Source organism: Nesoenas mayeri (assembly GCF_963082525.1).
Source record: "Nesoenas mayeri genome assembly, chromosome: 8".
Taxonomy (NCBI): Eukaryota; Metazoa; Chordata; class Aves; order Columbiformes; family Columbidae; genus Nesoenas; species Nesoenas mayeri.
This window is the reverse complement of record NC_137554.1, coordinates 29,048,803-29,192,981: the sequence shown is the minus strand read 5'-3', so window position 1 is coordinate 29,192,981 and position 144,179 is coordinate 29,048,803. Positions and strand designations below refer to the sequence as shown.

Here is a 144,179-nt window from a genome sequence, read left to right as displayed (position 1 = left end):
GATGGCCTAGGAAGTGAACGGCCACATGGGTCTTCCAGAGGTGCCACAATACACACCATACAGCTGCCATTTATATGAATGTACTTCTAATGTATTGAGAGAATGATGTGATCATTAACTAATGCTTCTGTCTATAAGTATTGCAATAAAAAAAACCAGGTAACTAGAGTATTAAATACAGCACACTCCAAAGACTATAAAACATGCACTACTACATTTAGTAGGTAGTTAAGCATAGGAATCGCACTTATTGTAATAATTCCCTGCATGCTTTCCAATGCAGGAAACAATCTGGGACAAGTAGGCCTCAGGAAGGTGATGCAGAAGTTAGTTTACAGAGGTGCCAATGTAAGGTGTGCATTTCTGCCACTGTTTTGGTTCTTACTGAAACGTTTCTGAGGCAAATGAAGGGTCATGGTTATAATAATAGCATCATAGCAAATTTTTCTTTGTTTAAAAATGAAAACTCTTACATTATCTGGCTTTGCTTTCCAATCAGAAGGTATTTATGTACATTTTCTAACAGAATTAGGGTCCTGTTAGTATTTTTTAACTGTTGCCACGGCCTCAGCTGAGACATAACTAACCCAGTGCACACACTTGCCTTGTTACAAATTTCAGTGAAATGGACCACATTAAACTACCTTCACTGACTAACTTGTTTTATGGTACTAATACAAAAGTTATCATTATTAATAACAATTTTCACATGCAAAATCTATTTGTGCACATCACACTCACTAGAATAGTTGTATTAAAGACAGCTTACTGAGAAAAGCTGTAAGAATTTATGCACATATTTCAGTAATTCTAAAAGAATGAATGGGGAGGAAGAGTTCTAATTAAGATTCTATGGATTTTGGCTTCCTAAAAAAGTATCAAGCTTTCCGTGTCCCATTGCAGTGTACAACAAGTTGGCTACAATGGAGGAACTTATTCCAGACAGTCTGTTGCTCTGATGTGGGAGATTTGTCTCTTGGTCAGGAATACTTTATGTCCTGATCACTACTGATACCGTTCCCAACGCACAAACTAGCAGGAAAAAATCACTGAGAATGATTTTATGTGTTCGTCGGGAAGAATGTTAATTTTTTTATTGATGAAAAGTTATTGATCGCGTCTGAGGATCCTGTATAGAACTCTGTGGGCATTAAATCAATCCGCTTGCCTCTTCGGCCCAGTGTGAGTGTGGAGCCAGTTGTGCTGTAACAGCACAATCGCTGTGCATGCGGTGGGGTGAGCAGCAGAGGTTCTGGGTGCTGGGCTCTTCGCCCCGAACGGACTCACCTCCATCAGCATTTCTCACTTTGAACCCTGTGATGCTTTATTTCTGTCAGACTCATTTACCTGGAGATACCGCTTTCCATTTTTTGCATGCAGTATCACCCCTGGGTATGCTGTCAGCAGTAAGACTTCCATTCTCAAAAGGTTCTATATTTCTGTTTCCCATTACAGTTGTATAGGAACATGTAGTCAATTAGAAATGTACATTTACTGAGCCAATTCCAAGTTGCATACATACATAAAATCTACAAGCTTAGAGTACATTTCTTGATTTCCATGTTTAGTGAAAGAAGCAGTTGAGAGAAGACCTCTATTTCACTTAGTAGGCGCTTGACTAAAGTCGTATTATATTAAAGCCTGTGGTTTAGAGCTCTTGACCTGAGGAAAAAAGCATTAGCTGTTTGTCACAGTTACAAATCTCACTGAGATGCCTCCTGTATTCTGGGAATAAAAGGCCCTAACACAGCTGCGTTAAAAACAGCACAGTGGGTTTTTCAAAGACCTTCACCTGCAAAATTGGCATTTCTGTGACCTCCTAGATCTGGCTGTTATTTACTTCCAAACAAAATGATTCTACGATTCAAGTCAAGGTTTTCTTATGTGTTCTTAAAGGTTTTTAATAACATAGGATTCTGATCCTCATCTTTGTTCCTCCTATTCCACCATGTTCCAACAGAAGTATTAGAGAACCGAGTGCCCTGGGAGGAGGAAGCTGTGACCTGCAAGATGACAATCAATAGCATCTGACAGTCATTTGAGGCCCCGGATCCCCAGTGTGACTCGCTGTCACTGGAGAGGCTGGCACCTCAGATTTCCCACCCAGAAGCTCTTGAGTCTAAACATTACTCACCTCATTTAATCACCAAATTGCACTACCGAGCTGCTCTTGTGTGGGTAAAGCAAAAGGTTTTTATTTATGTGCGTGCGTTTTTTCCTAGTTGAAAGGCCACGGCTTTCTTTCACTAGCTGGTTCTGAGAAATAAGTTTCAAAATGCCTACTGACATTTCAAGGAGCCTGATGCTCATGCTACACCAATGACGAGCTTCTGCTTGGCATAAAATCCGGTGTAAAATACATTGTGACTTCTGTAGAATAATAAATCTGCTGCGTGATAAACCATTATATTGCTTTTCCTATTGATGCCATTAGGTGAGCTCACTGGGCCAGATGTCACAGGAGGGCAGATCGGTATTTCCCAAGCGAGGAACCAGGTGTAACGTGCTGTTAGCAAGCGAGACGGCATCAAGGCGAGTATGAGACAGCGAGACGTGACGGCGTCTGTAACGCCAGGATATCCCTGCGCAGCGTGAGGGAGCTGCGAGGCAGGGAGCTGACGGCTCGCTGTCGCAAGCACTGCCAAACGCTGCGTTTCTTGGCGTGCTTTCTTATGATGTAAAAAATAAATAAGCTTCGGTGTAAATAGACAGGGCAGAGCTTTTTCAACAGAATAGACCGCGGAACCAAAATAATTAGGAAAAACACTGTGAAAAATAGCTTGAGATTGTAAGTGGAGAGAAGAGGTGATCACAAGCTGTCTCCCGGTTGTAAGACTCCCTCAAAAACATTATTTTTTGTGCAAATTCAGGATACTTGGGAGCTCTGCAGATGTTGCAAAGAACAGGGAGGAAAACAGCAATGCTATTTAGCGTGATTCTTTTGCACCTTTTAATTGCCAGACTTAATCCAGATAGCAGACGCTGCTGCTCAGCAAAGCATTTCTTCCACATCCATAGTTTCTCCCCTCTTGTGTATGTGTGTGGGAGGGGGGATTAGTGCACAGCCATATGGGAGGGAGCTAAAGCCAGAACAGTTTCTTAGTGAGCTGTGCTGTGGAAGTGAAGAGACAGCAAAGGGAGTGGGAAATGATGGAGGAGGGGGGAGCCCTCCAGTAACACTTAATGGAAGTGATGCAGAATTCCCCCGAGGGCCTGAGGACACAAAGCCCACGACCCTTGCAGATGCCAACTGGAGAGGCGCTTTAAGTAATTTATCAATGCAAACTCCAGAGTGTTGGTTTTTTTTCATACTTCATGGGATTTTCCACTGGACAAGAAGGAGAAGGATGTGCATTACTTGAAGGGAAACTGAAAGGAAGGTTCGTTGATACTTCTTCTGTAACTCAGCAGGCTGGATCATGGCTTTATGCTCATAATATATTAAAGCGAGGGGGTCAGCTACTTTTAAAGACATCATTCCTCCTCCCTGGGTACCAAGACCCTGAAAACTCCTAAAATGAAAGGCAGGGAGAGGTAAGTGGTAGGGGAGGGAGTGGGTTCTGTGGGAGCAAGCCAGGACTTTATACTGCCCCTGTTTCCTTTTTCCAAGTTCAAATCCTCTTTTACAGTATTTCCAAGGCAACTGCAGACTTAACGACCTCACATTCAATCAGTGACCCATCAGTGCATCTCAGTTTAAGAAAGCTGTCACTATATCAGCATTCACGTTTCTGTCCAGAACTTCCACAGTATGTAAAAACTCTGACACCCAAACCAGCCCCTGCTTTTCAGCTATAGAAGGAAATCTCAGCAACAGAATTCTTCAGATTGTCTCAGCTCAACAAGCCAGAGATGTGCCGCTGAAATCTGCCGTATCCTCTGGGGTCTGTGGGAGTCAAGGCCAGTATTCCCCAGGCAGGCAGCTTTTCCAGCCAGCTCCCTCGCTGCGTCGTCTTTCTCTGAGATGCTACATGGGAACTATGCAGAGCAGATAATACGGTCCTCTGCCGATTAATTTTTCCTGGCGTATTTCCATGGGCCTGAAGAGCAGAAAATATGTGAAGAACTAGGAGGCAAGATCCACAGCCCTGTGTGTTTTCCTGAAAAGCCAGCTCTGTTCCACAACAGCTGATGGTGATTTTCTCCCTTTATATTTTTAATAATAAAACCAGGACGATAAAGTTAATTATTTTTTTTCCTAAGGATGTTTCTCGAGCTATTATGCATATTCTGTTATTGTTCTGTAAGTGTTGCCTGCTTCATTGCACAAGGGCATTTTTACTCCCTTTATTCTTTACAGGTCAGTAGACCAGTAGGTCTAACTGCCCTCATCTGTTCGGCTGCTTTCAACAGATAAGAGCTGTAAACTGGGTAATACCTTGTCACTATACTTCAAACCTCCTGCCCTGTGAGCATCCATCCAGCCTGCTGCCTTTTCTCATGGCTCATTGTGCAGCAATTGGTTTAAATACTTGTCCCCAGTTACTTAAAAGAAAGAAACCAACAGAAGAAATTGATTAAATTGAAATGGAAAAGTCTTGAAAGATGTTTCCTACCTGTGTAAATCCTAACCATAAGCACTTAAATGGGATTAGAGGATAAAAGGGAGAAAAAGAAGGCCTTTTTCTTGAGATCCTTTCTTGACGTTTTTCCAAATACAGTGACGAAGATGTCACATATGCATATGCTTGTTCCCTCTGCCTCAAAACAAAACTGGTAAAGTCTGACTTTTTAATAATATATTATACACAACTAATAATAAAACCCCAAAGAATAGAACCAAGTCTTGAGGATCTTCTTTACATCCAAGATTATGCTACATTAAATGCTACAGCAGAAGGCATAATATACCTGAACATCACGCAAAACATGTAAAGGAGAGAAATTTCTCCAGTCAGTGATCAATTTATGCTGTGAAGCATCACTGACACTAATGCTCGCAGTTCTTCTCCCTGTCAGCATGTTCCTATTATACATGTACATGTCTAATCCTTTTAAAAAATCTTCTAAGCTTTTTTTTGTTTCATTTGCTGCACTATTTGTTCTCTAGCAAAGAGTTCCAGCGCATTGCATTAATATGCACTGGAGAGAGTTAATGCAAGCTTCTATTGTCTCTTCACTTGACAAGGTGTTTTCTCTTTCTCATAGTATGTGACAGGGTGTAAGACGTGTTTCATTTGCTTCCCAGCTTCAGCAAAGTCTCCCTGCTGTGTAAAGACGAGGAGCAGTTTCCTCAGGACTCGCCCTGCCTGGCCCCTCTCCTCCCAAGAAGTAGGACAGAAGTCTTCACCCAAGTGCTGGTCTCAGGCTCAGTTAAGCTGGGAAGCTGCCACAGATATGGAGGTTGTGCTGGGAGCCGTGCTTACCTGCAGAGAGCAGAGCAAAGCTGGAGCTGGAGAGCAGACCTGACCCAGGGAATTGCGGTGATGTGCCGGGCTGGGGAGTGAATCCTGCCCGCAGGCCTGGCTGCCCCGCGTCCCTCAGCAGTGTCCCTACTTCTCATCTGTAGATCAAAGCACTTCAACATACTAGTTTAACTTCATCTTGTTTCACAGTCTTCTCTTATAGTTCTTTTAGGTTCTTCTTCCTAATCCTCTTTTGGTATATGTTTAAGCCAGAAGCCAAAATGCAAAATAATATTTAAGCTAAGAATCTATTGCTGAAAATACGATCAAGTTTTCTGTGTTTTCCATATGCTTTGTTTTAGGTATATAGAGCTAGTATCCTATTCAACTTTTACTGGAATATGCCCATAATAAGTCCATTCTCCAAATTCTACTCCTGCCACCAATTCTGCATGTCATCATATTTCTGTTATCTCCATAAAACCCGCCTAAGCTGCTGGTGATTTAGACAGGGGTTCCCAAATTCACTTTGCTTGGATACTATGCAGAAGTCTTGATTGTCCTGGCGTGAGCAACTGTAGTAGTTTCCACGCAGGTGGAAGGCACTTCCTGCTCTTTCCTCGTTACACAAGCACATTATACAAGCACACTCACTATACAAGCACACATTATACACTCATTATACACTCATTATACACGCACACTCACCAAAGTCGTACGCCTGTCTTGGCTCCTGTGCTGTTCTCTTGTACCTCTTTTTGTACTCAACATCATGCCTTGACCTGCATGGACAATCCCAAACCTCACCCCTTTGCCCAGCTATTTCTAGCCCCATTGGCTAATTGGTATCCAAATGCTATCCAGGATTCACAAATTATCATGTGTGTATAACTATTTGGGAATCCCCAGTAAAACATGCATTCAGTTCTGGCAGCCTTCTTCCCAAAACGGAGATTAGAACCTAATCTGGTAAGTTATCAGGCTGAGGGAGTGGGGACTGTTACTTATGACAAGCGATGTTGTAACGAATAGTGGTTTTAAAATGCCATCTATTGAAAAGAAGATGTGACATGGCCAAAGTAAGCAATGAAGAGCACATCAAACTTTCTCTGCGTTGCCTTTCTGTAGAATATTATGTCATGTTCAAAGTGTTAGTCCTTGGCTGAGGTTACTCAGCAATCTAAGGTCAGTATTTCTATATAAGAACTTCAGTTCTGGAGGCAAAATACACCACACTCCTTAGACACAAAGGAGCTTTCTGCTCTATAGGTACGTTTCATCTGTGTGGGAGACAGAGGTGGCCAGGATGAGACCTTAGAAAGAATTGCCGTAAGAAATAAAGACTACTAGGAAATTCTCTAATTTTGGACTCAAGTTCAATATGTACCTTTTCAATTTTATCTTCTCTAGTGAAAAGTATCTGGAGATATATATAACACACAAAGTGTAGCAAAAAAAAGGTAGATTATTTACACTTCTCCAGGGAAAAGGACAGGTAATAAATCTATCCAATTTTCCTTGCTGTTTGTAACGTGCTGAGAAGTGTTCAGATAGCGTGTTGGCAAAAGTAACGTTCTAAACTGTAGTATAGAATAAAATACTCCAATTCTACATTAGGTGAGAATAATCAGTGGCAAAGTGTTTTCTCATATAACTCTGAAAGGCTAATTTATGACGGATATGTCACTTTTCAAGATGTAATACCCCCCTGAGTCTCAGGGATGTGTTTTTACTGATATTATGTGGCACACAGCAGTAGCTGGAGAGGACACTATAGGGTGACAAACTTAGAGATTTCAGCAGTGTTGAGTGTTTACTTCTAATGTTTTTACTTTTTTTAGAATTTACCACTACATATTTATAGACAGCATTAATGACAAACTGCATCCTAACAGTCAGAAGCTATCTTGATAGAATAGTTTCATGGGTAGGGCTCCTTGTACTCATGCTGCACAGATCCTCTTTTGAGAAATGAAAGAAAACTCTGGAAGCAGAGATTTCATCCTCACATATTTAGCATGCATCTGGTTTAGCTTTGTAAGACTCAGATTTCAGCCTTTAACTGACAATCTCCCAAGCCTATCAGTGGGAAAGGACGATATGCAAATGGCAATTAGCTCACAGATGTCCGTTTTGGCCACAGAATTAATCAGACTGCAATAAAAGTTTAGGTGAACACTCACTAAAATACACGCATTGTATTTCAGATTTTGCTTACTGAGTGCACTTTGAAGCCTTTCCAGAGTATACAGGAAAAACCTCTTCAAAATTTCAGAAGTTCAACAGCCGTCTCCAGCTGGGACACGGGTATAAACACTACAACATCCAGCCCCAGTGCTCCACGCCAGATGACTTGTCTCAAGAAATAGGCCTTGCCTCCATACAGACTGCCACCTTCTTTATGTTTTTTGATTATTTTTTGAGTTAACAGGAGCTATTCTGATGAAAACAGAAGTAATTTTTCAGCATGGATACTACAGGGCTGTGAAAACGTTGTGATTATCTTTTCTGTTTAAAATGTCTCTACATTTCCCATATTTATATTCATAAGAAAACTTTTTCACAGCTTGAGAGAATTTGGATCTAGAAACCTGGATTGATTTCATAGATGGGTTTCTTTGCTCTAGTAGAGAATAGTGAAATCTTACGTAGATGTTTTTCTAAATGCTGTTTTGTCTTTTAATGTAAATGATCTTGAATAGTTTGTTATGTCCCTAAATTCAGCATGTTTAGTTGAACTCAATCATTCTGACAATGCTTAAGATACACAAGAAAAAATGCAGTACCTGAGTCATTATCTTTTTTGTTCATTGAAAAATGAGTAACTAAAATTGCATTATAACTGGGCTTCCTAATTTTTGTTTAAGCAGGTATGGAGTAGAACATCAGAGTCTATTTTATTTTGTCTATTTTAGTAATTTAAGCAGTGGTATTTATTAAATCTAGAGCTGAACTGTCTGACTATCCACATCCTTCATAGCAAAGCTCTTCAGTAACGGATGGCAAGGCCTTCAATAGAGCTGCACCTATAGTAGATATTATACTCTTACATTTTCAGACAAGGATTATTAGTTGTGGATAAAAAAGTCATCACAGATTTGCTTTGTTCTGCATTATTTCTGAAAACACTTCACGGTGTTTTACAAACAGCGCAAAAAAAGTCTGTTTTCCCATCATTGCAAAGCAGCAGCAGTTACAGTGGCAGTAAAGCAGCTGAAAGAGCAAAGGCTGAAAAGCGTAGGTACTGAGTGCAGTCACCTCTTATGATGGGAATGATGAGATGAAATCCATGATTTATTCTATATAGGAGGAAGAAACAATGCGGGCGGGGTGGGGAGAAAGATTGTGAGAAAACTCCTAGAGAAGGGATGAAGTAAATTTATTTTAAGGCTGCTAATAAGCACTAGGAGATGGATTGTGGTTGACTCTTCTGTGACTACGGTGGATGATGGGTGCAGAGTAAAGTTCTTCCCTAACTTCTGTGACCCACATGAGGACCAGGCGGGCTGTGCTCTTGCCCAGAAGGTAGGATCTGTGAGACTGCTCTTCTTTGGTTCTCCTCACACAGAACAGAGAGCTCTGTCCTCCCTCCTCCTCCATGTCGCACATGGAGAGGTAAGTACACAGCACATCGTGAAGGAGTGTAACTGGCCAAGCTTCCCGCAGTGCAGCTGAAGAATTCTAGGAAGTTTCCTTCTCTTTACAGCAGAACACTTGCTGATTTTCCCATATAACGTTACCTCTTAATGACAATTTGACTCATTAACTAATGAGTATTAATCTGCTCCTAATTTGAGACACTCCATAAAGAAACTATATGAAATCTGTGGGTGCAATGTTTCCTGTTGTATGGTCAAATGTAAAGATTCCTGGAAAATTAAGTTGGGCATCTCACTGGTAATATTTTAGATCACAGGAACAATGGGGGGCCAAGGAGGCTGTAGCTCTGGGTTTTTAAATTTTTTCCAGTTGTTAAACATTTTGCTCAAAAACTGAAAGAGATTTTTTTCTGTTCTCCAAATAGCTGTTTAATCACTGCTTGAGGTTGGAAAAAAAGTGTATTGGAGCAGATGGCAAGAACACAGGATTTAAACAGGGGACAGATGTAACCATATTAGGGAGCCTGGAAGATAAATCTCTTAAAGTCTTGTGGCAGACGTGATCATTACTTTGTTTACAAAGATGAAATATTACTAGTTTCAATTAACAGTTGCTGTTGTCCAAATTTGGGATCTTTCCCCTTCAGAAAGTCATTAAAACCTGTTGTAAATCATCGTGTTTGTGCTACTTCCGTACTGTGCGTAAATCATGGAGGCATCCCAGCATCTCCATTCTTTATGGAAAATGTGTAGATAGGTATTTATACAACACAAAATATTGTGTTTGCTTTCTATTAAGCAGTTTACAAGTACTGTCTCCAGTGACGTACTGTCTCCTGTGAGGTACAGGGGTACCAGGAAAGCAGAAAAAGGAGATGTATATTCAGCCTCTGTGCTGCCAGTTGGTTCTCTGCCTGTAGCTCCATCACCTCGGTGCTGTCCCTGTCGCCAATGGCTCCTCTTAGGGCTCTAACATAAAGGAAGTCTCTGCCTATACGTACATCTGGAGCGTAGGAAGGCAACACAGTAAAGAACAGTCTTCTCTTCCTGTGGAAAAATCTGTAGGTTGTGCGAGAGACAGTGAGGAGATAAGATGTTGTCTGTGTGCAGCTTCCTTGCTGCTGAGACGTGGAAGAACCCTTGCTGTCCTTGGGAAGACAATGCTTTGTAAGGAGGAAGTCCTCTTAAAGTGCATGTGTATATACATACATACGCATACACTTTATTTACATATCTATATATTTAGATTGATGTTCAGGTGAATTCAGTAGCTGCTGCTTGAATACACACTTTTAAAAAAAGCTGTGATCTTAAAAACGTTAAGAAAAACCCAGAAGCAGTTCAGAGTGCTACTGTGTTGTTATAATTCCATCTCATCCCTTCATTATGGCTGGAACTGAGAAGAGGTAGGCGTGAGGAACAGGAGGTGTTCTGGCATTAATCACAGTGCCTTCAGCAGCAAATATTAGCACATCACTTGAACATATTGCATTGGAGCATCTGTGAAGCACACGTCCCTCATCCGTACAGCGTTCTCGGTAACGTTTTCTTCCTCCAGCTGAAAACTCGGAACATGTGGGGTGTCTAGTGTGTATCTGAACCAGAGTTGACTGGTATGGACATCTTTACTCAGTAGAATATTTTTTATTCTTAGTTTCAACTGAAAATTGCATTTTGTTACAATTGAAGCAGGAAACTTGTCCTCCTTATTAAAGGGTAAAAGATAATATGTGTGTAACATTTTTTTTTAAGCATAAACATCCTCCAAAAGGAAAGAGGAAGACGGTAATAGTTACAGTAATGTTACATTTATCCTGTTCTGACTCCTATTTTACCTATAGCAAAGGCAAGGACACCACAGAGAAGTGCTGATCAAAAAAGCAGGAATATGTAGGAGGAAGAGTCACAAAGTACTTACCTTACTAGAACTCAGATATTAATTGCACAGTGTAAATCACTGCATTTATAAAGTCAGACAGAAAATCAGGAAATAGCAACATTAAGGTGACAGGTACCACAGCTGTGTTTCAGCACTGTGATGCAGTCTTGAGAAATGATTACACAGTTTCAATATATATACATATATATTTATATACACCATTTTATTCTCATAAATTGACATGTAAATTTAGCAACATTTTACATTTCTTTAGCCTCTCTCACCCTGACGTACTGTGTGAATTACATGCAGTAAGACTTACAGAATGACTTAGTCAAAGAATAAGAACAGAAAATATACACATAAAATATTTTCTATTATGTTCTCATTCCTCAGGGAACTATATGCTTTAGCAGTTCTGGTTGGGACATCTCATATCAAACTGATTTTAACTAATGTCTTTTTATGATAATAACTGTTTTTAGATTCAGGCAATGTTAGAAGAACTTTGCTTAGTACCAAGTAATTAGTAATTAATGAAGCGCTGACTAGATGCCAAAAACGTAAGCTATACTCTTTCAAATCATTAGTTACCAAAACACGATTAAGAAGTATCTCTTCTGCAGTACTCAGGAAGCCTGGCTGAAAGGCAACAAAATTAATTTGATTTTAACATAATGTATAGTTTTAATCCCAGAGCTTTGTGTGCAGCACAATATGATCAGTCATAATCATACACTGTTTCTCTTTTTTCCTTAAAATTTTCAGAACAATTTGTGTAGTAAACTATACAAGCAAAGCTGATTACATTAAAGTAACTTACATTATAATTCATTAAATCTAAAATGTTTATGCTGTCTTCTGTTAATGAAAGTATAATAAACAGTGATTGTACTCTGCTGGCATTTTTATAGGCATAGATTTTACAATGGCAAGAGCTTTGCATTGCAGTCTCAACATTGCATTACAGCTGCCCCTGCGAACATAGCACAGTTGGTATATGGAAGCACACACAGTTTATGTTGGAAAAATGCGTTTGATCTGTGAAATTAGAAATATATGGATGAATCTCCATCTTCTCAGTAGGTAATACTGAAGATGCAAACTGTTGCTTTCCAAAGGAAGTGTTATATCCTACGTATTCTGAGGGGTTTCTGTTCACAGTGAAGCTGGTTACCTTCTTGCTGAGAAGTGCAGCTTCTTTCTTGGGAAGTGAATTACATAAATAATCCTTGCTAGTAAGATTTTGGACAAGTATTTCTGAAGAGCAGCCTCTGAGATCCATAGTAATTAATTATCCAGAAGAATTCTTATCTGCAGGATGGGTAGGCACATACCATTTCTGAATTCATTCTCTCAGGTGAAAGTGGTGATGGCAAGTGTCGTGTCTGTAGAATTTGCAGCCCTGTTCATTTGGAGTGACTCATGTCACTGCGTTAGTTCAGGTCATTCCCTCGCAGGCTGCCAGTCACAAGTGGCAGCGCTTTCCTGTTACATTTGACAGCAGCTTTCTTCATTATAACCCACTGTTTTGCCATGTATTTTCATCCAGTCATTTCCTCTCTTTCTCATGCTTCCTGCGATTTGAATATTTAACAGCACAGCTGCAATATTCAACTAATAGTGAATTTTAAATGCTGTACTTAGTATTATGGAAAGAGTCTGCACCTATAAAATAATAAGGAACATCAGCATTGTGTATAGATTGGGCAACTGAACACTGGAAGGTGGTATCTTGGAAAAGATTTCAGAATCAGAGGAGAAAAGCAACTGAACATGAGGCTCTAGTGTAAAACTGCGGCGTTTCGACGGTTAAGTGGAATTGGGGATTTCAGTTTCACAGTCTAATGTACTTTTTCCTTCTCACTCCCTCTTTAAAACTCTCTTTGCAATGAAATTATGGCATTGCATCCAACATTATCTGTTTTTCTCCATTTCAGTCTTGACATGTTGCATGCATGACTGTGTTCATATACTGAGGAGAGGTTTCTACTGAGCTGCTGCCTGGGATGCCTGCGTATTTCTTAAACCTTTATTTTAGACCCTCTACAATGTAAAACCAGCTTGCTTTCTTCCTATATGTACTATGTTGTATGGATGACTATTTATCAATAGTGAATTTGTCACTATATTCTCTTCCTACACAGCAGGGTCGCTTAGAGTATCTTAAAAACCTGCCCCTCAATTATGACTAATTTTGTGTCGTCTACAAGTGTTGTCTCCACCTGTACAGCCCTTTTTGTAGATTATTTTTAAAGGTTTTTATAACAAAATCTTAAAAACACATGACTCTCTTAGCTTATGACTCTCTTAGATTTTCGCCATGCGTTCTCCTTGGTTTATGAGACAAAGTAGTTTGTCTCCTGCTTTAGTGGAGAATAATTTGCAAAAAAAAATGCTTCCTCCTTTTGAGGTGCCTTTACTTCCTTTTTAAAAATTCTTCTTATCTCTGTGTTGAAAGTCATTGTGGTTCCAAAACTGGTGAGACAGTTTTTCCATCCACTGACCCACCTGCTGAAAGCCTTGCATAAGGATGGCATTTGGCATTTGATTTTCCTTTCATTTATCCTGGTTCAGAATGAGTTTGACATTACGCCAGATTACTGTGGTAAAAAAAGGCACAAAGCTTTATTAAAATTGGGAAAATGGCATTGTACGTAAAAGTAATGCCTTTCTGCTTTACAGTCAAACTTGTGTTGTTCCTCAAATCCTTCCTGCCTTATTTTCCCATTGTGGTTTTAAACGTTGGTACCATCTTTCCATCCTGCTGCACTCTAATCTGGGTCTCTCAAATATGCTTTGGATCCCAGTAACCTATATTCTCACCAGTCTGCAACTCTACTAAAAATCAGGCACTATGCACAGCAAGCGGCTATAAATTACATTGAAAGCATATAGCAGGTGGCTGTATTATTGATGGCAGCAATGGGTTATCCCGTAGATGAACAAATTACTGACTCTGCCTCCCGAGGATGTGAAGGAAGCGGTAATGATCTTAATTCCATAACAGGATGAATACGAGTCAGCTCACAAGTTAATGAGGTTACATATTGTTTGCGAAGCATTCTGGATATGTATGAATGCTGGCTATTAATTATTGTAGCAAGTGGCCGGGGCTGCAGGCTCCCTGGCCAAGTGCTGTCTCTACGACAGCGGCACTGACAGCTCTTGCGACTTTATGGCCAATTCTTGCAAAAACTGGTGGTTTTCTGAGAGCTTTCGCTCCCGCAATGATGCAGACACCTTGGAGGCCTTGTGTTCGTCTTGTCACCGTTCCCCAACGATTGTGGGAACAGAGAACAATCCAGAAAGTCCTTGCGCTTGCCTTCCTCCTAAATTCATGTACTTATTAGCAAAGTAATGTTTTGTTTAGTTTTGTTTGCTTGTTTGTGGTGATGGGGTTTTTGTTTGTTTGTGGTAGTGGGTTGGTTGGTTGGTTGTGGTAGGTTTTTTACTTGCCTTCCTCCTAAATGAATGTATTTATTAGCAAAGTAATGTGTTTTTGTTTGTTTGGTGGTGGTGGTGGTGGGTTTATGTTTTTGTGGGGTTTTTTTGAGCCAGTCCCTTACTTGCCTTCCTCCTAAATGAATGTATTTCTTAGCGAAGTAATGTTTGGGGGTTTTGTTTGTTTGTGGCGGTGGGTTCTTTTGGTTTTGCGGTGTTTTTTTGAGCCATTCCCTTCCTCTCGCCGCAGCTGTCTCTCCTCAGCAGCAGAGTGGCGCCTCTCGGAGAGCTGTCGGTCTTTCCCCCGCCGTTTTCGGCCGCACAGCCTCGGCGACGCGGTGAGGCGGCATAACGGGGCCGCCCGAGAGGCGCCGTGAGGGGGCTGCGCCCGCTGAGGGGGAGGCGGGAGGGACGCGCCTCACACCCCTCGTCGCTACGGCAACCGGCGCACGGCGGCCGTTGGGCTGGCGCATGCGCAGTCCGCGCCCGAGGCGGGCGGGGGGGGTGTGTGCACGGCGCGCATGCGCACGAGGCGCCGGGTTTCCCCCCCCCGCGCGCGTGTATGTGTGTGTGTATGTGCGCGCGTGAGCGTGCGCGCGTGGCGGCGCTGCCGGCTCCCCGCACCGTGCGGCCCGCAGGCGCGGAGCGGAGCCCCCGCGGCTTCCCCGCCCTCGCTCGTCCGTCCGCCGCGCTCGCAGGTGAGCTGGGCTGCTGCGGGAAGGAGGAGGATAGAGGAGGGAGGCGTGCGGCCGGCCACCCGCCTCCGCGGGGAGCCGCGGCGGGGCTTATTGTCCGGCTCTGAGGAGGAGGAGAGAAAGGAGGCTTAACCCCGGCTGCACGCCGGGCCCTGCAGGGCTGCCGGCCGGGGATTGGAGGCGCGCCGTCCCCTCCCAGATCCGGGGAGGGTCCCGGCCCCCTCCCGTCAGCCGGCTCCTCACGCTCCGCCGCCCACCTGTCGGCCGCCTCCTCAGCCGGTGTCGCGGGCGACGGCGGCCGGTAGCGGGTCGGCAGCGGGGGCCGGGGCCCGGCGGCTCGGCAGCGCCCGCTCCCCCCTCAGTGCTCAGTGCGCGCGGGGTGTGTATGTGTGTGCGGGGCGGCGGGCCCCCCGCGGCCGTGCTGCAAGATGGAGGGATGGGCGGCTGTGGAGCGTCGGTCATTTCCCCCTCGCTACCTGCGCCAGGGGACGGAGAACAAGTTGCGGCCTGGCTGGGGGGAGCTGCCCCCCTTTGCTCGCTGGAGAGGCCCCGGGGAGTAAATGCTGAGGGGGTTGTTTGTGTGTGCGGGGGCGGTGGGGCCGGGGCACAGGCGGCGGCGCGGTGGCTGTGGCGGGGAGATACCGCTATCCGGGCAGCCCCCGCCGGGGCATCCCGATACGGGGAGCAGCACCCCGGGCTGGGTCAGCACACAGGCGGGGCTGGGACAGGAATTCAGGGTGTCAAGCCGGCATAGCGCTTCTTTTCTATAAAACGGGGTGAATCCGGAGCACCGAGAGCGCACTGCCTTGTAGCAGACAGGGATCTGCTTTAGAGAGTGGACAAATTAATGCTGTTTATTTGACATCCAGAGCGTTTGGCATACTTCTTTCCTGGCACCAGATGCTGGAAAAGCAATTATACAGATATACTTTAAACCGAGATGAGTGGTGATGATAGGTAATAGTTTGAATTAACTTGTTCCCGTGTATTTAATAGTAGCTACTTCCTGGTGAAATTCTGTGGGTATGTTTATCTATTCAAGAGATCCCTATGCAGACAAAAGGTGCCTTTGCACAGGTCTGATTCCTCCCCCCAGGTCTGTTCCTGTGCTAAACTAAGGGGCTTTACTATCACAGAGAGCTAGAAGAGATGGAGGCTATTTCTTTTCAAATAGGATATGTGGATAAGCAGGCAATCAAGTGTTTCGTAGGCCTATGGTTTTTGAGTTTCTCTCAAGACTGGAAAATGTGGTAGGATGCACAGTTATAATTCTTTTTTTTTTTCTTATCATTTCCTGTCTCTGCAGCTGACTTGATTTTAGTAGTATTGTGGTGATTTGTTTCTAACCAAAATGGGCTTAACTTTCTATTCACATTAAACAATCGTTTGGTGGTTTGCAACCTTTTATATATATAGGCCTCTTGTGTTTTCTAGTGGTTCTGCACATTTTTATTGTTGAACTTCAACTCACCTTTTTTAGTTTTTAATCTTTATTATGTCTCAGCAGACCATTAGAAATAATACAAAGGTTAAAGAGTACTGATACTGCTGATACTTATGTATTATCTTAATGCAAATGGTGTAATTGTTGATCCTCTTAAAAGAATGTCACATGCCGAACAGTGAGGAGTAGAGAAATATATTGTTTTTCTAAAGCTTTCACTTAGCAACATATATATGTTTTTTCATGTATTATTGTAAGGTTTAGTGTCTATGATAATGTAGGCAGATGACTTCCATGGACACGTCTACATCAGCTGTACTGGCTTGAGCCCTGATTTTGTAAATTAGTGTGATCCACACAGGTGCCCAAACTTTAGTGAATTTGCACCGTTAAGTACCAGAGTATAGCATAGCACAGAGGTTGAGAGTTGCCTGTGATCTTTACTAGCAGTGCCTCTGGTTACTCTGAAAAATATTTCATGTGTCTGAGATAAATGATTTTTGTTTTGTTTTGGTTTTCCCCAAGACAAATCTTTTGCAGAAGCAAAACCACTGCTCCTTCGTACAGTCTCTGCGCATCCCTGCATGCGGGTTGTCTGCAGTCTCGCTCAGAAGTTTGCTAAAGATAGGTCACTTGAGTTGAAAGAGTGCCCTCTGGTGACATCTGTATTTAGAGTTTGGACTGTGCGTAAAGAGGCGCTCATGCTAGTCTGAAATTAAACATTCCTCCCGACAAGGCTGGAGATGTGTTCTGCACTGAAATAGTAGCGTGGCCATGGCAGAGATGGGGGACGAGCACTCACTTGCAAATATATGTGGTAGACGTATGGCAGTCACTGGGAGTCTGTTAGCCCCCTTGTGAAATATTCTGCCTTGTAATTTATTTCGATGAGCAATGTTTGATTCCTAAGTGTAAGGGATGAAAAAACCCCCCAAAACAAAAACCCAAACAAACAAAAACCCCCAAACCCAAGCAAACAAAAATCCAAACCAAACAGAAAACCCAAACACAACCAAACCTCTTTGTGAGGTTATTGTGTTTACTATAGGATATTTTTTCTTCTGAAACTTGCATTGTGCAGAATTTTTGGAGAGATCTTTTCCCTTCCACACCTCTATTTTGCTGGTGACTGTGTGGCTTGAAAATCCCAGTGTTTAGGTATTTTATTGATCTTGATGCTGTTCAGCACCAGTGAACAAATATGAAGATACAGGGCTAACTCTTTAACTTTCATGACTTGTGTAAATTTTGATTTTAAAATAGGCTATGTTTGTAATAAATGTATTTAAGACTTCAGAAAGCTAATGTCTTAGCGTGCTAATGTTCTGCTTGCCGTGTCTTTGAATATTGGAAGATTTGAATTGATAAGGACACACCTCCACCTTAAGCAGTTTCTTCCCCCCCCTTTTTTTTTCATTGAGATTAGGGATTAAACTTTGTATTTGCTTGGAGCTGAGTCATTTGGGCTCCTCCTTTCATTCAATAAATAAAGCTGACTTGAAAACTTCCTTTAAGGGTGGGGAGTGTAATTGGTTGCATTTTGTCAAAGTATAAGACATCAAAGGCATGGTACATTTCTGATTTGAGTGTTGTTTTACAGCCCTTGTTAAAAAAGATCTTTAAGAATGCATTTTCAAAATAATGAGAACTTTTAAGTTGTTAATATCTTTAAATATCTGGAAGTGCTGCAGTAGAGTTAATCTTTTAATATTCATGCATGCATAGTGTTTACTGCATGAACAGAAGCTTTGTGGGCTTCATGTTTTGTCTATTTATCAACTGATCACATGTTGAAGCCAAAGAGTCTTACTATTACAGTTGGGTGTCTTAAGTAGATGCTCTGTAGAACATGCGAGTGTGTGGCTGCAACTCTTTTTATTTTACAAAGATCCTGTGCTTCAGTTTGTAGGAGAGTTTGGCTAGAAAAACTGACCTGTTCATGGAGTCTTACAGCAAAATAAAATATGAGGAAACCTAGTGGGCCAGGACTAAATATTTCAAAATATGATGTTCCTGACATACATAAAAGGTTGATGTTTATTTTCTTGTGCTCACTGTTTGGAGGTGTGTCACTCTCTAGTACACTCACAGCAGGTCTTTTCTAAACTCCTTACAGGCTTACAAATGGGTTATAGACTGTTGTATGGCACAGATGGTGTCTTCCCTGAACCCATGGAGATGCCTTTAGAATGTTCTCAGAATCTTTGCTATCCCAGTTTTATTGCCAGTGTAACTTTTTCCATGGCTGTAACTTCAGTTCAGAGAAGTGATGGCCTCCATGCTTACTATGTGCTTTTCTGTAAGTAAGGATAGGATTCCCTTTTCCTTCCCTTGTGTTGTCTTACAGTCCTGACTACAGGAAATACAGCTTAGGTAGAACTGCAGGGCAATAATGCTGGGGGAAAAAAAAAAAAAGCACATTTGTGTACTTTGTGGGTCCCAGCAGCTTTGCCCTTATTTCTGTGAGGCTGCGCTGGTCAGGCTGCGTTTTGGCTGTTTGTGACTCCTGGGTGCCTCAGCAAGTGAAGGTTTCCTGCTCCAGAATATCTCTGGGTGTGCTGCTATGCACCTCTCTGCCTGATGCTGTGAGGCTCAACAGTTGCCTGGTCAGAATGTCAAGAGAAGCTCATGTCAGCTCCTTGTATGCATCGTATTTGTGGTTTAAAAACCTGCTTATTTGTTGAAGATTAAGCATGTAACAGGGCAGTTGATTTGATGCCAGGTTTGAGAGTAATACATCTGTTGCTGCTTGGTAGTTAAATTGAAGCCCCTCTCGTTTTTTTTCTCTTGGCAGATATTACTTGCAGTCCACTCTGGTAGGATTCATCTTGGTACAAACTCTTAAGAATAGTTATTTGTTCTGTTTCCTTGAGGTGTTGGACTTGTGATCTATTCTCTGTGCCTGTTTCAGAATTTCATTTATATGTATACATGTGAATACATTTCACGGGCAATATAAGTTTAGATTGCAAGTGAATTGGGAGAGGTGTGTGCCTGCCCTATGTTCTCTGGTCTATCTGGGGAGACTGTACGTCTCTCCCATGTATTGCAAGTGTGACCACAACAGTTAATGTAGCTCAGTGCCTCAGCAGCATGTAGTTGAGATTTGAACATGGATTAGAGCAAGCTGGCTGAAGTTCAATCCAGATAAAATATACATGATGATGTGGATGTAATTATCAGCCTTCCTAATTGAAGGAGTGCATTTGCCATTAGATAGAAGTGTTAGTGCCCTCTGGTGACTTGAGTTTATTAGCTGTTGTTCTTAGCAATCATATTGAGGCTGTAAAATAAGTTTCAAAAATCTTTGACTAGAAGATCGAGACCTGACCAGGGCTGACTAGAATTTAGCTGGAAGTCATATCTGACCCTCCTCCCTTTGGTTTTAGACCGTTATAGCAGTTCCTAGTGCAAGTTATGAACTATAACTTGGGGCAGGCCTGGGTCAGTTAAGGAGAAAAGAATAGTGTGCCTGGTGATAATAAGCAGAAATGGAAGAGGAGACTGTTAAGCTTTCTGTGGGGTCCTCTGCCTAAAAATGGTCATCCCAATTTAGTGGGGTTTTTTGGTGGGTTTTTTTTTTTTTTTTGGAGCTTGTGAATCTCTTCTGTTGCTTGTATTGTATGTCTGAGGGCTGAAGTGCTCAGTGACAGAGAAGAAATGAAAATGGGGGTTGAAATGTGCTGGCTTTCATGCTGTGACTCCATTTAAAAGTGATTTGGAGGGAGAATGTGGTGCGGAAGGTTTTGCTGGCTTTGGAGCCATCTCAGTAGGAGTCAGTGGCACTGATGCTTTTGGGATATGTATGTGTTAGCTCTTTTTCTCTTCAGTCGAGCTGTGACATTGGCAGCAGTCCGAAGTGACCTAGGACCGGCTCTCAACACACTGTTGTAGTGTGGCATTAAAAGCTATTTGATTTGTGCCTCTCATTATTCATTAAGGGACAACATTGGGACTGTGGAATTTGCTCAGATTCATCATTCTGGGGAAGAAGGTATATTTTTTAGCTAATAATGCCTAGATAAAAATGGCAAAGATTCTGAAAAACTGATCTTAATGCAGTTTGTAAATTGGATTGCTTTTATTGCATTAGCAAGGTGCCCAGGGTTTGGGATATTTGTCCAAACTATAGTATTGTATTTTCATTTAGAATTAGAATAAATGGTATAATGTCACAGAGTGACTCGAGTCGGACCAATAAATGAATGATCAGGACTAGTACAAAGCACACTTTCTGCTCTAATACAGTCTTTTCAGATTAATATATAGGCAGGCAGAAGCCTCCAATGAAAAGCTGAAAGTCTCAGTTTACTGATTTTTCTTTCTAAGCCTCATGTCTGAATTTGTATCTGAAGAGGCCAGTGAGCACTTGTGACTTGTTAGTTCTGAGTAAAACTCGAATTTAAAAGCTCTTTAAAAGCTTGTGTTTCTCATCTGCTTGTTTTATTGCCAAATTGTTTGATCTTCTAATTGCTGTTAAGGTCTGTTACTTGCTTGATAATGTTAGGGTCCTCCACACTTGTAACTAATTTAAATTGGTTTGTAATTGAATTATGTTGTGACCCCACATGTGGTGGGGCAGCTTATTTATTGACTGCTCACTTCTCACACTGTTTTGGCAGTAATACCAGTGCAATGAAAAGCATCAGCTTAGATGCAGCTAGGAAATTAAGCTGCCTTTTTTTTTTTTTAATTGCCTTATTTTTTGGTTTGATAGTTCCCCCAAACTGTTTACTCTTTGGCCATACAAAATCTTGCACTGATGTCATGGCAGAGAAGAGAATGAAAAAAAAGCAATTAGTGGTGGAGGCGACTGGCAAGTACAAAATCAGAGTTCCCATAAACCATCTGAAATCACTTAAGTGGATCAGTTGTTGCTTTGGTCGTAGCTGAGCTTCTGGAGTGCTGATTTCTGGTGTTAAGAGTGTAATCTCAACTCTATCCTGAATCCATAGTTGGGTTTGCAATTCTAGGAACTTGGGCAAAACTTCCTAGTTTCAGATTTCATGCAGAAATATTTGGGGCATGACAGGGTACTTGTGACATTTTTGAAAATTGCTTTTGCACAGAGCTAAACTTAACAATTGTTGGAACTTCTCCAATAGACCAGTGGAGCGAGTTTGGCATGATGATGGTGTTACTGGAAATTTAGTAATAGAGCTGTTTGGCTGATAAGGCAAAAATGAATCCAGAAACCTGTATTTGGGGGATTCCAAACAAATCCACAATCAACTTGTTTGTGTGAAGTGTTAGAATGCTGGTGGCATTGAATAGTTTCTTAGGTGTACATTTTAGATTTCAAAATGCACATAAATTGTTTGAAGTGCTAAATCAATAAAAGAAAATGCATCCCAAAGATTTGCACTACTCTCTCCCATTAATGCATTGCTGTTTTGTACTGTCACTAATTAGTAACTCTAATATCATGAGGTATGTTGATAAAGCATATGGTGAAGTGGATGACTCATAATCATTGTATTTCCTCTTCTACTCTGTCACATAATTAACTTTCCCTGTGTGGTTAAAGGGCATGTGGACTGTGCTGCCATTGCTAGCATGTCCAGAACACTCTGCCAACAGCCTTGTCTTTGGTTGCCAGCCAGTCTTCCCATGTGCTTTATTGGTGAGTATACCTGAGTAGTGGCAGCTATCTCATTTATTTTTAGAATAATAGTGACTTATTTTTAGACTGACCAGTTTGTTTGGATGTTAGTTGTTAGGCTTGTCTGGTATGTACAGTAAGTGTGATAGTCACAATAATTATGATATTCTTATTGATCAAACTTTTATGGAAATATACCAACAGGCATTTTGGAGAGGAGTAATGTATGAGAAGAGTAGAATCTATTGCGTTCAGTCTCTCCATGCAGTTGAGGTCATCTTCAAACGTCTTCTGGAGCTCAGAGTGCAAAATTACTGAAGGCTTACCAAGATTTCTTCTTAGCTGAACACTCAGCGTGTGCTTCTGAGAACCATGAATATGGTGGGCTATGAGCAGCCTGAACCTTTAACTGTTTGTTAAAGCAGATAAAAACCTGAGTCTTGCAGGCCTGCCTTAGGATAGGATTAACATTACCTGGGTATAAGGCTTTATTATTATTACTTTTTAATATGCTGTGCATGGATGGTGTCAGATATGCAGTTTCTAATGAAACCATTTTCCATTTTATTTAAATGATAATAAGAAATGTCCGTCTGCAATAGAAATATTTTTGCTGCTTCCTGTTTGAAAAGTGCTTTCCTAGCTGCCCTGTGCTGCTTCATTATTATGATAGCATTTCTTCTAATCCTCCTTTGTGCATTGTTGGCTTGTTTTCTTTCCTTCCCTGTCCAAGCATATTTTGGATTTATTTTGAACAGATTTTGGCAGGTAACTCTTTGATAATAGATTTTGGTGATTTTGGTGATGTTCCTCACTAAAAGTGCTTTTCTCCTTACTAGTGGACAATGACTTTCTCTCAGATCCAGTCTAGTGTTGTGTTACATTGGACAAGGTCTTCATTATAAATGTACCAAATGTTGTGGTACCAAGTCTGATCACAGTATGAAACTGCAATTCTTTGGTTATTTTTTAATGCCCTTGTGTAGATGTAGCTACGCTGGCAGCAAGTTGTTTTATTGGTGGAAGTTGCTTAGCTATACGGGCGATATCTATTCAAGTGCTCAAAGTGTCCACCCAGAATACTTCTAAAGGAATTTGGAGAGGAAAATGGTGTTAACCAAATTGCAGTCAGGAGATCAAACAGAAGGACAGGCTTGATACTTTTTTCATTTAAGGTGGGTGCCAGATGTAGAATGTTTCATAAAGTTGAGGCATATTAAAGTGATAAAGAAGTGGAAAAGCTGCTTTTGAAGTGCAGTATTTCTTTACCTTTGAAGAACAGCAGCTATTCATAAGCCAAGAGCGTCATTTAGGACCTGCTTGCAGATAGCGTCTTCCTCAATGTCTGCATGTAATGGCTTGCCCTGTAGTTAATTAACTTGCTGACTTGTGGGTTTTTTAATGTGGATGGGGTCTGTGTGATGACTGAACTCAAGCTGTATTTCATGCTGTGACTTGTGTTTAATACTTCTGCAAAGTTGATCTTGGCTCTTTTCTGAAGCTATTATAGTGGTGAAAAGGTTTCTTCATTAGGACCTAGTTCGTGTTTCAGATAAGGTAAATTAACTTCGCTTAAAAGAAATATTCATACAAATCTGTGTAGAAGTTAGCATGTGAAGACTTTGATATTTTAAAGAGAGATATCTAAAAATTCTGTCAGAGACCAGCAATCAGAACTGCTTACAGAAACAAAGGTATATGGGCAAATGATTTGAGGCTGACAGTTTTGTTGAGGAATAGTGCTTGATTTAGCTTTGTAACTTATAAATAAGACAATTGAAAACTGAAAGGGTATTGCTGAGACCAAAAAGCCTTTTATAAAGGATAGCTTAGGAAAATGTGAAATCTGTTATGCAGATCCATATAGCAGTATGATAATTCACAGGTATGGCATATTTGTGTTATGCTAAGTCAGATAGACATAGAAATCTAGTTAGCCTGTGTTAAGTGATACTGCTAAAAAGGGAAGCTTACTTGATAAATAATGCAAGTGGCTGACATGAAAGATATCTTGCTAAGCTATTGCACCCACAAAACTTTTGTTAAATCCTCATTTATTTGTAAACAAAGGTGTATTTCAGGAAAGTTGAGGGTTTAAAGTAATTCTTTCTGCTGTGTGTGTTTTAAGCTAGTTCTTATTGTTATGATTTAGAAAAAAATCTGTAGTTTTACATGCTTTTTTTCTTTTCACTTTTTTCTGTGAAGTGATATTCTTAAGTGAACAACGGAATCTGGCACTAATGGAGCTTAAGGACATGGACAGAAGTGAGATCTCTCCAGAAAATAGGAAAAAAGATGGACTTCCCTTGCTGTTTTGGGATGGATGTGCTGGAGTTTCTGTGTTGCTTTTAGGTGTCAGATTTCTATGTAGACTGGTACTGAATGTCATGGATATCTTCCTGGTTTTACTTGTCTGAGTGAGGGAGGGAAGATGAGGAGAAGTGATGGGCTTCAGCATCTGAAGTTTTTGTTGCTGGTTGCTTTGCCTGGTATCATCTTTCCCTATTACATTCCAGGTCATTAATGGAACAGGATATCTTTTTTTTTCCCCTGGGGTAATAGGGTGTGTTTCTGTGATCTTATCATTAGACTAGCTGATCTGTATATCTTTGTGGCTTTTTCTGTATTTATGATTCTCCTAATATTGGTAGAAGTGCTTTGCTTACAGGAAGAAAATTGCAGTCTTTTAGAATTCATAATTGGCATATTCTCTAATGCAGAGGAGGTTGGCTTTTTTAACATAATAATCCTCAAAATAAGAAAATGCATCATGGAAGAGAAAAAGAGATCTTGCTAGGTTGGAGATGCCATTTGCAAATTGTGTTCTCTTTTCGAGGATGGGGCTGAGCATCCAATTGGGTCCCAGAGTGAATTAGTGTTGAGGTTGCTTCATTCCTCAGCGAGGGAGCTGGCTTATTTGGCAGTCTCTGTGGTAGAGCAGCTTCACTGCCTGCTATTCAGTAGCTTTGTCAGATTTATGGTGTTCATTAGCCACACACAACTCAGCTGGAAAACCCTACTCTATTTGTGGAAAAACTCAATTCTTAGATCAGAAAGGTCCTGCAAATCTCTATTGACAGTTGCATTTATTTGGTAGCTACCTTTTCTGGTTTTGTTGAGGTTGTTTTTCTCTCTCAGAGGTAGTGGAAGATAAATTTTGTAGCCTATTAAAATAGCTTAGCTTTTATGTGATAAAGCTTTTCAAAAGTATCCCACCTGCCCAAAACACCCTAACCATGTTGTGACTAGTGACATTTTAACAGTAAGGTACCAATATTCTGTTTATGATGCGACTGACTCTCCCTTACGTTTAAATAACATTCATGACCAAAATGGACTTTTCTAGCGTGGTAAGCTGAATATGAAACTAACTGAAAGACTGAAGTCTTCTTGAAGTGCAGCCAAGGTATTAGCCTTTTCAGCCATTCTTTTAGCAGGTCAGAGGTAACTCATTTCCTGGTAGTGCAGAATGGGGAAGTGAATTACTCATTTTGTGTGGGGGAGTGTTTGTGTTGGTTGTGGGTTTGTTTTTTTGTAGTGTTTGGGGGGGGAGAGAGAGCTTGGCTTGCTTTTGTTTGTTTTGTTTGTTTGTTTTTAGTTATTCACTAATATGGATAATCTTGGCTTTGGAATAACACTGAAAGATCTGAATATATTTAGTTAAAATATATATTTTTTTTAATTTTTTTTTTTTTAACGGTAGAAAAATTTATACACGTATTCATTTATTTCACCAAACTCTTTGCAAGTCAGATTTTCCAAATTCTTATGGGCACTATCAGTTGAATCTCTTTTGGTGGTAACATCATGAAGTGTTCCAGTATCACCAAGTATCAAAACACGATGACACCCTTTCTCAAAGACTTAGCAAGGCTGGGAGAAATGGATGTGCATAGGGCTTGCACGTTCCCTCTTTTCTATGCTAGGAGAACATACCCCTGCAACAAGTTGATTGCTTGAAGTGATGCATTTAAAAATAGCTTTCTGCGATTATTCTGCAGTATCTTCACTGTATTTATTATGAAGTAGAATGATTTTCTTGGGACGCTTGAAGTCTAATTTTACCACATCTTCCTAGAAGGAAATATGGGGAGATTCAGACATGTTTAAATAAATCTCAAGGTGTGGGTTGTTTTTTTTTTTTTTGGTAATGTTTATCCGCTCTGTTTGAATCTAAAAAACTTACAGAAAATTCACTTCATCAAGAGAGCCAGAAAGGAAGTACACTGAGTGGTTTCATTCTGCTTGATCAATATATTTGGATATATTTCTTCTCTTGCAACCTAACACACTTAAATTGCTAGTGCCTTTTGTGTTTTCTCTGAACTACAGAATCAGAATAGAGGGAAATTTGGGGGTCATCTAGACCACATTGTTGCTTGGGGCATGGCAAAGATGGTTTATTAGTAGAATCATTTGAAAATACTGCAATGTAAAGTATTTTAATATCTTGTATGTTATCAAAGAATACCTTCTGGAGTTGCAAATTTACACTGTTTCTGAACTGGGAATCAAATTCAGTCCTTGCTGCAATATCACAGTGATAAAGTAACTTGTCATAAACTCACAGAAATTGTAAAAATGCTTAAATGGTGCAGAATTTAAAAGCAGCCAATTCTGCACAGCAGGATTCTCCAGTAGGCAGCTCGCAGGCTGTGGTCTGCACTTACGGGGCAATGAGATGTCCTGCTGGCAGCTGGGTCCAGCTCTCCCAGCTCAGTCTGTTTCCCGGCACAGCTTTATCTTCACTGCAGCTTTTTTATTGTTTCAAGCAAAGCTACTCCCTGTTTGGTGTGCAGTGTCCGCTTGTATTGCTTAGGTTGACAAATCCTTGTCCAAATTGTAACTTAGGCTGCTGGTCCCAAATGTTTAAAAATTATTGCTTTGATTATTTCAGTTCTCTATATTAGTCATGGCCTTTTTGATGGTTTTTTGTCTTACTCAAGGTGAATCTTGTGTGACACTAGAATACTTGTTTTGGCCAAGCTGTGTATTTGTTGCGGTGCTGAAATACTTATTTTTTTAACTAAAACTCTATAGGCAGCAATACAGGGCATGACAGGGTCTCAAAGAAGCATTGTATTTTCATTCAGATGATGTGAAGAACTAGAGAATTAGCTTCCCTTGGTTTATCCAGGATGGTTAATCTGTCTTGCTCAAGAGTAAACCAGTGCTACTGATTAGTCTGGGCCAGAAGATCTGTCTCTGTAGAAGGGGGTAAAAAAACCCAAAAAACATTACTTTTGTGCAAAATTTAGGTCAGAACTCCTACAAGGTTTCCTGCCAGAGGTTGCCAGAGAACAGAAAAGCTCACCATGTAGGTGTTTTAGGATTTGAGGATCTTTGCTTTTCTTCTAATTGTGATTTCCCCAAGATTTGCACTGCTCCTTTAGCACTGTGATGGTTTTGGTGATCCTAGGAAAGCAAATAATTTTCTAATCAGTGTGCTAAGACTGGAGATTTCAGCTGTTAGTACAAACTGAAATAGTGGTTCATAGTGGATTTTTTTGGAAGGTGACAGTTTCTGAGCTTTTTCAAGGTAGAGTTAACATCACTGAATGGTCACATAATGGTTTTTGTATTCCCAGTTGTGATACCCTGCTGTCTCATGGTGTGGAATTTCTTGGATTTATAGCATTCTAGGATTACTTTTTATCAGTTAAAAGATTAACAAAAAGATGAATGTATCTTTGTTTTTAGTTAGATGAACCGTTAAACATCATGATTTCCTTAAGAATTAGCATTATCTGCTGTAAAACAGTAGACTTACATTCAAAACACCATTCTCTATCAAATCTGTATTGTGTACACACTCTGTCCTTGCTCTTGGTTCTATATCTCTGGTTCTATATCTCTATATCTGTTTCCTTAAGAATTAGCATTATCTGCTGTAAAACAGTAGACTTACATTCAAAACACCATTCTCTATCAAATCTGTATTGTGTACACACTCTGTCCTTGCTCTTGGTTCTATATCTCTGTATTTAAGTCAGTTTTTAATGCATGCATCCATTGGTTTGTTGGAAATGAGCACAGCTGCATTTCATAAGCTGAAGGATACATTTGAATAATAATTATCAAGTTATGCACTGAAAATCTCAAATATCCAAGTAGAATTTGGATGGGATATCACTTGTGAACTTACAGTGCTGAGTTAATCTTAAAAATCCTGCTTGACAGACTGTATCAAAAACACACTGGAATCTTTGTGTGGGGGCTAAGTTAGCTGGAATTGACTCCTAAATACTGCAAGAACCAGTAAATGCTGTTATTGTGTCAACGTTTGCCCTACTCTTAGAAGCACATAAAAATGGTAAGATTCCCAATGCTTTCTGTGAGATCTGGAAGAAAATGCTTCCCCCTGCTTTGACCATATTTAGCTGTTCTCCCTTGGCTTCAGTGTCTGCAGCTTTTCCGTGCCTGTGAGACCATGCAGAGCAGTCAGCATGGGATGGGCATCTTGTGCCTTTACTTGTTTAAGGCTAGCAAACTGTCAAGGTTTGTGTTCTGCTTTCCTGGCATGTTGATATTGCCACTAAATCCAGTGTAGAGCAAAAGGATATATGCACATTGTTAGCAGTTAATGATTTTTGCATTCCTTGCTGGTGGCATGGCTCACAAACAAAATAGCATGCCCCTACATCCTTAGGAAGTAATTGGAGGAATGATTTTGTTTACTTGGTTCCTGGTTAAAGTTGTCATGTGAGCTCTGAAGACTTTATCATTAATATTTCTCCGGTGGTTTTTCTTTTTTCCTGTTTTGTTAAGAAGGATTTGAGGCTTACCTTCACTACTATTAGGGTATACAAATGTTTTTGCATAGCTGGTTCTCATGCTTTGCCTGCTCTGCTCTTCAAATTCATGCTTGAGCTACATCTCTGTGCCTTTTTTGATGTCTTCTGGAAAACATTGTATTCTACATCAGTTATACAAATTCTACAAACTGCAGATATTTATTATGTCATTCCTTCTTTAGAGCAGATCCTTTCATCAATAATGTAGATAGGTGGCTTAGAAACAGCTCCAGCAGGGTTCTCATTTATACTGTCCATTTAAGTGAAATTGCATTTAGTTTTTCTGGCAATTCAACTGTTGTTAGTACATAAGAAGTGAGGTAGGTATATCAGAATTTCAAGCCTTCAAATAAATTCCTGTTTGCTATCAGTACCTAAGGAGACAAGATTTCCCTGTAATCTACTGTGCGTTTCTATTTTCATTAAAAAAAGGAAGTCTGATACCCTCTTAAAATATACTATCTTTCCTCATTAAATATCCACTTCAAGTTTTTTCAGTTGAAGTGAACGTATGCTTGGTCATTGACATCTGGTTGGGCCAGCTGGCAAATCCTCTGTGGATTTATCTGGTCATTCTTGAAGCTTTAAAACAAGGTTTCAACATCCATTTGGCTTGTTGAAATTCTGGACTGGTGTGCATTAGCTTGGATTTGCTCAGCTCCTGTGTTGTGTTTTCTTAAGCAGATGCTTTGGTGCTCAGCAGCTGCTGACTGGTCTTGGGTGAAGAAAAGTGTTTAATATTAAACTACTGGTGTTTGGGTCTTTACCAGCTGTCTCATCATTTGCCTGATTTACTGAGGTTCTTCCAAAGAGTTAGAAGTGTGGGAAAGATGTGGATGCTTGGATGGATGAATGTTTTCTGTATTGTTTGCTTGTAGAAGTTGGATACTCTGAGCTTGATGTGCTTTCGTGAGCGAATGCAGGGGATAGTGGCACAAGCAGAATAATCCAGTGCTCTTCCAAAAATATCTATTGTAGTTCCGCATAATAGTCATCATACCAAACACAGGCAATTCATGTGCTGTTAGATTTTCTTCCTGTTAGCACCATTTCTATAGCAACAGTGCAAACTTCCATATAGATGCATGATTTTAAAAAAGAATAATTATAGAGAATTATTTTTGAAATTATTTCAATAATTATTGTTGAAATATTGTCACCATGGATGTTATTGGTAAAGACTGTACTAGTCTCTCTGAAAGCTGGATTTTAAAACTACGATATTGTGTGTCTTGTTCAAGAAGGATCCTCATTGTCTATTAATGACTTTAAAAAAACATGGTAAAATGTTCTCTCAACAGTATTTTCTTCTTTCTGAATGAAAAAGGCATTCAATGTGGGAGGAGTTTTGCCTTCCTTCCCCTAAAAGTAAAGCCCATTTGTCTTACTGTACAAAGAAAGTATATGTATTGAATCTTTAATTCTGTGGATTTGGATGCTGTTACTCAGCAACAGTTGGCACTTTGTCATCTCTTGCTTGTTAAAAACCTGTCCCTAGGATGGTCTGATCATGATGTTTTTAACTTGGCTGTTCACAGTCTTGACTCTAGCACTTAATGCCTACAGAAGATTATGCGATGAGTTTCATGAATATGTGAGTTTTCTTTACATCCATGTGTGATGCGTACTTTTACATGGAGTATTCAGTTTGGATCCTCAGTATCAGTTTTCTTCACCGGTGTTTCTTACATGTGCTTTTGGCGTTGTGGTGCTTGTTGGTGACAGAGTTCTGTAGCCTACTGAGAGTAGCAAAGCTTGTGCTATCAGTTGTTGGCTCTGTTTCCAAACTTGCAAGTGTGTGGTTGTGCACAAAATTTTATTTAAATGCTTTTCCAAAATCTTTTTCCTGTGAAGTACTTTTTCTATTCTGAGGGAAGGTATGCCACCCATATGGGTCTGTTTGTAGATTAAGGTTTTCTTCAGGTTTGTCTTCTGGAATTTTTAGACTTGCCTTATTTAAAACGAAAAACTAAAAAAAATTAAGAATATAAAAGGCAGCCTCTAGAGCCTTTTCACAGTGAGCATGTTGCGATATTTTTGCTGATGCACAGTCTATAATAATTGCTCGCATTATTTGGAAACGAAGCAAATATGTGGATCTGAGTAGCTCCAAAAACAATGTTAGTATGTTGAAGTCTGTGGTGGCAGCGCTTGGTGCTCCACTGCTGCATGCTCTTAGGTGTGACTTCCCTGTTCAGAATGTTGTCCACGGGTGTATTCTTCCTTTCTTAGTTCCACTGATACTGTGCCTGCACATCTAACCCATAACACAAATATTTTGCAAACTGAGCATAAATTAATCAACTTGACATTAATCATTTACTGTTCATCTTGTTTGCGAACAAAATGGATAGCTACAGTGGTGGAGGTCTTGGAAAAGCCAGCTGTGGAAAGATTATCATCTTAGAGAACTACCTAATTAATTAAGTGTCTCCTTCTAGTTTAAATCATTCCTATTTATTTTCTTTGCTCTCTTTTTACTTCTTATTCATGGAAACAAATATCAGCAGTTCCTATCTTTCCAAAATGCCTCTAGGTTTTGATTTTTTCTGTGTTGTGTGTTTGGGGTGAGGAGAGATCTTCCTCTGGTTCCTGACTGAGCAAGTCTGGATTTCTTCAGATATTTGAAGAAATGTTGCTCACACAGGCTAAACTGTCAGTACTTTCTGTGCTAAAATAATTTGCTTCCCTAATGCTTGCTTACCCTTTTGGTGTATGAGAGGAAAAACAAACCATACATCACAACATCAGATGTTCGGTCGGTTCTGCCAGCAATTGCAAAATACTAATCAGATCCGATGAAATAAACCATTCTTCTGCACAATGTCCTTTCTAAAAGAACTGCAAAACAGAATAGAGGCTTATAGGTCATTTCTGATGAAGCTCTCGGACTGTGATAGTCTGTGAGCAGAAACTTCTTCTTGTTCTTGTGCAGTTATTTACTTAGTGAACCTATATTTTGTCTTACAATGCTCACACTCTGCTGGAGAGGCCTTTTGTTAGAAGAAAGCAAACCGCTTGCAACCCCAGGCGAAATTTAAATGGCATGTGCACATGTTCACGTTTCTGGCTTACCCCATTTGTTGCCTGCAATGATTCTTTCCTTCTGCTTCATTCATGCCTGCATTGTGTGAGGGCTGGGATGTGCTGCTGTGTGCTTGCAGCTGTGTACCAGTGCGAGAGCTGAATGTCTTGCCCTGTGGTATGGTATCTACCAGTTAACTCTTGGCTACGAGGCACTTTACTGAGTCTAGCTGGCTTTTGAAAGGTGGAAGTCAGAACGGTAAGGGTATCCTCCTTATTCATATGTGATGAGTTTTTTAAAACTTCCATTTTGAACTGAACTTCTTTGTTGCAGGCTGATTACAAACTGAGCTAGCAGTTTGATTTTTGTAATAGGATTTGGTAAACAAGTAGCTTGTGACCTGTGGAGGGATATTCTTCTGGATTTTTGAGGTTTGTTTTTTGTTGGTTTTTTTTGAAGTCTCATTTGAGGAAATGGAAGCAACAAGTTGTACCAGTTCTTTAGATTATAGAGAGCATAGTATTGGGTACTGGAACACCATGAAGAAGGGACCTTGATAGCTGGAAACTGAGTGAGATATGAATGAGAGAGAGCCTTACTATGTATTACCTTAATGCTACCTCTCTCTCTTTTCTCAACCCCCTGCCCAAGTCAGAGAAAGAGGTTTGTAAAAGCAGCAATAATATAATTTTGTTGTCCTGAATGTGAGCGCACATGATAGTGAAAGTGCTCTATGACTAATGTTGTCTTAAAAAGAGAATAATAATTTCACTTAGTTGTTTGTCCAGGTAAACCTTTTCTAGAGTAAGAGAAGAGAATCTAAATTAAGGGCCATTTTAGATTGAGCTTTTTTTTTTTTGTATTTTAAATTTCATTGTCAAACCTAATAAAATTATTTTCTTCTTCTATTTTTTGCAGTTCTGTGGGTTCTAATTTCATCTGTCTTGGAGCTCCAACAGCTGATACTGCTGTGATAGTTGTGCAACAGATGCTTAGGACAAGAGTGGATGTGTGACATAACTTTGAGTGGTGGAGTTGTATGAGTACAGAAGTGCTTTGAGTTTGCAGCAGGGCTAATCAATGAAAAAAGGAGTCTGTGTTACTGGGTTAGCTATACTGCTGGTGCAGCCACCATATGACACAGTTTCTTTCAAGAACGAGCCCAGTATCAATTTAAGCAGCTATGGTTTTTGGCTTCATACAGTTTTCTGGAGGCTGTTCAAGAACCTGATTACTGTATTCTGATTTGGAGCATAAAATGACATTTTATTCCTACTCCTGGTTTGTGCTCCTGATATTTAATCATAGCAAGTGTATCCTTGTGCAGATTTCAGTTTGTTAGCGTAAGGTCTCCTGGTTTCCCCTTCTGCAATGGAGTCTTCAGAGAATGTGGAAGCCTTCCTCTGCATATATTTTGACCAAAAATCTTTTAGAAGCCAGGTGACCAGAACTGCGTGCAGTACAGCATCAAGCTCTCTTATGAAATGCTGTGGAGGTAGTATTTGTCCATAACTAATGCAAACATCTTGATCTCATGTCACTACTTCATGCTTACAGCATTGCTGGCAGTCATTTCCAACTGATGTGCTGAAATTTATAAGAGAAAGTTTATAGGGATCAGCCCAAATTATCCTTTAATGATTAACTTCCATTTTTCAATCTTCTATCCATCAGATAGTGTTGCTTTCCTGTATTTCCGAATGATCTATGACTCTCAGATTTGTACCAGTGTTGCATATTTAATAACTGTTAGTAATCTCTTCCTACTCTAGTATTATGCTCCTCTGTCTCTGTTTTCATCAGACCTCTACCCCACGCATGTCTTCTGCTAGTGTGTCTTATCTCAATCTTCACTAGTGGCAGCTTATCAAATGCTTTGCCAAGATTCATGAGTCTGACTAGAGATTTTGTAGTATGTGAAATTTTAGGTCTGGGATTTTGTTATCTTTAATGATAAATTTCCTGCAGGAGGTTGGGGCTGTATTAAGGTGCCTGAGCTTTTATTTAATCTCTATTGTAGAAATGATATTTTTATCAGCTTGGCTATCTTATATTACCTCTTAACACTATCATGCTTACTGAAAACTGAATTAAAGCATATGTTTAGGTCACTTTGATTTTTCTTTTTTAATGCTGTGTATATACTATCTTATTTTGTCTTTATTCTTGCAGTGCCGTAATCTAAGTTGGGCTTTTTGTTTTGTTGGGTCAGGTGTAAAACTGAAGAATATAGTTTGGAAGATGCAATTTGTTTGACTTGAGAAAATGGTCTTTCGTAGTTAGACAAACCTTCTTTTCCATGTCACCTATTCCTTGCTGACTTCCTGCTTAATTGTAGGGCTTTTGTGTGTGGGTTTTTTAATTATTATTTTGGTATGGAGGGTGTTCTCTGCTTTTGCCTTTTAGATGATAAGCTTTCTTCCCATCTTTAGACGTGTTTCTAGCTTTACCTATCTGTGCATAGCTCTCGTGGACTCAGGTTCTAATGGGGAGGAAGTAATAAAGAACAGCGCCTTCTGGGGCAAGAGAAAGAGGTAATGGATTTTTCTTTAATTCAGAAGCATTAAAAGCTTGGTGGTATGCTCAGACTACCTTGCATTTTTTCCCACTGTGGTACCTGTAATGACTCTTGTTATCACAGTACAGCGTTGTGCTGCTTCCCAAATCTTTCCTGTTGCAGAACAGACAACGTGCAGCCTGGCAAACAAATTATTTTTACTTCAGTATTGGGTAGTACGTGCCTGTGCTAACCGAGTCTTCCTGTGCACAGGTCTTGTAGGCATGCTGAGGTGCACGTGCACCAAACTGCAGGGAAGAACTGGGAGTGTAACCAGCCCTTGCCCTGACGGTAGATGCCATGAGTACTTGTATATGCCAATGTGGCACAGACCAGCAAAAGGTGCACTTGGCATGTGAGGCATCTGCCCCAGGGCTTGAGGCAGCAGACTTACCTGGATTCCCACTTGCTCAAGGGGAAACGCATTACCAAAGTGAGTCTCACAACATCTACATAGTGATCTTGTGGGCAATTTTATCCATATTCCATTCATCTAAAAAAATATATATGTATATATCAGACTAAAAGGTATTTCAATACTCGATGCCTTATAAAGATTAATGAAAAGGCACTTAGAGAATGCATTGAAGTGGCAGCATCTTAACTTTGCTGTATTTATTTTTGTTGCATTTATTTTGGCCGTATTGTTGTGACTTTCTAGCAGAAAGATTTTATCTCAAAACACTGAGAGCACTAAGCACGCGGGACCCCACATCCAAAAGCACAAACATTACTGAGTGTTCTTTGTGTAAGGTAGGAATTACAGTGTGAAAAATGAGTAATAGAGGCTCACTCTTGTAGCGCTGAATGTTATGAAACTATAGATTACTTGGCCTGTTTTGTATTTAACAAGTTCTGATCAAGTGGGCAGTGAGGCACTCAAGTTACTGAAGTGGTTCCACAAAGTACCTCTCAGACAGAAGGATCCACCTTGGTGCATATTATGCAAATGTGATAGTTGCTTGAGGAACTTGAATTTCTGTTTCATTGAAGCTGCTAACTTACGTTAAGTAGTTAAAAACAATGTTAATTTAGAAAGCATCAAGCAGTGCTTGAAAAAAATACAATTCTGACTAAGAATCAAAGGGCTCATGTCCAGAATTAGAATTTAATCAGTGGCTCCAAGATTTCACTGAAGTGTTTTGAGGTCATGGTGTGGAGTAGCTGAATCTAGCTAGGCTGTAAAATGTATGCATGAGGAAGTGAAGATTCAGTGAAGGCCAGTACACTTCTGTTCCTTATTTAAAATTAAATAGCTTTTTTTTTTTTTGTACTCTTTGTGAAAATACCAATGAGAGTTCCCGCAGGATCAGGAGCTTAGTTTTAGTCCGGAACTGGTCTTCTGGTTCTTACAGTGCTTTGGTCCCCACAGTCTTTGGTAGTGGCTTTGCATTCATAGTTGATGATTAATACATCAAGGCACTTATGTTTTTTTTGTGGGGATTTGTGATCAAAACAAATGACATTTTGTACTGCTGTAATGAATGTAAACAAATGAATGTAAACAAAGAGGCTCTTAGTCATCATGACTCTTGAGCCATTCATAAAATTGTGCTGTGGCTATGATTCCTCAAAGCTTTTGTACTGTTCTGGACAGGAAGTTTTTAATATAATTTTAGGGTAGTCTTTTAAAATACTGTTTGTACAGTATATTTTGGGGATATTATTTGACCCAATATGAGACAAGAATATCCCTGGATTTTTCTGTGGAATAGTTTCAGGTTTAGGTCAGTCAAATATTCTCTAACCAGGTTCTTTTACATATTCCACATATGGAGGGTGTAACATTTAATATTAAATTTACTTATCTGAACACAGAGGATGTTGCACAGGATTTCTGATTAAGCAGAGTGATATAAAATATGCTGAAATCACAATTCAAATGCAAGTTACACTTAGCAAAATATGGCAATTGCAATATACAGTTCAAACACAATAACAGTGTGATCCCTGCTAGTGATCTCGACAATATGTTCACCACTGTGATATTGGGTGTTCCCAGTCTCCAGGAAGGAACATGTGAGTTGAAGCCTGTTCCTGTCTTTGAAATTCTTTTGTCAGTTGTTTTAGTTTTTCTACTATGTGTTGGGCTCAGCTGTGTACTTAATCCCCTCATGCTCATTGAGATAACTCAGGAAGACGTTAACTTTTTTAATGAACTCAGGGAGCAACATTTACACCACTGGCTGATTCACTCAACTGTAATATAGTCAGGCGAACTGCTCGACTGACACAGCTGTTTATCTAAAACAAAGGCCACCCTCTGGTCCACTTTGTGCTGAGATGAAGTCAGGTTCTTTGCACCAGCTGTGGTCAGTCACACCCTGCATTGTTTGGAGCTTCATGGGCATGTGGCCCTTGCTCATCTTCACCCAGCTGCACTCCTTTTTGGGGGTTTATAGGTCAGTTGCTGTAGTGGAATGATCATCAAATACAGCCTTGGGTGGATTGCAGAAAAACTCAGACGCATTGAAGACAGCAGATCCTGGTTAGTCTAGACATTTTCATTCTTTGGGTATGACGAATCTTTTTATCAGTATTTTTACTTTGCTTTTTACTGCACAGTATGCAGGGCATGAAGGGGCAGTAAGATACTATACAGCGTGTCCAGGCTTCAGGCTGGCATAAATGAGTGCTGAAGTGTTTTATGCATCGTATAAAACACCTTCAATTCCACATTTAATGCGTCTCTGTGCACAAAGGCATTTATTAAATTGAAGAGAAACAGACTGGAAGTTCACATTACTCAATGTAATTCAGTTTTTGTAATTTGATACACAGGGTATGCAGTGAAAACTCTGTGACTCGCTATTGCAGTGTGGCAACAGTCACTCCACAGCCCCAGCAATGCTGCTCTGAAGAGCTCTGCTGTTGATCACTTTATGATATTGCTGTTTGCTACTTATTTTGGTGTTGAGTAGAAAGGTAGTATAGCAAGCAAATTATTAAATTATTCCAGTGTTAGGATTTTTTCAATGTTTGTCTTAAATGATACACTGGCGAGAATTATTGCTGTGGCTTTTCATTGTTAAGGGAATGGTGATGTTCTCAAATCTAATGCAGCTTTCAAATGTACATTTTGAATGTTGCAATTTATGGAACTTTAAAGTTGATAAATGCTAGTTTGTAGCAGTTTGGTACTAATTCTGCCCTATACTGTATCTCTACAAAGCAGGGGTGGGGGGGGGGGGAGTATATATGTATTCAAACATACTATTGTAATGCAGCAATGGGTACAAAATTGACATTGTACCCCTACTCCAAAACCAACAAACAAACAAAACCAAACACAAACAAAACAAAAACCCAAACCAAACAACACTCCCTGTTTCCCTCCACCCTGCCCCCCGCTTCAGTTTTTACTTTTCCTTAATCAGAAACATTTTCTCAATTCTCCCGTTGTTTCCCTCTGTTAATATGGGGAAGGGAAACAGCTGAACGATATGTAAGATAAGGGACAAATATATGCAATTCAGTTTGGCTTTGTATGATACAATTATGGGCCATCTAGTATGATAAAATTGTACAAAGTGTCAATTTTCCATATAATTACAGTGTTTAAAAAAATACAAATTTTTAGAGGGTATTTTTTTTCAGCGGAGGAGATTAAATTGGCACAAGAGTACCATTTTGCACATATGGATAACATGAAACTGGTTTTGGCGATGCGATACCTCTGTCCTTTACTGTCACTACATAAATGAAAGTTATGTGCCATAAGTTAGAATTTTATTTCCTTGCTTTTCAGTTCAGTTAATGAAAAGCCTATAGGAAAGAGGCATTGGGAAGCTGAGCATTTGGAAATACTTCACGAGACAATCTGAAGTGTAATTGATAGGAAAGGACAGGATAGCGGTGACGCAAGCCAAAGATGAGGTATTTTTGATGTATGGTCTGTTAGTATAACAACAGCTAAAATCTAAGTGCAGTTAAGTGTATATTTAGCGGAGGAAAGACAGTCTTAATTATAGTGTATGGGCTGGGAGTATAATGTTCAAGTGAAACGTAGCATCTTCTGTCCTATGAATGTTACAGTCCCATCAGCTTTTTAGAAAACAAAACAAGAGGGTAGCGTGTGGATGGCTCAGCATAGGTCAGAAGGGGACTCTTAATACCCCCAAATACTTAGAAGCTATAGTGTTTGAAATTTGCAGTGTGGCTCTCTTTCAGTTGCCCTTCTTTTTGTATTGCATTCCTACAACGACACTTTAAAGTTACTGCTTTTTTTGAGGATGTTTTGTTATTTAAATATTGCAGCTTCTTGGCTTGTTTATCTGACCTACCTGGTTTAGGTCACTTGGAGATAGAACTTTTTGGATTACTTTATCTTATTTATTTCATTATGTAGAGATCTTAAGTATGAGATACTCTAATACTATTTTGTCATATGGTATTACGCAGTTACCTGTCACCTCCATTTATTTGCAGATGTGTAATAGTTCTGAGTTAAACTACAAACCTAAAGTGAATTTCATTAATAATAGCAACTTTGGAAACAGTCACAATTGTTATAGACCTATGTAAACTGATTTTTAATTGTTTTCACACTAGAGGGCACTAACATCTCATGAAATTTAAGCCCAAACTGATTTTTACTCTCTGTAACACTTAGGTACTGGGTAGTCTTACTGTTTTGGTAATGGGTGCCAAAGGTTTCAATTTCTTTGAAGCCTTTTCTCTGTAGAAATGAAAAGTAATGATATTCTTGCAAGGGTGCATTAAAATATGGTTTGTGGAGTTTTTCATTGTGCATGTGTTTTTTTTTTTTTAACAACAATAATTTGGGTAATTTTTGGAGAAAATTGTAAATTTCACTTGTAATCTTAAATTGCTTTTAATGCAGTAATTTTCATGTGAAGCTGATGAATAGGTATATAGATAGGAAACTCAGAAAACTTCTTATAAAAGTTTTCTGTTGGAGTTAATATCTGGAATATACTTTTTAAAGCTGGTAAACAAAGGAAAATAATTGTAGGAGAACGGATGTTGCAGGCCTATCTGTAAGTTAGAGTTAATGCATGCATTTACACATTGGTACCTGGTATATAGAAAATAGTATGAAAAAGAGTATGAAAATCTATACTGCCTGTAAGTAATGTGTCATAACGGAACCTTCAATTGTTTGTTGTTTTTAAGTAATTTTAGAATGTGTGTTTGAATCTAAAGTTTGTTCCTCCAAATGGTGTAGCCGTTTCGAAAGTACTTTATTTTTGTTCTGGATTTTAGATGCTGAATCTTGTTTAAAACATGTGAATGAAATGGTTTCTGATTACTTTTTGCTTTTTGTAGGAATGGTTATTCAGCTGCCTTGGAGATGATCCTGCTGCTGTAAATGCAGGGCTGAAGATTAATGGTGTGGGCAGTATGGACCTAATGAACGGACAGTCAAGCAGTGTTAATATTGCAGCTACTGCCTCAGAGGTAAGGGTTACAAAACTCAGTTATTGGATACTTAAGACCACAAATACTCATTTGAAAAAAAAACAAGGCATAAAACTGTAAGTTTTTTTCTTTTAGCAGATTTGCTGCAGCAGACTTTTGGTTTGTGAGTTGGTTTCACATGCATCAGTTTAGATGTGAATCACTTACAAGTTCTGACCTTTGTATGGCAGAATAAAGCATGAGCAAGCAAAAGCCAAAGCTGCCTTTTTATGTTCTCTTCCATCACATCTATACAAGAAGCTTTTCTTTTCAAGCTTGAACAATAATAGATACTCTTAGCGCAATAAGCTGGGCTGGCAAGGCCTGTGGGAAATGTTCTGTTCTTTGAGAGGTGTTTGTGTGTGTATTGCAGGGCGGTCTGACACAGTAGCGCTGGAATAAGGTTGTTCCCTTTGTCTCTTGGGCCATATTCAGGCACTGGTGTGGGTCACCTCCTGCCCACCAAGGTTTCTGCCCTTTAGAAGCGAACAGCTCATGAGTTACAGGCATGTGTATCAGCCAAGCAGTGGCGATTGGCCTCCTGTGCTGATGCCTCTTATTTTGAAGTTAATATAGTTCTCTATTTGTCATCTACTTGTTAAGGGAAAGAAAGAGTGGAGTGAAGTTTGTACGAGAACTTTTTGAGTTCTTTTCGCTAGGATCAGGTGAGGAGCTGTTGCAAGTTGTGACTGATTCCTGAATTCTTAGCAATGTTGGAGGGTTTGCAAGACCTTGTTGTTTTGTTGTGTGTGGTTTGTGTTTTGTTTTTTCTTTCCCAAAACTTTTGCAAAACACTCTCCCTTCAAGGGTGGTAGTTTGTTGTTGTGTGGTTGTTTTGTTTTGTTTTTGTTAATGCCTTGTAGTACTGGGATGAAGGGAACTGAAAATCTGCCTTCATATTGAGTGATCTTTCCAGATGCATTATTTGTCTGTCTGCTTTAGGGTGACTGAATATATGCTTTGACTTGTACAGATGTACATACAAACATAAGGTTTCTGCTCAGGGGAGACAGTGAGCTTTATTGCTAATGCATATTGTTTTTATGGCTTTTTTCACAGTGTGAAACATGTTTTTACCATAGTGGATTTCAGTTTGTCTCTCTTTTTTTGTCATCTTCGTTTCTCTTTTGTTTAAAAGACAAGATATTTGAGAACTCTCCCAAGTCAGTAGTGCTGAGAGCCACAAAGTCCTGAAAACAGTTGCTTCCTTGAATGGATCTTTGGACTTACAAAAGATGGTTGTTTTATTTATGTATTTACTGATGTGTTTTGATAGCAGAGCTGCATGTGTTCAACGCACTTGCATGTGCATGTGGAAATGGGAAGCACCATAAAAAAGGTGAAAGGAAAGCTGGAGTGTTGTGTTATCAAAAGGAATCAATCTCTAGCACAATTTCAGAAGCATTGTGAAGATTTAAACAAGAAAACTGGCATCAGTCTCCAAGACCATTGTTTGTTTTTATAGAGATTCTTGTACTTCCTTTATCATTGGATTATGAATCTTTGACCGTTTGTTGGCATGCAACTAAAAAAAATTCTTGGAGGAAAGCTCTTGTTTTACTCAACAAGGTAGTCTGGAATGTTTACATGATGACTGATAAAATTTAGTAAAATATATGTTGGCAAAGCTAGGTGAATCTTTTTCCGTCAAGTGTGTGTGGGTTTTTTCCCCATCTTGACTAACTGGGAGGCAGCAGGACTTGTAGCTGAAATGTTTCTCTAAGTGTTAGTTACTGAAAATGACTGGTTTGGATGCTTGGTTGTTTTCAAAGTCAGGTTTTTCAGAGAAGTGCGACTGTTAAAAGAACCTAACTACAACTGGACATGATTATTAGATGACGATATATTTTCCGTACATGTCCTTATAACAAAAGTGCCTTAAAATGGGCAGGAGTTTATTTGAGCTGGCTGAATTCTTGATGGGTTCAAATGTTCTTGTTTCTGTGAGTGAGAAGCAAAGTCCGAATACATCGTGTAGCCCTGAAATACTGCCTTGTTAGGTCTTCAGAAGACAACATTAGCACATTTGAACTATTTACTGGTGGCAGTGACTACGTGCTATCTTCCCTCCTGCCGTGGCATCAGCAGACACCATGTAGGTGATAAAGATACATCAGTCTCCAAAATGAGACAGGCACACCTTGCTTTGTACTTGGTGTGCTTGTTCCTTTTTAGTCAAGAGTTTGCTTTACACCAGGTTTCTGAAAGTGAAAAGAAACTGAGACTCAAGAAACATGCACAGGTTTTCAGGTCTTCAGAGGAGAGTGCAGGACAGAAAAGCGTTTGCGTGCTGTATGCGTGTTTCTGAAATAAATATGCCTGGGGTTCAGATGTGACGTGTACATCTGAATGTGACATCTCCATCTCCATGCAAAAAAACTCCTTCTTCCTTAATGACTGACCAGAATCTAGATTTGCATGTATATACTAAAGGAAGCGATTACTCCTAACCTATATTGTTTTCATATGAAGCCATGTATGAAATGTATGAAACCAACATGAAGTGTTAATAAAAAGTGTTAATTTTTTCTTGAACCATATTTGTCTTTTGCAAGGAAGCTAAATGTATATTGTAGATTAAGATTCATATTCTAGGATCTGGTATTTTTTGCAAATGTGAATTGCTAACATTAAAAACCAACCAATCAAAAAACCTAAGACAGTTTATTTGAAGTGCCTTCTACAGGAATACATACGTAGTTTGCAGCCTAAGTTTTGTACATTTTAACACTTCTGAGAGAAGCAGGAAGAGATTGATACTGGTCTTTGTTAACTGTTCCTTTGGGACAGACCTTATCTTTTTCCTCAACATAGTGGGATTTTTTTCTGTTTGAAATTCAGTGTGACTGTATTGTTATTGTTATTATTAACATTCCTGTCAACGAAATTTGAATTTAATTATGCCGTTGATTTACAAGTCTCTGATTTTTTTTAGTAATCTTTGTCAGGAGAAAGCACATCCTGTGGTTGACTTTTAATGGATAATTTGTCCAATAGAAACATTCTATGAACAGTGATATTTGTACAGAAATTTTGTTTATGAGAGTGTAAAAACAAAAAGAGGAGAGAATCAAAATATCCTCAGTGTTTTTGTCTGTTTCTTCAGAAGAGTAGCAGCTCTGAATCCTTGAGTGACAAAGGTTCAGCTGAACTGAAGAAGAGCTTTGATGCCGTGGTATTTGATGTTCTAAAGGTTACACCGGAAGAATATGCGGTAAGCAATTCAAGTAATTTTTGTTACTTCATGTGTGAGTCGTCTTGGCTACTTTTCCCTCTGCTTTTCCACTTCTACATTTTTTTTTGAATTTCAAAAATGGATCCTACACTATAGTTCTTCATTGTCTACATTATTTTTAATGTAACTTGGTTAATTCTTATGTCTAGGGAATGTTTTCTTCTTTTGGGTGCCATGGTAGAGAATGATGGGTTGGCTATCCCGCAGAACCAAAACCAAATGAGTAAAAAACAACAAACAAACAAAAAACACGGGATTATTATTATTTTTTTTTAAGTCCTATTTGTAGAGGTTAAGATGACAGATGGTCCCTCCATTTCAGTGATTCAAGTATGTTACTAGAAGGATTGTTGACAAGCTATTGCTTGTACTACATTCACTATTCGATTGAGATTCATGATGAATTGGCCTGAGATTATCAATATGCGATAGTATGTATCACAAAATATTCCCATTAAGTTTGTTCTATTTTTTTAATTGTTAGTAACTATTTCAGTTAATGGCTAAATTGATTTTAGTGAGCACACTGAAAATTTAAAGCATCTGTATTATGAAGTGGTACTTACACATTCAATTCTTGGATAGTTACTGGGATTTATTCCTGACTGAGGTCCACGTCAGGTAGTTTGGGTCTCCTCTTTACTCCTTTGTCAGAAATAGCTGTGTAATGAGTCACCTGCATCTCATAGGAAGATATTTTTGGGGCTGGCTGTCCTTTTAGTTTTATCTTACAATTTCTCTACATAAAGGAAATTTAAGGGAGTTTGGGGCTAGGGGCATGAATTCAAGTGGAATTATGTATTCAGGCCAGAACAGCTTCAGATTCCTTTGAATGGCTCTGCTATTTAGCTGGTGGTAGATGCTGTTGAGCAGCAGAGCAGATCACTTAGTCTCTGTGGAGCTGCTGTCACTCACTTGGACAGCAAAATATACAAAGGTGCTTTGTCTTTCATTTCATATTCCTTTTGCTCTACTAAATCGTCTGCTCTGTGCAGAAACCTTTTACTTTCATGGGTGTTCAAACTGTGACCTACTTAGTAAATCTTGGTCAGATAAAAATCTTTATTAAAATCCAGTGTTTTTGCTGTCTTCATTTTATGCTTCGAACTGGGTAGAGTTCCACTCACAAACAGGAATCATTTCACATCACAGTTATGAACCTATGATTGTATTTTTTGGTGTTTTTACTACTTGGTATAATTTTTCTGTTTTCTCAGTTCCAGGAATTAAAACATCTTTATTCTTAGCCTTCTCACTTTTAGAGTTTCTAGTTCTTCGTATTAGATTTCACTTACTGTAAATGGATCTGAAATGTCCTATAGAATTCTAAACAGTTGAGAAAAGTTGCCAGTAGTCAGTGTGTAGCCCTTTGGCAAGGTTATAATTAATTTCATTTATTTTTCAGTGTTTCTGTATTCAGCTGTACTACTTCATTAATGCTTGTTTCCCTGGGCAAGTTTGTCTGCTTTCCCAGTAGGCCTTGCTTGCTTCGAATGCTGTCTTTTTCTGATTGTTCTTGCTGAAGGTTGTAGAAATAAGTAAACTTGCCCAAAACCTGGATGCCGTGGAGGAAAAGTACCTTTGACCCTTACGCTTGTTTTTATTATATTGGCCATTTCCTTATTCTTCCTGTTTTTAGTCCTACCATAACAGATAAGTTATAAAATCTTCATCTGGATTTTGGTGTTAATGTGAAGCCTAGCGGAGTGACACAGTACGACCAGGCTCTTGAGGATACCAGCACTGAGGAGAATGCAAAACTACGTTAGTAAGGTTTTAATTATGATAGTAGGTCTGTACCTCTCAGGTTGGACGTGGATATGCTACCAATTGCCTTTTCAAAGTATGAGAAAACTCCTAGTTTAGTGACAGTTGTTGTAAAACGGATGCAGTGCAGACTACTGACATCTGGGACTTAGTGAAGGCTGAATTCTATTACCGACTGCAGAATGAATACTGTTTGAAAAAAAATGTTTTTTGAAGTGGTGAACTGAGGAAATAATTTGTGGGCTGTGTAAGTGCCTTATTCATGGAGAGGAAGGATAATGTGATAAAGCCGGTAAAAAAGCAATAAAAGCAAGTTGTTGTACAATTAGACAGCTGTCTAATTAATGGTTAGGAAACCTTGGCTTGAACTAAAAAGAATTCCAGTGCATAGGTAGCATAAAGATGAGAGTAAACTGATAAAATTGACATCAGTATTGGGAGGTCTTATCCTGCACCTTCTTTGGCATGTTGTATTTTGATCAAAATGGGTCACTGTGTACAGATGGGAGAATTACAATTATAGTAGAGAAAGAGGAGGAAAAATCTGAAAGATGATTAACTTTGAGAGATACTGGAAATAGAATTAATGCTAGCAATTTCAATACTGATACGAGAGACACAGATGTCTTTTCAGTTCCCACTGTTAGAGATGTCATTGTTACTTCTAAACGCGATCCGTTTAGTCAGTTAGTGGGTAACAGACAAGTTGGACTACAAAAGCTATTGCTTGTAATCCTGTATTTTCAAGAAGCTGCTTGCCAAGCCAAAGAGAAGCCGAAGTGTAAATATTTTTGGTGATTTTATTTCCATATTCTTCCCTTTGGCAGTCATCTAACACTGTCCCGAATGCACAGTTGGTGTGCTGTTTCATGTAATGGTCCTTTGTTCCGCCTCCTACTAACTTTCTAGCAAAAGTATGCCAGCCTTCCAAGGGCTCTAGTTTGAACAGTAAGGGGAACTATTATTCTAATAGATGTATTATAGTCCATTTATACTGTTGTTACCAATCACGTGTTTTAAGTCCGTTGTGAGGTTGAAGGCTGCTTTAGAAAGGGCAAAGTTATAGCTGAAACAGGTGAGATCTTCAGGCGTAGCTGCTGCTGTTGCAAATTTGTAGTTTGCTTTATCCCCCTGCAGCTTACAAACCCAAAGTTTCCAGGGGATGTATTGAATGCCTGCATGTTTCATAAATTTTGGGGAAAAAGGATTCTATTTGTTGAGTATGAAGTAGGACACATTTGTTTCCTGCTAAGGATTCTACAGACAGCTTCCTAGCAGTAGCTAATAAGGAGACTGTCTCTGTTTTTAAATACCTGCTTTTAGGCTAATCACTGCTCACTTCTTTTTTAAACAGCTAAAAGCCACAAAACAAGTTGGTGCCAGGATTACCCAGCGGTGTCTGGCCCTGCGATGGAGCCGTTGTGTGCGCAGGGCCGGCCTGGCTGCAGTGAATGCTGTCCCTTTTCCTTGAAGGGAGAAGTGTGGTTTGGAGTGGACAGGACAAAATTTGTGGGGGAGAGGGATATGTTAGCGGTGCAGTGACAGTAGAAAGGGGGGGCTGGTGAGACTGAAAGAAAAAAGGAAAATGCTTTGAGGACATGAGCTCCAAATTAAGATGCTGGCAAACCTCAGGTTGAAGAAATATTTATTTTTTGCTTTACAGTAAATTCATATTCCTTAGACTGCTACTGTTTAATTATTTGACTGTTTAGCACTTTTTGACTCACTTTTCCATTTTATACTTGAACTTAGCCACGGTGGTGTAAATATTTGAGGTAGAATTAAGGGAAGCGCAGCTGTATAAATCCGTTGCTTTTTTTTCCCACCTAGTTATCTAAGAAGGATTCTTTATTCTTTACCCTAGTCTGTGAAAGCGCTACAAAGTGAGTTTGCATTAACATGTATGTGCGTTTCTTTTCTTCTTGATTCCAGTTAAACTTCGTCAACTGGATGTTGGAAAAAGCAATATTGCTTAATTTGGAAACAAAATACAAATAAAGTTTATTTTTAAAATGTTTAGGTGAAACAAGGAATCTTTCTCAGAGGCATTCTTAAAACAGTTGAATATCAAGTTACCTCTATCTGGAAAAAGAGCATGAGAGTGTGTTTTGTAAAGGAAGCAGGTCTCGAGTTGTAGAACCATATTGCTGGTGTAACAGAAGTGCAGAAATCGGTGTGTAGGATTCAACGAACGCATTTTTTGCTCCTTGGAACAGAACAAAAATAACTTCAACTGTCTTGAGGTTCTCCTGAGGAGACATTTCTCTCTTATGCAGGATTCTGGCAGATTCACCGTCCCTTTGGCGATTTCCCGTGCAGCTACTGGTGTGAGCTGTGCTGCGCGGCTCCTGGCAGCGATGTTGGTTTTGGCCTCTCCTGAGCCTGGTTATCGGTGGATTAGGGACTTTGAGGCAAGTCTGTCTGCATCTGAGAGCGGTTTGGGGAAAGTACTGGGTCCTGGGAGCTTGTGATGAAAAAGAACTTCTGCTTGTATGTGTTCCTCTTAGCTTTATTTTACACAGGAATGCTAAAGAGTAAGTGTGCTCCCAGTGAGAGCAAGAAGAAGCAACTTTGTCATAGCATGTGGAGGAACTATTAATGATAAAAGTTCTGGAGCAGACTTTGTGAGAAAACAAGTAGAGTTTCAACACAGGAACTCTTATCCCCCAGCGTTCATCTTGGACAGCAGAATTATTCTCTTACTGATGCAGTGCTTAACAGAGGCTTAGCTATTTTTTCAGTGAGGAAAGTTATTCTGGCAGCGCGGAGAGACAGTGCTGAGCCAAGTTGGAAGGCTTAAATATAATTCCTTCTAAAAATTCAGATTAAGGAACAATTTATGAAGTGCTGCTTGAACCAACATGGCTTCAGGGAAAATCAGATTATGGCAGTATTCTTCAATAACCAAAATGCAGGCATTTTATTTTTTTCATCTCGGACAGAACCTTAGTTTTTCTGTTCACAATGAGAGTCTCTGTCCAGGAGCTCTATGGGAAGTGCACTGTCCTCATGGTACGTACAGGGCAGGAAAACCTGCAATACAGCAAGTAGCCCGATATAAGCAGTTCATGCTTGAGAAGGCCTAGGGACTAGAAAGGCAGGATTATAGTCCAGATCAAATGGGAACTTTCACATAGGGGCATGGAGAGGAGCTTGATGCAGTTGTGTGAACTGCACCTAGAAGTTCTTAAATTACAGGGTTCTATGGGAGAAGGACAATCCATATGTGTTCACAAAGAAGAGAGAGAGAAGGAATTGGGGAACGTTTTAAAATATCACTTCATTGAACTCTCCGTATTTGTCAAAGAAGCAAAATGAGATGTGGTTCTTAATCACCTGGCTGTAAAATTTCTTGCCTGACAACCTTGTCTGAGAAGAGGGGTAAATCTCTTTATCTGTATATGAAACAGTGTGTTAATTAGTATTTTGAAGTACTTGTTAAGTAATCCAACATCTCAACACACAGGAGGGCTAAAATATTTTGCTGGGCACTGTCCCCCAACAAGGTCTTTGAACTACATGCAAAAGCTCCTGTGGCTGCGCAGGGGTGACAGTTCCCCCGTGACTGCCATTCCAGCGTCTTAACTGCAAGATGATAGTTCACTCTTCTTTAAAGGATGGTTTTCTCTTGTAGTGTTCTTCAAGTGATTGTGGATTAGGCAATATATTAGTCTTATATTAAAAACATACCTCTTCTATTCATATTCTAGAATTGTTATCTAGGATCTAGGGTAAACATAAATACAAAACTTCCATTTAGCTCTTTCATTGCCTGAGCAATGAAGAAGTTCTTTGATACATGTAAATGAATTAAACAGGCTTCTGGAGAGGCAGAAAACATCAAGTTTTCCCTTTCTATGTGTAATCAGGATGTTTATTTAAATGGGGAGTAAGAATAAGTTCAAGGTTTTGTATTGCACACGTGATTTTCTTTTTTAATATATGCAGCTGACAACTCAAAACCCAGAGGTTATGGCTGACTTGCTTCATGTAACAAATTGATGTGAACACTTAAAATTTTTGGATTGAATATTAAAACATTAAACTGCATTTAGGAGAGGGTGCTATCCAGGAATTTGTATTGGCTGGCTTAAGGAGCTGGAATGAGAAAAAATAGTGCATTGTGTCTCTTCGCTGCAGAAACCAAATTAGTGGCTTGTTTATTGGGTTTTAAATTAATTTGATCATGGTGGAAGTAACTTTTTTTTAAAGAGTTGAGCAATGGCATCTAGTGTCAACATCATAAATTATTTTCTAAATTTTGTCATTTCGAGTGCTATGAATTAGAATGATGGCCTTTCACTTTGCTTTATTTTTCACTTAGCAGTGAGCAAACACCCTTAAAATGGTAAAAGATCAGTTAAATTTTAGACTTGTAAGTTAATGTTTGAAAAAAAATTGTCAAAGATATTTTTAAACTCTTCATGTGAGATACACTGTCATACCTGCAAACTCAAATGGCTTTTTATCCATCAACATTATCCATCACCCATTAGGTATTCAGCCATCAGTCACTTGACTCTTGAATTGTGAACAATTTTCTAAGTTCTTGGAAGTCTGAATGGAAATTTCAAGCTCTCTAAGAAGGAACCTCAAGAAGGGATGTTTCTTGAACAAGTGGTAACATGATACAGTGTTACCAAAGGTGGATATTGCTTTTGCTGAAAGCAGCAAGATGTGTAAACCAAATAAGCAGAAATAAAAACCAGCCTACTATCAACGTGATACTAGAAGACAGAAGTTTATGGTGGCTTTTCTAGCTTTTAGAGTTACTGTTTTTATATTGTAATGTTCTTAATAGCACTTTAAAATATTTCTAGTAATGTACATCAATCTTGAATTTTGGCATGTGTAGGTATTTCCCCAATATTCATATACCATTCCCTGTTTGAAATATATGCATTTATTTTGATATGTGAATTCTGATGTGAAGTTATGAAGTGTGTATTGATCCTGTCTTGGTTTAAGAGGCACGACTGAAGCAAATTATGCTCTAATTTAGCTAAGGCAGTTCAGGTTGATTAAGATGCCAAATTCTGAAGGACTGGGAAAACAGACTACATTTATTTTTAAGCATTCTCTTTTCTGTGTGAACAAGGAATTGGTTTCGTGGCTCACTTTTATTGTGCTGTTGTAATCTGGTTTTAGTGAAGAGGATTTGCACTGAAATGTTAGTAACTATTGAACTGCCTGGGTCCTTTGTAAGAATGTTTTAATATGCCCTGTATTAAAATTTCATTGACGTGCACATTCTTCTGGTTTCACCTTCCCCACTCCAACCAAATTTCTTCTAGTGGGAAGCATAGCGATATATTCATTTAGCCACAGATTTACCTAAAACAATACATTTCTGTGGAAGCTTGGTACACTTTAGCAGACAAACAGGAGACTGGAGATTGAGTTCTATGGCCAGTGTTTCAGGACTGGGTTCTTCACCTTGGAAATCAAAAGGAAGAGTTGACTCTTGCTGTGCTGCGTGGCTGCTGTGTGGTCAGGATTGGGTCAGGCAAGGGAAATGAATCCACACTCCTGTCCTTGTGTCTCTTGAGCGTTCTCTGCAGGTCAGAAGGTGTAATTCCTTGGTGCTTGTGCCTGCACAGCCATGGATATGTTTTTAGATGATTTACAGGACTGGGATAGATTTTCTTCTTCCTACTGAGTGGGAAGTTTAAAAATAATACGCACCCCCAAATATCAGGCAAGTTTGTCCTGCACGGTGGTACAGACTTTCTGTATTTCGAGAAGTGCTGCCCTCACAGCCTTTTCTTGGGCATTCTCAGTTTATCATCTTAAACTTTTAAGTAAGATTTAGAAACAAATAAACTTCTGCCTCAGCTCCTTTTGGGATAAGTGTTGTCTGTTTTGATTGTTATATTCAAGTCCATTTTACCTCTAGAAATTAATTAGCCAGATTTTCCCTGCACCCTCCTTAAGTATCATGCTTTTGGAGAAAAATATTGTTCCCCCTAACTTGTTGTATGTATTTCCCTGCTCCAGTGCAGACTTGCCGTGTCTGTTTGTTTCCTCAAAAGAGCCTTATACCTAGATAGCTCAAATTGTCAAGATGAAACCATATTTGCTTATATAGGTGGAGTGTAACATAACCAAGAATGACATCGATGACATGTTTAGAAGTTTCTAAAGCTCTTCTGTGTGTAAAGATCGCGCTATACCCTTCAGCTGTTGCCGAGTGTTGGCAAGCCCGTTGTGGCTTGTGGCAAGGTGATACCCTGTCCAATGGGTCTAGTGCTTTCCCAGATAACCTGCTCAGGTTAGGAAGAGGGAGTATGAGAAATTGCTGGTGTTATATGTGCATGTGTTCAAAATCCTTCAAAAGCCAAATTTTATTAACTAGCATTTGGATAGTTTATGTTATTTGGACGCACTTTCACAAATTTCCCCGTTTACCCTGCTAGGAGTGACTTGTGGCTGGCAGTACTTTTTGTGGCAAGATAAAACTACCCCTCTTGAAAAAACGCCTTGTGTGAAGATTTCTGCATTTCTCACCTCGATGATCTTAAAAACAAACAAACAGAAATTCTGAAAGTATCTTTAATTTTAGGAAAAGAGACCATTTTTGTTCCCTCAAGTGTGTCATTTTTTCATAAGCTTCATGATAAAAGAATAGAATGGTTTTAGTTAGCAAGGTTGCTATCAGTTTGAAAGGCATCCTGGTTTTGGCAAAAGTTTGTTGTATGTTTTTATTGTAGTTGCTATGGGTGCAAGGGAATAGACAAGTTATGTTGAAGGCAAATAATATTTTGGCCTAGTTTTCCTGAATTTCTATTCTTACTAATCACTGCTGCTTACGGCAAACTCTGTGGGGGTTACGTGTGTCTGATATCCTCGCCTTAATGTAAACTTCTAGGTACCGGGTAATTTGTGCTGTCAAGACAAATGCTGAGGCTGATCAGTTGATTGTGAAACCGTATTTAAGAATGGAAGCTTGGGGATTAATTTTTAAACTGACATTTAAAGAGTTCATGGATATTAATGAATGATAGGAACAAGCCTCATACTACATGTGAGTCTGTATTTGTTGCAAGACTAAGAATGTCATGTTTGTGTAAAAGTTTGTACAGGATTTATGGCTACAGAGGCGTTCAGACACGCACATTTGTGAGTGTATTTTTGAGTCTTTGTGAGTGTATTTGTGAGTCTTGTTTGTAGGTGAGTATATGGATTCAGTTAAATTGGTCTGCTTACATCTCACTTTAGCCCAAGACTAGAAAAAGCTCATCTAGCTTTAAAATATCATTGTTTGGAAGAAGGAACAGCCAACTCAAGCAGAACCCAGGCAAAAAAGTTTGTAAAAAGCAAACTCAGTCATAAAGGGCTTGGTACTTCTATGATGTGTACTGCAAAGTACCAGATGATTGTGTTCAGCATGTTGGTTACAGAAACTGATTTATATATGTATTTTATGGTCATGTTTGATTGCTAGAATTTATACCTAAAAATAGATGTAGAGGTCAAGCAGATCTGCTGCAAAATGTAGTTTGGGTTGTCTTTGGCAAAGCACATCACTTCTCGTCTCATTAAAGCAGGTGCATCTCATTGCACATGCTTGCTTGCAACTAGAGCATCCTAGTTAAACTTTTTCTGCAAGGTTGACTTTATCTATTAAACTATTCTATTATCTAACAATGACATTCAATGGAAACTGCAATTTGTGACAGTCACAAAGCTGTCGGTGTGTACCACAGAGCATATAAATGGGGAACTGCTTTTCAAGGAGATGGGAATAAAACTCTGCCACTCACGTCTGAGCAAACCAAATGAGGGCCCTGGGTTCATTATTAAAAGAGTATTTGTGCTATCTCAGATGGCACTGGTATTTCTGAGCTGTCTACATGCTCTGAAAGGGATGGTCTCCTTTGCATACATAGGTGGACAGCAATCCTACATTGAATGCTTAAAATAAGGCTCTGTGAATATGTTTCAGAATGCAAAACCTGGCCTTTAGGAATTCCTCTTTACCCTTTTCAAAGCCAAACAGACATCCCAGAATGAAAATGTGCTTATTAGTTCTGACTTGCTGGAAGTGAGATGGCTGTATTTAATTTTAACTGTTGCTGTGCAACTGAACAATGACTTAGTTATTCAACTATGGTTCAAGTAGTGATAGAAAAATTTTAGGGATGTTTCAATAGAATTATGTAACACTGAGACTAAGATGCAGAGTTTGAAGAGAGACTGCCCTTGAGCAACTAAAGTTAATTCCTTGTATTCTTGAATAGCTTCGTAGACAGTGTTTTTAAGTTCAAGCACTGACTTGCATACTTAAGTGCAGGATTATGCTCCTGAGAATAGTTTACTATTATTTTTTAGTTTTATTAAATGTAAAGTTTGAAGCACTTTATTCTCTGGTTTTGCAGGATGGCCCTGTGGTAGGAGCTGAAACCTCTGAAATCAGCTACAAAATGAAACTCTAATAATAAAAGGAAACAGAACCAATACAGTTCTCATGCAGCACAACAACTTAATGAAATGCAAGGCTAATTTTGAGCTTAACTTATTATTTTTTAATTTTTTTTTTTTTTTTTTAGGGTCAGATAACACTAATGGATGTCCCTGTATTTAAAGCAATTCAGCCAGAGGTAAGTAGTTCATTGGTTTTGTTTTTAAATTTAAATTAAAAAAAGTTATGCCGCTGTATAAATTCCAGAATTGCAAAGTGTATGTATGTCAATAAATCTTATTTTTTGTCTCAGTTTATATAGCTCTGAAGCAGATGGTTTTGTAACAAAAATATCTGGACCTAATAGTTTGGGGAATGAAGTATTGGTGTTTAAGTATGTTCAGCTAGTGCTAGAGATGGAATATGTGGGTTTTAATGTTTCTGAATGGCAGACATCTTGATTAGACTCTTCTGATCATAGTGTTTAGATTTCAGCTCCTGACACCTCATGCTGTACCTTGTGCTGTCCTGTGTTTCCCTAACTGGTTCATATCTTTTTTTGGAAAAAGAAAAATGACCGTAGTGGCACCTTGTGTTTGAGACGGGTGTGATCCGTGGATATATTAGGATAATACATTAATGACTTGTGTTTTCTGTTTTGTTTTCATTTAATGCTGTATTCCTTTCTGATTGCAGCCTGACTTGAACCGATGTTTTCAAAATCTTCACAGTGACTATAATAACTGACAAATTTGTATATCCTTATTTCTGTACAATTAGCATTTTCCTGTGAGCATTGTTTTGCATTTCTGCAGGTCTTTTTTTTCAGTTTATTGTCCACTTTGTCAGTAGTTTGGAAGTCTTGTTCAACTCAGCATTCACCCTTAGACTATCATAAGCTATTTTATTGCTGTCATGCTTTTGTCATGTCACTGTTGTTGCACGCTGAAGGATATTTTGCTTTGTGTGGAGAAACCTGCTGAATCTCTTGGTTGTGATTGAGTTCATTGTTTGTGTACCCACACATTTTTTGAAGGCTTCCTTTTGATCCGCATTTGAAAGTGTAGTCATGATTTCGCTTTCATGAATTCAGCAAGCTATTTCCCAACACACGTGGATTTGTGTGGGGTTTTTGGCTGGGTGGTTTGAGGTGTGTTTTTTCTTTAATCCCATTTGATCTCTCTGGCTCTTTATTTTTTCTGGGCATCCTTTAGAGTCTTTTTGATTGGCAGAATGAGTTTATACTGATCTTCTGATAGGATATCTCTTTTTTTTTTTTTAAAGCTCTTTTCCAAAACTTTAAAGCATTTTACTCTTTTATCTGATTCTTTTAAATGTTTCCACATATTCACGTTTGTCTACTTTTTCTGATGTTAAGCATTGCTGCTGTGTAGGGTTCCCCCGCCCCTGAGAGCTGAAGTTGAATAAGCCCTGGATGCTTTTATGCAATGCCTCATCCATCTCTAGTCACACTGAGCATCAAAGTATTGCATATCAAAAAATCAAACCACCAACTTAGTTAGGCCTTTTTTCCTTATGATTTTCTGATAAAGAAATTCCACTGCCTGAGTTTGGTGGTAGTTTATTCTTTTCAGTCTGCTTCCAGCACTGCACAGGAGGAGCAGTCAGCTGTGTAACAACCACGAGGAAGCAAGCAAGCAAGTTCGATATAGTGGCAATGATCCAGTACTCCATACCTTGTAGTTTGTTGCTCTTTTAATGTCACCTGTTGTATCTCAGCTGATGCTGTGTGAGCAGGCCTACAGAAAGGGAGATGAGAGGAAGTGTCAAGAAAGCATATTTTGGTGACTATTCTAACTCCATTATTGTGAACCATAAAGGGGAAAAGGAGAATAAATAATGAAACTTATCTAAAAGACAAACTGTGAGAGAATAGGGGAATATATATAGAAAGTAATTTCCTTTAAGAAATATGTATGTACTGCCTGAAAGAAATTCACGTGATGCCTTCACTGCTCAATATCCACATGAGGAAGGGCAGCTGTTCTCACACATCTCACGTGCGTGCACAAAAGCAGCTGAAGGCACTGTCGGTGTTGAGGGGTTCTCTGTCCATCAGCGCTCCTTCGCAGGTGGGCACAACTCTGTCGGCTTGGATCTCATATGCCTCTAAGTTGTGTTAATCCCCTATGGAAGTGGGGCATACAGATTAACTCTCAGGGCAGAAGAAACTAGATAAAATTCAAATGCTTGCTTTCTGTGTTGTGGAAGGGGAAGACTGACATGGAACACTTAGTTTGCCTAAAGGTGTCTTGACAGCAGATTAATGAAGTAGTGTAGGTTTCTGAGTTTCTTTGAAGTATCTACCAGACTGTGTGCCATGTCTGTATTGTGATTCAAATTGCGAATCTTTGCACACATCTCGACATGTACACTCTGACATTGCTGAATTTGTCATTAGAAAACAGAACCATGTTGAGCTCATTTAATCTGTATTAATTGTCTTCTAAGTTTAGGCTTAAAAGACTAAAAGACTAAAAGACATTGATAGAACTTGTTTTTTTAATATCAGTGCTAGAAGATTACTGAGATTTCACAACCTTCATCTGCATCCATGGTGGGAGATGGTGAGCAACATCTTTCCCAGTGTGACAAGGTTTTAAAACTGGGTGTTTATTATAGATGGCTGTAGTTCACCAACAAATCTTTGTAGTATGGACTGTGAATCTCCTTCTGCTTCCCAAACTCTATAGAAAAGCATATAAATGAATATCTTTAGCCTTTAATGCGTTTTCATTTGTTTTACCAAATAAAGGTTCTGAAAGGTGAACAGTGTGCTTAATTTTAAAAACAACTGGAAATGAATTTTCACCTTCTTTAGGGTGTGTGAGGGGTATTCTTTGAACATCATAGTTTTTCTTGACTATACAAATTATCATGTTGCATCTTCTTCACTGTGATAAAATCTTTTCCTGGAGTATTGTAGGTTGGGGGTTTTTTGTTTGTTTGTTTTAAAGCAGCATCAGAATTTCATCTTGGTTATCTTAACAGAAGCTAGAGCTGAATAACACTGTTTACAGCAATATATAGTGCTTTTTCTTTTAACATCAAAATCTATGAACATACTCATAACACAGACTTAGATGCTTCTCCAACCTTTTGCCTTTATCTGTAGCAAAGAAATATAATTTCTGCCTACATTCAGATTTACGATAGATATTGTGGGTTCACGTGTGCGCTGGAATTCCTGCACATCACCCACTACAGCTTCCTGTTTCATGCTCTTAGGAAAAACCAGACCATGAGCTTAGTATAGTCCATACAACTCAGGATTAAAGTACAGTGGATCACTTTACATTTAAGGTGAGCCAGCAGTGTGGACTTAAAAAGTTGCCATGGCTTAGATAGTTTATAGTGACATGATCCTCTGCCCAAGCTTTAAAAAGACCATTGCTCCAAGTAACACTGGAAATCTTTCTTCATCGCTAAACATGCCTGCAGGTTACTTCTGAGAAAGTAAAAAGAATTACTCTTTCTGTGTTAATTAACTAATTAGTGGGTTGCAGTACAATAAATGAAGATAATAAAGAACGCACCTCTGCTACATAATCTTCTATCTGTATAAAAACAGCCAATTTGCATTTTCAATTTTGGGAAACAAAAAGATGTTCCCCACGTCAATCATGTGATTTCCATCTATTCCCTATGAATGACCAGTGGTGCGTTGTTTCTTGTTGTCTTTTCCTTGTAGTCATTGGTGCTTTCTAGAGAGCAGTGACTATAAAGCAAAAAGGTTGTCATAGACTTGCTCAGTTGTGCTGCTGCTGTGTATGTTAACATTAACTAAATGCCAGATGTCCCTTTACAGAATGCATTAGCTTGCTTTTACTGGAAAATCTGATTACTTATTTTATATATTTTAATACATTCCCAAAATTATTTACCCATATGTAGTCACATTGAAAATCTTTACTGGGTTATTGTCATTAACTTTTATCTGCTCTGCTTCACTAGGCCAGGCAGTGAAAAAAAAATTGCTTATTGAATATTCACCTCTACTTGTTCTGAAGTTGTATAATGGTTTCACTATTAATCCTTGCTTTTTCTCTCCTGTTTTTGAAACTTGCACTTTGACCCTTATATAAGGACTTTAATGAGCAGCACAGTCTCTCCTTCTGTGTAGTACAGGTTATAATTTAAGTGTTCTTCTAAAATTTTGTTAAGGAAAATGCAACACGTGAAGCTAAAATAATAGGATGTATCTAGATTGAGTTAATGAGGTGTATCTCCTCAGTAGATTTTGAATACCCTCAGGAAGCAATTAAAACCAGAACAACATGCGTCTCTCCCTAGCTCAGATTCCTATTTAAAGCAGGATTTTCTGTGGTAACAAAATGGATCTTGAATTATTTCACTAGTTACTTACAAGAGCTGAATTTTACAAAAGGCCCGAATTCAATGAAACATTAATTGTAAAAATAAAATTATTCAAAACAATTCAGAAATTACATCTGTGGAATCTTGATTTACAGAAGAAATCAGAAAAAGTGTAACTAAATATTTATTACTGTAATGTATTGTTGCTCTGTTAATTTATGTTGTAACTTCTAACATTTGTCCCTCTATATAATCTCATCTCTGGCCATATGTTATGCATTAATTTAAGAAAATGAATGTTCATCCTTTTCTCCCAGGAGCTGGCGAGCTGTGGCTGGAATAAAAAAGAGAAATACAGTTCTGCACCAAATGCTGTCGCTTTCACCAGAAGATTCAATCACGTGAGTTGGTTTTTTTTTCCCAGTGTCATTACATGGACACATTGAAAACATCTGGGGAATTAAGTGTTCTGGCAAATGACTTTTATTAGTGATCATAGCTGATCACTTGAAAACTTAGAAGTATTTGCTATAAGGAATTCCGTATCTTCAGGATACACAGAAAGACCAGAACCGTACTGAAGAAATAACTGTGCGGTTGTTATTGATGTTATTGATGAAATAGGAAAATAATAAGTGTGGGGTTTTTTGTTGTTTCTTTTGTGGTTGTGTTTTGTTTGATTTTTTTTTTTTTCCTCCCCATAAATGCCGGCTTTTCCTTTACATAAAGACAGAATCATCATTGCAGGTTCAAGTCTTGCCGTACAGCATTTCTGGAGTAGTAATTAGGTGTATTTTCTTTCTATCTTAGTTCAGTGTCTTTTGCCCCTCATAGATGTTTTTTGTCCCTAAAAATATGAGGCTTTTGTTGGTGTGGTTACCTTTTAATGGTGTTTCTGGGCAAACTTTAAGAATTCCAAACAATTTTACCGTACAAAATTTGTTGCTTAATGCTCTATTTCACATAATTTTTTAGGAAGCATTTTTGAGATTTATGGCTTTGTTACTTAAAAACTTAGCTGTGTAAAAATCAACTTTTAAAATAAGATCGGAGTTTTAGCTCTCTCCACAATTAAAGCTGTAGAACTCCAGCTATGTAGTTAGCCAGCCAAGTCTCAAAACTGTAATGCTTTTTTTTAATGTAATGCTGTATTTTGTATTTCAGATGAAGTAATTCTATTACCCTCATCTCTCCTCTTGTAAATGTTTAATAATGTCTCAAATTTATGAGACTCAGACTTACCTTCTGTGCCCAGTCTCAGATCTACAGACATCTTTGATAATCGACTAAAACTCAGACTGTGCCTCTAACCTTTTCAGGGTTTTTTTTTTCTATCAATTGCTGTGAACTTTCTCGCTTTCCATTATTGCTCACATTCAGGATATGACCAAATCCTATTATTTCTCATCAACAACTCTTAGAACATTTCTGAACCATGTGATGACTGAAATGCTTGTCTGGACATGGGTTTTAGACACTTGGCCGATTTTCCTCTTGACTGAAGAGAAAAATCTTACATTGCAAACTTGTTGTGACTGTACCATCTGGTGAAGTGTGGGGAGTTTGGGTTGGAGTCTTGGTGTTTTGGTTGCATTTAGTTGAAATTTTCCTGATCTAGCTTTTGAAGTTGCACCTTTATTGGACTCTATATGCAGCCTGAGGCTACTCTTACACTCATACTTTTTACCCTAATCTTGCTGATAGGCCAGTGATTCCAACATTTCTGTCTTGTTTGTTCATGAAAGTTACTTCTTCAAAGAAACATTTAGTTTTACTGACTATTCTGAAATGTTTTTGTAGTAGGGGCTGTGTTAGACAGTGTACAGGGACCTCACTTCTCATTTGTGATTGTATAGTTGACTAAAAAACTGCAGGAACTGGCTAAACATAAAGTTGACTTCAGACATATTAAAGGATTAGTAGGTTATGCTTAGTAGCAAGAAGGAAGGAGGTGAAACCTTATCATGGGAAAGCGCAATCAGCTGTCTGCAAACTGACCTCATTACGGAACCACTGTTTAACAATATCTAACCTGTAGAACGTGTTAAGGACACAGGGAAGGACAGTTTGCCTTGTACAGCTGGCCAGAACCAGAAAGAGATACCTGTGGTTTAAGAGTAGCTGCTGAAAGCTGAAATACTAACTCTGTTGTTAAACAGTGTTACGAAAACTTCTAAATAAACTATTTTTAGATTAACAAACAGGAATTCCATCACACCAGCAAAATCCTATTGGTTTATTATTGTAATCCTGTCTTAAGTCCCCCCTTATTAATCCTAATGACTTTCTGATTTTGTAACTGGTTTAGATTTAAAATTTTTTAAAAGATGGATCTATATTTTACTCTGTGGAGCATTTATCAAATCTGTTTACTAGATTATTAGTTGATGGGTGATATTTTTGAGAATCTACTCCATTGATTACCTCTCAACAAAGGTTTGTGTTTGACATACTTGGAACCTTTGCAATTCACCATTAAATCTCCTGGAACTGGACAAGTAGCTTCTCTTTCTGGTTTTTACATTGTCAACACCATCGCATTTGGATGTTGCTGTGCTTAGGCTGTCTCTTGGACTGGTTTTAAAGCCAAAAGATTTCGAGGTCTTATTTCCTACTTCTTTCTTCTCATTTGTTTATGTTCTTTTTCAAGTGTCATTTGCAAAACATTGGTGTGAGAGTTGTAGTAGCCTGTAGGAGAAACTCTGCCTTGAAGAGTCAAAGAATAGGTAATAAAGAGGTTCCTATTATTCATGTTAGTACCTGAACTTTTGACTTACTGAGATGGTGCTTTGGATAACTTCTGATGTGGTTTGGGACTATGATTCCAAATCCGTCACGTTGGAGGAGACCTAAACTAAGTAATCAAGACAATCATTGCAACTTTTGGCTTTGTGAGATTTGAATACATTTCATCAAACTTTTGTTAACCTTTAAAATTTCACTGGGTTCAAATTATACATCATGCAACTGTCTCTTTCCTTTCTCCCCCAACTTGCCAAAAGAAAACCATGAACAGCTCTCACTTTTTAAGTAAAGAGAATATTAAATCACTAACAGCTGTTTCACAGCAAATTGGTCTGCTGATAGCATTTTGGAAACAGTAATGATTATGTGCAGTTGATTGCAGTCCACTGAGAATGAAGTAGTGTATTTCCAGCATTAGTTATGTGATAATTGTATGTGGTGCCTGTAAAAACAGATTGAGTTCAGGGAAAAGAAATCAATTGAGTCATTCCGTGCCAGGACTCTTGAATACAGTGCTATGCAGTACTGCATGCATCTACACAACTACTATTAACTGTTGTTTTTAAATATGCACATTTTTAATGTAATTCTTTAAAAACCTCTGGTTGCTGCCTTTTTCAGCTTTCTTCTGAGAGTTGTATGTACACGGGCACACTACTATTGTAACCGGTAAACCTGTCAGAGTGCAGAATCATGGAGTTTGCCTACTTACTAAACCCTTGTTTGCTACCTTTTTGAAAATGGCTTTGACATGAAAATATTTCATAGTTTATGTAAAAGTAACTGTTACTCTCCTAGTTATAAGATTATCTGTATTCAAAAAGTCCTTTCTTAAAGTTTTTATTTAAATGGGAGTGGAACTGTGCTGCCTCAGAGCTTAAAACGTTGGAGAAACTTGTCAGCTGGATTCAGTGCATTGGAACAATTTAAAAGGAAAAGATGCCACTTGAAAAAGGCAAATGTTATGTTTTCCTACCTCTGTGAAACCAGTTTTGTTGTTTTTTTTTCTTTAAAACCAGATGCAAATATTGTGAAGGAGAAGTAGTTTGTCTTGAATATTGTAGTGTTGCTGAGGTGCAGTGAACTGTGCTAGTGACATTTTACCAGGTTTGTCAGAGATTGAAAGTGGAGTGGGAAACAAACCAAAATGAGACAGCGTTCTACCTTAGCTGTAATGACACATGATCAGTGCTGTTCGTTTTATATTACATGCTTTTTCTGTACCATGTCACAATGTTATTGGCATATATTTGAATGAATGGTCCAGAAATTGTATTTAAAAGTCTCAGATTTGCCTATTTACTTATTAGCACAGAGAGCACAATTAATTTTGGGACCAGTGGCTATGAACTTAAGAGCACTAGTATAACAAAATTAGTATTTCAGATAAGGCAAACATGGGATAATTTAATAAGCTTGAGTTGTGATTTAAGAAAAGATACATTCAAAAGTTAAGCATGTTTTTCTAGGTTGACCTTAATAGGGAAGACTATAAATGTCCAGGGTTAAGTGCTGTCTTGAACTGGTATTGAAGGCATTGATGCCCAAAGGCTGTGGGTCATCTAAGTGACTGATACTGTTGGGACAGTGTGAGAAATAATATCACTTGAATGGAGTCAGAGAGGACTTGAAGTAATCACGAAACATATATGGGGAAGATGTATGATTTACATGAAGAACAAACCTGGATAAAATAAAACATAACGTGTTGAAACAAAAGGGGTTCTCTTAGTTGTCTGTTTTTCAGACCAGCCAAAAATGAATGCCAATGCCAGTAAAAACACATCGAAGAGGAGTGGAGGTGGTTGGAGTGGAAATGGTTACGTGTGTTTAATTATTTATCTCCCGCTTACCCTATCACTAAAAGGACTGGACGGCTCGAAGCTTCAAAGTTTTGCATTTTATTCCAGTTTGTTTTTCCTGCAAGACCTTGGAAGCCTTGAGACTCGGTCTGGCTGGGACTGAAACAGGTTTCCTTGGGTGAGCAGGGGTACCTGCACAGCACAGTGATTCTGTCACTGATGCTCAGGAACTTTGATACAGTCAAGGCCAACGTAGATGATCACTTGTTTTTCTGTATGAAAATGATTGAGCATTGCTCTGTATTTTGGGCGAGTGTTTCATACTCTGGCCTACTGCAAGTCTCCTATTTCACCGATTCTCTGTTAGCTTGAGAAGAAACAGATTTGGGACTTAAAGACATAGCAGTACATGTATTGTCTCTACCTGATTCTTTATGATATGAAAATCTGTGTTAAAAATTTAAATAGCCTTAATCTTCAAAGGGAAAGCATCTCATTAGAAACTCGTTCGTCAGTCAAAGGAAAAGTTGGTTTTTTCAAGCTGTGTAACTACAGCAGAACGTTAAACTGTGGTTTAACTTTTTTGACAATATTTTGAAGTACTGTCAAATACTTTAGTATTTATGTATTCGGTACTGATGTATTGTATAGTAATGCTTTTACTCAGAACAGGTTTTTATGTTTGTCAGGGTAACACAGTTTCTCTGGAGATGGTTTGCTTTAAAAAAAAAAGAAGAGAGGAAAAAGAAAACTGAGCTCCGTGGCTAATTTTTTCCTGGCTAATACAGCCTTAAACAAACAGACCAAAGGAAAGCAGTTATTATACAAGATGTTTGTGGGTTTTGTCATGGTTTTTCTCTAATTCTTCAATTTTCCGGTTCCAAAGAGCTTTTGTGTTTTGAACATCCCTGTTCTCATCAGATCCCTGTAGCTTCACTGGAAATGTAGCAGATTTGGGGGTGCAGATGGTCTCGTGCTGTTCTGTATAAAGGGCTTTCATACTGTACTAAGTGAAACAGGATAAACAGGCTATTTGATCTTTTTAATTGAAATTCTGGGCAGGAGCCTGAATTTACATACACGATGTTAGTTTACAAGAAGTATTGTAGCATCACTCTCAAAAAAATCAAACCAGCATGACACATGGAAAGATGTTTCCGTATGAGTGTTCTTACACTATTTGCAGTAGCTTTATAAAGAGCAGACATGCTGTATCTTGCTAATTGTTCATTTTTGTCTTAACTTGTAGTGAATACATGAATAAAAGATACAGTTTTGCTGTCATTTCCTAATTCTTTGCTATTGTTTTATTACAGTTATGAAAGTGTGTATTATCTATCATTTTTCTTTGTACTGAAGTGTGTGAGGGCAGGAGGTGTGTGGGGAGCAGAGATTAGAATTTAGACTCGTTAACAAAACATTTCAAAGTATTGCTTTTATGAGGCATTCGTGTAACTATGAAATGCAGCAACCATTCTTCATGCCATATGGAAAAGAACATTGGGCTTTATATGACAGTGAAGTTAGCCCTTCAAAACGTACTGAATTAGTATGGTAGCATGCTGCATACTGGCAGGTAATGGGAGTAGCCAGCAATAAGCGTACAAACTATAGACTCCAGGTTAGAGCAGAGGCTTCCTACCTTATGTTCCAGTTTTGTTCAGATGATAATGGTCTGATGATTATTTTTTTAAAGGTGTTGAGAATTTGGCAATGTCAGTGAACTGTAGTTGAAGCGGATCAACTCCTCAGAGAATTGGATAATGCAGCTTTGAAGCTATGCAAAACTAAAGCCAAAAGATAAACCTCAATTTTAGTTTTTGTATTCCTTCATTTTGTAGACTATTAATAAAACTTCTTCATTATTTTACTTTCTTGGGAGAACATTGTTTGAGAGTTTTGCCATTTGCTTTGTGTCTGTGAGTTCTCATCCTCAAACCTAACCGGAAGATGAGTCTGTTTGCATAGATTGTGCATAACTGATTCTGCTGGGATTTTGGAGATGTTCTGGCAGCAGAAGAGTCTTCCCTGTTAGGAAAGCAGATCTCAGTGTCTTTGTGTGCAACTGATGTGACAGATTTTACAAAGGCAAGTTCTAGCCACCCACACACTTATTCAGAAAAGCAGGCACCAGAACATGTGTTCCCCATCAAAATAATGGAGTGCGTGGCTACTGGTTATGAGACAGGAAAGGTGAAGAGAGAAACAAGATAAAAGATGCAATGCTATATATATATAATGTTGGATTTACTAATTTGATGTGGGCAACTGCTTTACCATGTAATGGTAGAAGGTGTCTTGGGTAACAACAAGCAGAATAACAGAGCAAAACACTTTCTTCAAAGTTTTATGTTATTAGTATCTAGGTTATAGTGATTGAGATTTCATAGTGTAAGCATTTACATCTTCTAGTATGTGTTCAACTTTATAGATGGAAGTTGAGTGCTGTGAGACTTTTAATGTATTATTCATGAAATAAAAGTTTTAAAAGTGTAATGTCATCACTGTGTAATTCAAAAAGGCAATATTTCTTTTTAGGTAAGCTTCTGGGTGGTTAGAGAGATTCTACATGCACAGACTTTAAAAATAAGAGCTGAGGTTTTGAGCCACTATATTAAAACTGCGAAGGTAAGACTTGGGATTGGGGGAGGAGTTGTGGGATTCACCATGATGAAAGTTCTTTACTTAAGTTGGTCAGTTCAGAAATACACGTTGGGTAAATATTTAACTGATACCTGATTTAGCTGTGGTTGTATCTGTTGACATGAACAGCTGTTTGGCTTCTGCATGTAACAAAGTTGTCAGAAATAGTGACAGACCCAAGTCCTGAAATGGAAGCCTTTGTTTACAAAAAAATAGCTTCCCTAAGGAAATGCAGAGGTGCCCTTTTCAAATATTGTTTATTAGATAATATTTACTGGATGTGTTTTCTAATATTGGTTAAACCCAAACACTTGTCTGTAGAACCAGTTCAAACAGCATCAGTCAGAACAGAAAGAGTTTGTTTTCTTTTATTATGGGAAGGAAAGGGTCTGTTCTCTATTATTCCAGTTGTGGCATGAATAATATCAACTTAGTAAACATTGTTTCAAAAACATACCTGAACTCAGAGTACATTTTAGAGCTCTCATCTTCTCATACCTTCCTGAAAGCCCTTAGGACTGACATTCATAAGAAAAGGGTCAACGAATCTTGACTTGCACATAGATGAACCAGAGTCCTGGCCCTTTAAACAGAATGAAACTTCTTCACTGTAGTGTGAAGAGAGGAATGTTTTTGAAGTTTACCTGTCAGACAGTAGCTGACTGTTAATACAGCTAATTCTGTGACTGCCTTGAGTTACCTGCAAAAAGAAGATGTAACTTTTGTTAATTACCTTGGAATTCATTTGCAAATGAATTCTTTGTCTTGATATGCATATTTTAAATTAAGTAATATTTTACTTCCATGGGATGTGACTATAAATTTCAGGCAAAGATAACTTTGTGAGATCCCACAGACTTCGCTCAGGAATCATGCTGTACTCATATACTGCTGATTTGCTTACGGTATCTGTTACCTTGGCTTTGCTTGTGGCTGCCGACATGAAGTTACTGCAGTTAATACCACTCGAAGGATTTTCCGTTTACACCAAAGGTGTTTTCAAAGCAGTCTTTTTGTCAGGGCTCAATCTGCAGTTTGTGTACGTTCCACCAGAAATCCCTGAATGTAGTCCAGGTCTCTGGGTGCTCGTTGCTGTTGGAATAATTGATACTGCAGAAGAGCTTAAGGAATAGCTTTTTCTTCCAGACTATTTTTAAGCTTTCATGACAGTAGTACCAGTAGTTAATTGGCCAAGGTAGATTAATGGTTTTGGGCACAGAGGGAAAGAAAAAAGAGGGGATGGAAATTCCAAATAAGTAAGAAAATGCACTTATACAGAGTGTTTTGTAGAGAGTTTTAAAGAAAATGCTTTTCCCTGTCTTCTCAATTTTGATGTCGTTGTTCCTTTCCACTAGTTAATTTTAGTTGTCATACCCCTAAAATTGTCTTTCAGTGAGAGACGTACTCCAGGTATGTGACTTTTTGAAATTTACCTGCTTGATTTCATCCTGCAACAACATTTTTTGGCTGCTTTGATGCAGCTTTTGGAGCTACGTAAACCTGCAGTGCCAAAGGCATTATACAATATTAGATACTGCCACAATTACATCATTCACAACTGGGTTATCCTTAACTTGTTAAGGCTGAAAATTCTGTTGAATACTACGAAAGGAATTTGTTGGGTTTGAATGTCAGGAAATTTCTGGCACTTCTGATATATGTCCTATGATGTATGCATATATAGATTTATTTTTTTGGAAGGGCTCTCTCTGGACTGTGAAACAGCTAGGATAAGTCTAATCCAAAACTATACAGATGCAGTAATGAAGAATTAGGACGTGCTATAAATATGGTGGAGGTGCACAGTAGTTCAGTGACTAACTCTTCATTTTAGACCATGCAAGATTTCTTTATTTTTAATTTATTTATTCCATATTCCTTATTGACAGCACTTGGAATGTTGTTTGTTGTTATCGTACATATTTTTGTCCGCAGAAACTGTATGAGCTGAACAATCTGCATGCTCTTATGGCAGTTGTGTCAGGCCTACAGAGCGCTCCGATCTTCAGGCTGACTAAAACGTGGGCGGTAAGTGAGCAGCGGGACAGCGAGGGGCTTTTAATTTGGTCTTAGGAGACTACAACATTCTGTAGCTTGTTTTCAAGGGTGCAATAATTATTAATATTACAGATACTTTTAATCTCCTTGTACCATGTACATAATGTTTCTCGTGCCTCTTTCAGTCTATGGTTTCCTGTTGAGTTTTTATTCCATTTAGTATAGAAATATTTTCCTTTGAAAAATAGTTCCCTGCAGATTCTGCTAAACACAGAGGCTTCTAATTCAGCTAGAAGCTATTTTGTTGCTGGAAAATTATGAATGCCAAAGTGGATCATACTTTAATCGTTTAGGGGTTTATACTGTTGGAATTTTTTTTGCTATGGAGAGCAGATGTCCAGAAACTCTTGATTCAGTTTCCATAAAGAGATTTGTAGTTTCTCTGACCGGTAACTAGCCCTAGCTATTTTCCTCAGTTTTCAGCATTAATTGCATAGATATAACAACTACATTACACAGTATATTTGTAGGTCTGCTTCTGTACAGATATAAAAGAATGACTTTCTTTAGAAACATTTTTGACATCTGTTTTCTGACTGAAATTAATGTTATTTTTTGTGTAGTTGTATCTGTGATCAGAAGAACATTAGGAATTACTTTTGCTCATTGATACCTCAGAGCTGCGAACATGCTGCACTTGAGTCAGCCACACATTGTGCCCAGCTGTATAAACAGATGAACTGTGACATGTTCAAGTGTGATAGAAATAATCAGGTGACTGAAATATTCCACTGCAAGAGGTCATTAAAAGGAGCTAAAAACTTTGACTGAAGACATAGCAACACATCCTTGCGTGTTACAAAAAGTGTTTCTTTGATAACAGAATGATAACATTGTTCATTTGCCAAATGTTACCAAAATTCAATATAATTCGCTCCCACTGAGATACTAATCTAAAATTCTGGACACATTTTACAAATGTACAATTAAGTAAGACATTGTTTCAAAATACCAAAAAGTCTCTCTAAGGAAATCTTGATGAAGTTAACACTTCAAAGTGATCTCATGGGGACCTTCTTTTTTTCTGGTTTTGTCATGTCGATGAATTGATGCCTCAACAGTTTTACATAACTGTGATGCCAAGTTGCGTTGGCTTCATTTGTGCATGACTTGAAAGAAATGTCAACTATAACCATATATTCACATAACCATATGAGTTACTACCATAATTATGCCATTCTGAGCTGGGTGTCCCCTGTTTCTTTTCCTGCTTGGTCACCCTGATATCCTAGTGTGCACTTATGAGGGTTATTTGTGGGCCGTTGGCATATGTGCCAGTTTTTAAAGTTCTTCCACATTTCTGCAGGTGTTTCTCATACAATCCCAAGTGAGTCTGACAGAAGCGTTTGGCTTTCTGTATATCAAAAACAAGAAAAAATGTGAAAAGGCACATTGTTTGAGTCACCAAGTTATCTGAGTAACCTTGAAAACCTTCAGGAAGGAAGGGTTTCTTCTCTATTTGTGAGATAGTGTGTAACATCAAGGGAACTTAGGCAAATAACTGCAAGTAACTCCCTAAGAAAAAGAAATTCACCTTATATGGTTGGAATCTAGAGTTGAAAAGAGCCGTTAAATGTTTGCTTGGTAATCTAATGTTACTATAAAAAGATGAAATTCATGTCTTCTGACGATACGTCTGAATATGTCTAAAATTTTTCTCATTCATTGTGCACACTTTGAACTCTGGAAAAGAAGAAATTCTTCTCATGTGTGATTTGTTCTGTTTGAAACTTGAGAGGAATTTGAACCTTTCCAAGGAGGTACTTAGAATATTCTGCTTCTCTCCATTCACTGTAAAGGGTGGATAGATGACCAGCTAGGACTCAGGCAATGTAAGCAAATAATCATTACACATCTAAAGTTAGGAGAGGTGAATCTTGCCCAGCTCTGCCAGCACCCTGAAACCTTGTCTCTCCTTTCCTGCGTGGCACAAAGGTGATTGTCAGTGCTAGTATTTGATAGCTGGAAAGTGAAGAGCCGTTTGGAAAGCTCCGGATCCTCCCCTCCTACTGTGAACCATCATTGCTATTAGATCTGTTAAAGAAAGGGGATGTCGATATATGTATATCTACAGTAATTGTTTTAAAAATTGTACTTTAGTTAAAGATATTTATCAGATCTTAATGGTATTGTTTTACTCTTTGGAAAATAATTTGTTGAGATTGCTCTCAGTTAAAAAATAAGAACATATTTTGGAATTTGGGTTTTTGCGAAGCTGTAGTAGTATAAAATTCCTCAGTCTATCTAACAAATAAATGTCAACTTATGGATAATTAGAGTGAATACACTACTAGTTTGAGAAACTGTAGAAGTGGACAGCATGTGAGAAAGTACTGTATTTTAGCTAGATTAGTCTTTTGAAAACTTGTATTATTTCAGAAGGATCCTCCAGGACACTAAAGCTTCTACCTGACTAATTTTTTAAAAGGATAGTTTAAACTTAACAACCAAAATAGCTACTTTTCTTTGTCAACTCTCCAAGCGCTCACCCTTAAAGAGTAAATGCTGTAATTTTGAAGCAGTTTTATTTGGAAAACAACAACAAACAATGGAAGGGCATGGGGCAGAAATCCATACTTTTAAGGGTAAAAGAGAAATTAAAATGATAAACCTTAATGCTTATCTGTGTTTGGCCTTTTTTTTTCCTAGTTACTGAGTCGGAAGGATAAAGCCACCTTTGAAAAGCTGGAGTATGTTATGAGTAAAGAAGATAATTACAAAAGGCTTAGAGACTATATCAGCAGCTTGAAGATGACTCCTTGTATTCCCTATTTAGGTAAGCTGAAGTATTTTTAGTGGGAAACACTTATGACAAACATACTTCTCCAGTAATTATACCAACTAAACACCATCTTTTAAGCATTCGTGAAGCTATTTCAATAAAGAATCAGTAAAGAATCTATAACTACTGGTTGATTCTGGAGACTTTGTGTATGGCAAGAAATAACTTCACTAGCTTCAAAAAGAAAATACCTGGTAAACCTGACAAACACTTCAGGTTTTACATACAGTATCAGTTTTCTAGGGAATTATTTTCCCGTATGTTGTATAGATACACTGACTTCTGGAGAAGCACTTAAACTGTTGTGCCTGCAAGCACTCTTAGAGCTAAATACTTGACTGTTATAGTAATGATGGCTTTTAATTTATGTAAAACTATAAATCACCAGCCTCTGAGATAAATAAATGTGGATTTTAGGATTTGGAACATGCTAAAATCTGGAGATACTGCTGTGTTTAATTATACTAAGGTGACAAGAGAAACTGGGTTGTTTGACTGACTAGCCTTATGGAGTAATAATGAGTAAGTGATATTCGTGTGTATCTGAAAACTAGATAAATGTGTTGATTGTTTTGTTGCCAAGCTAATCTAGTGCTACTTAATTAATGTCTCAGCTTAGTTTGTTTAAAGTGATCAGTGTGCCCTTTATTTTTAATATAGCTTTTCTTTGATATTATAAGATATCAATAGTCACATAAAATTAAGGGAAAGTTTACCCATCTTGTTCCTTTTCCAGAAAAAATAGTTGGTGTTTTTGTAGATATGAGTTGCTCTCACACCTAAATTCAAGATGACCTCCTGTGGTCACTAAGGCTTATTAAACTGTAATTTCTTCCTTCCTGAAGTTTGATGCTTCCTTTACTCAGCTGGGCTATTAGTTTTTTCAAGATGAATAACTTGACAGTTGTATTTATGCTGTGATCTGCGTGTCCGTCACAGTATTATTTCAGTTGCTTCATGGCTTGATTGGAGTGAAAATACCTAGAGTGATGCCTCTTAAATACCTATGTTTGTGTTTTTAAAAAGGGTCGCATTTTACGTGCTTTATACTTAAATAGAAAAAAATATTTTGCTGTGGCGAACCAATAATAATTTTAATAAGTAGTTCTGGATATTTTGTCATTCTGTTTTCATTTTGTACTGCCCTGTTACATCCCTCCCAGAAACATCTATCAGTTCCAGCCTCATATTAACAGCTGTTCATTTCCTGGATTTTCAAGTATTCAGATGTTGGTAATTGTTTGTGCCTAGAATGGAAGAATCGGCACGAAAGTACTTTGAAGTGCGGGTGTGGAAATTGCCAGTGTGACATAATATCACACGCTACCGTGTTTGTTGACATAGCTATGAAAAGTAGGTCTGAAATAAAGGGGGCAAAAAGAAGCCAAACATAATGTAATGTTATTAAATCTGTCATTTTGTAGCTTTCCCACCACGTGTCCGTGTATAGTGTATACACACTGTATACACTATATGCATCCTTACAGCTAAACACTATATACACACTGTATACACTGTATGCATCCTTAGAGCTGAACTGAGGGAGTGTGGTCTGGAGGATCGGGTAATGAGGTGGACTGCGAACTAGCTGAAGGGAAGAAGCCAGAGGGTTGTGGTCAATGGGGCAGAGTCCGTTTGGAGGCCTGGATCTAGTACAGTGCCTCAGGGGGCAGTGCTGGGGCCGGTATTATTCAATATATTCATCAATGATTTGGATGAGGGAATAGAGTATACTATCAGCAAGTTTGGTGATGACACCAAACTGGGAGGAGTGGCTGACACTGGAAGCTGTGCTGCCATCCAGAGACCTGGACAGGCTGGAGAGTTGGGCAGGGAAAAATGTAATGAAATAGGCAAGTGTAGAGTCTTGAATCTGGGCAGGAACAACCCCAGGTTCCAGTATAAGTTGGGGAATGACCTATTAGAGAACAGCGCAGGGGAAAGGGACCTCAGGGTCCTGGTGGACAGCAGGATGACCATGAGCCAGCACTGGGCCCTTGTGGCCAGGAAGCCAATGGTACCTGGGGTGTATTAGAATAGAGGTGGTTAGTAGGTCGAGAAAAGTTCTCCTTCCCACCTACTCTGCCCTGATGAGACCTCATCTGGAGTATTGTGTCCAGTTGTGGCCCCTCAGTTCCAGCAGGACAGGGAACTGCTGGAGAGAGTCCAGCGCAGGGCAACAAAGATGATGAAGGGAGTGGAGCATCTCCTGTATGAGGAAAGGCTGAGGGAGCTGGGGCTCTGGAGCTTGGAGAAGAGGAGATTGAGGGGTGACCTCATTAATGTTTACAGATATATAAAGGGTGAGTGTCAGGAGAGCCAGGCTCTTCTCAGTGACAACCAATGGTAGGACAAGGGATAATGGGTTCAAACTGGAACACAAAAGGTTCCACTTAAATTTGAGAAGAAACTTGTTCTCAGTGAGAGTGACAGACACTGGCCCAGGCTGCCTAGGGAGGTTGTGGAGTCTCCTTCTCTGCAGACATTCCAACCCGCCTGGACACCTTCCTGTGTAACCTCATCTGGGTGTTCCTGCTCTGGCAGGGGGATTGGACTGGATGAGCTTTTGAGGTCCCTTCCAATCCCTGACATTCTGTGATTCTGTGATATGGTTCTGAAATGCACTTTCTAACTTTCCAGATGCTTTTTAGCCATATGCTATGATTTATGAAACATGAAACCAGACTCACATTGTTTTCTTGCTCATCATAGAAGTCCCACGCCAACCTGCTGTCAGATATATCTTTTTAAATCTCATGATGCTCTGGCATTTGCTGTTGTGGTCTTCTAATACTTACTGCTGTACAGAGAAATTTTTATGCTTTGGTATATTTACCTGACTCTTTAAAAATACTGCCTTATTATGTGCAAGTGTGTTATTAAAAAAAAAAATGAAATGCTGGAAAACTATGGTTTAAATTTTCTTTAGTTACAGATGTTTTTCTCAATACATTAGTAACCCCTTGTCTCATTTTGCATTAGAATAAGCTTTGGGTTTGACTTGATAGTTTAAAATGAAATGTGTACTTCTTTTCTGCTTAGAAAGAAAGAGTCTTTGCCGTGACCCTCTGTAGTTAAAGAATGTGTTTGGTATAGTTAAAGAATGTGTTTAGTATAGTTAAAGAATGTGTTGTGGCCTGGTTTCGTAGAATATCAGTTCTTACTAATGACAAGAAGAATGTCCTGAAGCCTTTTTTAATTCTCCAAAGGAGTAGCAAATGCCCGCTGGTGCACTTCCTCTGAAATTTAATTTTGTAAGGTTTAATTATATGGCGAAAAGAACAAAATTGCACTGAAACTACAGTCATGATAAAGCTGCCTCTATCTTGGAAGGTTGGCTGTTGTGCCCGTTATTTCTCATTTGATCAAAGCTTTAATCCCCAGTAAGACATGAGTAGATTTGCAGGAGTATTATTCCTAGAATTTCCTTCCCGAGAGATTTTCACTAATCTAAGAGTCATATGGAACAGAAGTAACTGAAGTTGCTTGTTTTACTTACTGTTTTAAGCTTACCAGCTATAGGTTGTAACTCCTGAAAGGATCTTTTTCTTCTTTTACTTCTGGTGCAAAGTTGTAGATGGGAGTAGTGCTGCTCCTGGCTTAAAATGTGTACACAAGTCTACCTAAAAGTCTGCTGTTTGAAATAGTGATCATGTCATGTCCCAGGAAGGGGGCTTAATCATAAGGTCCATTTTGTCTCCTGGAAAAGAGAGGTGTGAAGTGGGGCTCCCTTCACTGTTGGCACAGAGACCCCTCAGTTGCTCCCCTAAAATGCTCTTTAGAAGAGTGCAGAGAATCCAGCCTGTTGCACAGTTATATTTGCTGCTGCAAATCCCCTCTGGAGAAATATTGGCACTGGTTGTGAAAGACCCTGTTTGGGAGGTCACAGGGAAAATGAGCATATAAAGGAATTGCAGCTACAATTTCAAGGGTGAATGTTTTACCCTTCAGAGATTATTAGGTTTACTCTTATGCAACCAAATATCAAATGTGCCTGTGGAGTTTTTTTTCATTACCGTCTTAATATTATAAGATAAAGCTTAAATGCTTTTTTTTGTGTAGTCTTTGCAATGCAAATGGAAGCACAAAAGTACAGATTTTCTTATTACCGCAGCTCACTCCCTGTGGATGGGATAGAGATGCCCTTCCACATTTAACTGGGCGGGGGGGAAGAAAAACATTTTTTGCTTTCTTTCAGCAAAAAGTGTGATATGATTCCAGAGCTGTAGAAATGCAAGTGAGAACAGCACGCCATCAGTGTGGACTCACTCACTTAAATGTGATGGCTAAGAGCTGTGCTACATCGATAAAAATGCCCAGCGTTTGGTCCCCATTACGCAGTGTGGGGTTTGTCATCGCTGCCAGCTAAGGCAGCCAAAACAAATAGCTGTATATGTCATGCCATATTTTGCCTTAGAATAAAAACCCATTCTCAAAGGGAGTCCTACAGAGTTCTGATTAAGTAGAGAGTGCATAATGAAACAATTGAGCCATGTCTTGAAGTAAGATTTTTATTTAACTAAGCAGTACTACCTTGTGAAATATTTTCGTATAGCTGTCTTTCAGGAATTATATCCAGAAATGGGAAAGCTGAAAACAGGTTATTGAAGTATTCTTCTGATGAATATTCAGCTACTTCAGTGATACTGCTTGCAGTAGACTTTGGAAATACATGTGCAAACTGTGTCTCAGGTTTAGTACAGGTTAAACTTTTGCAAGGTCTGCTTGGTTAAATTTGGACTGACAAAGCTCTAACCTTTGCAGACAGACGGTTCTGAACATCCAGTGCAATGAGCTACAGGGATGCTACAGCCTCTTTTGAAAAGCTTTTCATAAAAAAAGCGTATGAGAAAACATTGAACTTTAAAGTCACTTACACTGCTTAGAAAATTCAACTCGAAAGCCAGGAAGTGATAGAGTTGCAAGCATTTGATAGCGGTAAATTACTGTACAGAGCATGAACCAACCTGAAAAAGAAGCTGCGCTTTCCCTCCTTGTAATCTTAAGTAGGCAGCTTAAAACTAAGTCTTTCAGAGCACAGCATTTGTACAGCCTGAGCTTTCTGGGTATATTCTGTAATAATGTTTAGTTAATGCCATCCTGCAGCTTTAAACTGGAAGAGACTCACTTTTTAGAAGTCTAATGTATAAGATTTAATCCAAAGGCTGAGTGGAAGGTAATTTTACTTAGAGGTTTCTTAAAGTATACCTTTCACTGACTACACTGGATAAACACCGTTTTTGTAGCAGGCAAGAAGTTCTTGTGGTAAAATAAGATCTCAGGATTCCGAGGAGAGGAAACGTGTTGAATGAACTTAAGCTATCAGAAGTGTTCATTAAAGGAATGTTTTGGAGGGCATTTTCAGCTTTTACATTTACTTCAACTGTTCTTCTATCCAGCTACCATAGAAAAAGAAATCTACTCTAGATAGTCTGAATTTTTAGCATTTGCAATTAAAAAGCATCTTATAGAACACTCAATCAATGAGGTCTGTATGATATTTGTAAAAAATAAATATTATACAAAGCACAATTTCAGAATTGTCATCTTAAACCTTTGTGTCAGTTAAAATTCTTGGAATTTGGGAATGGAATATGCTGGGAGTGATTTCCCCATCCACCCACCATGCCAGCCTCAGTTAAATACTATTGAGACTTGTTGGCTTTAATCTCTGACCAAAGATGTAACCACAACCCTTGCAGCCATATGTTAGCAATGAAGCTTTATCTACTCCAGAGAGTGTGTTTTGAAAGCAGAATGCTGTTTTCTCTCCTCTGAACTACAAATGAGGTTTTGCATAGCAGTTGGTATTGACTAATTTAATATACCAATAAGATTATTCTTTTAGCTCCTAGAAATTCTTATGTTAAATAGGGGCAAGGTTCCTTCAAATCCTGAAGGGATATACAAGGTGCCAAAGAAATACATTGGTTACAGTTCAGAACAGCATATTTAACTTTTATCTAATGTCAAATTAAATTAGGTAGCTTGTGTGGCTAAATACAGTTTTAAAATAATTTTATATGGGAGGAAAAAGCTTTAGTTATGGAGACTCTGGTACCTAAAGTGGATATTTGGTTGTTTCTGATTTTGAGAGGATCTTGTTTTGACGCAGTATATCTTACGGCATTTGTTAAAGGTTGGAAAAGTATTTTCTAATTAACTTCTTAAATAAGGTATTAATTCCGGTGGAAGTCAGATATCCAGAAAGATAACAAATTTAATATAGAGAATATCAGAGTTGTATACATGTGGGGAAGGGAAACGTGTATGTCAAAAGAGCAGTCCAGGTTTGGGGTTGCAGGAAGAACAGACTTGGCTGATTTCTGATCTTGGGTTTCCTATGTCAGCAGAAAGCTGCATTGGAGGAAACTTATAATATTCAGAGAGTTGGTACTTCTCTAAGTTAGCAGGTGTGAACACTTCTTTAGATCTTGTCACTCCTCATCGGAGCAGGGAACGGTGGCCAAGTGGTAAGTCATGATTTTAAGATTGGAACTTTTCATTTTGTCACTTAAGTTTGAAGTATCAAGAAATACATTTGTTTAAATAGGCTGTTTGAATATGGAGGTAGAAAGTAAAAAAAAAAAAAGTACTGAGCAATTTCTTCTTCTTTCTTTCATGCAATTATTTTTCTTATTTTAAGGACGTTTTGACCAAGTGTTTAACAGAAGGTGGGATATGCAGGTCTTAAGGAATTCTCTACACCACTAAGAAATTTTATACTTTGTTTAATTCACCACTTCATTTTGAAATAATTTGTTGCCAAAAAATCTCTCTCTGCTGGCGAAGCTCGAATGGCTTCAATTTTTTGTGTAGCTTCTTGGAGTAAAGCTTAAACAGGGATGTGAAGTCAGATTCTCATTGAATGTAATATCAACATTTTTAAATAAATTGTTAAATAACTAATCAATTTTCACATTAAAGCAAGACAATGTCATTTCACATATTTACATTTAAGGCTTGAGCTAACCTGTAAAAGCATAAGCTTTTAAAGTGAAAAGCTTATATCTTGTCATATGTCTGGAGTTTTTTACCAGCTTTAATGACTGTTTACATAAAGTATGTTGGACTTGAACAAAGATAAATATGCTTCGCAAGCACAAACATCTGCTTTTGTGAATGTGTGTTTAAAAAAACACCGTCTGTCACAGTAGAAGAAGTTTCTAAAAAAAAGGAGGGGGAACACAATGGGAGGGGGGGAAGAGAGGAAAACTGTAGACCTGCTTTTTGCAGGGGTAGTTTGTGCAAAATAATGATTAAAAAGTAATATTTTATTTTTCTGGAACTCAAGCACTGAGAAGTTTATACATGATCACTTGAGCACTGTGGGATTTTCCTCCTCAGTCTATAGGTCTGATCATCATCTGAACTGCTTTCAAGGAGTAGGAACCTCCCCGGTACTCAGCCCAAAATATTCCGTCCTGGTACTTGCTCCGGTAGTGGCCGCCTCTGTACCAGACCCCGTTGAGGTTGGAGTGGGCACACGCGTTGTACCACCAGCCGCCTTTGTGAAAGTGAGCACAGTTGCCTGTGGAACAGAGGGAAATGGGTGAGCTTCAACATTCAAGAGGAAAAAAGGAGATGAACAAACACTTCTGTATTTTGGCTTAGTTCATGTTTTAGCTTTTGCTTTCAAGTACTTCATAGCCTGTTGTGGTCATATCAATAGCTGCGTCTAGCTGAATGATGAATTCTGTTGTAACAGCAACTCTTGCCTGGAGTGAGTATTGACACTGTGTTTAATGTGACAGCTGAAAACTTAAATCAATTTTTCTGAGGCTAGCAGCAGTGCTTGTCCATGAGCTAACGCTGAAGGAACTTGTGTTATGTGCTGTTTAGAAATACGTCGGTGGAAGCAATGTGAGTTGCTACAGTCCCAAGCAGCACACAGGGCCACAGTTCCACAAAGAGTTGTTTGCAACTTATGGATTGACAGGCTTGTTTAAGAGTTTGCGAGATTTGTCCAGCTTTATTGGCAGTTGAGAAAGAGGGAGAGACGAAAGAAATCACTTGTACTGTTGAGGTATTAATCTCCCCAACCTTTCTTTTACTGCTTTAAGGTGAAAGCTGGAGGAAGAGTGTGGAAATGAACAAAAAAAGTATTCTTCGCTAAGGAGAATGAAATAATCTGCCTGTGTCTCAAGTATTGGGGCATAACTAAGCCTGGGCACTGATGCAGTTCCTTTCATGCCATTCAGAGGCTTTAGTTCATGGTGATTATGTGGCCACAGCACTACCTGAGAGGTCACTGGGATGGGTGTTCTGACTGCAGGGAGTCACAGGAAAGTCATAGCGATGTCACTGAGTTAAATGTCGAGCTTGCTATAGTGTGCCTGCCATGAGACTAATAGAATTTGAATTTCTGAATGGAGCAGGGGCTTGAGGGAGGCCCTGTCAATGTGATTTTTATACTTATCGATTTGAAGCATCTTTCAACAGAGTTTTATTATCAGAATTTACATACTTTTTTGGTACTATATTCTTTTTTAAAGGAATCTGCTGGAATCACTTTTCACGTGCATCCTGGTTTCCTTACCTGAATACATATCCCTGTCTCTGTCCAGTGTTGTGAACTGCTTTCCGTTATGCCATATCATGGAATCGCCTGCGTTTCCTTGGTATGTTCCTAAGCGTAGCCTGTAGAATTCGCTTTCGGGCTCCAGACGGAAACTGCTGTATTCTGCATAGACCTTCTTATTGCTCCAGTCCTCTAACTCAATCAATAGTCTGTAATTATCCTGATTGGTAAGCATGTAAATGTTTTCTAGTCCCAGCCAGTACTCTCCATCAATGTTTCCAAATCCTTTCTGTACAAAAGAAGATCAGAAGGTGATGTTAGCTTACTTTTCCTTGTTTGGCAAAATGCTAATCAGCAGGACTATTATAAACCACTGGAACTGGGGTACTGAAAGCCTTTGAGCTTCTGCATGACAGCTCAACCCATACGTTTAAATGCTTTATTTTGCTGCACTTGCCCATTTACTCAGTTGGACTGCTAGCTGCCTGAGGTACTACCAGAATCCTTGAAGGGGGCAAAACTGTCTATTTTCTGTGGTGTCCTCTTCTTTTTGAGACAAAGGGAGAGAAAATGGGAAACTGAGACAGTACATTTCTTGACAAAGCTAAGAGAATCTCTAGGAATGTATGGATAATGAAATTTAAGGGGGTATATTCTGGGTTGGAAAAGCTATTTATGTATCAACAGTCTCAGTGTTCAGGTGCCTTTTTAATGCAACTGCTGTTGTTTTTTACTGTAAGTTTAATCACATAATTAATTTCTACTCTTCACTAGATTTATTAGAAATGAAATCTAAAGGCATCTTTCATTTCAAATCACAGACTACCAGGCTGGTAGCCGTGAAGCGAAATTTCATGCCTGCTGCAAGCCAGCGTTGTTAGTGTTTGGTGTTGCACCAAAGGTGGGTATGTCACATCTGTGATGCTTCCTAGTTCCTGAGATCTTCTCCGGCTGTAGGACATACAGTTGATTTCCTGCTTCGAATCACTTTCTGGGCAAGTCTGTCTCCAGGAGATAAACAGTCTCAGCTCAAGCTGCAGTTTCACAGGTGGCTTTGGTTGATCTGGCATCAACGCCGCTTCCAAAAATGGTAGCGGTGCTTTTCTCCTGGCCCGTGGCCGCATTTGTAATGCGTCCCTTGTGTCAGCCTTGGAGCTGTGCGGCCACACGGGGATGGGGAAAGAAGCAGGAATGTGGGTGCGGGAGACATGTCTGGTGTCAGCGGGGCAGCCTGTAGCTTAAAGCCAGTCACAGAGGAGCATGTTCAGTTATGTGACGTTATCAAGGTGCACTGTCTGCAGCCACGGGGATTTAATGAGAGGTCTCATGGGAGCCAAGTCTTGCCCAAGACTGAGCCATTATTAAACACCGTTTATACACCCTTCTATGTTTTCTTTACATTATGTATAAAATGTTTGTGGTTACTATATAATACACTGTAACTACCTTATGTTAGAAAAACAAAACAATGAAACTACCAAACAAAACCAAAACACAATCACTTGCTTTTCTGGGCAGTAAAGGCTTTGAATAATGGTTACTAAAGGATGATTAATATTTGAATGATTAAATTCCAAGAATGCAAAAAGTGAAAATCCTCACAGAATCCTCATAGTAATCTTTTATAATTTCCTTTGTATATATGCTCTTATTTTTAGATTACTAATTGAGTTACATGTGGCTCAATTCCCTCTTCAGACACAACGCACATGGCAATCGCAGATCCATTTAAAGTGAGCACAGCATCAGAGTGAAAAGCTGCATCCTATATGTATGAAGTCAGCACATGGTTATTATTTAAAATACTCAACAGAATGGATTTTCACATTTCCTGTCTAGCATGTAATTACACCAAGGCAGCATGTGTTTGTCATCCTACATATTATGCCTGCTAGTGCAAAATATCACAATAACACACAAGAATGTGTTTTCCTTTGCCAGCCCTACCTCTTCAAATTCCTAACCTAATTTGAAAGGTAGAAATTATTTCCTTTAATTCATTATTAGGAATATTTTTAAGTTGAGGCCCTGATCCTGCAAATCTATTAGTGTGCTTAAATGAATAATTCCACTGGCTGAGCTTGTTTATTCGTAAGGGAGACAATTAAGCTTTTCAAGTACTCACTGTAGTTCTCAGGGTGTTAATAGAAATCGTGTGTTTAGTCGGCTCTTTGTAATAAATGACTTCCCAGTCACTGTCTAGAATAACATGTGTCTCCTCAGTCGTGTTGTGCATTACAAGTGCAGGCTGCTTCAGACAATAAGTTAGTTCATAGGAAGTTAAGTAATGCATTGAGTGAAATAGGACATTCCCACTGAAATATATTTGCCTCTGAGGGATGACCACTCTTTTCAATTATCTTTGTTCGTTAAATTAATTCCACTGTCTAACTTAAGCAGCTATGTCCATCCCGTCAGTGCTTATCATTCGGTACAACTGTTTGCAGTGAAGAATTGCATTGGAAGTGTTTGAATCATCTTGGCCGCAACAGATAATGTTGCTGCCACACAAACAAAGCAGCTGATTTTCTGCATTCCAAAATTTACCTTGTAACTGTCCCAGTTCCTGAAAAAGTTGACAGATCCATCTGTCCTCTTCTGAATAACTGCCCATCCTCCGGGGTCCAGGCTGTTCTCGCACCATAGCTGCATCGGTTCGTTGCTATTTTCAGGCTTGATCATATAAATCCCGCTGTTGGAATGCCCGGCTTCCTTGGCTTGTTGGCAGTCTTTGAATGGACCTTTTTGAGAAGAAATACTGTAAGCGTTCAAGATTGGCTCTGCAGTGCCCATTGTTCCAGAATATTTTGTCATGGAAAGTCAGTAATTTAATTAAAGGAGAGCTGCCATGGAAAGCAGTGTGAAAAGTTACCGCCTTAGATTAATTGTGTATATATAAATAAATGTCAATATTATGTACGTATTAAAAAAAAAAATAAAATCATTTTCCTTGACAGATAATAGACTTTGGTTACCAAAACCCAATTTTTAACTTTGCACACCATCAAATATATATACTCTGACTCTTGATATTCAAGAAGTACACTATGATTTTCATTAGCTGTTTTCTCCTGTACCACTTATACAGGAGATGTAAATTTCCTGCAGTGTCCTAGTGCACCCATTTGAATCTGGTGGAAATTTAAACCAAACCAAACCCAAGACACCCAAACACCACCCCCCTGCCCCATGAATACTTAAATAGTTTGAGGGCTGCTGTAAGAAATACTCACTGCCGAAGTCTACAGACATGGGATTTATTGACAGAGTATTCTGGTACTGCATAACTTTTTTGCCTCTGTGTTCTTGTCCAGTTCTAGGATCAGGCTGTTAACTGTGGATAGGAATCTTCTTTAGTTTCATATGTCATCCTGATGTGATACATGTGGATGGATACTAATGAAGAAGATATGCCAGCAGTGGAGAAGGACTTTGGAGCAGCTGAAAGGGCTCACGTGCTTGTTTGCAAGTCTGTGATTCTACAAAAACTGCTCTTGACAATGCTGCTTGAACGCTCTAGTTTAGACCATGTGAATAGTGGTTTTACAAATACTGTTTACAGAATTAAGGTTATTCTGTAAGAAGGATGCAGCTTGCAGATCTCTGCAAACTTTGCTTAATTTGCCTTTCAGTTTTTGGTAGTATTCTTATTTTCTACTTTTTAGAAAAAATATTTATATTAATGTTCATATACTTCAGTTGATTTAGAGAGACTGGTTATTTACAAATGAGAAGCAGGCTATGTTCTGGTGGCTAGTTAGTGCTGTATGCCCTAAGTGTATTTGAAAACTCATACTTAGTAAATCTGAAAATAGATTACATACAGCTTTCCTCTCATTTTTGAAGGCTCATTTTCTCAAATCTGCTTGGAAGTTCAGAGAAAATTCATCAGTCACAGAAGCAGCTAATGTGCAAAGCAGCATAGCAGAAAGTTGCTGAGGTTATCCTTTAATCAAAAGTAGAGGTCAAGTGAAAATGACCTTCATTGCAAATTAAGGTGGTGTGAGAAAAGCAAATTGAAAAATATCACTTTTTTTAGATTTTAAAGTAGTAGGTGCCAGTTGGATAAGTGTGCAATTAGCAAGAAATCCATAAAGGATTTCATTAATCGGAGTGCAAGAAGCTTGTGGATCTGAGGCAGGTGACGCTTGGAGCCTCTGGCTGTGTTACCAAGAAGCTGCAGACACAGAGGAGCCATCGCTGTAGGTGCTGCTGTGTACTGTACCGGCAGGGCTGACAATGGATTTGTCATCCTTGTCATGCGTGCAGGGAGTAGCATAGCAAAGAAATGCTGTAGCTTTGGTAGAGAAGTGCTTTTTCTCTAGTTCACAATTAAAATTTCCAGGTAGATTTTGCACATTGCAAAGTATGTCCAGTGGGACAGAGAATCCCCTGGGCTAAGTTGGGTCTCATTCCCTTTCCTTGAACTGTCTAAAGTAAATTTGGGTGCTAAAACCACGGGGTGGTTATTCTAGGAGTATGATTGTAAATCGATTATTGCATTAGAAAAAGCATGAACAGTTGAGTGGTATTTTTTGTAATGTTAATTGAATATGAAGAATAGCTCAATGAGATCTGCTGTGTGTTATTTCACGTGATTTCTGCTGGAGGAGGAATTGAGGACTCATTTTTTCCATGAGACCCAAGCAGATGTTTGGAGTGATTTTAAGTAGCTTTTAAGGCAGACAGAATTGTGCTGGTCTGTTTATATAATAGACTCTGATCACTTCTGAAATTCAGCTGGAATTAAGGTCACAAGATGCAACTTGTCTGCTCTTTGGTGCTCAGATTTCTCCATGTGTTCATCATAGATTAATGTGGTAGAAATAGTAACAGACTTCAGCTTTTAGAGTAAGGAAATGCAATGAATCCCATAGCTTTTGGCATATAGCCTTGAGTGTTTTTTGAGAAGTAAATTCTTTGTTATATGTATTTATTTTAAGTTCACTCATAGAACTGGTCCATTTCTTGTTCAGTGGAAATGCTGAGATTTGTGTAAGAATCTCCACAGTGCTGGTGTGAGTGGAGGCGCTCTGGCTAATGGAAAAACATAATTATTCTCTTATAATTTTGTTATCTGTGAAAGGAATAAGTGTCTCGTCCGCATCGAGGATTTTGTAACACTGTGTACACTAAGTTGTGCAGATAATTAGTTATAAGTTAGAAATACTCTGAGAAGATGAACAGTTAAACATTTCGCTTCTAAAATTGTGGTTTAGACATGATTTAGTACAGATCATGTTCTCTTGTAAATTAGCTGTAGTAGAGAAGGAAAGTGATGAAATATTTTAAGTTGGCAGCTTAATAAAATGATGGCTGAATCTTATTTTAAGATGCCAAATGTTAACTTGAGCGGATGATAGAGCAGCTTTGCTTATGTAAGCTTCATATAGAGGCTTTTTTGGAAAGGAAAATTCCAAAATAAAACGGGACGTATATTAAAACACCAGTTACATTATTAACTAAGAGGTGTTAGCAGCAGAGTGGGCTCTGTGTCTGTAGTTTTCAAGTACTCTGCTTACGTAAAGCTGCTTTTTGCAACATTTGGGGACACTGGTGGTTGTTCCAAGGGTTAAGGTAATTGCAAAAACTATAATTCATGGGAACATTATTCTTTCTCATTTTTTAGAGCAATTTTAATGCAAATTAACCAAAATACTCTTAAGAAAAGATGATCACATCCTTCTGCTCCACATCTATTTTGAATTTTACGCTCTACCCACAATACTGAGATGCACATCGACCCTTCTGTGGAGTGCTGCATGCAGGTATTTATTAGGTACAGCTTCTTCAGATCAGTAGGAGAAGGCTCCTGCTTGTCTGTCCAGTTGTTTGTGCTGCTGTAACCAAGTCTTTGACAGGCCTGTTTCTGAACAGGACTGTGTGGTTTTCATTGGGCTTTTTTGGACATCTCTATACATTATAAATAGTCCTAATCTTCTAACTGGAATGTTCTTTTTTCTATGGCATAGACAATTTTGGTTCTGTGCACCATTAAATATGCTTATGTAATTTAAAAAGACCAGAGATAATAACTGGGCATTGTGTTGCAATTTAGAAGTTTTGGTTTTGATGATTGATGCTCTACCAGCTCTAGCAATTCTAACCCTCATTTTCCCAAGGCGCTGCAGGAAACAAACTGCAAACTCAAGAATCTGGTATGAAATGAAGTAAGTTGAATAATGTTACAATTTCCTAAGATTTCTTTCTGTTCCCTTGCAAAAATTGATTCAAACACAAAATTTCTGAGGGTAGAGAGGTTAGTGAAACCATGGTACATAGATTAGAGAGAAATATTTAGTGCTGTTGCTTCATTTTGTATGTACAGCACACATATATTGGGAGAAAAAGATGCATTGACAACAGAACCCTGAAGTGTGGGTTTTCTGGGAAATAGGAAGTTGCTGGTTTTTTTAGCTGTTTCCTTTGTGTCATGATGTGCATTTTAAATTCTCATGACATCTGGCATTTTAGTTGGGCTTGTGCCTGAATTTTCTGCAGACCCTAAATAGAAACAGTTGCTCGTTACATCAGCTGCTAGTTGTTTGTAGTGCTGTAGAATAGTCACAAATAAACGTTTGTCTTCCTCTTAGGATCCCACTGTGACTAAAGGCAATTTGAAAGTCAAAAATACCCGATCCAAAAACACACCCACATTTTGCTGTGCAATCTAACAAAAGCCGAGAGCAAACACTTGAATGGATGTCTCAGAAAACCTTGGTTTTTTGAATCCTTAATTATTATTTTATTGCAGTTCTGACAAAATTTTAATGAAGTGAGAATCAGGGCAGCTCAAAGGTAATTAGTTTTCCTGTGACTAGTTTTGTTTCTAATGATAAATTAATTTATATAATGACCTGAAGAATGTAACACATGAAGATGTTACACAGTCGCCTGAATGTATTTTCGTAATATTAATGGTATTAATTTAACTTGCCATCCCCTACTGACATCAAATTACTGGAAATGTGATTCCTCGTTGTAAATTTTCAAAGCTGAGTGCATCTAATTGGATCCAGTCTTGATTGAATTATCCTTTCAAACTTATCTTGCTGTCTTTAATATTTCAACCAAACACTTGAAGACTTACTGCACCACTGCATTGGTTGATTTAGATTTTCATTTTAAAGCAGCTCAGAATATGAGTAAAATGCTTCTAGCAGGTTTAAATTCTGCCAAATGTATATGTGTGTTAGGGAACAGATGTGTAAGTATAGAGGAAAATGACTTAAAATTGCTTGGTTTATTTAAGATGAATTAGTTACTGTAACATGTAGCTAGTAGGCATCTTCAAAGAAGCAGGGCTAAATACTAGTAAGTATATGCTAATATTGAATTTTCATTCCCATAACTCAAACCCAGCTGGAGACAGAAACCCCAATATTTTGTGACTCAAAGGCGTAAATTCTTCAGATTTAATTTCTGAGTATCAGCTACTTCAACAAATTCATCTTACACAGCTGTAGCTTAAGTATTAGACTGTTTGAGAAACTAAAGCTTTCCTTGTGGGGGAGGAAAATCAGAACTAGGAGAAAGGGCTGGCTGTACCAGGTACTTGTATAGCCAGGATGGTTTCCTTCCAAACGGAGAAATCTCAGGTTAGGTAAATAGCGATAGGTAACTCACCCTCGTTAATTAAAGCCAATGGCGGTACTCTGAAAGGACTCTTTGTAGGAGAAGTGGCTGGGTCAGGCGGTGGCCTTACGTCTCTGTCTCTGGGGTAAGCGGGGTCTCGCTGGATCTCGTTCCCTCCCAGCAGGACGGGGCTGTAGGGCTGGCTGTTTGGAATGTGCTGTGGCACCACTTGGACAAGAGGGGGGGACCCGTGCGTGTCCTGGCGCGAGAAGATTCTCAAGCACTGCTCTTCCAGCAGCGAGATAGTCACAGACTGGTTGTTCACCAGGTCAGTTAGTGCTGCGTATTTTACCTCGAGCTCCTTGTATTTTGTTGCCATCTTCAGCATTTCTGTTGTAACGTTAAGGACCTTGTTTTCCAGTTGCGAAAGCTCAAGTGAGTTATCGCGCTTCCGAATTATCTCGTGCAAGAGTTGCATATACAGTTGGGTGACTCGCGAGTTCATGTTCCTGCTTTCTTTCCGCAGTAATTTTACTTCATTCACGATGTTTCCATCCACGTCCACGACCAATTGCAAAATGTCGATCTCCCGCTTTTGCTTGGACAGCACATCCTTCAAGTTTTCTATGTCCATTCTCGTGACTTCGTCTTTTCTGTTGCCAGTAGCTGGTCCATTAGTATTCACGCAAATGGGCCCTGTGATTTTTTGTTCTGGGACCAAGAATGTGTAACCACATTTTTTCCCTTCCTCTCCACCGTCTGCTGAGCGAGGGTGCCTCCGTTGGGATGTTTTATTAGGTGTGGATTGTTCTGTACAGCGCCCGATAGACAACAGCAGGAACAATAGCACACCCCAAGTCCATTTAAATATCTTCATTTTGAATCAGGTGTGTTGGCTGCCAGAAGATACTATTGAACAAATAAAGGATAAAATTATTAAATTAGAGCCATAACTAAGGCTCTTGTACTGCTTAAACTACATAAAATGATGGGTTTCTGTGTTTACATGTATGTAAACAAGTCTTTGGAATCTGTCACTTGAAGTCAGGATTCATTAGATTAGCTGCAAAGAAAAGCTTTCTGTTTGGAGCAGCAAACCTTAAAATTTAGGTATTGGATTTAGTAGAGTTGTTGCAATGAATAAACTTTCAGAAACAGTGTTCTGCTTAGATTAGGTATTATGCTTTCATTGTAAATTCAGCTGGTTAGATCTGTTCTCACTGCAATTAAATGCACAAAGTTATAGAACATGCAGAGTGTTTGGGGAATTCAGATTGTATCGAACACTGTATGCAGGAGATTAGCATAACATAGTTTTCTTAAACATCAAAAATTACACATTCAGGTAACTTGGCATCTTTAAGAAAAGCCTATAATGCTGTTTGCTTTGTATTTGTCCCAGCTTAGTTGCCTTTTGAGATGAACATTTAAAATTGTTGTCACACTATTTTTGTATCTTTCAGAACATTTTTATCCAAGTAACACTGAAGTATCAGGTGTGTTACCAATATACATACCATACCAAAGTGTTTAATTAACTTTTAAAGATTATAATGTATTTTTTTAAACTTTGTGTAAAGAATGAAAATGCAGTGAGAAAAATCTGAGGATATTCTTAGACGGACCTGGAGGGGGTTTAACTTTCTTTTTAAAATACTTGGTATTATAAACAAAGGTAGCACTTAAATTGGGGGCAAAACCCCTCATTTTTTGTGTTCTATTTGCTTTGTCAAGCAGCTCACTCCTTATCTCAGCTGTGGATCTGGCTTTCCTATTCCAGACTGCGAGGGGTTGTACAAGGCCTTGTACAGTGGCCTTTGTATAGTTAGGAAGAGCAATAAAGTAAAACCAGAGAAAGTCAGTAATTTTCATGCTGTTCCTGCCAAGTTCAAGTTTAAGTGCATTTGGCAGTCCTGAAACAGCCACCCTGAAGGAGAAGCAGACCAGGGCTGCTCCCTGTACATTCACATTTACCAATTATAAGGTGACTTTTGTGTCAGGTCACATCTCCCAGTTCTGGTTCTGGTTTTAATATTATTGCTACAATGGTGTCTGCTCAATCTCAGAGTAAACGTGTCAAGTCTTTATTGTTTGGCTTCACTAAAGAGTAGTGATTACAAACTTCAAACCATGCTCTACATGCAGTCAGGGATTATATTGAGGAGTCTTGATCAAGTATTCCACTGTTGCCTAAAACATTTATTTTTAATTTGGCATTATTAGACTGTCAATGCATTACTGCCAAAGCATTTGGCATTAGGTTTTGGTTTGGTTTTGTATTGCAAGCCCTGGTTCTGGGAGGAGAAGGAAACACTTGCTTTTAACACATCCTAAAAATAATCTCTTCCCTTATATAAATGGATGGAATACATAAAAGTTTGGGAATGTTTATATTTAAAATCTTATTTCTGCTTGTTTCACTGTTATGAAGTAATAAGTATTTCACTGTATGTAGCAATAAGTATTTTGATGTCTACTAGTAACTTTTTTTTCAGAAACAGAACTTGGTTCGAAGTTCTGTTAATATTTGTCTGCCCAAAGTGGAGCTTATGTTTAAAAAAAAAGTAGGAGAAAGTATCACTTTTCTCTAGAGCTAATTGTGTATTTTTCTTTGGTAATTCCAGACACTCCAAATATTAATCACTTGAACAGTGCTCAGAGTTGGAAGTTCATGAGGTTAAATTTTCACGTGAATCATGGTAAACTCATGGGAAACAGGTCTGTGTGCGGCTCCTAACTTGACAAGGATGAGCTGAACTAATTGTTTGAAGTCTAAAACCTCTTCCCATCTCCTGAGTTATTTTTCAGTACTTCACATTCAGTGTTTGCAGATGCAGGGAAAGTGACTTTATGGCCAATGGTTAAGGATGAAGCCTAGTACAAGACCACTATTTTACTGTTTTCACAGTATACAATAGCTACTTCATAGTCCAAAAAGGCAAGTAGCACTTTAGTTCTTGGTAGTTTTTAAAGACCCTATACAGTTACTTAAATAATGAATGGCTGGGAGTTTTCCCTGCAGCAGCACAATTTGCCCCTGAAATACATTAAAACTTAAATGAATCTTTCAAAACCAAACATTTTGCAATGCAGCCCACTTTCTAACCATGTATTCTACTGCAGTCTGCTTTCTGCGTTTGTTTTAATATTATATGTGTGCATTTTGAACATCTATGTTTAGATCACAGAATCACAGAATGTTAGGGATTGGAAGGGACCTCGAAAGATCATCTAGTCCAATCCCCCTGCCGGAGAATGTGAAAGTTAGAAGTTCTGTCTATATATACACGCTCTCAGACCAGAAAATGAATTAAATGGTCTAATATAGCATAACCAAATGCAACAGCTGCATAAGATTATACCCTAAAGCTTTGAAATAATTCAAATGTCTTGCATGAAGCTGAGGCATTCAGATAAGCATGGATCAGTCCCTTCTGAGAATCTACATGGTAGGAAACGCACGTGCTTCCATGGAAATGAAAAATTTAAACGTCTTACGATGTTGCTTGGTGTGTTTGAGTAGCTTAATGCCTAACTTGTTATACAATAATAGGTTCTGAGGAAGATATTTACCTGGAGTTTTAATCAGCTTAGAAGGAAATGAAAATACTGTTTGAGAAATATCCTGGTGTTCTGGGCAAGCAGCTTAAAAAAATAGAAGCTGTTTATCCAAAATATCACAGAATGATAGCCTAATATGTAAGACTTAAGGGCGACAAATATTAGAGTTGGGAAATAGTTTCAGGGTTTTTAAAATCAGACACGTTATGTCAGAGATTCCCAGGTTTCAATGTTTAATGTCATAACTGCTATGAGAGAAAGTGGTTGAGACTCAGGGATCAGTTTAAACAAAACCAGTCCCAAAACCTTCCTGCAAGTCTCAAGTTGCTTGTGGTGAGCGGGGCTGCTGAAATCCCTGAGTGCAGACCTTGGAAAATCAGCTACTATTGCTTTAACATGCATTATTTAACCCTTTATGACCCGTGGTGGTTTTGAAACAGGAAGAGCCCGTCACTCACTTGGCTCTGTCGTGTTTGTGTCACCCGGGTTCGTGTCCCAGCTTTCTGTCGAGGTGCCGTTCCCTATGTTCTGGCAGCGATGTCTGATTGCTTCTGCAGGAGAGAGCGGGCAGCTATTCATAGCCACACAGACCTCATCAGCATCTCATCTGACATACTCCAAGCTGTGGACAGGCCTTCAATACCATTTTATGTTTAATGCCTTTCCTTTTCTTCTGGTTTCTGTCTCTTTCCAGACTTACCCCATATAAAAAAAAAAACCTTGTTTGCAAAATAGGTCTTTGATTTATCACTTTAAACAGTGTTTGAAGGAACAAAATTCCAATTTAAAAGAGCAAAACAAACCAGTAACTAGTATTTCTAACTTTATCTGAGAAACTACTATAACATGGGCTGTGTTACCTCCCCCCCCCCCCCAAAATACTGTATCATTTCCAAATACTAGAGTTGCAGGGGTGAGGAAGTGTGGAAGCTAGTTTATATTTGGTGGTTTTTTTGCTTTCTACACAGCAAACTATTTGTTCTTTGTGCTGCTGTGACTCTCACGTTCAGCAGGATGTAGGATTTGGAGACCCACAACACAAATTAGAATCTGTTCTTTCAGAGCTGACGCAGATTCCTTCTCCCTGGGCAGCGTGGGCTGTTACGGCTGAATGTAAGGGAAGTGTTGCAGGTAAATGTGAATATAGGTTTCCCTTTGTATGGAAAGTGCAGTATCAGTATGTACTTTTCTCCAGAATATTTATTAAAAGGAAATGGTTAAATGATAAATAACAATGTGCCCTCTCTTTTAAACCTCCATTTATAAATGTCTAAAACAGGGAGAGATACAAACCGGGTTTTTTTTCAGAAAGTAAATGAAAATACCAATAATAAAGATCTCTGAACATGATACCAATTAATCTGAAAGCTCTGTTATGGATGTTACACATACTTCATATCTTGTTAAGCTTTGTCGAAGCAGCTAAAATCAATAAAACCATATGTGTTCCCTTATCTCTACACAGAATAAGTGGACATTTTGGGGGATTATCTTCTTTTAAAACTGAATCTGTAACATTAGAAGTACTACTAATATGGTGAAAGCACTCTGATTGTAGGACAAATGTTCACGTGGATTTTTGGTGTATCTGTGTACTTCTGTAAGTTACTTTTCCCTATTTAAACAAGTGCTTTTCCGGTAAGTCATTCTGCCTCTGCTGAAATAACAGGATTCCTTTCAATTGTATTGACTGGGATCCAGGAATAATATGTTCTTGGTTTTTGTTAGTCAGACACATGATGTATTGAGGCACAGAATTCTGCTTCTCTGAGATTAATGGCGGTCTGATTCCTTTTAGGAAAGGCAATTCAAAAATCTTCAGGGTTTTTTGAAGCCATCATTGAAAATGTGTCACTTCTAAAAATGATAAATTCTTAGAAATTCCAGATTTATTTGGTGAAGTTTGTTGTGTTATTTTTTTTGCTGAGGGTTCCTTTATATATTTTTTTCAGCCATTGTGTGTCTTTGCACCTTTTTAACGGGCAGGTACAATGGAGTGATGCGTTTTGCGTTTGGAAATGTGTTATTTAGGGGATCTTGATTTCCCTGTAAAATAGATACTGAAGACAGGAAGCATCTAGCAATTCGTACTATAGGGAATTTTATTTCATTCATTGGTGTATAAATTTTAAGGACCAGACTAGTAGGGCATGTTACAAACAGCAAACTAAACCCAGTAAAACAATAATGAAAAACCTGATAAAGCTGTGTATATACTGCCAGAAGTTTGAAGATTCATAATTTGCACTCTCTGAAGTGATTCCCTGTACAATTGTAAATGGTGTGTTTTTCTGTCATACATCAGATCATTCTTGTGGCACTGGCATTATATTAGTAGGCCATTATTCGTTTCAAATAAGAATTTCAAAATTTGAACAGTAGAATTGGAAGACAACAACAAAAAAGGAGTTAAAACCTTGCAGTTTATTGCCAGTTTATTGCTTAAAAAATACTGACTCAGCTCTTTTCACTTGCAAAAGACACAAGAATTGTTCTGAGCAGCGTAAATCAAAACCTTGACTAATCATGAATGAGCAGAGTGTGGAGTCCAAAGCTCACAATGTGGGCTTCAAATGGGGGGATTGTTGTTGTTTAGATTGTTCTCTTTAATATATAAAGCAGCACAAATAGTAAGAAAAAGAGCTCAAGAACTTGGAAAGGATCCATCCCATTTTTTTGTCAAGACTGTTTCAGACTTTTTTTCCCCTCCCATAGTTACTAAACCTCTAAGTTCGTTTTCTGTAACACTTGGTTTCTTCTTTCAGCATCACCCCCTTCTTTCTCTCTTTACGTGTCAGACGTTTTTGAGAGTTTGTTAATACAAATACGTAACTTAAATTCTTTTCCATTGTTCTGGGTTATTTGCTATATTTTAATTTCAAAGTCAGCATGAAGAAACGCAAAAAGTAGAAGATTATGTATTAGCCATTCTTTTTTGCATTTTATCTGTACTTTTTTCTTCTGTTTGTAAACAGCTTTATTGTTTTAATCCTTGACTTGCAACTGTATCACTTCCCTCTCCCCACAAAGAACTGTAACAAACCTCTCTATTTTCCACTTAATATACTGTTGTTTGGTATGTTGCATTTCATGTTTATGAAATGAATCTTTATTTAGATACAAACTGCTGCTCATTTTAGGTATGATTAACTTCCCCATCATTCCGTGAATTGTTAAAGGAAGGGATTTGTGCCTGGTGCAGCAGAGTCTTTGGATTTGCAGCTGCACAATCATTTGTGCTACAAACTTGATTATATGCTGAAATCAATGTATGGCTTGGGTTTCTTGGTTGGTTGTAAAACTCAGACTACCTCTGCTGCTCAGAAGTACCATAAATGAAGATTTAGTTGAAAAGATATACAATGATTGCTACTTACAGATGTGCATTGATTTACTTGGGACTTTTTACAGTGCTTTAATTGAGGTATCCATTTTCTAGTTCTAGTAATGCTGGGTTTATGCTCTGGCGTTGGGTGAAATCCAGCTGCCCTGAAGTCGATAGGATTTTTGGCTTTTGCTTTCCAGTAGGATCAGAATTTTATATGAACATGTTCACAATACCCCAATTACATGCTTAGCAAAGAATCTGGTGGTACTAATTTTCTGTAACTGTATATAACAAAATCTACAGAAGATTTATAGCTGAACAACTGAGTCTTGTTCATCCTTACAACTGGAACGAGTTACTCTCTGCTCTTATGCACAGTCCTTTTTAATTCTTTCCAAATTTCTGAAGTCTACGAAATGCCACAAAAGTGAGGTTTGTATTTTAGTTGTCAGACTTTTCTCAGGCTCAGATTGGTTTCTTCACAGTTGTATGTTGAGGGAGATGTGTGTAGAATTCACAAATAGCTCAAAATTAAACTTCTGCAAGTAAGAATAACTTAAAAACTTACCAAGAAAAAATGCTCCAGCTGTTTTGCTTCTGTGGTAGACGGAAAATCCAGAGGCCAAGTTGCTTGCTCTTCCTATATTACCCGATGCTGTGGATTGTTAATCTGCAGTTGGAGTTGAAAACTGCTTTTGTCTTTCTCTATTAGATCCAACCTGGACTGAGGAATTTGGTTTCTCCATACAATAACCAACCTAACTAATTATTTAAGAAAAAAAAAAATAGTAACGTTCCAACATGTTTAATTCCAGAAGAGGGAAAGAAACGTTTGAAACTGCAGTGTTTAAGTCTCACATGCAGAAGTGCACTAACCAGCTACAGCTGACCCAGATTCCATATACATCACTTTTGGACAGTTTTTTTTAAACAAACACACACTCGACTTAGCCGTTCAGCCCACCTATGATGTCACCACGAACACACTGAGCGCACAAGAAACTCCTCCTTCGGATTTCCTACCCGTAGCCTCCAGAAAAGGAGGGGGTAGGGAGGCCGAGGAGTTCGGAACAAGGAAAGATTGTTTGCCAGGAGAAGGGAGGTACCATATGGCAACAGACTGTGCAAGAGTTCAGCGGGCGATTACAAATCAAACATTTTTACTACGCTGCCTAAAGATGCCTTTCAAGTTATTACAGTGCTGGGCTTCATTTAGAAGAAAGATTCTTTCAGGCTGATAAAAACCTCGATTTGTGTTGCTGGGAATAAAAGGGGCAGCCTGGCTGGATACAACAGGAAAAATGAACCATTTATAGTCTAGAAGAATGTTCAACAGAATGTCGCATTCAGTTCTTGACGTTCGCTTAATAAGAAACAGTTCCAGTTGTTAAACGCATGAAGTCTCCGATACATGTGGAAAATGTTAAAACCGTGTGTGTGATGGTTTTGAGTAGGTATCAGAATATTTGATAACATCAGACTGGTGTTAAAGTAGCAAAAGCCACAGAGATTATGCCCTGTGAGGAATGCAGAATATGGGGTTTAGTTCTGTCAATAGTCAGCCAGCACTTATGTGCATTCAGTTTGCTTTCATTGATCTTTTTGGTTTCTTCACAAAGGACGTGCCAGTTATATTTGAAAGAGAATTACTCTGCTATGCTTTCAAAATTATTTTAGACTTCACAGAAAAACATCAAATAAGTTTAGACAACAGCTTTCTATAGAAGAGCTCTTGATTTGGCTGAAAGAAAAAAACCTCAGAGTTTAAGTCATTCAGAAAGACAATCGTACAAATACGTTGGTTTACAAAATCGTGCGTAACATTGCAGGTGCCTGTTCATAGTGAATTTCCTTAATTATAATTAGTAAACATGATTTACTCCTCTCTGTGGAAGACTGAGCAGGTTTGGGGAGTTTTCCAGGCCTGTTTGGACAGAGGTAGGTTTGGGACGTCTTATGCAGTCTAGATAGCATAGCACTATAAATGTGACTATCTGATGTTTCTGATTATTTCAATAAACTGATTCTAGCAGAATGGAAAACTGCAAAATTTAGTAGTATATCAGGTCATGTGTAATAGCTTTTTATTCACTTTTTTATATGTCACCTTTCAACCGCAAGTATTTTAATGTGTTTCTGTGTGTGTGCGCACACGCGTGTGTATGTGTTGATTCTGGAGCGATGCCCAGAGTTTCCCCGCTCACATTTGAGGGCTGTACCAGTGAGGTGCTATACAAACACAACTGCTGTTCTTGTGAGGTTGTATTAATAGTCTTCCACCTGTAAAGCCAAACTTCTTGTTATGATTCTGGTTATACAAGGCTGAGAGTGAAGCAAATATAATTTTAGAAGTTCTCTCTTACTGTAACAAGTTTCTTAAATAATATATTTAAGTGTGGATTTTTTTTTTAATGTGGATGTCTTATGGAGGATGCAGGAGATAAAGAGCAATTCCTTTTAATAGCCGAGCTGGTCAGGATACATTTCATTTAGTTGAGACAAAAATGATTAGTCTTGGGTGAAGTTCAAGAAACTGAGTTGAATTTAGAATGAAAATAAGCAGTTTATCTACAGCATTAACATGTAAGGAGGAAGATTTTCCTCTCTATGTGATCAAGGGATTGTGTGAGTAGTGAGGTTATAATGTTGGTGGGGAAGAAAGCAGGTAGAAGATTGAAGAGACTTATTGATAAAGCTGTTGGATCTTTGGAGTTGCGATTAATACGAACTGCAGGATTTGTACCGCATTTCAATCTGAGTGCAGTTTTAGCCTAGTTAACTTTCCCCGTGTTGCTGCAGGTTGAGTTTGAGTTTCTGTTCAGCTTGAAGAGTTGTAGATAACATGAATTTTCCTTCTGTTATTATTTTAATCACTGAATTGGGGGAATGAAATAGTAGAGTTCCTAAAATCATCAATAATTTTGATCACAGATTTTAGAATGGTGTTTAGTGTGCTTCACATTTGTCAAGGGAATAATTAATTGGTGACGAGGCAGAGGATTATGTTCATGAATAGTTGCATGTGTCCTTGTAATTGCTTTTAGATTTAGGAATAATGACACTGTCAGAGACAAAGTCAACTAGTATGTGCCTGGTGTGATGCGAGAGGAAAGGATCCTCTGTCCCGCTGTCATACAGAGAGCGAAACCTTGAAAACAGGACCCCGGCTGTACTCGGACCCTCAGCATCTGCAAATGCAGCTAAGGCCGACAAAACAAGGGATTAGGTGATTGAGGGGAGTACAAATTCAATCCCAGACAGAGGTGGCACAATGATACACTTACCTATAAGTCCAAGCATTATTGCTGTTTTACTCTGAGGTTTGAAGGCTCTCGGAGGTCTCATCAAAATGATTTCTCAAGTAAACCCAAAATGATGATCTGTTGCAATGCTGTTGTCAACCTGCATGCATGTTCAGTCAATGAAAGTAAAAATTCCTCAAAATAGTTCTTGTGTTTTTCTGCTAAATGGGAGACAGCAAATGAAAAAACTTCTAATCTTTTTCAGGTATTTATCTGTCAGACTTGACATATATTGACTCTGCATACCCGTCAACAGGGAGCATTCTGGAAAGTGAGCAAAGAACAAATTTAATGAATAATATCCTTCGAATTATCTCAGATTTACAGCAGTCATGTGAATATGGTAAGCCAGTGTGTAAATATTGCACTATTAAAGAGAACAACTTTAAAAGCTTTAATATTTGTCTTTTGTAATACAATGTGAGTTAGGCCCAACCCATTTGAATGACATTTATGCTCACTCTCAATCTGAAAGTCTAAGTTTATTATAACACTGTTGGTTATGACAGAGCATCAGCACGAAGAGATAATAAAATTGCCCTTTTCTTACATCACACACAATTTTGCAGTACATATTTTCTGATTTAAAATGTGGAATACATTGTACTCAAGGGTAATTTTACTAGTACCTTATAAACTTGTATCCCTGTGTTTCATAATTTTGTGACTATGAATTCTAAAAAAAAGTAAGATTGCTTTTGGAGTAGTACTTTTACTGGCCATAATAAAACACGTTCATCTTGCCTTTTGGACATTTATATTTCTGTTCATAAATCAGATAATTTTTGTTAGGGAAAAGGGGTTATTTTGGGGTTTTTCTTTCGTTAAAGTTGATCTCCTTCACTCTGCTTTTCAAGCTGTAGTAAAGTCGTAAGGCTGTGTTTGTGATGGTGGAATGTGAATAAGCACAGGATTATGGCTTCGTGGAAAGCTCAATCTAATGAGAACATGGGCTGTGAAGGAGTCCTCAGATATAATCCTGTGGGTTCAGGACTTGAGTTTGGCCAGGGACATGCTCTCACTTTTCCACTACATGTTCTCTGAGAAGCAGAGCAACTCTAGGGGGACACAAATGCAGCTTTATGGACATGGGGAATGTCAGCTCAACATGTGAGAATTGCAGTGAAGGACAGAAATTTCAACATCGGTAGGGACTGTAGTTTGTTACCTCCATCTCACGTGAAGAGACAAGAGATCTGATTCTGTTTTAATTAGTTTCTGGAAAATAACTTTGTACTACTGGTAAGCACTGATAATTAATGTAATCTGTTCTCCAGATATTCCTCTGTTGCCTCATGTCCAAAAATATCTAAACTCGGTCCAGTACATAGAAGAACTACAGAAGTTTGTAGAAGATGACAATTACAAGTAAGTATGAAATACTATAACTGACCGTAACTCATTACAAAATAACTTTTATAGCACAAAGCCTGTCACTTTTAAGATTGCACCTGGATCAGGGAATTGCGTGTCTTGGACGCGCCGGTTGCAAGTAGTGAGGTTACAGCTGGCTCCTGTGCTCAAGACAGTTTTCAGCATGCTAGATGGCACATCTCCTTCCTTTTCCATGCCTGGCTGCACCAAGCACAGAATCACAGAATGTTGGGGATTGGAAGGGACATCAGCAGCTCATCCAGTCCAATCCCCCTCGATGGATCAGGAACACCCAGATGAGGTTACACAGGAAGGTGTCCAGGCGGGTTTGAATGCCTGCAGAGTAGGAGACTCCACAACCTCCCTGGGCAGCCTATTCCAGTGTCTGTCACCCTCACTGAGAAGAAGTTTCTTCTCAAATTTAAGTGGAACCTCTTGTGTTCCAGTTTGAACCCATTACCCCTTGTCCTACCATTGGTTGTCCCTGAGAAGAGCCTGGCTCCATCCTCCTGACACTCACCCTTTTTGTATCTGTAAACATTAATGATGTTAAACCCCTCAGTCTCCTCCAAGCTCAAGAGCCCCAGCTCCCTCAGCCTTTCCTCATACGGGAGATGCTCCACTCCCTTCATCATTTTGTTGCCCCAGCTTTCATGTCCATTTGGTCTGTTGATTTGATCTGACAACCTCTTTGAGTGTTCAGTGATGAAGACTCCATACTTCTGGCTCATGTGTAACACTGTTCAGTGGACAGGATGGGTCCAATGGTTGGAGATAGCTTATGCCACTTTTCACTGGAACAGAATCATCTGTGTGTCTAGTCCCAAGTTCTTAACACTTCAGCTTTTATACATTTCAGTTTTTTATTTTTCTCTTTGATTAGGTTATACTGTGTGAGCCAAATGTAAACACTGGATTTTTTTGGGAGGCAAGATATTATCCACCTCTGTCTGCACCCATTCCTCCCCCAAGTATACTGCCCCAAACAGAGCTTTCTACCTCCTTAATTAAAAGATCATTACCGTGTTAAGTGATTTGGCATCCAGCAAAACTGAGGGATGGAAATCTCTGGCACGAGACAGGAATAAGCCCCGAGGACAGGAAAAAAACTCAAGCCAATCTGTTGCATATGAAGAAGGTTTTTGTTTGCTGGCTGATCTGCTTGAGGAGGTTCCCCCACCGGTTCTCATCCTGCCCACCCTGGAACTTTGTCACCTCAGTTGTGTTGAATTGGTTGCTTGTGTAGCTCCATGGGAATGGTGGGAGGGATGTGCACACAAGAGGAACAAATCTACTTTACGGATTTAGTCCCTAACTTGTTCTTACTAAAAGGCAGCAAATGGGGACTCTTGAGTTTGCGTCAAAGAACAGTTAAGGAGGGCTCAGGCGCTTGGCTTCCCTTCTAAGATTTATCAATTGTTCCCTGTGTGTTGGGATGCAAAAAGGCTTTACCTTTTTGATGAAATGTTCTGTAGCCTGATTTTGAAAGTATTGCATGCTTATCTGAGAGTAAAGCTGTGTGGTCAAACATTTGAAGGAAAAAGCAAAACAAAACAAACCCAACGAAACACAAACGCAAGTTTCTTAATGGTAATGTCTGCTTCTTAGTGTCATATTGTTTTGATGAATTCTGCACACCACCATCCTCCACTTTCACTAGGTAGGGCTCATACTAGTGAGAATGTTATTGCTGAAGGAGCTATAGTCCCTTGGTCCTATACAACCCACATTTTGATAGCGGGGAAATGGAGACGATTGCACGTAGCGCAGAAATGTGGCTGCTATTCAGAAAGTCTGCTTTCACACCTATGGGTTTTGTACATCTCCAAACTGAATTTTTTATGGGAAAGGACTGTATTTTGTAGAACTATTCTTACTATAAGTGACTATTATACTTTTTATCCCCTAAGGTGTCTGCAAAAAGGCTTAAGTTAGAGAACATACATTTTGATTTGAATACATGTTTTGTTTTCTTCTTCCTAAAGGTTTTTATTTGATTTTAAAAAATTAAGTTTTCAAATTGTAATGAATCATTGCTAAACTGTCTGGAGATGGCAGGGAGGGGAGCTGCCAAACTTCAAACTTTTTCTCCCCAAAATTAAGTAGATGCTTTTTAAACTCTGCTAATTTGAAAGATTCTACTTCTGCAAACTGTGTGAACAAGATAATGTTTGATCTTCCTGGAGTTCTCTGCTCCTGGAGTTTTGCCCTCTTTGCAGTACTGTTGGAAATAGCATTAAGAAGTGCCTATTATAGAAAAAGCTTGAATTATGGATGCCATCAGGTTGATAATGTATTTTTCAAAATGCAAAAGAAGGATTTGGGCTTTTAGACCAGTAAAGACAAAAGACTCGGCCCAGCAAACGCATGCACTTTATGGAAAAGTTTGAAACATGAAGTGTAGTAAGTCTAAATATTTTAGCTGAGGTGAGGGGTACTTATATACTTTATACTCTTCCCAATTCTTATGCTAGTGCAGTCGTATAAAATATATATACATACATATATATATATCTGAAAATGTGTGTGCTAAAGATAACTTTGTGCAGTTTGTATTAACTTCACAGTGTTTCATGTAGTAATAGAAACAAGCAGCTTTCAGTTGTAAATGTAAAAAAAAAAAAATCAAAAACTTTTATATGCTTCTGATAAAGTAATTTTCCATGTTTCTTTAATGCAGACTTTCATTAAAGATAGAACCAGGGACCAGCACCCCGCACTCTGCTGCTTCCAGAGAAGATTTAGTAGGTAAATGCTTAATAAATGTGAGAAGACTTCAGGTTGTCAAGTGCATTATTTTTGAGTTGAGAATGTGGAAAATATTTGCCTGAGGCTAATAAAGAAGTGTGAAGGATAAATACTGTATATTTGTAATAAAAAGTTTAAAGGTGATCTGTAGAGAAATTCTTTCAAGGAGTTGAGTTGTTTTTTTAGGTTCTTGTATGTATTGTGGCTCTAACTTGTTAGTGTCATTTGGGGTGAAGAGCTATTAAATATTCATTCTTTGCATCTAGACAGAAAGGCCTTCATCTAAACTTTTCATGCTAAAATGTGCATTATTTTTGATCAATGCCCAGAGTGGTTGAAGGTAGGAGTTCTGAAATGCAGAATCAATGGGGCCTGCTTAATGTCAATGTAGCTAATGCAACAGCCTTTAGAACTTACAAAATACTTCTGACTAGATGGTTTATTTGAAATAGGTGTGTTCATTTTTAATCCCATGCAAAAAAAAGAAAACAAGCTAAAATTATTCTTTTTTTTTTTAATTATCAATGAGTTTTATTACAGGCTGTCTCTTATAGCTTGAGGTTAGGAAGATTTGTGCAACTTTTGTGCAATTTTCTTAGAAATCACTGCGACAGAAGATCTGACGTTACTCAGGAGCAATGTCTCTCTTGTTCGCAGGTTCTGAAGTCGGAGCGTCTCCACAAAGTGGACGGAAAAGCGTTGCAGCTGAAGGAGCTTTGCTACCAGCAGCCCCACCTTCACCGAGGAACCTGATACCGCACGGACACAGGAAATGTCACAGTCTCGGATACAAGTCAGCATTTTATTTAACCCCAAAATCCTAAACTTTGTGGTGTATCATCTTTCAGTACAAAAGCTTTGCTTTGGAAAAGTGACATGATTTGTACACAGAACTTCACTCGGAGAGCAATTTGTGGCAAGAGACCAAGCTCCGAACTATAATGAACTACATAATATATAGAACTATATAATATAATAGAACTCTATAATAGTGTCCCAGCTGAAGAGAATTAGTCAAAAGAGAAAGACTGGCTGTTACGATGGTAAAAAAAGCTAATGAGTTAGACCAAATGGGCTCTTTCTGAATGACAGAACTATCACTAATAGCAGCTCAATGCCAGTGTGATTATTTCAAATACAAACTGAAATAATTGCTTTATTGGTAATTTTCTGATGAGACCTCCTTTGTAGACTTTCATATAACTTTGCATAGTAATGGCTTCAGGTTTTTTCTATATAGCTGTACTTCTAATTAATATCTTAATTTTTGTACCGGCAATTCCTTTGTCGTGTTTTAAAAAAGACAAGATTGTAGCTTTTCAGAATTCATCTCTTAGCTTATATTGTGTAAGTTTACCTTTCATGAGCTAAAATGAAATTCTAAAGTTCAATTATGTAAGCGTTGTAGTAAGACAATAATACCATGGGATACTGAAAGTAATTTTTAAAGTACTTCTGACTTTCTCTTTGCTCCGAGATCACTGTGGTGTTTTTAGACCAGCAGTTCCTATAACTAATATAGCCTGTGCAAAATTGCTTATTACTTGTGTCGTGGTCTAGTTTGATATTCGAAACACAGTACCAGCTTTTGAAATGTATCAAAGATAATGTTGTAACAATTTTTATCTCTGTTCATTTTTTAGTTTCATACACAAAATGAATACGGCTGAATTTAAAAGCGCAACATTCCCCAACGCAGGACCAAGGCACCTCCTGGATGACAGCGTCATGGAGCCCCATGTCCCATCACGAGGGCAGGCAGAAAGCTCCACACTCTCTAGTGGAATTTCAATAGGTAGGAACAGTGAACATACCTGTGCAGAACATGGTCTTTGCATAAAGATTTTTGCATTTTTAGTTGGGAATTGTACAAGCAGTGTTACTATTCTAAAATAAAAATTCTATTTTAGAAGAAACTGGAGAAATGTAGGTGGAAAAGGGCAGCTTAATTTATACAGCAGGAAGTAGATGTGCGGACAAATTATAAAAAAGCAGATCATTTTTTGTATATTCTCTTTAACGATGCAACCACTGTTATTCCTCTTCTTCCTTGATGGGCGTGGAGGGAAGCTGTATCAAATTGCTAGTGCAAACTATGAATTGCTGACGGTCTTTAAGAGCTTAATTTCTAAATACTCTGCACTTTCGTCAGGAGTAAACAGCAATTTAACTTTCAGATACTTCAGAATATCAGAATCTGCTTCATTTTGGTAAGGTATTTATCTTGCGATATTTAGGGTATTCTTCTTTTGAGAACTTTTGCTTCCTGAGTTCCTTATATGACAGCAGTGGCTCTCTTTTCCTGTTACATAGAGATCCATAAAGTGAAGAGAGGGCAGGGCAGGTGCCTCTCAGATCCACTGAACTGCAGCCAGACTTGAGAAATGAAACCTCTAATCACAGTTGTTTTTCTCAAAATTATTAGCTTGGTAGAATATAATGATTCTGGTTTTATGCATTTATGGTAATACAAGATTTTTGTAATGTTATGTGTTTCTTTGGATAACTTAATTTGAAAAAACAGTTTTGCTTTTTAGCCTTCATGGCGAGAAGCAAGGTCCTGCAGTTTCAAATGATACTGTTTTCAGGAGCTCTTCATGGATTTTTTTGAAGAGAAAGACATATCCTCTCAGATTTATGCTGGATTTATTGGCGGGGCGGGGGGGGAGAAGACTTTTGTCACCTTTGAGATGTAGCATTGTCCTTTTCTCAGTGCAGCTTTTTACTGATGTTTTCTGTCTAAATATCTAAGGAGCTTCTCTGCAGTTGATCCTTTTTTCCCAGGGTAAATTTCCATTAGAGCCGAGCAGCCAGAGCTGACAAGCAGTTTTTATGAGATACAATTAAGAACCACTCACTATCTAGACATTTCAGAGAATACAGGGTTTTTCTACTTTATTTCATCTCTGATATTTTCAACTCCATTCTCTTGCTCAGTTCAGGCATGACTGTATGGACTTGATATAGTCACCCTTGCCAGCTGGAACAAAATATCCACTCTAGAAGACTCTGATAAGTCACTTGCAAAACAGCAACGTTACGCATTTTGCATGAGATCAGCATTTGTGTTTAAACTTCCCTTCTCCCATTCTCTTCCACGTCCAGCCTCTCTGTACTCGGATAAGAGTCGTATCGCTCTTTGGTCAGTCTAGCATCATTATTATCTTTGCTACTTCTTGATTATGAAAATTTCAGAGACATAAAAGGTTAGTAGAGGTGCTAGAAGTACATGTGGAGGAAGAGGGTATGTTCTGGAGGCTTGCAGCCTCTATTCCTGAAGAATTTTTGGACACGTAAGTTGTCTGGCGGTCTGTACTGCTGCTTCAGCGGGATTTAAGGAAGTTGATTGAAGCTGCAAAGTTCCTCCATCATGTTTGAAGTAGCCTGTTTACTCAGGACTTGGAAATGGTACAGTCACTGCAGCAGAGAGGAGGTTTACACTGTTCTACAACACAGCTTCAAAAGACAGTCAAGAAAACTTCTGAATGTGTGTACTGAAAAGAGTGTTATTCCACACCTTGCCCATAAATGTGGATTTAAACCTGTTGCTCTAGAAACAGCAGTACCTTTTCTTAGATATAAGCCTATATAGGTTTTAGCTTTTTGGATAAATGATCCCTCTTCAAAATATGGATGATATTTCTGACATGCTAGCATCTTGAATGTGACCTTAAAGATGACTATAACACAACTTCAAATCACTCTGAGGGCTCAAAGGTGTTTAGACTTCTTCAATCCTTTCATATTAGAGCATCTGATACAATCTGCCTCTACATCAAATACTAAAAGAGCAGCAGTGTCAAAACAGTCTCTATAGGATGTTTGTTTGTAGCACTGTACAGTTATGGTGCTTTATCTAAAGAATTACAGGACGTAAATTTGTGCATTCTTTTTATCAGGCTTCATGTCCAAGTTGCTTTTGCTGTTAACAGATTACTGTAGTCCACTTACAATCCAGTAAAGCAATGTATAGGCATGTTATAAAGCTTTATCAGAGTACTGTTTCTTTTTCCACTGATGAACACACCAATTTCTGCAGATACATGAGGGTTCTTCTACTTGGGTTTCTTAAGTTATCTCTGTGATAGAAGCTTTCAATTTGTGATAGAGATCAGTTAGAGCATCACTAGGCTTGAGATTCATGGCTGGATGAAATTCTGTTCTGCATACAAGCAAACTAAAACTGAGCAGTTCATCCAGCGGTGTGTGTGTTTAAACAAAAAAACACACATTCACGTGGTGATGGGCTATTTTGATCACGTTGTGCTAGAAAAGACTGGTGATGCATTCTTGGAACAGGGCATAGCATAACAAAATTTTTACATCAGTGTAATCTTTCAAATATATATACACTAAGTGGGTATATTTCTTTGCAATGAGTGATTCCTAAAGCAGCAGCAAGCAGAAAGCAAACCAAGTGTGGGGTTTCCTGGAAACAGACCTGTCTGTAACGTGACAGCCATGGTCAGAGATCTTTATCAGATTCTTTTCTTCATTTCAGGATCTGGGGGCAGATAGTGTACCTTCAACTCATTCTGCAAAAACCTACAACTCAACAAAACCCAAACCAACTGCAAACACAAGAACCACAAAAACACCAACAAAAGCCTCTTTTTATTTTGCTGAAGTCAAAACAATTCTTGTTCCTAGAACTATGTGACTGTGTTCAGCAGTCGTGTATATTATGCTGGTATATGGGAGATGTACATCTGGTTCTGTTGCCATTTTTCTTTATAACATAGGTCCTTGTTATCTGAACAAAAGTGAGAAATCTTTTTCCAGCAGTGCCAAGGGTATCCTAATTAAAAGGAAGAAACACCTGATCAGTCATATAAACAATATCAGATGGGAAATGTTCCTTTGAATTCAGGAACGTAACAAGAGGAAATAGTCTCTTAAGTTTTAGGTGTTCATAATTTAGACAGCTGTATTCGAGCTGGTCATTTGGAGCTCTTTATAATCACATAAAGAATTAAGATTTTTTTTTTTCAAGTATGTGATTCATCTCACTCTTAGGTGGGTGGCTAAAAACAGGTTATATGACTTGTGTCCTTAAAACCCCACTTTATTTCTGTTGACAGCAAAGAGACTTCTGAGAGAACACAAACAGAATACCACTGCAAATGCGTCTGCTTTGTGCAGACAATCCGTCTGCTTTTAGTAACTTAGGACAGATGCTTTTTCTTCGCAGTGAAAGTTCATTAAGAACCCCCACTAGCTGCCATCAGTAAGTCTTAAAGCTACTGTAGCTTTGTTCTGCGATCCCTCCAATTTGATGAGGTCACCGTAACGTGCTCTTTCAGAAGAGTGAGTTTGTCCTCCTGAGGTGCGAGCGTTGCTCTTGGCTGGGCTGAAGGAACCACCTGCACACTCTTACCAGCTGTTCGCCTGCGTGTATTTGCCTGCTGTCACGTCCTCACCTAAAAATAAGATAAATTAAGATGCTTTTACTTAGATCATGGTCCAACTCAGAAATAGCATGACCCTTCCTTTTATTCTTAAGATTATTTATTTTTAAGAATACAATTTTCTGATACTCCCTGATTTCATTATACTTTTAAAGTATCCTCTTCTTGCTTAACCATCTCCTAAGTATCTCTGCAGCAAAGTTCACTCTCCTTCATTCATGTTCTCAGAAGTTTTGGATTTCCACCAGTTCTTAAGATTTGTCTCAGCTGCGCTACTGAATTTGTTTTTTGAAGCTGAATTTGTTTACAATGGTTAATTGTCCAAATAATTCTGTAGAGGTAAAGGGACAATGTAAAATAGATTCCTCGCTTCTTATGTTGCTTCTGTATGGCTTTTCTCCTCTTATACCACCGAATGTACTGGGTGCAAAGTAATTTTGTTTAGGAGGTGTTTCTTCAAAGCTGCAGTCTCGCACGTATCCCACTTAAGAACGGATGTTCAAGTATGAACAGAGAAGTACTCATCTGAAATTGAGAATGTAATTTTAGGTGTTCTGAAATTCAAAGAAAACACATCTATGGATTATGTTTGTAGCAGTGTTGGGTGCAAATTCTTTTCTGACTTTGGAGTGTTTTCTTTTTCAAACTATTTTTTTTTTTACTTATTTTTTCTTCATCCACGATGATATGGATGAAAGCTCTGGAAAAACTAAGGCTCTTGGACATTTGCCTTGGTTTCTGTGTTCCAATCACTTGAAAGGAACTCAAGCCTTTATTCTAATGCAATCAGAGAAATTAATGCTGCAGAGTCAAAGGTATTTAAAATCAATGTTAAGTAATGTAAGAAAGTGCCTTTGTAAGAACAGCACATTTTCAAACCAAAACTGACATAAAATACAAACAAGAATATCAACATTTTAATGAATTCCTCTATTAAGTCACCATCTTGAAGTACTTGAATTCTACAGGGATTATATTTCTCTTTCAGTGCATGAAGTATGGGTGTAGGAATACAGTGTATGCATTTATTTTCTGGCTTTTGGCAGCCCATACAGTAGGGAAGAACTCTACAGAGCCAAGATTTGTTTGGTTCCTCACCCTGCTGTTCAGGTGTTTAGGACTCTGAGTCACCAGCGGCCCGCGGCACAAGATCAAAGTCTGGGTAGGGTTTCAGGCAGAAGGAATAGGGGGGGTTTTGAATATTCCGTTTAAATGAATAAATAGATGTCTCTTGCCCTAAATGTGGATACCCCATTCTGCTGATGTGAGCCGTTGCTTTAGTGGTAGGGTAAATATAAGAGCTGTATAATACTTTAGGTTAAAAATACACATGTAGATGTCTGGATCTGAGAGGCAGAGAGGGGATACGGGAGTTTTAGTACCTGGTTTCTTCCCCAGTGCCTATTAGTATTGTTTGGTCCAAGGCATATGCTCTGGGGTAGGGGTTTTTTTGTGATTAATGGAGCTGTACAAACCACCTGTTTCTGCCCCATCTTTATCCATTTGGTTATTTGCCCTTCTTAGCTTTTCATGATGAAACTCACCAGCTGTGACGGTGTTAGATTTGTGTTGATTCTCTGGCGGTGTATCGCTTGAGTTTTTTGCCAGTTTTCACACCATTCTTGTTTGATTAACTAGCAAGCCAAAGCTGAACTACTTAAACTTTATTGTACAATAGTTGAATGGTAACAAACTAGTTCAGATCCACATGAGGATTTTCAGTATGATCATAGACTCAACAAAGCAGAACATAATTTTAGGGCATGGCGTCTGTCTCCGTGATGTTAGCTGGGCTGTACTTTGCTACAGCAATTGATGTTCAGGTCTCTAGACTAGTTTTCTTTCTCTTCACATTAGAATTTCAAGCTCTGTCAGGTCAGTCATCAGCTATAGTGACTAGAGCTCTGGAAACACTGTGAAACTGGAGCCAAGAGAGTGTCGGTTGTAGATTTGAGAAGGGGAAAGAATTTTTAGTCTGAATACTTTTTAAACTCTTTGGGGTTAGTTTGTTTATATTAACACCTGTTTGACTTTGGGGACTAACTTTGGGATAAAGGAAGCCTGTGTTAAATGCTCAATATCCTCAGACTTTCAGCGACGAGTGGATGCCGTGACCGGGGGGGAAATTGGGTATGCAATGGTACAGGCATTCCCTATCGCATAAATCGAACCTGGCCTTGCGCCGGCTGGGTGACTGTAGCGCATACGTATGGATATGCGCATCTATGGATGGGAACAGAAAATTCCTGTCTGTATTCAGCTGCAGGACTAGAGCTCTGTGTAAACAATCCTGAAATTTCTCAGATCAGTAGCAGCACAATTAGTGAAAAAAGCATCTTGCCAATTGGTGTTATTCCTAAGATAGGAAAAAGCCTTCCTGCTATGTAGTAAAGATAAATGTGGCCATGATTGTTTTTGTAAATACTGTACAAGACATTATTAATTTTAGTAGCAATAGAGAAAACTAGGAAGATAGTGGTTTGTGTCAGGTGGCTTCTTACAAAAAACCAAAACTTGTGTAGGACCTTATTTAATAGAAGGGATTTATACTACCTAGGATTTGTTATTAAGTTTAACCTGAAGAGCTGCTTGAGGTTGTTGGAAAAACTCAAATATCGAGTACATACTTAAGAAGAATTTAAGAAGGTGATATATTTTTAAAGTAGTGAATGAATGAAATATTTCCAGTTGAGGTGACAGTCAAATAGTGCACTTAATGTTTAAACAGAATTTGGCTAGGCATCTAGCTTTTACTAAGTTAAAAAGTTCCTTTCACCTCTGTCTTGTTTTAGAGGGAGGTACTTAGTGTATATTCTTTTGCTTTTCAGGAGAGAGGGTTTTTTTAGCATCGGAACTTTAGTTGCATAAAAAATCTTCCAGAGGTTTTTAGAAGCTGAAAAATATTCCATTAGAGATGTTGTATGTAGATGCTAAAGAGGGGTAGTCAAATACTGAACCTCAGCCTTTTCCAGGTTTTTGTTACAATTTTTAAAATCTGTTTAGGCGTCAATAGAAAGGTTAAATCAATAGCCATGATGTTTGGCCCACTTTTTTCTAAATCAACATTGCTTTTAAAAGTGTAATTGACAATTTCTGTATAGAGCAAATGTTGTAAATGAGACCTTTATGAATCCTCCAAATTGGTTTAAGTTTTGTAACTGTACTGGCATGGTAACGAGGATTATCACTTCCCAAAAGGTGACTTTCCAGCTCTTTTGCTCTGGATTGTTTGGCAATTGTAAAGTTATGATGTTATTTGTGGACCTGCTGTGAGCTGATGCATCAGACACTTGGATTTTTTTTTCTCAACTTCTAGCGTTTAAAATAAAATACTTGTAGTAATATCGGCTTACTTTGTGAACCACAAAGGAAGGAAAGACTGTTGCGATCTCACAGAATATGTGTGAGTTAGCTTTAAGAAGTCATTTAAGGCTTCTCAAATCAGCAAAACCTTTTAATGTGTTGGAGATTCAACGGTGAGTTTGTAGTACTGTGAAGCTGCGCCTCTTGGTCGTGACCATATGTGCTTTCATAAGGAATTATTTAAATAAGTGACCTTTCTTTTTAAGTGCTACTCGTGCCAATCAGACAAATCCGCATTTAGATTGTTCTTTACATTTTGATGATGCCTTTCCCATTTAGTAGCCCTTCTCCAGATCCAGTTCCTTCAAATCTCTACCTTCGTTTCCTGAAGGAAATCACGAAATATTTTCATTGTAGTATTTGAGAGAAATATTTCTTACATGTTTATTCTTAACTGTTCTGAAGAGAAACAGACATAACTGAAATATTTGGTTGTAGATGATAAAATAAACTATCATTCATTCTTAAATTTTTCAAGGTAGCAGTGATGGGTCTGAACTCAGTGAAGAGACTTCCTGGCCAGCCTTTGAAAGGTAGGAAAACCTGACACTCACAAACTGCATTTCTCTATTCTGACATTGCTGCTTATGCTCTTTCACTCAGTCCTGCAAATGATGCTTTATTTTAGTGATCTATAGGTAAGAATATTTAATAAACTGTAGTAAGTTCACTGGAATTGCTAAAGCAGGAGAGAAGTAGCTTTTGCTTAGTAGTGGTCAATAGGGCTTTCAGCTGATTGGATGCCCAGTCATTGCACACACGAATAGCTCAACCACAGTACCATTAAACCCTAAGTGATATTTCTGTTCTATATATTTGCATACCCTGTGTATTCTGTTCATGTGACCTAGTTTTTTTCATTTTCACTTTCCCCGAGGCATTTCATCCATTCTTGGTCCCTTTGTTAATGTTGTTGACATTGTCTTTCCCATGTGCTCTTCACTTCGTTATTACTTGCCAGTGTTACATGGGAAAGCGCAGCATTTCTGCTTTTGTGGTTTGGAATTAATGCCATGCTACTTATCAAAATACCTGCAAATGCTCAGGTGACCTTGACCATTTCCACCATTTCCCATGTTGTATTTGCGAATGAGGAACAAGACTAACAGCTGTAGTTTAATATAGTAAAAGGCGGAAATTTCATCTTTCCACAGCTTGGTAAGATGCACCATACAGTGCTTAGCTTGCTTCTGTAACTCAGTTTCAGGTAGTTCAACTTCAGAATTGCCATGGATGACTTCTTCTGCCATGCTATGAAGTTATGTTTAGTAGAAATTTTTGCCAAAGAACAGTATAGTTGGGAACCATTACCAAAACCTTATAGGCCACTTGAATTCATTGAAGCAGTGCAAGTTCTATGTTACTTTTTTGAAGAAACATTTGAAAATATCTTAGTGCCAAAGGTAAACTATTTGATATCTCATGCTCTAAATATGATTACATTAATGAGTAAGTGCCCTTATGATTATATTAGATAAGAAATAAGATCATTGCAAATGGGCATACAAAGAAAATCAGGTCAAGAAGAGTATCTGTAACTTGTATGTGCTCTGTGATGCCACCTGCAACATTCAAAAGGATTTCTTCTTGCCTTTCCCACCCTGTTGCATTACGGAATTAATCAAGTTCAGGTTAATTCTCAAAGCCAAAAAAGTTCCATGGGAAAGCCTTAGACAAAGTGATGAACTGAGTGCTTTTACCTTAAGTAGCATAAAAAACTTAAAAATTTTAGTAAGATTCAGGCTTACGTTCATGTTTTTAGAGAAAGGTGACACCCCGGAATTGTGTGGACTTTGGGGACAAAGCAGAGGTTTTTCATCCCGGTTGTAGTGAGAACCAGCTGGCTCAGACTTCCCCTATTAAAAGGTCTGCTCCATGTCAAAGAATTATGTCAGAAGATTCCTTCCTCTCCATTCCACTTGCCTTCAGCACTTCCCTCTCTCCTGACAGAGCTCTTTGGGAACTCTGCTGGAAGTCGCAAGCTTTTAAGGCTGAGTTTTCTTGCCTGCTTTCAGAGATGAGGGATTGGGTTCCTTACAGACATTCGAAACATCACCTGTGAAATTCCTAGAGATGCGCAGCAACTTTGTCTGTTCCTTGCTTCATGAGATGATGAAGCATGTTTTAGATTTGATTAGGTAATACACTAAAAAGTAAATATTAAAATTTAAGATAGAAAGGATGTCTGTAGAGTGGGTTTCCATTCTTATGAAGGAGTTTTTAAGTGAGGGAGAAGCATCAGTTGTCTGGAATTGGAATTAACAGCTGCTGGCAAAATCGGGATGCTTCCAGTGTTACTAATGACTACGTTCCTATAGAGTGTGAGTGGGAATTCAATATTCTTTAGTGATTTAGGAACAGGATCTTTGGGTAAGAGGGTTTAAATCAGCATAGTATGCCTAACAGGACATAATTAGATACTCCACACGCAGATTCCCTGGGTAACAGAAGGAATTGTATAAAATATTCTGGGTTTTTTTTTTCTGGCCCTCCTGTTGTTTGTAACTGGGAAAAAGAGAAGGGATGAGAACTAGAGTCACTGATTGTTTTTAAGTGCAACAGGAACTGAGTCTGAAACTTGAGTAAGAGCTTTGAGCATTGGGCTGTCCCTTTAGGCTCATCAAAATTACTTGAAGGACTTTAAATCCAAGTCCTGACAGCTCTATGATGTTAAGGGCAGTATGCTAAGGGGCACTTCAGTCTCATTGACTGTCATCCCGAGTGTCTCTGAAAAGATTTGCCTGAAAATGCTTGAATGCAAGAGTGGTAACCCCCTTGTTATGAAAAAAACAAGCTTAAAGGTAAGAAGAAAACGTATTCCAAATATACAGCTTATCTTATGGTTTTCTTTCCTTCATCTTATTGTTTTGTCTGTATCTTGAATGTATTGTAAAATGAAAATACTTAGTAAGTTCAAAGATATAAGTTACATTGAAAAAGAAATGATGGCATATTCTGGGATAGGTTAGTAGGTGGCAGTTCATTAGTTTCTTTTTCATAGTTCTTCCTGCAGCAAAGGCAATAGTTTGAGCTGGTTTAAAAACAAAACCAACCAAGCAAAACCCATTCTTCTTTAATGCTGCAGACCTTCTCTGTGTCCCTTTAAGACTGTTCTGTTTGCTTCCTGTTTGCTACCCTGAGTTCAGACTGAAACATGACAATGATACTTGTTTAGGTTTCCCATTCTGAGACATACAGCCCTGTCCAGCAAATACAGGGCCCCTCACACGTGACAGATTGTTAGATTTACACTGTGTAGGAGATTTTGCCTGCAAAATTCTCATGATCTTGTAATTAACTGCCTGCTTCTGCAGAATTAAAGCTGATTTTCAGTCTTTCAGCGTAACACAAGCTACTAGAAAAATGGATAAAAAGTAGGAGGTGAGGACAAAGTGTGTGTTCTATGGAATTAAATGGAGTTCAGTCAACAAGGGATCTGATCCAGAAAAACAAGGTTCAGTGAAGCAAAGCAGTATTCAAAAGGCAGGTCTAGAACACAAGTCCTGGCCGTGGATAACAGTGAGATCATGTTAAGGACTTGAAAACATGAAGCTTATATGTAAAGTTTAAAGCTTGTATGAACTGTAGAATGGAAATGTTGCTTAGCTTGCTTCAAAGTTACTTAATGCAACAGTATTTTAAGCAGTGTCAGTTATATTTTGACAGTGCTTTTGATTCCTTTCAGCCCAACAGCTTGTGTGTGTGCATACTCACAGAATTTGAATAATGTTTTGATAGTAAATCTATAGTCAGAATTTAAAGACATACAAGTGTTATTAATGTGGTTCCTTTGTGTTTGTTTAATCTCTAAGAATTAAATGCAGACTTTGCTCTCAAACTGTCTTATTCTTCAGTGCCAGTAAAACGCTTCAGTATTATAAGAACTGACAAAAAGAACAGCTGATGAAATAAAAAAACATGGTATCGACTCCTGCATGCATTTTTGTAAATAACATTATCCTCTGTTTCTTGAGGGAAGAAGTGGCTTTGTGATAAGCACACACAGAAAAATACTGTGCTGTTTTAGCAGTCATGCTGTTTGTGTGAATGAAAGTATATGTAATACGTACAATTTATAATGGAATCCAACAGGCACAGGTTGTACCATTCTCTCGGTCCGGGGACAAGAGTGTCACGAAATGGCTATCGAGGCCACATGAAGGCCAGCAGGTACAATCCCCACTGCACCCAGGGGTCTCAAACTGTCCCTCTGGTGTTGGTGATTTGGTTTGGTTTAATAATTAAGTGGGTGTTTTCTGATGTTATCTTTCTAACTTACGTGTCAAAATTAAGGTAAAGACCTTTATCTTCAGACTTAAAGCTTTCCTCTTCTGTGACTTAATCTGTCCCACCATAACGGCTTTTGTTCATTCTGGTCTGCAAATCTGACTTCCGAACCATTGGATCTTATATTGAGGCTTAAAGATGTTTTACCCCAGGTAGCTTTTTAACTGCCCCCCAGTAGGTAGCAATATTGGTAGTGCTCATATGGACAACAAAGCTGCTTCTTGTGCTTATGGATGGCATTTGAGATATTTTCTTTGCTGGCAGTTTTGTGTTGATTCCCCGCCAACCCCCTTTTCCCTGAAATCAGAGATACGGCTAAAATGAGTAATGCATTAAAATTGGCCCTAACTTATTATATATAGTATTATTTGCAAGCTGACGGAGTAATATGACTGATTATTCTGATGAATTAAAATACACATTTTGTCTCCAGCTGTGTGGCGCTGTAGTTGGAAAAGAGATGGCTGTTAACTATGAAACTTTTTTCCTGTTAAGAAGCAAGCATTGTCTCACTGAATTAGACTCATATTCACATCTGTCAATGTCCAAAGTTGTCTCCATATCATCATCCTCAGTAGGTGCTGCAATGAAAACGTTCACTAGGTTGCCAGTTTACTTTCAACATTCATCAATGTTGAGATGGATGAAACAGCAAATCCTGGCTTCAAAACCAGTTTCAGGCGCTGCTCAATTTCTTGGCTTTTCTAGAAAGCTGCTGGGTTCAGCAATTTAGCTATATGCTCTGATTGACATTTACTGAAATGATTCCTTTTGTAATTTTTTTCTGATTGAAAATATTTTGTAAGCCAGCCAGCTTTATAATTTTAATAAAGCTTAAGTTTTCTTTTCACAGTGCTGTACCTGGCATTTGTTTTGGCCCATAGCTCTTGGGCCTATATGGGGTAGATGATTAGTAGGGCACCAGATGCTTTAGAACACCTTGAAGCTGTGGTTTGGGTTTCTACTCTTTGTTACTGCTCCTGCCCACTCTTCTCGCTTTCAGATATTCCAAAGATTGTGCATGTTTGAGCTGTGCTTTGGTTTTGATGTGCTAATGATTCCAGTGTTTCTAACAAAAAAATATCCAATCTTTCCTGCGAGAGTTGAAGGAGAGGTTTTAACACATACAGCAACTATAAGAATGTTTGCTTTTTAAAATCAATTGTTCTTGTATTTCAGTTGTGTCTTGAGTTTGAATTCTTTTAATTAAGGATTACCTGCTTGGCTAATTAATTTTTCTGATCACTTTTGCTTGCGAGTGTAAATTCCACAACAGCAATTCCTTGTAACAACCGAAGTCTTTTTCCACATTGAAGTCCAATAAATAAGAAGTTGACATTTCTAAATTAAAATACAGATGTTTGCAGTAGCTTTTGGTAATGATTGGAAAACTACTTTAGGAAACGTTTTTTCACACAAATCTTCACATGCTCCTTTCAGCTCCCTAGAATCTGAAGATTTGGCTGTTCACTTGTACCCAGGAGCAGTTACTATTCAAGGTGTGCTCAGGAGGAAGACTTTGTTGAAAGAAGGCAAAAAACCTACAGTAAGATTTTTGATGCACTTTCTCACTTTCTTCCTTTGCCTAGTTAGAAATACAATTAAATGGCCTTTTGCAACTAATCCAAGTGCCTGAGATCTCCTCTGCCTTGCTGATTAAGGCTTAGTGTCACTGCTAGAGTTTGCATTCTTCTGTTTGGTGGACTTAATCAGTTTATAAGGCTGTAGCCATAGTCTAGAGAGTAGAAGAGAAGTGTAATGCTACATAAAATTTCTTACGTTTACTTAACTTTAAAAGAGAGAAGGATGTTTTGTCTTACTGAGTGGTGGGTGGATCCTACCAGTTTATCAGTAGATAACAACCCTTAGCATTTGCATTGCAAGTGCTTGTGAATTGTAAGTCAAGATACATATTTATGACAATGGAGAATACCTTATGGCGGTACATAAAATGGAAGAGACAAATGTAACTCAACAAAGTGTTCAATAAGAGTTGCAGAAAATAGAAAGTAAGATGCAGACAACTTTTCTCAGATTAATGAGGAAACTCACTTTTTCGTTCTGCTTTCTAGGCTTTTAATGCATTCATAGGGCCTACACAACTAACTAGAAACAGCAGCTTTGGAACATTACGATGGTTTGGCTGGGCAGTTAGCGCTGTCATGTTCTTGCAGAGGATGACGCCTGTTATTGAAACATTTCACTTATACATTGCACTTTCATTTTCTTCCTCTTTCTAGGTAGCATCTTGGACAAAATACTGGGTAGCACTGTGTGGAACTCAACTCTTTTACTATGCTGCGAAATCTCTGAAGGCTACGGAGAGAAAACACGTATGTAAAACGGGTGTATTCCAGTATCATCTGCCAAAACTAAAATGTGATTTCCTGATGGTAAAAACTGAGAGTAGTTTGGGACTTGCATGATTTCTAGTCAGCACTATCCTGTCTTTCACTCAGTCGCCTCATATGGATATCCCGTAATGGAAATATAATGCACATGCGTATGCTAAACCAAGAACATCTGCTTTGCATATGCCATGGGTCTCTTTGAGTTTGTTGGTCTATAAGGAAGGGAACTGTGTCACTGAATCTGTCTGCTCTGCTAAGTTAGGAGTCAGTTCTTCTGATGATTTCTGAATCTTGCAACAGTTTCTTGCTGCTTGAAATCTAAACAAGCATTGGTGTGGAAAGACTGAGAAGTCACTACATATGACATTAAACATGTACTGATTTCATATATGTGGTAAAATTAGACTACTCTCTTTTTCCGTCTAATCCTGTGGTCTGTTAACTACAACTGAGTACAAAACACCTCAGGTGTTAAACAGAGATCTAGAGCATCATGTGGTGCTGGCTTTCCTTTTATTCACTGCAACTTAATTGGGAAGAAGCTAAAAATACTGTGTGGGGAAGTAGTAAAAGGGTTTTCTGTAGATGTTCCAGGGATGTTTTGATGTGCATAGTTCCTGTTTTCACTGGTTAATGATAATGGAAGAGGATGCCGCAAGAGATTCCGTTAAGAAACTGAGTAAAATGTGAGATACTTGGATCTTTTTCCAAGTTCATTCACTACTCGGAACCATTACTTATAGTTGATTTGGCCAGTGTTTCAGTATAATTTGACAGCCATCACTGACTAACATTTGCTTTACATAAAGCTTATATAATTTTACAAACCAAGATGTGCTCCTAGAACCCTTATAAGGGGACTATCTTATTTCTTTTTGGTACAAAATTTCTTGTCCTAACGTTTTTATGTTCAGAGAGTAGAGATTTGAAGCTTAAGATATCTGATTAGTAGACTCCTCGGTATTTGAGTTTGTGTGCCAAGTTCATGTGTAAGGTCACCTGAATCTACAAAATAATTGTGTTTTTTCGGCTTTTAGTGAAAATAGTTCATTAGGAAACAGTATTGTAATACTTAAATTAGTTTAGTAACAGCTAGTTACTTGTAGAAAGATTTGCATGGTTTCTTTGCCATCATCCATCTGCCTCACCCCCACTAGCTTTGATTGCTTAGGTGAAATCTAATCTGATCCTTCTTAATGTGTCTCACCAGTTAAGACAATCGCAGCCCAGCCCAAAGGCCTGCTCGCCAGCACCCTGTCTCTGGCATCTTTGGAGCAGCGTGTGTGTTCAGATGCATTTGCCTCTGGTATCAGTGAAAACCTTATGGCAGGAGCCTGTCTCATTAAAAGTAGTTGGAAAGAGCAGACTTGCCAAGTACTATGAGCAGAAAGTACTAAAGAAAAAGAACAAACCAAGAGAGAACTTGCACTGGCATTATGTCACTAAACAGTTTGTTGCTTGTTTTTTCTGAAAACATTAAGAGATGGAAAAGGAATTTTTTGTCATGTCAGACTTTGTGTTCCTGTTACTGATGTGATGCCTTTGGGCTTTTTGCCAAAATTGCATTTTGTTTTCTTTTAAGAACAGAAGATGCATTTTTAAATCTCTCTTGTCCACTATCTGTCAAGTGCTGTATGATGGAAGACACTACCATACTTGTACAGATTCAATCAGAAGCTTTTTCAGTATTGTGTATAAGTATTTTAAAACAATCTAGATAACATCTGGGTTTAGAAAACTTGGGAAAATTGCATAGCTAGTAATTTTCTTGTTTGGAAATCAAGTATACTGAATTTTTATGTCATCCATTTGCTTATGCATTCCCTTCAGAATAATAATTTTAATATTTTAAATGATTTTGCCCTTTCTTTAGGAAAGTAAACGAAGTAAAAAGGTAATAAATGTAAACATTCTAGTCTGGTACCTGATCCTTTTGAGTCTCTGTTACTGCAAAAGACTTTACCTTTGTCTTGAAATGCAGTCATATCCATTTAGAACGCTCTTCCAGTAATTATTTTCTGAACCTATTGAATTGATTTTTAATATTCCCCAAGTCACCGATGTGTTGTGATACCTGCAGCAACTAAACTGCTAATGACCAGAGACTAACTAGTGCCTGAGAAGCTAAAATCTGTCTCACATCCTTATGTTCTTGTATTTATTTGTCCAAAGATGTGCCAGCTGACAATTGACAGTTAGGAGATAGAAGCTAGGAGACATTCAAGTCCATAATGCTACAGGATTACCCATCAGAAGCTACTGGCATTGTTGCTTGCAAATACTCAGCAGAGTTTGAGCAACGCAGTTCCCAGGGAAGGGAGATGGAGGAGCGGTAGTGAAAAGCAATGACTGCTAGAGCAGATTTATTTTCTTTAATAGTTGGCTCTGCAGAATTGTACTGAACTATGCAGCACAACTTTGTCTGTACACAGCTGACATCTTGCTTTTAGCATTTTAGGGCAGCAAACATATTTTGTTATGAAGCTCAGTTCTCTGATTTGGCTTCCCAGGTGCAGTCATGGTTATAATAATGTAATACCTATTATCTATGGTTTGGGTTGTCTTTTGTTTAAACAAATAATCAAAGTGAATGCACACATACTTCTGCTCCAAAGTTTATTATAACACAGAGTGTTATCTTCATGCTGAAATTAAGGTGGAAGGTAACCTGGTAGCTGCTGTGGGAGGCTGAGGTCAGGGTATAGGCGGAGAGGCTCCAGTTTATTAAACAGCCCAATAGTAGATGGGCAGTAACTTTGTTCAGCGAGTCTGCCTGTGTTGTACTTCTAACATAGCTATTGATAGCTTAGATTTTCATCCATTTCACTACAGATGAAGCCTCAGGTGGTGTTTCAGATTCTGTGAAGATGACCTGTCAAGTGTCATGCTTCAATTCATATTTGGTTGCATTTTCAGAAAGAGAGTTAATCAAGAGAGAATAAACTGTAGATGGTCAACCTGTCTGTATATAGCTGGTGCATGGGTGCATCTTCATTGTAGAAGTACTGTCTAGTTATATTCCTAAGAGGTCCATTCTGCAAAATAAAGCGATTTGAGGCTAGAACTAGGTTTTGTTCTGTTCCTGTCCAGATAAAAGAGATATAAAGGATGATGCTGTCTACTTTTGAAGCAAGTTTCTTTTTCAAAGATAGATACATTTGAGATTTACAGAGGTAAAATATTCCAAGCATCTTCTAGAGCCATGTAAACACCTGTCTCTTCAGCTTCCTTTCTCAGGGCCTCTGTGACATGGAAAGGAACACTGGCAATGAAAAAGCCAGTCTGCTGTATGAAGTTTCCTGGCTAGAGGTCTCATGGTAAATGTGTCTTGATTACAGTCATGCTTTGACCGTTCTGTTGCTGCTATTGCTTCAGGCAGCTGAGACTGAGGGCTTGGAATGCACCGGCACTGAAATCTCTTCCAGGCTTTTAATAGCCAACCTCTTTGGAAAATTACCTCATAAAAACCCCAGTGTAATCCAGCATAAAGGGAAAGCAATCCTCTCTCTTTCAGACATGGGCAAGCCAGCTCTTCTTCTCATGCCTGTGGTCAAGACAAATATGGTCTGTTCTAGATGTGAATCTAGTCCAAAGGAAGAGGATGCTATGGATACCTAAATGTTGAACATTTTATTGTGCTATATCTACTAAGAAAGACTACTAGATATGAGTTTTATGTTTTAAATAGTGAACAGGTTTCAGTTATTACTACAGTAATGGAAAATCATTTCGTGAACTTCAGAGCCCGGAGATGTGGTACGGGAGAATCTCAGCGGAACATGTGTGGAATGCTCAATGTCTTCTCTCTCATGTGCTGGAATGGTACCCACAAACAAGCATCTGTGATTAAACTATAGCACTTGCATTCTTTTCGAAAAGCACAACAGTAAAAATAGCCAATTTAAAATTAGTCTTAAAGCATTCACGCTGAAAAATGTGAATACACCCATAAAAAAACTGTTTATAGTAATCAGGCTGGAAGAATCTTGCCAATTTCTTTGACAACATAGCATGCATGAGAGATTTTTCCATGTTTGTACGTACTTGGAAAAGAGACTTTCTGAGGCTTCATGCTCGAATATGAACCCTTGCTCATTCCAAACCTTCCATTGCGTGTTATGTTCCAAATTAGACCAGTTTATTGGCACTCTAGAATACTTGGTAGTTGTTGCTCAGGCATTCTCACTGAAATACCCTGATAAAGACTGATGATGATCTGGGAAGTATGTTCAGCCACTGAGAAAATGAATATTAGAAAGCTGTAAAATCTCAACAGGAGATGATGAGGAAGGAGATCTGTAGGTGCCAGAAGGTTGGAGTGAAAAGTCTGTTCACTGATTAATCAGAGTTTTTGATTCAAAGATTTATGTATAAATGCCTTTGAGCTTAGAACAACCTTAAAGAAAGTGTAGAGGGTGGAAAATGGACATATGTTTCAAGGGATGAGGGATTGATGCTGGCAGGAAATACTTTCCTTGTGTGGAGCTTTTTATTATGTGGAGAAGGACCATGATTAATTAATTGTTTTGAATAAAATGAAAAAACAAGTGAGCTCTAGCAGTTTTGATTGCAATAGTAATTTCACATATTGTCCACCTACTGATATGATAGATAACAACTAAGAAAAGAAAGCATAAATGTGCCATTTTCGGGCAAATCCAGAAACAAGTGTAGTTCAAGAGGTACGTCATTGATCTGTAACCTATTAAAACCGCTTTGAGACTCAAATTTCCCCCTCTTTGAAAATGAGCTATTAATGCTTTGTAGGACTACTTGGAAGTTTGCATTTTGCAGATCCCTTTTAAGTGTAAGTTGTGTCATCTTGTTTTTTGAGGCAATGTCTTCAGTGGGTCCATAGCAAGTCCTGAATATCTGCTTCTTTTTTTAAGAACTACTGACCTATATCCTTATTTTACTCCCTTTCCCTGTCTTTATTCCTTCTTTCAGATAAAATTCCTTAAGGTTTTTTATTACTGACTGGAATCTTCAGGGAAATTTTGGGTTCTATTTGGGAAGAAGTGATGTTATCCAGCTCTCACTGTAATGAAATGTTGTCTGATCCAGCTTTATAATTTACTTCCTGTTCTTATGAGGTGTTACCAAATCTGTTGACCCCCCAAAGACAGTAGAGTTACTTTACTATATGTGGTTGTACAGGGTTTATGAGGAATGGTTCTTTCCCATGTATTTATCCGCAGTAGCATCAAAAAAGGGCATCCATTTGGAAGTTTGGCAGGCAAGTCTTTCCTCAGAACAGCCATTGTCCCTTTTACGCTTAAGCTATCTGTGCAAGCAATCTCTTCAAAGTTTCCAAGCTTTTATATTTCCACTGACATTACGCAAATGTCAGCTGAACACAACTGGTAGGAACTTGTGGTGGAACGATTCCTTCAAATGTAACTATGGCAACATAAAGAGGACAGTACACAGATGATGCTTTCAAAGGTTTAGAAGATACGGAGAGACCGGGCTCTTAAATTGTTTTGAATTTGGTTAAAGTACTTTTTGTATTTCATATATTGGTCTGACATTTGTCCATTTAAAGTTCTAATGTACTCTAAAATGAGGTTTAAAATGTAGACAGGTATGCTTATCTAGACATTCAAGGTCTCCAGTTAATGTATGGCATAGATTAGAATAACTGACATTAGACTTGCAGGGGAATTTTATTTGTAAAGTTATTATATTGCCAGATAGAGAATATTTTTATAAATTCTTACTTTGCTTGTGATACCCTCAAACTTATTAGCTGTAACAGTTCCTTTTGCTGAAGCAGATTTCTGGATTTATAATGGTGGAGCAATATTTTTAAAATTATATAAAAGGCATTTGATGCTTCATGTTGTAAATCTGCTACGTGGCATTAGGATGAAGAACAAAAGTGTTCTAGAACTGTAAATTAATGTTAATGACTAAAAGCATCCCTGAGATTTTTTTTTGCTTTATAGGTTCTAATAATGTAATTAAAGAGTGGTCAAAATTACTGTGGTAGTTTAGATGTCTCTTGACAGGTGTTTTGAGGGGATTGTGATATTCCCTTTTATTTTAATATCATTCATTGTGGTAAGTTCTGTTTTCACTAATTCCGTATAAAATCCATAAACTTTCTTAATTTAATGAAGTGCTGTGCTTCCTTTGGAGTTGTTCTATGTCATTAACAGTGTTACTGGAAGGATCTGCCCTTTAGAATACTCGTTCTGTGCAGTGCAGTCAACCTGGCTGAAGCTTCTTGGCTTGGCTTTCGTTTACATCTCTGCTCCTATTTTCAGTTCAAATCCACGCCGAGTAAGAATGTGTCAGTGGTGGGCTGGATGGTGATGATGGCGGATGACCCTGAGCATCCAGATCTCTTCCTGTTGACTGATTCTGAGAAGGGTAAGAAATGCTCAGCACCCAGAGTGCAGTGATTCCCAGAATTATTAATAGCATTTGGTTTGCTGAGATCTTCATAAGCAATTAAGTGAAATTGGAACAATTGTCTGTGGAGAATCATTAAGTTACAGGAGCTCTCCAAACTCTAGCAAATCCACTTGTAATTTTTATTGGAGGTATTCATCTCCATTCTTTTAAATTATATTTAGACCACGTAGAGGCATTTTCACATATGTGAAAATGTAACAAGTAGAAAAAACCCATGATTCAGCTAATGCTCGGTGCTTAACCAGTCCCCTCTCCTCTCCAAACGAAAAACAAAACCCAAACCTCCTGTTCAAATGTAGCTCTGTTACTGGGAGGGGAACAAACAAACCCCACAGTAAAACACGCTAAGAGATCTGGACAATTTAAGCTGTGAAGAAATTGTTACTTTTTCATAGCACCTCAAATTATGCAGAAAGAGGTAATTAGAAGTTCTAATAAAGGAGCTAAACATTATTTATTGCTTTGTCTACTTCATGTCTCCTTACATTTTATTTCCAAGCGTGTATTGTAGCACCATTGATACAGTCAGGTAAATTAGGAGTACGTGTCAGCTTAAACTCGGCAACCGCAACCTGAAATGTTTTTGGTAATCCTTGGCCTTTCTGAACCCAAGCAAGCACTGTGTAGCACCGGACACTGAAAATACAAGTCTGAAACGTGTGGGTATGTTTAGGAACAAGTTTCAAATAGTTTCAAATGTAGCTTTCTGGAGTGCGTTTCAGTGCTATCTTGCACTTCATTAAAAAATTACAAAATGATATTATAAACAAGTTGCAGTAATGGCAACAAACAGAAACATTTTTGTTGTATGGTTCTGAGAAACGTTTTGTTCTTTCCTGGTTGACAGTGGTGTTAGTTGAAGTCTATAATGTTGGAAAGGAAGACAGTTGAACTGAAACTTCTCTTGGACTAGGTCAAAGAAATAAGTTGCACATCTGCCAAGGTGTAAAGTTATACGAACCTTCTGCTATTAAATCTTTTCATAATGTTTTAGTTAGAGCTATTTGAATGTGGGTAGGATTTAAGTATATAATATTGTTTGTATTTCCTTATCAGTTTTTTCTGTACCTTTCTCCCTCAGGCAATTCGTATAAATTTCAAGCTGGAAACAGAATGAATGCGATGCTCTGGTTTAAACACCTGAGCGCTGCCTGCCAAAGCAACAGACAACAGGTGAGAGAAGGGCATGGAAGAGGAATATGAACTGACAGATCTTCACGATGACCGAAGTGTCACTTTGTTCACTTCATATGAAGAGTAAACTGCTCTGAGTAGCCTGTACATTGATTTCACAAGCTTATTGATTTGCCTCAGCTTTCTGTTTGCCCCTTGGCAGACAAGTCCTCAGAGTTTCTGTGGTAATGAAGAAAGATTTGAGGCTATATTGAGGCTCATTGAAAGCAATTGGGGAAATGGAAGGGGTGCTCTAAAATATCTGTCCGAGTGGCAGTATTTTTGACATTGCTCATTTTTAAAAGGCTGTTTTACAGTTATATAAAAAACTGTAAACCATAGCATTCAATATCAATTCCAGATAACTCTCCTGTAGTGCCATTTGGTCAGGTCTTGGGCATGCATGTTTTCTGTTGTTTGTATGTCTTTCTAAAATGAATAAAATACATGTTAGTAGTGACAGACTTTGAAAGCAAAAGTAGGGTTTTTCATGAATCATAAAGGAAGATGAGGCTACTCCAACTCCTATTAAACTCTGTTCCCATATAAATTCTTAGTGACCTTTTTTTATGAGCAAAATCACTTTTAAGTTACCACTTTGTCTTCCTGAAATCTTCATTTGCCTTTGCACATTTGTTTATGGAGTTCCCAAGGCAAAAGTACTACTGAATTTCAAGGGGAAACAAAAGGACCTTTCCAGGTCCTTCTGTGCTTTTTCGTTCAGTTCCGCTCCTGACAGAAATCTAAGGAGTAAAGAGGGTTGCAGAAGCTTGAAAGTATTTGAGAGAGCGCAAAAGAGAGGAAATTGTGTTCCTGGCTGTAGAAAGTGGGAATAGTAGCAAATAGTGGCCAAGAGTTTGCAAGAGAGAGATGACTTCCAGGCAAGCCTGAAAACTGCCCTCTAAGGAGAGCTTTTATTCAATAGCGCTTGACAATACTGTTTAATGCAAACTTGTTTAAAGCATTCAGGCCCTAGCTTGTGCAAATCAGCAGGTTTAAGGATCTTGGCAGGGCCTCCTGTGGAAAATATGACAGCAAAGTTAAGATAAGTAGAGGAGATTTTAAAAGAATAAAAAAAAGGAGGGGAGTATTAATGAAGAAAAAACTACCATTAAATGGCCAAAACCCTTGCTACCATGATTTGAAGCATGTTTTCTGACATTTTATGTAGTTGTACTTACTCTATGGGTTCTTGCAGCATTTGCTCCAGTGGAAGAAGCACTGCTTCATAGAAACATTAGGTTACAAAGGTTAGTTTAGTGTAAAATTTGTCTCTTGACCATGATCTGACTCCTGAGCAGTGCTGTCCCTGGATAGAGATGCCTTATGATACTGTTTAAAATGGAAAATGTTCATTGCTTGTTAACAGTATGACTCCCTAAGAAAGACTTAAGAGTTTGAATGTGCTTTTGATACAGTATAGACACCCACCCGGTTGAAAAATATTAGAAACTGTTTTAATAGATGTTATTTTTAGTTTTAATGGTGGAACTTTAGCCAAGTTGGTCATTCTTGCTTCTACAAGCAAATGGTAAATGCCAAGTAAGAAATGCTTGCTTCATATCTGACCAAACTGGGTATTTATTGGCAGTCATCAGGAGTGTGGTGGCTCTTTAATAACCTGAGTAAACAAGAGATGTTGCTGTTGGGCAAATTCCTGTTGGGGAGAAAATGGATATATGAACTAATGTAATGCAAACCAGCTTTAATCTTCATGAAGGGGAATGATGTCTGCAGCAGTATTCAGGTTTCCTATGGGAAAAGCACAGACAAGTGTTTATGCCTTGTTTTTTTAAATTAGTCTTAAAAATACTAGAGGGTCTACATCAATCTCTGAACTGTGTGCCAAGAATTCTCTAGCTGGGACTCAAGTGAGAAGGTTCTGCTTGTGTAGTTCGATGCTGAGATTTATCATGTTTAGGTTGTTCTGCTGACAACTTCCATCTTAAATGTCATCAAAATTAGTAAGATCTAAGGCCATATAATAAAACTATAAACCGTGCAGCAGTTTATTGTTTTGGTTATACCTGGGTTTTCTACAGCTCTAAGTATACTTGTATCGCTGAATCACAGTTGCATTCCTGCTCCCTTTTTTGGAGACAGAATGAGCATCGGTGACGTGTGTTTAAACATGTGGCTAGTCCGTGAAACAGTGGAATGTAAGTAGCTACTACCCAAAGTAAAATCTGTTATTTATATTTTTCTTTTCAGGTTCCTGCCAACTTGATGACCTTTGAATAACAGGCTAATTCAGAACAAAAAAAAGAACAGTTTGAACCATCTCATAATTGAGAACGAGGTCCTGATGAAAAATGTGCCAGCTGTTTTCTGTGCCAGAACAGAGCCTGTCAGCTTGATCTCTGGACTCTGGAGCCCTGAACAAAACCACTAATAGTTGGGGAGTAGAGTCCCCCAAATTAAAAATGGAGTTGCAACATGAATTGCCATGGACCATGCTTCGTTATGTTCTCTGAACTGACCTGTGGAAACCACTGCCTTAAAGAGTGAAAGGAAAAACAACATGAAACACCAAATAGTGTGTGTGATACTTCTGGCGGTGCTGTGCTTGAGTTAAATAGATTGTAGCTAGTTTGAGTTTCTTTTAACTTTATACTAATTTTGAAAATAACTCACCTTTTTAGGCATTCTTAAGGAAACAAGTAAACTGGTATTTAAGAGTTGCATCAAAAGCTATGTATGAACCAGGTAAGAGGTACTGTGTGTTCTAGAGATGTTGTTTAGACTATACCAGGAGTTCTCAATGGGAGCTTGTCCCAGGCACACTTACCTTGGGACAATGTTATTTCTCTCAGACCTACAAGTATAAGAAACTTAACAACTGCAAGTTTAAAATAGCAGTAAGCTTGCAAACCTGAGTACTGTATGGGAGCCATGTTCCCTACAAGTGGCACAAAGGCTGAGCACTTACACACCAAAATGTTTTTTGGTACGTTGTTACCTAATTCCTGGTTAAAAGTGTAGTTCACGTGTTTTGGGTGGTCAGGGGGGGTGTGGAAGAGACAAAACTGAAAGCACTGTTGGGTCAGAACTGAGTGTTTTCTTCCCATTTGTTTCTACAGCTGTCTGTCTCCTACATACTAAGGTTGAATGACTAAAAGAACAAAAAAAGCCCACCCAAACCAAACAAAACACACCCGAGTATAGTTCACTGAGACATTTTACTTCTCTGGGTATCTGTTAATTATCAGTTAGGGACCACTGTCAGTGAATGGTGTTGCTTAATATCACTTAGAAGTTCTACATTAAAAAAAGATAGAGGCACAATTTCACGCTTTCATGCTCTCATTTGGCAATAACTGATTTTAATAGCTGTCTTGGTCAAAATAATTGACATTGTGTGGTATTGATAACATGGCCTAAAGCAGACCTTACATACAGAAGCTCTTTTGATCTTCAGGCAAACAACTAATTTATTAGAAGGTAGGATAACCTAAGGAGTAAAAAGGTGTGGGACTATCAAAATTCCACCCTCAACAAGAATAGTTCTTGGTCACTGAAATTACTCACAGAGTAAAACATGGTTGTAAAAAGGGAGCCATGCTTTATATGTGTGTTTTGCTTAAGACTTTGATTCTTGCTTTATTTGGGTTTCCTTGATCTCACCTAGATAAAGTTTTCCTGGATTATTAGGTTTTATTTAATCTTAAAAAATTTGATCTTTATAAAGCAAGGAAACATTGTCCAAAATAGGACTCCGATATCAGAACTTTGAAGTCTGTGAAAAAGTAATAACTGTTCCATTGACATTGTGGTTTAGTGGCCGTAAATACGCTTGCAGACTCCCACCATGAATACTCCTTTTTAAAAAGAAACAAGCTACCTACCAGTCTGTGGCAGAGTTTTCTGACTATCTAATAAAGGTTTCTACTAGTAGCGATTATTTTGAAAATGTACAGTTTGTTCATTGCATCCAAGTAGAAGCCTATAAATTAACTTTTGGGGTTTTTTCCAGAGTCAAATTAATCTCTTAATGGAAATGATTAATTTCTGATTTCTGGGGGACAAAAGAGAAGGATAATCCAATCTTGCAGTAACAATCTCAAACAAAACACAAAAACGCCAATCGCTTGGTGATATAAAGGGTAATAGGCTAGTTTGTATTTCCAAGAATTGTTCCTGTGAATTGGCTCATGGTAGAAAGAAAACAGTGGCAGGATGCTTCTGGCAGTTATACCACAAGGTCTGTGGGAATTTGTGTCTCTTTGCCATTTTTTTGTTGTTGTTTTGATGGGGAATGAGTCGTGTGTTCTGATCCTGAACTCCTGTATTTTGGGAAGGGGTTCCTTGTGCTGAACCCCTCTGCAGTTCACCCATCTCTCCAGTTTTTGCCCATGTTGGGTTTAAGACAACATCCCCCCCCATAGCCAGCAGTGTTACTGTAGGAGACTTTGCACAACTTTAGTTCTGTTGCGTTTTTTGTTTGTTTGTTTGTTTTCATTTTAAAAATTACTTAATGTGTCTTTCTTCTCAACAACTGAAGTGTTGTGTTGGTTTTTTTTTTAACCATGTGTGTACTTTTTTTTAAGCATTGTGGATAATAGCCTGTGGATTTTGAATTTTTAAATAAGCTATTATAGGTTTATTGCAGCATAACTTTGTTGTTCTGTTAGTGAAAGGAAACATGCAACTGGGAGCCATAGCCTGACATCGTGCAGCTTTCCTAAAGACAGAGCAGGTCAGAAGGTGTCATTTATTATTGGGTTTTTTGTATTTTTCCAGATGTTTTGAGTTAGGTTTTTATGGTAGAGAGATGGTGGGGAAAACAGTTCACAAATCATCATTTAGTGAATTGTTTCTGTTACCAGCTTGCATTGTTGTTAGGCCCCCTACTCTTCTTCACTTTTCTACTCTCAGATACGCTGTTTTTTGTGGGAGACATTGAATTATTGTGGGAGGACTTTCTTAAAATCTATAGCCAGAATAACTAGAGTAATGAATGACAACACGGAAAACATTACTGGCGCTTGTTACAATGAGTAGTTCAGTACTTTCCTATTGTTTATCTTCTCTTCAGCCACATAGTCCTGCAGAGAACAACTAGAAATACTGCAATGTGACATACTTTGAGATAAATGGTGCTCAGAAAGAGGTAGCGGTTCTGTTCCCAGAGGAAAGCTGCCTCAGCTAAGCTTTGGAAAGACTCACGCAAGTCAGATGCACTGTAAAGAAATGTAGTAAAGCCCTTTTTTCTTAAAAAAGGGGTTACAAAATAAAATATTTAAAACCAGTGCTGAGGAAACAAGGACAGCAACGAGCTCATGGTATTCAGGTAAGACTGTCATCCAGACTACTTGGCACTTTATTTTTCGTTGTAACGTATTGCTCTAGTTCTTTACCTTGTTAATAACTGCTGAAATACTTCAGCTAATATTTGTCACTTTATTTCATAATGTTTTGATTTGGAAACTGAAGATGCCCCTCAGATTTGGAGGCATCTGAGCAAAAAGTGTTCAGAGTAGATCTCTGTAGTGAGACTTGGCAGGTAAACGTTGCTCACCTGCTGACTGCTAAGCTGACAGTCTTGGGAAAGATTGACCAACAGGGAGTGACAGGTTTATGAAATTGGTGCAAGACATTAGCAATACATAAATTGCACTGGTGGTTGAATACTTACTGCTGACTTCTATCTTTCTAACCTAATCCGTACTAGTTTTGGCTAGGTTTTTCCAGCCTGACCGTCTATTCCAGTGTTCTTAGAAAGCAAATAAGGAAACTTATTTTTGAAAAGCCCTGATAATTTGAGTAAACGTAGCTCATCCCAGACATATATTTCATTCTGCAGACGTTTCATGCCACAAGAGTATTACTTAGGCTATTATGATTCATTAAGTATTTAGGTGCAAGTTACAGGCACTGTAACTACAAATACTAAATGAATGCATATAAATAATTAACAGATAAGCTTTAAAATTGTGTTACTGTTAGCTCTTTTAAACTACCGTGAAAATCATATCCTACTTATGAAAGAGCCGAAAAGGAAAGTGCTGTAATGGCAGACGTTATTTGTCAAATCTGCAGCTGGCGTATGAAGCGGCTTCCTAGTTACGCAGATGTTTTAGCCTCCTGCTTGAGGAATCAATGTGTCTTTTAGGGAATCAGCTGATTAAGTTTCCTCCTCAAAACGCAACTGCAGAGCACTTGAGCTTTTACCAAGAAAAGTGTTTATAGAAATACACGTATTTGAAAACATACTGTGAGCAAAAAAAATAGCATAAAAAAAAACACAGTAGGGTTTTATTGCTTATCTTTTCCTCACTAGAAGTAAATTCCTCTCATCAGATTTGTCTTGCAACATCACCCTCCTCTATTTGCATTTATACATTTTCAATAATAGTCCTTTTCTATTAGTATCAGACATAACAAATGTTAAAAGGAAATGCTTTTCCCTTCCAGCAGGAGTAATTGCAGGTTTTTGTGCTGTGAAGGCACTCGAGGGGGTGAGATCCCTTTTGACTGAAGGCAAATTGATGTTGTGGTTTTGGTTTACTGTAGCAAATCTTGTCCAAATCAAGGTAAATCAGAGGATGCTGCTGCTTCTGGCTCTTGGTGGCATTTTTGTTCATTTTTTTAATCCTTTTTCTTTTTGATACCAGCATTAGTAGCTCCAATCTTTCCATGGCCAGCTATAGCATGCTGCCTGTTGGAAGCATCAAGGCACCAGGGCTGCTACTAATTCACATCAGTTAATTGCTCATTATCCCAACAAGGACAAGTTTTAAAAGTTTTGTTATTATTTAAGTATTGCCTTGATTTTTTTTTTTTTTTTTTTTCTCTAAAAGTGGGTTGTGCATTAGGTAATTTGAGAACGTCATTAAAAGAATCTATGTGAGCGGACATGGAGTTTGTTTGTAGGGCTTATCCTTTTTTTAAAACCACTATTCCAATTTATAATGCATCAAGAGGGTGAGTGCTTGGATTTCAGGAGGACTTTTGTCAGTGCCTTATTAACTTGAAGACCAACTCCTTGATTTCAGTGCTTGATGGCAGATTGCATAACGTCGCCTTGATGCGCCAAGGGGTGACATTCCTTACAGTCATTACGTTTCTGCAGAAGTTCGTTGTTTTGGTCAATGTAAAATAGCTGTGGCTTGAGTTGCTTTAGTATTTTTTTTCTGTATTTGAAGAGCCTTTTTTTAGGCAAAATGCGGAGGTATTTGGTAGCTTGGGCTTGTTCAGCTTTTATCAGAAGTAGTTCAGACTTCCTCAAAATTAATTTATTTTTATTTTAGTATGTCTCTAAATAGATTTAGTTGGGGAGGAAATTGAAAAGGGTAGTCCAAGTCGTGGTCTAGACCACATGAACTTAAGAGCTCACATTGTTAGGAAAAAGCTTGTTTTTCTCTCTCTCATGTTGATTTAGACATCTAATAACATTCTTACGAGAGGTTTTATTTCTATCAAGCTTTTTGTTGATGTAAAAGAAATACTACAGGGAAAAAATGTTTGGGGAAAGAGAAGGACTGGTGGATAAATCTTATTCTTTCTTAATATCCCATAAGCTCAGTTTTGTACGTTTTATTTCTAGTGCCAACACTGTGTAGAGAGTACTGTCCTTCACTGGAATGACTGCTAGAGATTGTTTTAGTAGCAAGACTTTATAACCTTTGGAAGGGGAAATGAAACAAAATGTGTTGTTCTTAAGCAATTAAATATTTGTTTTCCTGGAAGACATCTTTATGAAAACACAGCAGTTTTACTATAGTGGCTTAGGAATTCAGATGCTGGAAAGGGAAGGATAATTTGAACATTAATCTTATGCTTTCTGAGAATCTTCAAAAATGACAGAAGGGTTAGGACAAAGGAGAAAAGTCAGATTACTTAGTTTAGCCGTGCCTGTTGCAGAACAGAGCTGACAAGTGTTCTGGAAGGTTACGTTGCAAAGACAAAAGGTGTATGGAATGTAATGCAGTGCAAGGTCCTGCAGATCACGGCGTGGTTATGGCTGTTAGTCCAGTCTTGCTCTCAAATGACTAAAGTGTTGTAAATATTCCGTTTCCGTTGTGTGTTTGATTAGCCTATTATTTCTCCTTATTTGGGTACGTTCTGGCCTTCATATGTGTTTCCTGAAGGTATTTCTTACCATTCCAAAGCTGTTCACAGATAAAGCTGAAAAGCAGTGTATAAATTAACTACATGTTGAAATAAAGAGTTCCAGGGTGCCTTGTTTACAGGCGCTTCTAGCTCCTTGTGTACAGGAGCATATCCATTCAAATACTGCTGTACTGATGTGTGAAAACCACCAGGAAATCATATATATGTTTTATAATAATCCTGCAAGGACCAACCATCATCACTGGAAGGGGGATCAAGGTTGTCATGCAGCAAACACAAGCCATTTTTAATATTCCCTGCTGGCGTGAGGTGTTCTGGAGTAGAGGGATTGCACTATGATCTCACTGAGTGATGTGCAGCTTGGCTGTCCTCTGGCCTTTTTCTTCAGCTTTTTTAATACTTCATTCTTTGTGTGTGTGTGAAAAATGTGTGTTTGCATAAGCTAGTTTAAATGAGTTTAAGTACAGGTTTCAAAAATCTTTCCTACTGAAATAAATGATTTAAAAGATGGCCTGTGTCTGAAGTTTTAATTTCTCATTAAAAAATTGCATTGGTTTTGCAGCCAGGTTTTGCAAGATGGAATTTGACTCCTTTTGGAATGATGCGGAGATCAGCTGGAATTTCAGTAGCTTTTTTTCAATGAACCTCTGAAACGTAGCGTGTAAATATACCATTGTCTGTTGGTACAAAAGAACTCAAACTAGCAGGAGAATACAGTTAATTGAAGGTATTTATGTTTGGTTTTAAAGGTCATTCTGTTAAATGGTGTATTTTTCTCTCCATAGTAGTTTATAATGTTTTTTCTGTTGTTTCTATACTTACAGATGTGATAAATTTGTACTCACTGAAAGCAGTCATTGGGCAGATTGGCTCTTTAGCTTAAGGTACAGCTACATGGAAGATAAATTAAGAATGAATTAATAGCATGCAAAGCCTTAACTTGCATTAGCTTTTTGTTTGGTGTTGCTTCTTTACGTTCTGTGCCTTTTTAATTCTGTTAAGCCTTACTGGGCAGGTTTGTACAGCCCACGGTGGGAAAGGCTGCGGGGTCAGGTTGTGAAATACTTGTCAGATTGTCAGCCTTGGGCTCCTTGGCCTCATATTTTTTTTTTCTCCTTAATGGAACAATTCATTTCAAATGTATTTACAAAGAAAGGAGGAATAAAGTAGACTTTTTGTAAACACCCACCCACCAAGAGCCTTTTTCTGATTTCCAGATTACGGGGTTTGAGGAAATGCTTTGCGCTCAGTAGCGTGAAAAGAAACACAGTTAATTAGCTGGTGATTTCTATTTTCCTTTTCTTGTTTCTTTTCAAAGCTTTTGTTTCTCATCGGTTTCGAACAAACAGATTTTCTGATGCGCTGCATGATTAACTGGAGTGCTGACTCTGTGCTCTCAGGCAGGAGCCCAAGACCACGAATCAAGAGGCACAGGCAGAGTCAAGTGATTCTTGGTTTGGATGCCTCAGAAAAAACTTTCTCCTGTTTCAGCTACGTGTCTCTACAACAATGCTAGTGATGCCAAGTCGTGCTCTTTGCTCTGTCAGCTCCATCGTTTATCTGTGACTTGTCTCCTTCATATACTTTATTGCCTTTAAATGCTTAAAGGCTATAGCATCTTTCTGCAGTGCCTGATAGAAGTAGCTGGAATCAGAGTTCTTAGAAGCACGTAGGTAGGTAGATATAGATGTGTATATATATTATTAATTTTTTTTTTTCCTCCCCAAATCAAAGAACACATCAAGGAGTCCTTTTCCTCTTCCCTGATGTCCTTATCTCTTGGGCCACCACTTACAGGCCTCCAGTCTGCAAAGTGAGGAGACAGGTTGGGGAAGGCACCTCATCTCTTCCTTGCTTTCAGCTGCAATGATTTTCATTCTTTTGTAACTTTATCTCTGTTTTTTTATCGTTGCATGTGGAGGAACCACAGTATGGGGAGAGCGAGAGGGCTTAGTGTCTGTGGGAGAAACCGAACCACAGGTGCATTAAATAAACCAACTGAAGAGAGATGATGTTCCCTTTTTTGTGTTAAACTTCGTTTTTGTAAGTGAGAATGTTAGGTACCAAAAATGTAAGTGGATGATATCCAGATGTAAGTAGATGATATGGTTTTGGCATGAACCATGTGCCTTGATTGAGCAGTGGGGAGATATGTTTTTACAACAGCAAATAAATTGAATACAGAAGACTGAATCAGTGCTTCTAACTTATAAGTAATATTTTTATTAGTTTTTCACTTAAATTGAGCATTATTACTGAAACATACATTTTTACTAGGTAATATTTATCTTTGCAGTGATATTTGCCTCTTTCAGGTCACCATTTTTAGTTCAATTTGGTACTTAAGGACAAAATACAGATGCAAAGTAAAACGTTCTGCTTGTCTCCCTGGGCTGGTACAAGAGTGCTAATTGCTGCTGTGCAAAACAGGCCTTTACTCAATGCTTTTATCTTGCTCTTTAAAATAAGCAGTTTGTATATAATGTGTATAAGAAGATAGAGCATTTCAGGGACCTGATGAAAAGTTCTGGTGTATAAGGTGTTGCAATTTTAATTCTGAAATATTCCAAAGGGCCTGCTCAGAGGACATCTGAAAAGGAGAAATTGAAGGTGTATTTTTTTCAGGTTAAAAAAGGTGGGGGGGGGTAGGTTCTGTGTAGCAAAACTCAGAATGAGTACAAGCCGTTTTTTAAGCTAAAGAGAGACCTTGTACAATAATACAGCCAGCAGCAAAGTGCTGATGTATCTTTTTTTTTTTTTCCAGGTAGGAAAATATTTCACTTCTGTTATTGAAAATGAATAAGGACCTGACCTGATTTTGAGGTCAAATAATGTAGGTAACATTTAGGTAATTCATTGCTCGTTGAAGATGTACATTACAGCCAGGGGTAAACTGTGGCTTGTGTTGCTCACTTATCTGACTGAGGAGAGTTTCTTTAATGTTTTAGAATGACTGTCTGGAATACAGAAAACAGCTCATTCTGTAGGCAAAGATGTATGGAAGTACAGTGAGCAAGCATGAGGAGAGGAAGCCATTGCCTTATATAGGAGCAATCCCAAAGCAGCAGCTTAGAGAAAAAGTTATGGTGTTGTGAACAGCTCGGTAGTGGTATATCACGGAACCGGGAAAAGCAGCGTATGCAAATTCCAATGCTGAAACAGCAGGGTGCTCTTCAATTAGTATAAACAGGTATTAAGATTTATTCAAAACAAGACAGTCTAAATGGGATAATTATGATCTATTATATTTCTTGATTTGGGGATATTTGGTATTAGCAAGCATTTTATGAACTTCTGATTTGCGCTACATATCCAAAGTACTGTGAATAGGCAGTTACTAAACCTACATTGCTCTCACCTCAGTAATCAGTTCCCCATCAGTATTAATCTATGATGTTACACCAGTTCTGCTTTTGTTCTAACACCTGGTCTCCAATACCTGTGTCAGCAGCTTCAGAGGAAAGAGTAAACCTACAGCATGCAGAGGAGTCAACTTTTAGCAAGGTAACTAACTTCTGGAACTTCATGATGGCTTATGTATATAAAGCTTTATAGTTTTTTAGTTTCATCCAATATGATGATGGCTACAATGACCAAAATGTTTCTGTTTAATCTCTTAGTTTTCTTGATGTAGCCCATCAAAATGTGTGTTAATGAAAATTTAAACGCTTCTGATAATAAAAATATTTGAGATCTATCTTGAAAAGTATGTTTAAAGTAACCCTCCTCCAGAAGTTTACTGTTCAATGTTGACTGTTTCAGTAGTCCGGATTACTGAACAGGCCCACAGTCAGCACAGCTGAGAGCTGTAGAGACTTCGCAGGTAAGATTAAATAATAATTTAAGAAATAACATATACCAGTGACATTTCTAATCTTGTTTTGACTCAAAAGCCATTGTTTGTCAGCGCAAGGGATTACATGGGAGCTCCCAACAGCTCTACCTTCCATAGCAGAATGAGTCTCTTAAAGACTGGACAACAGTTGAGTGGCTCAAGAATCATCTTGGTCTTTCTAGAAAGGATCCAGTCTTTGCACATGTGTGAGGGGTCATCTAAATCGTGATACTTCATAGCCATCATGTAGCATGCCCTGAAATGTATCTGGCATAACAGCTTGGAGAGACTTACTCAACAGCACATTTGGCGTTCTTTTTGTACTGGACCTCTTTGACGCTCACTAGAAAAGTGCCAGATAGAAAACAGACTTCCTGAGTTTTAACTTAACCTAGAGGCTTGTTTGTAGTAGTCTCCAAATACCACAGCTATAAAGAAATGAGAACCCGGTCTTGATGTCTCTTCCCTGCAGTGCTGTACCACCACCAAAGCTGGAGCAGAGCTTTGCCACTCTCAGCTGGAAACAAGCTTGTACCTAAATCCCTCTGTAAGAAGCTTACTTTTTTATGAATCCCAAAGTTTATCTAGGGAGTGGACAGAGGGAGATGGGGGATATGGTGCTTTCAGCCCCTGTTCTAAAAGGAATGTTTTTCAGAAAGGCGTTGAAGGTGCACATGTAAAATTATAAAGAGCAGAATCAATGTGGCATGAATGCACCAACTTAGAGCCAGTGCGAAATATGCACCAGCCTTTGTGTTAGATCTTGATTTACATCTTGTCAGACACATCTGTATGTTATCATTTATTTTTAGGAGTCAAAATACTTAATGTAATGTCTACACATAAGGTTATTGCACACAACTTTGCCTTTAATTTGTTAGGTGTTGCAATAAGGAAACGATTTCAGGATAAATGTATTAGCCATTTGGTTATCTGAGAATATCTGCTAGCCATTATACAGAGACATATCACACTACTATAGTATCTAATAAATATTTACTAATCAACATCTTAAATCATATTCCTTGTGCTGCTGCTCTTCCAGTCACGTTTGGCTGAATGAGAGCTGTCAGTGTGAGTAACTTGAGGGTTGTAAGATTTCAGGGCAAGCTGTTCCTCAAGAGCGTGGTGATCCTTACTGCCCAGTTCTTAAACTCAGCAAGCAGCTAATACATCTGCTCTTACCATGGGATTCACCAACTGGTCTCAGAGTGCCTTGCAGAGGAGACACTGGTATCATACTGTCCTTGTGGTACAGATGGAGAAACTGAGGCACGGCAGAGAAGAAGGAAGTGTTGTATTTGGTGTGCAACAGTCACAGTGCCAGGCTGGAGACTCAGCCAGCTCTGCTGAGATTATATCCAGTACACTTTCCGAGTGGTCATAAGTGCATAAAATAATCGGGCAAGAATTTGTCAGAGCACATCTGCTCCGGTGTTTCTGGCAAAAGTTACATCTGTTATCCTGATTTAAATAGTAGTTTTTGACACTGATGATGTGTGGAGGTAAAGTCCATCAGTGGCTTGGCCATGTCTCTCAGTCAGACCAAGAAAAACGTTGGGCAAGCTGAATCATTTAGATCCTGGTAGTGGCAGTGCTGTAGATGGGTGTATGTGGAAGTGGAACCCCGGGGATTTCAGTGGGACTCTGTGTAGACAGAGCAGTCTCTTGCACTCAAGCTTGTAATATCAAAAACACTACAAGAAAACAGTCCCTAGACAAAGCTTACTGAGCTGAAGACTTACCAATAGCATGTCAGACCATGCTCCCGAGAAGTGGTTTACCTAAGATTAATAATGCGTTTGGGTGACTATGAGCGAGCCTGCTGCTCCTGATAAATCTTCTGCCAGTCTCAGAAGGCCTAAGTCCCTGGTCCTTTTGCCATTTTGTTTGCATAAAAGTGGCCAGGGAATATATGAGTAAAATAGTTTCTTGAAGTCAAAAAGGTAAGGAAGAAAATTATTTATTAGGTCCAACTTTAAAATGGAAGGTACACAAACAAACCCCTTCAGTTCATCCCCATATTATGGTCCTTTTCAAGAGTAAAAGGAGGTAACAAATCCTGCAAGGCTTATGCATTTATTTTCTACAATTTTGTTCTTTGTATTGCCTTTCGATCCTTAAAGTGCTTCTTTTTCAAAGCTGAATGTAAACAACCAAATACAGTGGGTTTTTCCTCCTGCTGTGCATGTATGAAGAGTTTCCCAAGGAGACTTCTGTGATGAATCAGACTCGTTCACCTTGAGCTCATCGAGTCCTTCAGTTAAACATTAGTTCTCTAATATATTGTTCTGCCTGTCATTTCTCGTTACATAAGGACATTGAATGCTCCAATGATATAAATCCAGTACTTGTTCCTTCAGTGTCAAGGATATGCAATGAAAATGTGATAGGCAGTGAGGTTAAAGTATAAATATGATGCTAACAAGGAAATAAAAGATTGGATTAAGTTGGTGCTGTTTCGAATATTGGTAACTAGATTAATTTTAATTTCTCATGGTTCATTTCCAAGAGCTATTGGGCACCCAACACTCCGTATTTTAAGGTTAATTTACTGATTGAAATCTACTCCCTAATTCACTTTAGTATTTCAAAAGTGCGTTATTCTCACATTAAGAAACTTGAAGAGACTCTTTACCCATATCCTGGAACACAACAAATGGAAAAGAAACATCTAAAGCGAGAGAAGATTGTCATGTGAACAAATGTGCATAAACTGGCTATAAATGAAAGTTTCACACCATCAAGGAGGGAAAGTTTCTGTTACAACTTCTCGAAGGAACAGTGGGGAGCAAGCCCCTGACTGGGGGGACAGGGGAAGCTTAATCAGATCATGAAAGAAATTTTAGTAGTACTAAGATGTCTGCAATACCATGGGATGGCACTTGGCGGTGTAGGAAGTTTCTTCTGCACTCTTATGGACAGTCTTAGAGACTTAAATATTGGAAGAAATACTATCTTCTAAAGATACTTTTAAAAATACTGTGTTAGTTCTAGTTTGTAAGTAGTTCGAGTCCAATTGTACTGCAGGGACAAGTTTGCCTGGGCAGAATGTTGCAGCTCTTACTGAAATCTGCCACTTTCTGGGAGCTCATTTGGTAGCCCAGAATTTCCTTAGGTTATGCTTTCTATGGCAATTCAAGTTAGTAAGATTAAAATTTTCAAGTTGTGATGTCTGAAGATCAAAGAATTTGAGATTTCAAATACCTATGAGTGTCTGTTTGTCTTAATTGAAATTGTAGGGGTCTCAGAGACTCTGAAAATTCAAATTTAACTGATGCAACTTCTCCAGAGATGGACTCCAGTTCTTTTGTTAGTACTAGAAGATTAATTAGAACAAGGAACAAACATTCCGTATGTAAGTAATTACAAGCTATGGAAAAATGTTCTTTTAATTTTCCTTAAAGGATCAGGCTGAAGATTTGAAGTCGGAACACATTTCTTGTGGTAAAATGAATTGGAGTCATGTGAATCGAGCACTGTAAGAGTTCCATTAGCACGCATGGAAAGTGGGATTGGATCTGTGAAAGTATTGACAGTATATCCTGTTCAGAAGTATCATTTTTTAAAAAATTAAAAATTCAACAAAACCCTCCAGTGGCTTTACAGTTAGTTGACAGTGCCAGCACACTTCCATTTCCATTAAAACTGAAGTTGCCACGCTCTTCGTTTTAAATGGAAATAGTGTTCTGCTGATGTCACTAGTGAGCTTTATTTTCTCCTAGTAAAAATATGTTTGTATTAGAGTGGCTTTTGACAGGAAATCCCTGTGAATATGTTTGTTTTGGTGATCTGCTGCTGCCGTAGATGAATATTGCTATACCAGGCAGCTTGTGGGAGGATAAAACTTTTGGGTTTTTTAATTCTGTCAATTTAAATCCACTGTACGCTGTTAGATATTGGAATAAAAGTGGTTTGTTTCTGCTTGGAAGCCTGTGCTGGGAAGAGGTGTCTCATCCCAATGCACAAAGGCTGTTTCTCATTTTCCTGATTTTTAAAGCGATATTTATCTTTTCAGCTGGAACGTGTCCATTAATACGTGTGCATAAACAAATTTGGGAAATCCTCTCTCATACCTCAGCCTTCTTGTTCCCTTCCCCAGCCCTCAGAGCAGGCGCAGGGTGGTGCCAGCCTGCCCTTGGAACGGCTTTGGGGCATCCTTTCGGTCTCCATCTGATGCTCTGTAGAAACAGCTGCTGGATTCACATACACCTTGTGTCATCTTCATGAGCTTCTCAGCAGAGCGTTGGGCAGCAGCGTTCTTCCTCCAGCCTGCTTCACAACCTGCCCCTTCCATCTGCCCTGTAGCAGCCGGGAGTAGGAGAAAGTCAGTTTTTCTATTCTGTGGGGCTAAATGCTTCATCAACGTGCAGCGGTCCTCAATAGGGACCATTCTGGAAAATATTATTACCTGTGTTTTCCAGCATTGTAAGAAGCGTGACTAATTGTGACTGAATTGAAAAAAAATCAAGTTTAGCTAATGTGGAGAACTTCCTCAGTTGATTCCTGAAAATTTAATGCTTCAAGTGAGTTCAATACTAATATTTATTTCTTTTTCCTTGATACAGCTTTCATGTGGAAGGGATTGCCAAATGCTTCACAGATCATACAGAAGAAGAGGAAATAGTTTCTGGCGCCTGTTGGATCAGTCAACAGTAAGCAACCAGTTTAGCCAACACCAAGCAACCAGTTTACCCAATACATAAAATACAGAACCTTATGTTGTTATAACGTACAAATCTCTCCGCCACCAAACAGAAAAACCTCTCCAGTTTAACCTGCCGCTTCCCAAGTTTGCCTTTGTTTTTGCAAAAGTGGCTAATGGGTTTTTAGTTATTTCAATGGTCATGACTTAGTCATTTATATTTCTGCTGAAAGGTGGTGGTTCCCATGGTGTGTATTTCCATAGCACGGCATCAAAATTCAGTACTGATTATGCCTTTCTGTCAGTGATGTAGTGCCTCACCACAGAGGTGTTCAAGGGAGAGGCACATCTGTCAGAAAATCTTTCCTCGCCATGGAAGGGCTGGGAAGTACGAACTCCAGAAAATGTGTTTCCATAATATCCACTTGGTATGTGTGTCTGAATTGATGGAGGATTAAAACTGTCACACACACTTTTTCTAGAGCTGCACTTTCGTAGCAAATGGCAAAATGATCTCCTTTTTTCCTTAATTTGAACTCTAGGAAAAGTAGTGACGTGCTTCCAAGCGGGGTGTGTGCCGGTGAGATGTGGTGTTTGTGGGATCTGCTCTTCTCCAAGAGAAGACTTTCTTTGCTGCATGCCATTTGATCACCATTTCTCTTCCACTTTGAGGTCATGGTGACCAAGCACAACTTGCCACATGCAGGTGCTGTGGCTCAAGGTGGGTTCTGATGGAGAAGTCCCTGAAAACCCAGGCCAAACAGTTTTTTATTTATCTTTTCTTATTTTTCTTCTCTCTTCTTTCTTGTCATCTTGGTTTCTCAAGGCTGGTTTGATGTTGTATCATTTCAGATTGACACAATTAAACAAAATTCCACTTCAGATTCCTGATGATCCCCCTCTGTTTCGTATTAACGCTGAGAATTTGTTTCTGTTTTGTTTGTGGTCAAGAGGCTTTCCCCCGCCCCACCTCCTGCCTGAGATTGTTCAAGAAATGTTGAACGGAGTGCTTAATGGTTTCCAGTGCTTTCTCTTGACATTTTAGTTTTGGAGAATGAGCAATGCCTCCGCTGGGGACTTCCCTGGCAGATCCATGTCTGAACAGCCAGGGCTGGCTTCCAAGAACATTAAATTCCAGCTGCTTTTCCATCCAAGGCAAGGTTAGTTTAGTATCCCCCTTCCTCCCTGTGTCTTTACAGCAGGAGATATTCTAGCCAACGTATTCGTCATGTTTCTCAGCCTTCCTGCTGCTTGATTTATGCGGAGAGGACTAGAGAGAGAGAGATTCCAGAGCCGTATGCTGAGTGTGAACTACCTGCAGGTGTGCAGCGGGGCACGATAGCATGGAGTGCCTCAGTCCATACGTACCCGGCTACACTGGTTTGTCTCGACACAGAGACAAGCAGAGCTGAGATTATACACTGCACGTTCAAGCGCACGAAATGGGGCAGTGCCGGTGCCGTTTGGGTCGTGCGGATGAATCTCGTGCAGCGCTGCAGGCTTTGCTGCATGGGGGTGGCACAGAAGCTGAGGTGGAGTGAGGGATGCTGAGACGGAGTTTGAGCTGATTCTTGCATCTGATGGAGTTTTCCTTGTTTAAGAAAAGCAGCAGTGAAACTGTATGGCAAAATGCTGAGTTAATGTGAAATTTCCTGAAGTCTTACAGTTATCTACAGTTTATCTCTCCATAACATTCCCTGTCACTTTTCCATGTTGTGCAGTTTATGCACCATGCAAAGCAAGTGACTATTGCCTGTTTTGTTTTGGTTTTTAAGGTCAGTTATGCATAGTTGGTGCCTGGCTTAACACTTCAAGGGACATAATTTTCAGTGGTATAATGGACTGTTTGAGTCTCTCTTGTCAACGGGGTGTTTGAGTATGTGGCACATTTGGAAATTCAGCCCATCCTGACCTAGCAACTGGCGAAGGAGGAATTCCAAACCTGAGACTTCTGCTTGCCTTTGTCTCATCTGAGCAGGATCAGACGTACCTTGTGTGCTCTTTCAGAGCTGGTTTCACATGTGCAGTCACACGATTAAAGGCACCGCGGTGTTTTTAGAAGCCCCAAATGTAGCCGGTCTCCAGCTGGTAAAATTGTCATCGTTCGCAGGCTAATTGAACTACGGAAATTTACCCACGTAGAGGATCATGTCCAGTGTACACAGCTGGGAACCAAGCCGTGCTCAGTAACTATCTGTGCGCAGAACTAAGCCCAAGCCAACTGGGTTGCACACAGATCAATGTCCTCTTGTTCACTGGTATCCACGTTGTCCCCTGCTCTCCTTTCCCTTCTGAGCAGGCAATGCCTTACTGACAGCAAAGGGGGAAGGCATCAGAAATGAAAACTGATCACCTTTTGCTGATGATTCAGAGGAAAACGTTACTGCCTTTACACTTTGACTTCTCCAGCAGTGGTTATAATTTGTTACGTATCTTTCCCTTGTTTGTGAAACAAGTACTTGGTATGAGTAGAGGAGAGAACACGGATTCTTTGATTATTTTTCATTGATAGCACTATTGTAGGTGAGAAAACTTAAAGTTTTACTTAAGCCTTTTATTTTTCTGTAACTTCGTGGTCATAATTTTTCCCAAAGCTTGTCTACAGATCAGTACTAGGACCCAAGCCACTAAAATGCTTTAAAGTTGATTCTTTGATGCCCCTGTGTATTCAGCTAGTATGGTAAAATGTTTTGTTTTTCTTTTTTTTCCAGAGTCTATGAGATCATTCAAGTATGGAGACTTGGCAGCTTCTCTGTACGTACAAAGACGGCTGTTTGAATGTCAGACTGAGTGTCTTTTTGGCTAAGGATAAATTATTTGGTGTGTTAAATGAGGGTTTGTTGCTTTATCTGGCATGAATAAGGTTCATTTATTATTGGTGTCCCATCATGATTTACACTGAACTCTATTTTTCTGTCTTTGGGGTTTTTTCCTGTTTTATTACATAAAAGCATATGCATTTCTTTTTATATGATTTGGTAATAGAAAGGATTGTAGTAACCAGTTAATGGGGTTGTAAAGGCATTGCGAAACAGAAAATAAACAGAAGTAAATAAAAAAGTAATGGTGGGATTGGAAAAAAACAGGTGGATGTTTGCTTGGGCTTAACTGGTCATTTGCCTAACAGTCTGTATAGAATTGAACGGTCACTACAAACCGTGTAGTCTGTGGAAAAGGTGAATGGGGAATTTCATAAACATGAAGGGAGTCTTGGTGAAGATAGAATTTACAAAAAAAAAAAATAAAATAAAATTGTTAGTACTTTTAAATTCAGTTTTTGCTATCTAGAATGCCTCGTGGTTATTGTTGGCTCGAGAAGTGGGTGCATTTTACATGCACCAGTGCCTCCTGTTTCAGAGACACTGCTCTGGGAGTCTCTGTCTTGGCTCGAGGAGCCGTTTGCAAAGAGACGTGCTGCTGGAGCTGTGCGGGGCTGCCAGGGTCACGTATGCCATCTGCGCCCTGCTCAGGGTGCTGCTCTGCCCTGCCGGACTGCTTGGAATGCTGAAAGGATGGAATAAATGCCTTTTTTTTTTTCTTTTAATTTAATGAGCATTACAGCTTGATATACAACATCTGGGTCTAACTTGAAATAGTGTTACAAAAAGTAAAACATCTGTACGTACAAGCCAGAAAAGATTAATGGATGTTGATTTGTTTCTAAATCCTCCAGTGCAGATTAACAGTGTACACCATCTCTCTCTCTCTGCATTTTTAAGTTACACAGCTAGTCCATCTCTATTGACATTTGTGATGCTATAAAACATAACTGCCCTGGTCTGAGCTCCTTTATTTGCACACAGTGCAAATGAGTGTCAGTAGATATTCACCTACATGTCTTAAACTGGGAAATTGCTTTGTGCTTCATATAGATTGTACATGTGGCGCTCACAGTGCAAGTCTGAGCTTTTAATTTTGGAGGGGGCAGTAGTTGAGAAATGCTAAGAACACAAGAATATGGTAAATACGTGCAGTTTCCCTGTGTTGTTTGACTGGTTATCTGATTCCATTCTTCATGTCACAAGAGTCAAGAAACCAAGACGTGAGGCTTAACCACAGTTGAAGCCCTGTGCTTGCTGAAAAAAAAGCTGTTCATCCTTTGGCCTTGTTTCAAACCAGAAAATAAAAAATGTCAAAATCTGTGCCAAAGAGTCTTTGGCCTTTGCTGGTTAATCGAGAGACTTGAAGAGCTGAGTTCAGGCAAAGGCAACGCACTTGCCTTTCCTGAACAGAGGAGATAGAAGAGCACCTGGGTTAAGGTTAAAAGGGAATATAGCTCATAGGTTTGTGGTCATTCTCATCTTTTACAAGGGGAGTTTCTCGATTGTGAGTTATTCAACCAGAGGGTCCTGTCTCTGGTTCCTGTTTCCATCTCACTGTAGCCCTTGTGCTGGCAGGGCGAGGTTGAAAAGAGGTGCTACTGAGCTGAGCATCCTTGGCTCAGCATTACTGGGAGCCCTGATTTCATTTTCTGTTTGCACAACCAGGGTTGTGATAAAGTGCTGGAGTCGTATCTTGGCCTGTGTGTGTCAAGAGCTTGAGCTGCTGCCTTTTTGATTTTTCTTCTAGCAGCTGCAATTTCTTCAGCCTTTCAGTGGATTAATTTCCAACATACAGTGCGTTGAAATTAAGTCAATGC

General features: G+C 38.6%; 2 protein-coding genes and 1 long non-coding RNA gene across 4 annotated transcripts; 2 read left to right on the top strand and 1 right to left on the bottom strand.

Annotated features, from left to right (window-relative positions):
* Positions 1 to 39,682: 39,682 nt before the first annotated feature.
* On the top strand, positions 39,683 to 128,487 carry RALGPS2 (Ral GEF with PH domain and SH3 binding motif 2). 2 transcript variants are annotated; one of them, XM_080349189.1, is made up of 19 exons: positions 39,683 to 39,805; positions 42,912 to 43,019; positions 53,357 to 53,407; positions 57,864 to 57,947; positions 64,632 to 64,721; positions 66,672 to 66,764; positions 69,444 to 69,570; positions 96,069 to 96,206; positions 97,141 to 97,231; positions 99,918 to 99,985; positions 100,643 to 100,778; positions 101,629 to 101,780; positions 109,235 to 109,289; positions 112,849 to 112,926; positions 114,484 to 114,589; positions 115,284 to 115,376; positions 121,664 to 121,769; positions 122,896 to 122,987; positions 125,199 to 128,487. In XM_080349189.1, the coding sequence occupies exons 1-19, from the start codon at positions 39,749 to 39,751 to the stop codon at positions 125,226 to 125,228; spliced, it is 1,755 nt and encodes a 584-aa protein (XP_080205315.1). In that variant the 5' UTR covers positions 39,683 to 39,748; the 3' UTR covers positions 125,229 to 128,487. The 2 variants fall into 2 exon arrangements, with proteins under 2 accessions (XP_080205315.1, XP_080205316.1); XM_080349190.1 differs by lacking the exon at positions 112,849 to 112,926.
* Positions 76,920 to 86,662, bottom strand: ANGPTL1 (angiopoietin like 1; the record flags this gene model as incomplete). The annotated part of the gene is made up of 4 exons (XM_080348535.1): positions 85,724 to 86,662; positions 80,645 to 80,838; positions 78,116 to 78,386; positions 76,920 to 77,107 (listed from the first exon to the last, which is right to left on the bottom strand). The coding sequence occupies exons 1-4, from the start codon at positions 86,547 to 86,549 to the stop codon at positions 76,920 to 76,922; spliced, it is 1,479 nt and encodes a 492-aa protein (XP_080204661.1). The 5' UTR covers positions 86,550 to 86,662.
* On the top strand, positions 81,524 to 86,259 carry LOC308042824. The gene is made up of 3 exons (XR_013922418.1): positions 81,524 to 81,566; positions 84,220 to 84,267; positions 86,199 to 86,259. It is a non-coding gene; the product is annotated as an uncharacterized lncRNA (long non-coding RNA).
* Positions 128,488 to 144,179: the final 15,692 nt, after the last annotated feature.

Coding starts and splice junctions, on each gene's coding strand:
- RALGPS2 (XM_080349189.1), top strand. CDS start 39,749: ATGGACCTAATGAACGGACAGTCAAGCAGTGTTAATATTGCAGCTACT. Junction 43,020..53,356: donor TTACACCGGAAGAATATGCG/GTAAGCAATTCA, acceptor TTTTTTTTTTAG/GGTCAGATAACACTAATGGA. Junction 64,722..66,671: donor ACTATATTAAAACTGCGAAG/GTAAGACTTGGG, acceptor TTTTGTCCGCAG/AAACTGTATGAGCTGAACAA.